Source organism: Bufo bufo, chromosome 5 (assembly GCF_905171765.1).
Source record: "Bufo bufo chromosome 5, aBufBuf1.1, whole genome shotgun sequence".
In the NCBI taxonomy this organism is placed as follows: Eukaryota; Metazoa; Chordata; class Amphibia; order Anura; family Bufonidae; genus Bufo; species Bufo bufo.
The window spans coordinates 82599079-82743257 of NC_053393.1; positions in this window are offsets into that span (position 1 = coordinate 82599079).

Genomic DNA, 144179 nt, shown 5'->3' on the forward strand with positions numbered 1-144179 from the left:
AATAAACGGTGAAAGTAGTGTAGGTCAGAAGAGTAAAAAGTGGCTTGGTCTTTCAGGGTGTTTAAGCACTGGGGGCTGAGGTGGTTAATATATACAGCTTTCATATTCTGTTAGCAAAAAAAAAACTTTTTGGGCAATCTACAACATCTGGATTAGTCAGTGTGCAATTTAAAGTAGAAATACACCCATAATTTTCTGGGGTTTGAAATACACACTTTTATTTTCTTCAAAAAACAGTATTTTCCAGATCTGCAAGTGTTAAATTCAAGTTTAATATATACAGCTTTCATATTCTGTTAGCAAAAAAAGACTTTTTTGTCAATCTACAACATCTGTATTAGTCAGTGTGCAATTTAAGGTAGAAATACACCCATCATTTTCTGGGGTTTAAAAAACACACTCTTTTGACAAAAAACACTATTTTCAGGACTTGCAGCATCAGCACGTGTGACATTACAGGCTTATATACTGCTGTCAAATTTAGTTTTTAAACAAACACTCATTTGGGCACAAAAAATGTAGTTGGCAGCCTTTGATGCAGATGTCATTGTGAGAAACACCCTTAATACATTTGGGTTACATTCAGAGATTTTAAACACCGCCATTTGGTGCACCAATATTGGATTCAGGCCTACACTGGTTCAGGTCCTGTGAGATACCCCCTCTACATACAGGGGTTTGAATTAGGCATTTGAAATACAGCCATTTGAAATACAGCCATTTTGTGCAAAGATATATTTACTGTAGGCCTACAGAGGTTCAGGCCCTCTGAGATACTACCTCTAAATACAGGGGTTTGAATTAGGCATTTGAAATACAGCCATTTTGTGCAAAGATATATTTACTGCAGGCCTACAGAGGTTCAGGCCCTGTGAGATACCACCTCTACAAACAGGGGTTTGAATTAGGCATTTAAAATACAGCCATTTGAAATACAGCCATTTTGTGCAAAGATATATTTACTGCAGGCCTACAGAGGTTCAGGCCCTGTGAGATACCACCTATACATACAGGGGTTTGAATTAGGCATTTGAAATACAGCCATTTTGTGCAAATATATATTTACTTCAGGCCTACAGAGGTTTAGGCCCTCTGAGATACTACCTCTACATATAGGGGTTTGAATTAGGCATTTGAAATACAGCAATTTGAAATACAGCCATTTTATGCAAAGATGTATTTACTGCAGGCCTACACTGGTTCAGGCCCTCTGAGATACTACCTCTACATACAGGGGTTTGAATTAGGCATTTGAAATACAGCCATTTGAAATACAGCCATTTTGTGCAAAGATATATTCACTGCAGGCCTACACTGGTTCAGGCCCTGTGAGATACTACCTCTACATACAGGGGATTGAATTAGGCATTTAAAATACGGCCATTTGAAATACAGCCTTTTTATGCAAAGATATATTTACTTCAGGCCTACAGAGGTTCAGAGTTTCAGGCCCTGTGAGATACCACCTCTACATACAGGGGTTTAAATTAGGCATTTGAAATACAGCCATTTTGGGCAAAAAAATCTTTTATTGAGGCCTAGTCTGGTTCAGGCCGTGTGAGATACACCCTTTTCATACTGTCGTTCTATTCTACTATTAATTAAACACCCATTTAGGGGATCCTAAATTTAAAAAATATGAGCAGAGCGTCAAATAAGGGACGTGGCCGAGGTCGTGGTGCTGCTGGTGGAGCTCCTGTTGCAGGGAGAGGACCTGGTCGATCTGTGCCAGCTACACGCACAAGTAAAACCCCTTTCTCAGGTGCGATTAGGCGACAAAACCTACATCGGTCTTTGGTCGGGCCTAACGCTGCTCTACAAATGGTGAGGCCTTAACAAGTACAGGCGATAGTAGATTGGGTTGCTGACAGTGAATCCAGTTCCTTCACATTGTCTCCCACCCAGTCTCCTGCTGAAAGACCACAGTTGGCACCTGCAGCCGATGTCCATCAGTCTTTCACCTCATCCCCTTGCAAATCAGCCAAGCAGTCTGAGCCCCAAGTCATGCAGCAGTCTCTTCTGTTTTATGATGACTCTGTTAGCAGGGTTTCCCAGGGACATCCACCTAGCCCTGCCCCAGAAGTGGAAGATCCACCAATGCCCAACCACTTATTTTTCAAGATGAGTACATGGGAGAACCATCGCAGCACGTCTCGGATGAAGACGAAATACAGGTGCCAACTGCTGGGGCTTTCGAAAGTGTGCAGACCGACAAGAAAGGCAGGGGTGAAGACTGGGTGGAAGATGATGTGGAGGACGATGAGGTCCTCGACCCCACATGGAATCAAGGTTATGCGAGTGACCTATGTAGTTCGGAGGAAGAGGCAGTGGTCGCACAGAGCGGAGCGGCCGTCCTCTAGACAGTACGCCTCCTACTGCCCATCGCAGCAAGGGACCGAGCACACCAAAGCCAGCTCCATGGAGTTTCCTGGCGTGGCAGTTCTTCAGACAATGTGCTGACGACAAGACACGAGTGGTTTGCACGCTGTGCAATCAGAGCCTGAAGCGAGGCATAAACTTTCTCAACCTGAGCACAACCTGCATGACCAGGCATTTAAGTGCAAAGCACGAGCTGCAGTGGAGTAAACACCTCAAAAACCAAGAAAGGTCTCTGGCTCCTCCTGCTTCATCTTCTGCTGCAGTCGCGGCCTCTTCATCCACCTCTGGAGTGACAGTGCCATCTGGCACCCCGCAAACAGAGGATCTGCCAGCAACACCAACACCTGGGTCACCAAGCATCTCCACAATGTCCCATGCAAGCGTTCAGCTCTCCATATCCCAAACGCTGGATAGGAAGAGGAAGTACCCCTCTACCCACCCGCGATCCCTAGCCCTGAATGCCAGCATTTCTAAATTACTGGCATTTGAAATGCTGTCATTCTGTCTGGTGGAGACGGATCGTTTTAAAGGCCTTATGGCGGGGGCTGTCCCACAGTACGTCGTGCCCAGCACAACCAAGTAGGGGACAAAATCAGGTCTGCACTACGCAACGCCATCTGTGGCAAGGTGCACCTGACTATGAATACGTGGACCAGTAAGCACGGTCAGGGCCGTTATATCTCCATAACAGCACACTGGGTAAATGCAGTGGCGGCTGGGCCTGAGGCGGATAGCAGTTTGGCGCATGTCCTTCCACCATCGAGGATTGCAGGGGGCGCTTCAGTTTTCCTCCTGTTGCTTTCTCCTCCTACTCTGCTTTCTCATCCTCTACCAGCTCTTCATCCGGTCAGCATAACACCTTCACCACCAACTTCAGCACAGCCAGGGGTAAACAACAGCAGGCAGTTTTAAAACTTATCTGTTTGGGGGACAAACCACACACCGCGCAGGAGCTGTGGACGGGCCTTAAACAACAGACCGATGAATGGTTTGTGCCAGTCAGCCTCAAGTCTGGCCTGGTGGTGTGCGATAATGGGCTAAATCTCGTAGCAGCTCTGCGACTAGCCGGTTTGACGCACATCCCTTGCCTGGCTCATGTGCTGAATTTGGTGGTGCAGAGATTCCTTAAAAATTACCCCGACATGTCAGAGCTGCTGCATAAAGTGCGGGCCGTCTGTGCGCGCTTTAGGCATTCTCACCCTGCTGCTGCTCGCCTGTCTGCGCTGCAGCGTAACTTCGGCCTTCCCGCTCACCGCCTCATATGCGACGTGCCCACAAGGTCTAACTCCACCTTGCACATGCTGGCCAGACTGTGCGAGCAGCAGCAGGTGATAGTGGAGTTTCAGCTGCAGCACGCACGGGTGAGTCGCTCGGCGGAACAGCACCACTTCACCACCAATGACTGGGCCTCCATGCGAGACCTGTGTTCCTTGTTGCGCTGTTTCGAGTACTCCACCAACATGGCCAGTGCCGATAACGCCGTTCTCAGCGTTACTATCCAACTTCTTTGCCTCCTTGAAAAAACGCTCCTGGCGATGATGGAAGAGGATGTGGCACAGGAGGAGGAGGAGGAGGAGGAGGAAGAGGGATCATTTCGTAGGGTTTCCGGCCAGTCATTTCCAAGTGGCTCCGAGGGTGGGTTCTTGCACCCACAAACCAGACGATTCCCTTCCCACAGAGGACAGCTTTTCGTTGCCTCTGGGCAGCCTGGCACGCATGAGCGATTACATGCTGCAGTGTCTCCGCAACGACCACCGAGTTGCCCACATTCTAACTTGTGCTGATTACTGGGTGGCCACGCTGCTGGATCCCCGTTACAAGGACAACGTACCGTCCTTAATTCCCTCACTGGAGCGTGATCGTGAGATGCGCGAGTACAAGCGCACCCTGGTAGACGCGCTGGAAGCACAAGGCGAATGCAGAGGACGAGGAAGAGGTCGCCAATGCAGCTGGGGCACCTTCAGAACCTCAGAAAGGCAGGGTTAGCATGGCCGACATGTGTTAAAGCTTTGTCAGCACGCCACAGCAACCAGCACCACCAGCTGATATGGAACGTCTTAGCAGGAGGCAGCATTTCACCAACATGGTGGAGCAGTATGTGTGCACACGCCTACACGTACTGAATGACGGGTCTGCCCCCTTCAACTTCTGGGTCTACAAATTGGGCACATGGCCTGAGCTTGCCCTTTACGCCTTGGAGGTGCTGGCCTGCCCTGCAGCCAGTGTATTATCTGAACGTGTGTTTAGCACGGCAGGGGGCGTCATCACAGACAATCGCAGCCGCCTGTCCACAGCCAATGTGGACAAGCTCACGTTCATTAAAATAAACCAGGCATGGATCCCTTAGGACTTGTCCGTACCTTGTGCAGAATAGACATGTATACCGGTACTAAGCAGCCATTGTTATACTGCAGTGCAATTGCTCATGTTTGTATTTTGGATATTTCACACTCTTTTGGAGTGTACCTTAATTTTACAAAATTACATTAAAACCAAAAACCTGTGTTGGCTATCTCGTCCTCCTCCACCGCCGCTTCCACCTACTTGGCTATGTCCACCCCCTCCAAAAAAACTCCTACTCCATATGGAACTACACCTCATAAATCCATTTATTTATTTTTTTGTACGTGTTTTATTTTATATCATTTCACTACTTTGTCATTTACATTTTCTGGTGGAATTCACCAATTTTTGGGTGTATAGTACCACTGCTATACCTACTAGGCCGGTTAACAGAAAAAATATATTTGTCAGTTACATTTTCAGTTGAAATTCAACAATTTTTGGGTGTGAAGTACCACTGCTATACCTAGTAGACGGGTTAAACAATAAAAAAAAATTGTCTGTTACATTTTCTGGTGAAATTCAGCAATGAACCACATGGCCTGAGCTTGCCCTTTACGCCTTGGAGGTGCTGGCCTGCCCTGCAGCCGGTGTATTGTCTGAACGTGTGTTTAGCACGACTGGAGGGTTATATTTCCCAATGTTTTCGGGTGTTCCCTAATTTAAAAGAATAAAAATAAATTTAAAACCAAAAAGCAGTGTAGGCTTCCTCCTCCTCCTCCACCGCCACTTCCACCTACACCGCCACATCCACTGCTTTCTCAACCTCCTTCTCCATATGGACCTTGTCCTCCTAGATCAAGATAATAATTTTTTATTTTTACGTATTTTATGTTATTTTAAGTCATTTCCCTATCCACATTTGTTTGCAGAGCACTTGCCATGCTCTTGACGCCATTTGAAGCCCTCTAGCCCTTCCCATGACATTTTTACAGCCATTTTAGTGCTCAAAAGTTCGGGTCCCTATTGACTTCAATGGGGTTCGGGGTCAAGTTTGGTTCAAGTTCGGGTCCCTATTGACTTCATTGGGGTTCGGGGTCAAGTTCGGTTCAAGTTCGGGTCCCGAACTCAAACTTTTTTCCGAAGTTCGGCCGAACCCGTCGAACCCGAACATCCAGGTGTCCGCTCAACTCTAATACTAATGCCAGAAGCCTGACTAATAAAACTGGGGAAATGGAATTAGTGATGTGTGAGGAGGACTATGACATAGTGGGTATAACTGAGATATGGATGGATGATAGCTATGACTGGGCAGTTAATGTACAAGGTTACAGTCTGTTTAGAAAGGATCGTCAAAATCGGAGAGGGGGAGGGTCTGCCTTTATGTAAAGCCCACAGTCCAAAAAGATATAAGTGAGGGACATGAACATGTGGAGTCACTGTGGGTAGTAATACATGGAGGCAAAAATAATAATAAATTACTAAAAGGAGTTTATTATAAAGCACCTAATATACCAGAGTCCACAGAAAATCTACTACTAAACGAGATAGACAAGGCGGCAAATCATAATGAGGTGGTTATTATGGGGGACTTCAACAACCCAGATATAGACTGGGAAACTGAAAGCTGTACATCTCATAAATGAAACAGGTTCTTGGCAATAACCAAAGACAATTACCTTTCCCAACTGGTTTAGGACCCGACTAGAGGGACGGCCATACTGGACTTAGTATTAACCAATAGACCTGACAGAACAACAGATGTGCAGGTTGTGGGACACCTGGGAAATAGTGACCATAAATTAATAACCTTCCAATTATCCTTCAAATGAGCGTTTCTACAGGGAGGAACAAAAATGCCAAACTTCAAAAAAGCTAACTTTAGCCAACTAAGAGAGGCCATAGGGCTAACTAACTGGGTCAAAGTTGTCAAAAATAAAAATACAGCCACAAAATGGGATATTTTTAAAACCATCCTAAAATCTAATTGTGAGAGGTACATACCTTATGGGAATAAAAGGTTAAGGAACAAGAAGAAACCAATATGGATAAATAGAACTGTAAAGAAGGCAATAAATGACAAAAGGAAAGCATTTAAATCACTAAAACAGGAGGGTAGCACGGAAGCACTGAAAAACTATAAGGAAATAAATAGAATATGTAAAAAACAAATAAAAGCCGCCAAACTAGAGACCGAGAGATTAATTGCCAAAGAGAGCAAAACTAACCCTAAAATAGAAAAATAGAATGTGTCGGCAGATAAGAACCATTTGGCCCATCTAGTCTGCCCAATATACTGAATACTATGAATAGCCCTTGGCCCTATCTTATATGAAGGATGGCCGTATGCCTATGCCATGCATGCTTAAACTCCTTCACTGTATTTGCAGCTACCACTTCTGCAGGAAGGCTATTCCATGCATCCACTACTTTCTCAGTAAAGTAATACTTCCTGATATTACTTTTAAACCTTTGCCCCTCTAATTTAAAACTATGTCCTCTTGTAGCAGTTTTTCTTCTTTTAAATATTCTCTCCTCTTTTACCTTGTTGATTCCCTTTATGTATTTAAAAGTTTCTATCATATCCCCTCTGTCTCGTCTTTCTTCCAAGCTATACATGTTAAGGTCCTTTAATCTTTCCTGCTAAGTTTTATCCTGCAATCCATGTACTAGTTTAGTAGCTCTTCTCTGAACTCTCTCCAAAGTATCAGTATACGGCCTGTGTGGGTGGAGCCTGCAGCCTGGGTGTTTGCATAAGTTCCGCCCACACAGTGCTGCAGAGCGATCTGTGCCTGGCTGCAGGGGGACTGTGAGCTTCAGGAACCGGACTCTGGAGGGGGCACAATGGATATTGCTAATGTGAAGGGGGCACAATGGGCATTTCTACTCTGGAGGGGGCACAATGGGCATTGCTAATGTGAAGGGGGCACAATGGGCATTTCTACTCTGGAGGGGGCACAATGGCATTGCTAATGTGAAGGGGGCACAATGGGCATTTCGACTATGGAGGGGGCACAATGGGCATTTCTACTCTGGAGGGGGCACAGAGGGCATTGCTAATGTGAAGCAGACACAACGGGCATTTCTACTATGGAGGGGGCACAGTGCATAGAGGGCATTACTACTCTGAAGGGGGCACAATGGGGATTTATACTATGGAGGGGACACAGAGGGAATTATTACTGTGAAGGGGGCACAATGGGCTTTATTACTGTGAAGGGGGACAATGGGCATTATTACTATTATAAAGGGGCATTATTACTGTGAAGGAGGCACAATGGGGAGTATTACTGTGAGGGGGCACAAAGAGAGCATTACAACTGTGAAAGGGGCACAGATAGGGCATTACTACTGTGAAAGGGCCACAGAGAGGGCATAACTACTGTGAGAGGGGTACAATGAGGGCATAACTACTATGAAGGAGGCACAATGAAGGGATAAGTACTTTAAGGGGGCACAATGTGGGCATCACTACTGTTAGGGGGCACACATCTGTACAAAACTACTGTGAAGTTTGTACAATGAGGGCAATACTACTATGAGGGGTACTATTTTTTTTAAGTATTGGGGGGAGGGTGCCAGAGAATGGATCCGCCCCGGGTGCCAAACAACCTAGGCACGCCACTGCTTTTACTAAATAATACATTTTACTCCCTGGAAAAAGTCCCCCACATTCATCAGCGCAGTGAGCGCTGTGAATGGCACGGGCAGTGCAGCGATGCTGCCTGTGCCTGAAATAACCAATAACAAAGCTCCTTACAGCAAGGAGCTTTGTTATTGGTTGTTTATTGGCGATACAGGTCGGGTCAGGCAGGAGAAGCCGGCGAGAGCTGAAAGGAGGAAGGGCCGGCTCCCGGAAGTGGCTGTATTAAGGAGAGCATGGTGCGCTGCCCAAGGACCCTGGGGAGCCGGGGACCCATGTGACTGGACTGGTCTGAGAGAAAAGCTGACCCTGGGCCTGTAACCCCCCCGGCTGTGTTGTTGTGGTAGACCGACCTGTCAGTCTTCAAGTAAGTGATTCCCCCCTCCCCCAATCATGGTTCCGTCCAGTCTCACAGTTCTCTGCTCCTCCTCCTCCTGTCACCCCACTAGTGACCCTGCTCCCCCTCCTTCTGATACCACACTAGTGACCCTGCTCCCCCCTCCTCTTGTACCCCCCCAGTGACCCTGCTCCCCTTCCTCCTGTCACCTCACTAGTGACCCTGCTTCCTCCTCCTCCTGTCCCCCTTAGTGACCCTACTCCACCTCCTCCTGTCACCTCACTAGTGACCCTGCTCCCCCCACTAGTGACCCTTCTCCCCCCTGCTTCCCCTCCTCCTGTCACCCCACTAGTGACCCTGCTCCTCCTCCTCCTGTCACCCTACTAGTGACCCTGCTCCCCCCCTCCTCCTGTCACCCCACTAGTAACCCTGCTCCCCTCCACTAGTGACCCTGCTCCCCCCCTCCTCCTGTCACCCCACTAGTAACCCTGCTCCCCTCCACTAGTGACCCTGTGTGTTCCTGTACGGAGAGGAGCCTGGCTGGAGTGTGGTGAGGCCTAGCTGTGTGTCTGTCCCTGTGTGTGTGTCTGTCCCTGTGTGTGTGTGTCCCTGTGTGTGTGTGTGTGTGTCTGTCCCTGTGTGTGTGTGTCCCTGTGTGTGTGTCTGTCCCTGTGTGTGTGTCTGTCCCTGTGTGTGTATGTTTGTCCTTGTGTGTGTGTCTGTCTCTGTGTGTGTGTCTGTCCCTGTGTGTGTATCTCCCTGTGTGTGTCACCATCACCATACCCACAGTGTTCCTATGTCTTGACGCAGCTGCATCAGGACGTTCTGTGCGGGGCAAGAAGAATAAGATGGAAGAGGAGGCAGAGCCACCAGCATGGAGTACGATGGGAGAGGCACAGGGAGGCACACTAAGGACGTAGGTAACACTACCACATTATCAGGACTAGGGTTATCTGTGTTTTTACATAGGACTGCATGTAACACTACCACATTATCAGGACTAGTGTTATCTGTGGCTTTACATAAGACTGCCGGTAACACTACCACATTATCAGCACTAGTATTATCTGTGGCTTTACATAGGACTGCAGGTAACACTACTACATTTTCTGTACTCATATAGCCTTTACCGTGTTATCTGTGTTGTTACATAGGACTTCAGGGGACATCTACTATATTATCTGTACTCAGAGAGTTATCACTGTTTAGGGGGGGGCCACTGAGACTTTATCGCCCAAGGGCCCACATAAGCCTGGAGCCAGCGTGGTGCAATATGTCGGTGGGGCTGTGTGTGGGTGTGGTTTGAGGGTGGGCGGGGACACAGGGCCCCCATAATCTCCTATTGCCCGGGGGCCCCATGAGTTGTCAGTCCGCCCCTGGTCACTGCAAGTTAACCCTATAAAGTAAGGCGTTGATGACTTTGCATAGGGGAAATTGGGGCAAATGTCCATAAATGTTCAGAGTTCAAAGTACCACTGCTCCAGGGCACTACATCCTGAGCAGGGGACCCCCCAGTATGATCTCCTCATGGTCTAATAGGGCTTATAGGACAAGACCTGTCCTTGGGAGGTAAACCCTTTAACCTGGGGAAAGATGGCAGGAGTAAGGATGGGTGTATTTCTTTAATGTGACACAACAATTATTTAAATGTGGTTTCTAATAAAGCAACTGAGAAATGTATATCCACTTGTTGGCGTTTTACAAATAAAAAATGAATATTAAAGGGGTTGTGTCACTTCAGCAAATGGCATTTATTATGTAGACACAGTTAATACAAAGCTCTTAGTAATGTATTGTGATTGTCCCTATTGCCTCCTTTGCTGGCTTGACTTCCAGGGGTTCCAGCCATGGCTTCAGTGCAGATACAAGGCGGCCAGGATGGGAGCTGCTGTGCATGTGTGTCTGAGAGAGCTCCCATGGTCCCGGCCACTAAAGAGGCGGTGCTTTTTTCCTATAGTGTGCAACCCACGGCCACCACTGCTGGATGACAGGGTGGCCATAATAACTCCGGCATACAAGCAGTGTATAACATGATGAAAAATGAATCAAGCCAGAAAAGGAAGCAACATGGACAATCACAATAAATTAGTAAGTGCTTAGTATTAAAGGGCATCCATAAGCAGATTTGTCCCTATGACACTGGCTGACCTGTTACATGTGCACTTGATAGCTGAAGGCATCTGTGTTGGTCCCATGTTCATATGTGCCTTCATTGCTGAGAGAAATTATGTTTTAATATATGCAACTAAGCCTCTAGGAGCAACAGGGGCGTTGTCGTTACACCTAGAGACTCTGCTCTCTTCAACTGACATGTCCTCTGCACTTTTAGGCAGTAAAAAAGTCATCACGTCTGGCCCTATCAATCAAAGGACGGAGGGAGTGGCAGTTGAAGAGAGAGCAGAGCCTCTGGGTGTAATGGCCCCTGTTGCTCCTAGAGGCTTATTTGCATTTATTAAAACATAATTTTCTCTGCAATGCAGGAACATATGAACATGGGACCAACACAGATGTCTTCAGCTGCCAGGTGCACGTGTAACAGGTCAGCCGGTGTCATAGGTACAAACCTGCTGACAGATGCCATTTAACTTTTTCTACATGATAAATACCATTTGCTAAAGTGAGACAACCGCTTTAATGTAATTTTATGTTATCCAGTCACATTCTGCTTTGTAGTTGCACAATATCTGTTTTTGTACACCCTCCCTGCTTATGGTAATGCTGATTAGTATAAGTGTCTATTGTTTTAATTTTAGATAAAAGAAATATCCGATTTGAGACACAGAAGATCTGCTATTGGAAACAGCGAAGGAGTGAGCAGCTTCACATCAAACAAAGCTCGGCAATGCTATTGCATGAACTATCATATGCTCTTTATACCTTTTTAATAGAAAGTGTTCCCACGAGGGCTTTCTTCAACACTTCTCTAACAAAACCATATCCCGGTTTATTAAAAAATCATATACAACAATGATGCTTGCCAGTTTTTATAGTACTGATGAAAATTTGGTCCAAAGCTCTAAAACTATTTGGAAACCTGCCTAAAATTTCCCTGTCACAGCTGTTTAAACAGAAGGTGCTTGCATGCCATTCGTTAATACAGTGCCATACGGGACACAGTATGACCACCGCTATAACCAGTAAGTAACAGACTCAGTGTGTGCATCGCAGCGCCAAATATTCCGTATGCTGTGTGTAAAGCGAATCCTGTGGATGGAGATGTACCTTGATAGAATCAAAGATAATCTTTGTTGTTTTCTAAGGAGTCTACCATATAACTCCTTGCCAGTTCATCCCAGTATAAGGAATATACTTTACAGCTTGCTTTGCCTCCTCATTCCATCTACCGCATGATTGTAACAAAAAACACATATGATTTCAAAATATTATGTAATTGTCAACTTTTTAATTCATTTTTCCTTTAAATCAATGTTTATAGTTTTTTTTGGGGCTCAAATACACCATAACAAAACTTAAATATAAAAGAGTGTGTACCAATTCTACAGTCATTGGCGGAGCTTAAACCCTTAGGCCGTATGTATTTTCTGGTCAGCAAATTGTGCATAGAAAAACTATGAAAAAAGGGTATGATTCTTCCCCCTCCCTTACCTAGTAAGATTTCTTACAATTTTATTCTTTAAAGAGGACCTTTCATTACAATAAAAAATCTAAACTAAGTATACATACATGGAGAGCGGCGCCCAGGGATCTCCCTGCACTTACTATTATCCCTGGGCGCCGCTCCGTTCTCCCGGTATAGGCTCCGGTATCTTCCGATTTTCAGCTCAACTGGGAGGAGCTGCTCTTGTTCTCCTGGGCGTCACCTTCTCCCAGGCTGGAGTGCTGGCCAATCGCAGCGCTCAGCTCATAGCCTGGGAGAAAAAAAAACTCTCAGGCTATGAGCTGAGCGCTGCGATTGGCCAGCGTTACAGCCTGGGAGAAGGAGACGCCCAGGAGTACAAGAGCAGGCTCCTCCCGGTTGAGCCGAAAATTTGAAGATACCGGAGCCTATACCGGGAGAACGGAGCAGCGCCCAGGGATAATAGTAAGTGCAGGGAGATCCTTGGGCGCTGCTCTACATGTCTGTATACTTAGTTTAAATTTTTTATTGTAATGAAAGGTCCTCTTTAAGGGGAAAATTGCACTCACCCATATACCTGAGTTCTATGTCAGAAAAAGTAGCACAGCTGCTTCATAAAAATGGTGCTCAATACATTTAAACCCTCCCATATACAGCTATAACTATCTACTTCCCCACACAGCTATTTAAAAAATATTTAGCATAGAAATGTATAGGGAGCGCATTACATAGAAATTTACCATTGAAATCAATGGAAGCTTATAACACTGTCTTTGCACTAAGCTCCCTCTAGTGGTGGATGCCTGAAAATGCTGTGGATGTATGTCAGGAACAGTGGAAGGAGTTCAACACTAAACCCCCTGTCTCTCCAAGCCGCTGAGGCCTGGGTGAGAGGGCACTTAGCATTGAATTTCTTCTGTTGTTCTTGACATACATCCACAGCATTTTCAGGCATTCACTACTCTCTATGGAAGGTATGTCACTGTTTTATTTTATGCTTTGGTACTTTTTGGCAATAAAAATATTTTTTATGCTAAAAACTGGAGTATATATAGTTTATTTTATAATTTTTGATAGCTTTTTAGGAGAAAGGGGGAAAAAGGCAAATCTGACATTTTTTAACTCAATGGACCATGTGGTATAACGAATACACTAATTTTACTCTACAATGAGCGCTATGCAGTGAATAGAGGAATTCCTCTATTGGATTCTGTGGCAGACGAGAGCTGCTGGGTCTTAGCAGGCCCTGATCAGCTTTCCCTGGTACAAAGCCCCCAAAGGAGACTGTTTTACCCTGTAACTGAGGCTCTTTTGGATGAATCAGTTACAGTGGAAAAGTACAAAATAAAAAAGTGTCAATGTCTCACAGATGTCTTTTAATGACCTCTTGGGCATATATCATGTGACCGTTAAATCACCACACGCACTAAATTATGAAAAAGTGTCTGGTCATTAAGACCTTTTCAGGCCTGGTGATTAAAGGGTTTGTGCGGACATTCAACCATGATCATGCAGGTGGAGCGCTCATGCTCATTTTAGCTTTGCTCAGATGCAATTTATATTAAATGCCTTAAATATGTTTTATATTAATGCCTCAAATTCACATTATACAGATCGTGTTAAGAAGACTCTGCAGTGACATTCCATGGAAATGAAGACGCCTCACTTTGTCTCAACGAAGTTATAATTAAGCTGCCACACTGAGCAGCGTGACCATTAACGCCCATGAAAAGATGTGACAAAACGACTTTAATGAAATATGAAAAAAAAAGGCTAAATGAAATCTCTGAGGCTGTTTATCAAGATGATTAAAGCTTTTATTGTATATACTGTATATATGGAAAACAGTGCAGTCTTAATTAACTTAATTAGAGCCCGCTGCGTTTTGACAACACGTTATACCGGCAACGCAATGAGACCACACCGTACTTTCGTACCCTAACTGTGAAGTATAGCAATTTGTAGTCTAAAGGATTCAGTAAACATATTTTCTCACTATAAGTGTTCCGATAACTTTATGTCTTGAGAACGTATCCACTTTGTAGCAAATATCATTTTGCCCTTGGCTCCACCAGTCTAGTATACTGTGTTATCTGTATTTACTATATTCGCAGCTCATGTCTGAAGTCCAAATTTAATGTGATCAGGAATGTCCTGGCTCAAATCAAACTTCACACCCAGCCCTTGTGAACAAGAGGAGTACTGCATTCCCGTGGTAGCTTTTCTTCCCATTGATAAGAGTGTCTGGCAGCCATAGGTAAAGGGTCGGCCTCAGTATCTGTGTGTGTATACATGCACTAGGCAGGGTGGTCATGTGAATTTACTGGGATACTTGTATCATCTGTTTTGTCTCACTGTTTCTGTTGAATGTGACATTGAGGCAAAGCAGGTAGCAAATTTGTTGGTGCTCTGGACTATGTCTTGCTCATTCTTGATAGCAGTCTCCCTGTCTGCACAGCAAGCCTTCAAGACTTCTCCACAAACGCCTCTTGTATTTCCCCCCCTCTCCTCTTTCATTATTACACTTCAACCTCTTGACAATTTCTTTTTTTTCCCTCTTTTGTCCGAAGAGCAGATTGTCCAAATTCTTTCTCCTTTGATGAATGAAGGGAATATCCGTGTCCAGAGTTAATGTACTTGTAAACAGTCTTTACAAGTCAATGGATCTTGTAGGCATGTAACATTCATCTACCACTATATATGTTTCCTGGCAAAACTATTGCAGTAAATAAAATGGGTGCAGAATTTTAGGTGACAAAATACATTATAATTAGAGATGAGCGAATCGAAGCTGACGAAGTCGAATTCGTCCTGAATTTCAGGAAAAATTTGATTCTGAACGAATGCAAATTTCCTCGCGCTTCATGGTAACGAATCACAATTTTTCCTAACATGGCGGCTAGCCGGCTACAATGGTGGCTAAAATGGCAGCTACACGAGTGAGGACATGGGGCAAGGAACATGGGGAAGGCGGGATGACCCACAATGCCATATGCATGCAGCCAATCAGCAGCCAGCCAGCCCAGTGATGTCACAGCCCTATAAATGCGTCGGCCATCTTAGAGTCTGCCATTCACTATCGTACTTTGTTCAGGGACAGACGTGTATGCAGGCACTAGGGAGAGTGAAAGAAAAACAAATTGTAAAAAAAAAAAGGAAGGAAGCGATTTACTAGTGCAGGGAAAGGATAGTGAGAGGAATCCTTTCACAGGCAGAGAGAGACGTGTGCAGATGCTAGTGAGAGTGTTATGTTGAAAAGCCTTTAGTGGCTTTTATCTGTGGAAAAAGATAAATATATGCGCAGGTCACTTTTGCTGTTAACTGCGCTGATATCATTTAGTGACCTATTTCAATACAATACGAGAAATATTTACGCAGGTCACCTTTGTTGTTATCTGCGCTAAAAGCTTTTATTGCCATATTTCTAGAGAAAAAGAGAAAAATAGAGAATAAAGTTCATATTTAATGTTATTTGAGATAAAAGCGTTTCTTGTCATATTTCTAGAGAAAAATAGACTAAGTTCATTTTTGCTGTTATTTGCGCTAAAAGCGATTCTTGTCATGCTTCACTACAATACGAGAAAAATAGACGCAGTTCACATTTGGTGTTATTTGCTCTAAAAGTGTTTCTTGTCATATTTCACTCCAATATGAGAAAAATAGACTTAGTTCATAATTGGTGTTATTTGTGCTAAAAGCGTTTCTTGTTATATTTCACTACAATCCGAGAAAAAAAAAAACTCAGTTCACATTTAGTGTTATTTGCACTAAAAGAGTTTATTGCCATATTTCTAGAGAAAAATAGACTTAGTTCATATTTGCTGTTATTTGCGCTAAAAGCGTTTCTTGTCATATTTCTCTACAATATGAGAAAAATAAACGCAGTTCACATTTGGTGTTATTTGCTGTAAAAGCATTGATTGCCGTATTTATAGAGAAAAATAGAAAAATAGACTAAGTTCATATTTGCTGTTATTTGCGCTAAAAGTGCTTCTTGTCATATTTCACTACAATACAAGAAAAATAGACGCAGTTCACATTTGGTGTTATTTGCGCTAAAAGCGTTTATTGCCATATTTCTAGAGAAAATGAGAAAAATAGACTTCACATTTGGTGTTATTTGAGCGTTTCTTGTCATAGTTCACTCCAATAATAGAAAAAAAGACTAAGTTCACACTTGGTGTTATTTGCGCTAAAAGCATTTCTTGTCATAGTTCACTACAATTAGAGAAGAATAAATGCACTTCACATTTGGTTTTATTTGCACTAAAAGCATTTATTGCCATATTTCAGTATAAAAATAAAAATAAACGTAGTTCACTTTTTCTGTTATTTACTCTGAAATCGTTTAGTTGCCTATTTTAGTCCAGTACGAGAAAAATATACGCATGTCACGTTTGCTTGTATTTGTTCAGAAATAATTTAGAGGCCTATTTTAGTACAATACAAAAAATATATACTCAGTTCACATTTGCTGTTATTTGCGCAGAAATAATTTAGTGGCTTATTTTAGTACAAAAACAAAAATATATCTGTTGCTTTTAGGGTTGTTTTAATTTCCGTTTCATTTGTTTAGTTCAGCTACAAGTATGTCAGGCAGAGAAGTGCCAGGCCATGCACAGAGGAGTGGCAGAGGCATGAATGTTTCTGGCGCAAGCAGAGGTTGCAGCAGAGTAAGGGGTCGTGACAGCAGTAGTCGCAGCGAGACGCCTGAGCTCCCGGTGTCATCTACCGGTCATGTCTTGACCAGTAACCCAGCGGTTCTTGATTGGTTATCTTGGTCATCCCAAGTGACATCAGACACCCCCAACCAACACTCGGTGGGTTCATCAGACACAACCCTTAGTTGGCATGGCCCAGGAGCAGGCCCTGTGCCCTCACCTGTCCTCAACCTGCCTCTGTCCTTTTCTGATCCCTCACTGCGAGAAGTAGTATATGCTGGAACCGCGAGGAACAGCTACTAGAGGACAGTCAGCAGCTACTGCCAAGCCAAGATCTGGAGGAGACATTTGCCGCTTCCTCCGCTAGTCGGGCAAGTAGTGATGAGGAGAGTGGCACGGGAGCTTGTGCTGCGAGTGGCCAAGCACCTGACCCAGAGGCGGTTGAGGAGGACATAAGTGATGTGCAGACACTAATCAATGATGATGAAGACGATTGTACTTGGGAGCCGGGTGCAGAAGGGGCTTCATCATCATCAGAAGAAGAGGGTACCAGCTTGCCCGTGAGGCAGCTGCTGAGCCAGCAAGGTAGTAGCATGGCTGGGAGTCAGCAGGGTGGCAGCAGTGGGAGGTCGGGAGCCAAACGTGCCTGGGGTAGACCACCTGCTTTGCAGCAGTCTACCTGCACGGGAAGTAGTGGTGCAGGGGTTCACGGAGGCAGCGATGGTAGCAGTCAGTGAGGACTGTTGGGGGGAAAATCACCTACTCAGTGGTGTGGCAGTTTTTTTTCAAAGCGCCAGAGTAGGTGAACGTGGCCATATGTCGCATCTGTGGGCAGAAGGTGAAGCATAGCTCCCCCAAAATAGGCTGATCTGCGACATTTCCACCCATTGGAATTCCATCAATGATTTCTTGATGATGCAAGCGGATAGGAGTACTCCCCTGTGTAACTTCGATGTCAGCCACTGACAGCTCATGTGTGATACCTGCCGTATGCTCAGGCCCTTTGAAGACGCCACGTTATTTGTCAGTCGCCAGGTCTACAGGATAAACGTCTTCTTTACACTGCTTCATGTCCTGGAACAGATGGTGGTAACAATGGTTGGTCAGGAGACAGAATTTGTGGTGCCTCGATTTCACGGCCACATGAGCCCTGTGGGGGCTGAACTGGAAGAGGAGGGGGAGGACATTGGAGCTCATGCAATGTGTAGCCAAATGGGTGGTTTTTCTACTCAGCTGACAGGACAGGAGGAGCAGTAGCAGCCAGAGGAGCTACAGGACGATTAGGAAGACGAGACAGGGGACCCGGACACACCATGGCAGTATGCAGTGGAGATGGAGACAGGGTGTCCCTCCGAGTCACTTGCACAAATGGCCCACTGCATGCTCCCTTGTTTGCATAGAGACAGTCAAATTGTCACCATTCAGCAGAGGGATGACTTCTGGCTCTCCTCCTTGTTGGATCCTCGCTACCAGTCCAGAATGGGGGCCTTTTTTACACCCACCGAGAGGGAGGACAAACTAAACTACTACAGAGACATCCTATGTAGTCAGTTGGCCGCTGCCTATCGGCCCCATCGTCCATCCTCTCGCTGGTCTGACTGGGGGGGCCCTCTGCGCTCACATTCCACTGCCATGGCTGCTAGGGAGGGGAGGGGTGGCAGGAGCAGTTCCAGCTCCACCAGCAGCAGCCTGAGTCTAGAGTCGCTGATGAGTAGCTTTATTAACCCGCATAGTGAAGAAACTACTCACCAGCAGCAGCAGCAGAAGCTAGACCTGGAGCAGGACCTGAACCAGCAGGTGGTGGCATACTTGGACAGCACCCTTCCACCCCACATTGAAGATCCGCTGGACTCCTGGGTAGCCAAACTGGATTTGTGGCCGCAACTAGCAGGGTTTGCCCTGGAAAAGCTGCCCTGCCCGGCCAGTAGTGTGGCATCAGAGCGGGTGTTTAGTGCGGCGGGGGCCATAGTTACCCCAAGGAGAACTCGCCTTACCACCCAAAATGTGGAGAGACTGACCTTTGTCAAGATGAATCAGGCGTGGTTTAGCCAGGATTTCAAACCACCAATTCCTGATGCATCAGACTAGATGGTGCCACACCAACACTTTGATACAAGAGACTGTTTTCTTCTGACTACCTGCCTCAGCTACTGCTTTGATGCTGCAACCCGCCTGATGCCACACATCTGATGCCAAGAGCTCCTTATTTTACCCACCTTTTTCAGCTGGTATTAGTATTGCGACCCACCACCCCACTCTGTTACCTGGTCACTTTCAGGTCTCCTGATGCAGCTGCTGCTGCCATCTCCAAACTATGTCACCTTGCCACTCTGTGGTATCCTCCCGATGCTGCTGCTGCCATCTCCACACTATGTTAACTTTTCACTCTGTGGTCTCCTAATGCTGCTGCTGCCATCTACACACTATGTCAACTTGCCACTCTCTGGTCTCCTCATGCTGCTGCTGCTACTGCTATTGCCATCTTCAAACTATGTCACCTTGCCACTCTGTGGTCTCCTCCTGCTGCTGCCATCTCCATACTATGTCACCTTGCCACTCTGTGGTCGCCTCCTGCTTCTGCCATCTCAACAATATGTTACTTTGCCACTCTGTGGTCGCCTCATGCTGCTGCCGCCATCTCCACAATATGTCACCTTGCCACTCTGTGGGATCCTGCTGCTGCTGCTGCTGCCATCTCCACACCATGTCACCTTGCCACTCTGTGGTCTCCTCCTGCTGCTGCCATCTCCACACTACGTCGCATTTCCACTCTGTGGTCTCCTCATGCTGCTGCCATATCCACATTATGTCACCTTGCCACTCGCTGGCCTCATCATTCTGCTGCCATCTACAGACTCTGTCATTGTGCCACTCGGTGGCCTTCTCATGATGCTGCTGCTGCATCCGCCACCTCCAGACTCTGTCAATGTGCCACTCGGTGGCATCCTCATACGGCTTCGACCTCCAGACTCTGTCATTGGGCCACTTTGTGGTCTCCTCATGCTGCTTTCACCTCACCACTATGTAATAGGTCCACTCTGTGGACTTCTCATGCTGTTCCCACCCTCCCCACTTCATGACTGGTCCACTATTTTGGCTTTCGGCCTGGCTGACATCATCACTTATTTTACCTTTCTTCTGATCTGTCAGAAGGAAGGAAAAATGAGACACATAACGGATCCTGTCTGTGTAGCAGCTGTAAGGCCTGTATGGTCCCATCAGAATTGGCTCATGATTTGGTAGTCAAAAGCAGGAGTGGGTACAAAACACAGAAGACATGCAAATATTACATTTACGTGTCATCCCTGTTTTAGATCCACTCCTGTTTTGTTTTTTTGGCATTAGCAATACTGATGGATTATTGAGCAAATGCTGACCGAGTATATGCTCCACAGACAGGATCCGTTTTTTTTGTGGGTTATTGTTCTGACAAATCAGAGGAAGGGCAAATTAATCAGTGACGTCAATACAAACTTACTGCTGTCACCCTCTCCACACTGTCGGGGGGAAGGAGGGGGGAGGGTGCTCTACTTGTATAAGCATTTAATAGAACAGGTTCTGTAGACATCTATGTGGAATCAGCTGACGAGGGTGTAAAAGGAGTGGTGCTTATTCTTTACACTAACATCGACCTGTAAGGCTGAGTTAATACTTGAGTTATTTGGTCAGTTTTGGCCCCGTGACTGCCCTAATAAGTGAAGTGTGCAGTGTGATTCTAATACCGACGCCTGTCATCTGCATGTCATACTGACTGACAGTAATATTTCACTACCCCAGCACACTCCCTATGTGTGCTACTGCAAGGCACAGTATTCTACACCCATATAAAGGCTCTATGCAGCCTGGAAATAGCCGTTTTTTATCGCGATTCGCCGCAAGTATATTTGGATAAAAAAAAAAAAGAAAATTTGGCAAACTGGCCGAATTGAGAAATTCGCTCATCTCTAATTATAATATATAATACTAAAATTATACTAATATATATATATATACAGTATACTATGTAACTATATATATATTTATATATATTTTTATATATATTTATATATTTATTTATATTGATTTAATAGTTTCAGAAATTTTCTTCATCCCAAATAATAAAAAAAAAAATCTGACTAAGCTCTCTTGCACATGACCGTATGGCTTTTTCAGTACTTTGCGGTCCGCAAAAAACGGATCCGCAAAAAATACGGATGACGTCCGCGTGCATTCCATTTTTTTGTGGAATGGAACAGCTAGCCCCTGATAGAACAGTACTATCCTTGTCTGTTATGCCTACATTAATAGGACAAATTTATCTTTGAACAGAACGGAAAAAAGTACTTCGCATGGCTTCCGTTTTTTGTTTTTTTTGCGGACCCATTGAAATTAATGTTTCCGTATACGGTTTGTATATGGAACGCAAAAAATGTTTCAGGCCAATCAGAGAGAGAGGCCAACATGTAATGCTTGTGTGTGAACCTTTATTCCTTCCAAAAGCACAAGAAAACTGAGCGTCCCCATTTAACAATCCTCTTGAAAAGAGACATGCAAATCAGTTTTCCTTGCAAGAGGACAAGAAAAATTTGTGTTTCATACCAGCAGATGTAACATAGATATTGTTATAGTCTCTTAAACAGGCTGTAAAGCATATCTTGGATAATAGCTAAGTTAGTATGTCATCTATAAATAGCTCTTTACAGGGGATTGCCCTTTATCAGAGCAGAGCAAATTGGCTTAGCTAGCCAAAATGTAATATTTAATTTAATTTAATATACAAACTAGATTTCCTTTAAAAATAAAAATAAAGCTAAACCTCTCTGATGTCAGAAGAAGTAAGATATGCTAATTTTCATACATTTGTCCTAGAAACCCAGAGCACTGTTGTCTGGTCTACAATACTCCTCATAGTAGACATAATGAGAAAAAGTACCCCCCAGACCCTGCCCTGACAAAGGCCTCTCAGCTAGCTAAGCCAATTTTCTCTGCTCTACTCTGCTCAAGGGTAAAGTAAAGTAAAGTAAAGTAGAGTAGAGTAGAGTAGAGTAGAGTAGAGAAAATTGGCTTAGCTAGCTGAGAAGCCTTTGTCAGGGGGTCTGCTCTACTCTGCTCAAGGGTAACCACTTGTAAATAACTATTTTCTGATGAGATGCTGACTGTCATTAGCTAAGTTATGCTTTACAGTCTGTGTAAAAGGCTAAGCGTTGGCTTCGGATAACTATGTTACATCTGCTCATGTGAGACACTCTTGTCCTTTTGGAAGGAAAATGGATTTGCGCGTCTTTGTTAACGCAGCATTACCTCTCTCTTGTGTCCAAATCAATTTTTTTTTAAATTTGGCAAGTCACATCAAAAATGGATTTCAATAAATTTGCTAATCTCTATTGATATATACTGTATATACAGTATATAAACAGAAATATAGTCATAAAGGGAAACTTTGTTTCTTGAATTAATCCCTTGGCACACAGTGCAGTGCTATAAATGTAAAAAAAGTCGTTACTTAGGTTTTCTAATGCATTATAAAAAAAAAAGCACTATTATCGGATATAAAAAATAAAATGTCATAAAATAATGGTAATTATTTAAAAATGAATGCTAATGAAATGATTATTCAAAATGATACACAAAAAATAAAAAAAATTGAAAAGTATAAACCTAGTTATGGATCATGAAAATGAATACAAATATTTAAAAACATGTGAATTACATTAAATGAATACAATATAAATATATATTATTTATCTGTTTAAATTTAAAGACTCATGTCGAATATGTTGTATATACAGAAGTACATAAAATTAGAATACAGCAACATCAGCAAAAAAACCTAAAGAGTTATAGATCTTGAAATGTGGTGATGCAAACATGGAAGTTCAAAATGATCTATGTTCTAAAGTGGATATGTCAAAACATCTTGGCCTTGCGACTTTGGATTCACTATTAATATGTAGGTTTTTCTTACATTTGTCGATAAATTAGGGGTTCAAGTGTTGATCTGTGGCTTAGGTTTCCAACCCATGTCTGTACCACAGGGGTACACAACATCCCACTAGGGAACAGATGTACAACTTTCTCTGATCCTAGCGTGGCACAGTGGTTTGCAGGGGAGCTAGGAGGGGGAAGAGAACAGCAGTGGTGGTTGTGACAACGAGGGTGGTTGCTAACCCTGCTCCAGTGCTGTCCCAGGCTGGGAGTGCAGCGTTTACAGGGGAGCAACTCTTCTTCCCCTCAGGGCACACCTTCGACTTTGAGGTCTCCTGCCCGGTAGTGGCTGGGGTGCCCTTGAAGTTAGCTGAATAGGTAGTGGGAAGCAAGGCAAGAAAACAGGAAGTGATGGGTTATAGTAAAAACACAGTCTCTCTTTTACTGAATAGATGTGGGTATCAAAGTATAAATACAAGCAGTAGGCATAGTTCTCAAGCACTGTATATCATAGAGAAAGCTTTTCCCAAAGTCTGTGTACAGGGATGTTTACTATAGTGGTGCTTCCTGAGTCTCTTTCCATGTATACAAACAATCTTTCCAAATGACTAGGGGTGAGCGAATCAAGCTTCGGATCCATGATCTGAAGTCGATTTATTCCTAAACTTCATTTTAATGCTGTACGGAGACCGGTCTCCATACAGCATTAAAATGTATGTGCTGCGGCGAGTCCACAGTTGCGCGAGACTTTGGTGAATAACTTTGGGATTCGATTCTACAACTTTAAAAACATTTTTAAACAGGAATCCAAAATCAGCTTTGGTAGCAGCTGGTACCTCGGTACCAAAGCAGACTTCGGATTCCTGTTTTAAAATGTTTTTAAAGTTGTAGAATCGAACCCCAAAGTTATTCACCAAAGTCTTGCATGACTTCAGACTTAACAATTTTGCATTTTAATGCTGTACAGATTTCCTTATAGCATTAAAAGAAAGTTTAGGAATGAATAGACTTTGTATCTTCGATCCAAAGCTCGATTCGCTCATCCCTGTAAATGGCCAAAGACGTGAATATTTCTCAGCAATGTCTAACTGTGGGGTGCAGTCCTAGATCGGATGGCCTGTTGGACTTTGTTGTGTGGCAGGCACCATAAGATTTATAACCCAAACCATGTGCAGTAAATTCTAGGCATGCATTACCTTTACTGGCTTTGTGCAAGCCCTGTCCCTTTAATTGGTCCTCAATCTTCTGCAAAAAATCAATGCCTTTTTCCCTCACAGATTGGTTCTCTGCAAAGTTGCTTTTCTGGTAGCTTTTCACTCCGAGGGATGATGTATCAGTTCTCTAACTGGAAAAGAGTTCCTATCACCTGCTTCAGCTTGACTGGCTTATACACCAACAGTAGCATATTGTATATGTCTTCACTCTTGGATTACTTGCCAACTACTCATTCACTAGGAGAAAATGGGGCCAGCCTACCAGTTGGTAACTATTACTAAGGACTGCCAGTCATCTGTTTCTTATCTTGTGCCTCCTTTTGCAATACATAGTGCACAATAAATTCACTTAGCAATTTGTGCCACTGGAAGTGCATAGTTAGCATCACAGTAAACAGCTTCATTTGTGAACCATAAGAGTAACCATTTAATAGTAAGCTATTTGATAACTTTGGCAGTGAACCATAGTAATAACCATTTAGCAGTGAACCACTGTGTCACTGCACTAGGGCCTCATTGTCAAACTGAACCAGTCCAAAGAGCCACAAATAAAACCTAAAGGGGTATTAATCTGAGACATTTATGATACACCAAATGTATATGTCATATTTTCAGGATTTTCACCTATCAGGACAATGGGGGTCCTTTCTTCCCTGTTACTCCTTTCTGGAGACCCCCACAGGATTCAGGAACCCCTGCCACTCTACTGATCTATGCAAGATCCAGACATGGCTACACAGTGTTGTATTAATACTTGCCAGTCTTTGCTCCCAGACTACATGTCACATTCTTTCTCTTCAACATAGAAAATATATGTGAGCAGCCGCCAGTCATAGATAAGTATGTTTGTTACAAAATGGTTGGGAGCCCACATAATAAAAGGCATTGTGAGCTGCAGGTTGTGCACCCCAGCTCTAGGGGATACTTGCACTGTGCATGCTTGTAATGTGCACAGTATCTGGGGATAATTTAATGTAATTTATATTCAGTGTCGGACTGGAATGCCTAGGGCCCACCAGTAAAATTCATTCTGGGGGCCCACTGTACAGTGACATGAAAATATTGCCTGCCTATATAGAGGCAGACAGCAGCAAGACACTACAAGGTGATTGATTATGGGGGTCTCTGCAACAACTTCAAAAAGTGGGTCATAGAGAAGAGAAAATACTGGCTGGCCTGCCTCTATTCCTAGAGGCCATTTTAACCTTCCGATGCATATATAATAATAAGGCCTCATGCACACGACCGTTTTTTTTTTTTTTCCGTGTCCGTTGTTCCGTTTTTCATGATTTTCTGCGGACCCATTGACTTTCAATGGGTCCTTTAAAAACTCAGCTAATGCACCGTTTGTCATCCGCGTCCGTGATCCGTGGTTCCAGTCCGTCAAAAAAATATAACCTGTCCTATTTTTTTCACGGAAAACGGTTTGCGGACCCATTCAAATTAATAGGACCGTGAAAAAACGCGGAGGCACACAAGATTGCCATCCGCGTCCGCGCGTCCGCGGCCGTTTTTTTCCTATCATTTGCATGGCAAACTTGACTTAGACTTTTTTTTACTTTCCTTCATGTCTGGTGATCCTCCAAAAATAAAGGAAGAAAACAACGGAACCCCATATTGCGGAACGGAACACAACAACGGTCGTGTGCATGAGGCCTCAACTGGATATTCTACCCAGTTTTTTATATTGATATAGGTTATTTGAGATGCTGTGCTGGTGGACTGGGGGCCCACCTTTCTCAGTTGGCCCACCGTGGGATTCCCCTGTTCCCCTGTGGGTCAGTCCGAGCCTGTTTATATTAGTAGGTACTTAGTACAGTACTTGCCTTAAAAACACTGAGAAAAGCAAAAGGCGAATCGATTGTATATAAACTGTATACTTTTTTGGAGCATCTGTCAAAGTAGTCAAGAAAAGTACTAAGGAAAAGTATCCATCGTGATCCTGTTATTTGACAGGACAGAATAGCATTGTAGACTATGCTTTTAAAAATGGTCAAAAAATTAGAATCCAAGTGGCAACCAGTCAGTCATCTGCCAAAATGACATTATTTGGGTAAACATTTGGCCTATCTATCTTAATAACCAAACATATATTTAACACATAGATCATAAAAATGAAGTAAACCCAGCCTGTATGCAGTTATAGAACCATATACGTGGACACATCTGTGATAGCTGAAGTATACGGCAGCAAAATCTTCCTGCGACAATACTTATCACATACGTACTCAGTTTTAATATTGTGCATACAAATGGTGCCATATACGAAAACATGAAAACTCACCATAATAAGGGCACAGTCACACGGTCAGATTTCTGCGTGCAGTTTTTGGAAGCCAAAATCAGGAAAGGATCATAAAAGGAGAGAAAGTATAAAGGACAGATAGAACTTCTCTTTTTTTAAATTACCTCCTGGTTTTGGCTTCCAAAACTGCATGCAGAAACCTGGCCATGTGGTCGTACCCTAACACTACTCTTGTACGTTCATGGAAATTATTACTCTTGTTCATACCTAGGAAGCAGAGAAGAATCCCGAAGCTCCTGGGTTCCAACACAAAATCTGTAACAGAGTCTCCCAACTACCACGTGTTATAATTAGAGATGTCGCGAACATAAAATTTTCCGTTCGCGAATGGCGAACGCAAATTTCCACAAATGTTCGCGAACGGGCGAAATGGGCGAACCGCCATAGACTTCAATAGGCAGGCGAATTTTAAAACCCACAGGGACTCTTTCTGGCCACAATAGTGATGGAAAAGTTGTTTCAAGGGGACTAACACCTGGACTGTAGCATGCCGGAGGGGGGTCCATGGCAAAACTCCCATGGAAAATTGCGTAGTTGACGCAGAGTCGGGTTTTAATCCATAAAGGGCATAAATCACCTAACATTCCTAAATTGTTTTGAATAACGTGCTTTAAAACATGAGGTATGATGTTGTATCGATCAGGTAGTGTAAGGGTTACGCCCGCTTCACAGTGACAGACCAAACTCTGAAAGACCAAACTCCCAGTTTAACGCACCACAAACAAAGGCATACAGTCCATTTGCACAACCGCAAACTCCCCATTTGCACAAGGTTGGATACCAAGCTAGCCATGTCCCGTTCCTTGTCCTCACTGACATCATTGATGGTCTCTTCCTCCACCCAGCCACGTACAACACCAAGGGTCCCCGAAAGGTGACAACAAGCCCCCTGGGACGCCTGCTGTGGTTGGTCTTCCACCTCCTAAAAGCCACCTTCCACCTCTGACTCCTCTTCTTCAGACTCCTCTCTCTGCGTTGCCGCAGGTCCAGCAATCGACGACGACAAGGCTGCTTCTGGTGGTGATGGTGACCACAACTCTTCCTCTTCATGCTCATCTACGGCCTGATCCAGCACTCTTCGCAGGGCACGCTCCAGAAAAAACGCATATGGGATGAGGTTGATGATGTTGCCTTGGGTTTGGCTGATCAGGTTTGTCACCTCTGCAAAAAGACGCATGAGCCTACAGCCATTGTGCATGAGCGTTCAGTAACGCGGCCAAAAAATACCCAGCTCCGCAGAGGCTGTCCTATTTTTTTTTTTTTATTAAAAAATCTGTTCTTACCAGTTTAATCTCTGTTTTGTCCCCTATCAGGGGCCGGTGTGGTGTATGGAATAGATTTTAGGAACCGGGAGATGGAAAAAGATGCTTGGTCGGTCCTCTTACTTCCAATTTGGGGCACTGCGCGTGCGCCGTGCAATTTACTGTGGTACCAGATATGAGTGGTATGTTAAGTAGTACTATTCGTATCAGTTTAATCCCTGTTACGTCCCCTATCAGAAGACGTGAATGGAATAGATTTTAGGAACCGGGAGATGGAAAAAGATGCTTGGTTGGTCCCTCTTACTTCGAATTTGGGGCACTGCACGTGCGCCGTGCAATGTACTATGCAATCCCAATATGAGTGTTATGTTAAGTAGTACTATTCCTATCAGTTTAATCCCTGTTACGTCCCCTATCAGGGGCCGGTGTATGGAATAGATTTTAGGAACCGGGAGATGGAAAAAGATGCTTGGTTGGTCCTCTTACTTCCAATTTGGGGCACTGCGCGTGCGCCGTGCAATGTACTATGCAATCCCAATATGAGTGGTATGTTAAGTAGTACTATTCCTATCAGTTTAATCCCTGTTACGTCCCCTATCAGGGGACGTGTATGGAATAGAGTTTAGACAACCGCAAAGAGTTGTCAATAGTAGAGTTGAGCGAACACATGGATGTTCGGGTTCGAGAAGTTCGGCCGAAATTCCCGGAAATGTTCGGGTTCGGGATCCGAACCCGACCCGAACTGAAGTCAATGGGGACCCGAACTTTTGGGCACTAAAAAGGCTGTAAAACAGCCCAGGAAAGAGCTAGAGGGCTGCAAAAGGCAGCAACATGTAGGTAAATCCCCTGCAAACAAATGTGGATAGGGAAATGAATTAAAATAAAAATAAAAAAAATAAAAATGAACCAATATCAATTGGACAGAGGTCCCATAGCAGAGAATCTGGCTTCACGTCAGCAGAGAATCAGTCTCTTCATGCCATAGCAAAGAATCTGGCTTCATGTCAGCACAGAATCAGTCTCTTCATGCCATAGCAGAGAATCTGGCTTCATGTCAGCACAGAATCAGTCTTCATGTCATTGCAGAGAATCAGGCTTCACGTCACCCACCACTGGAACAGGCCACTGTCACACATTTAGGCCCCGGCACCCAGACAGAGGAGAGAGGTCCTGTAACAGAGAATCTGGCCTTATGTCAGCACAGAATCTGTCTTCATGTCATAGCAGAGAATCAGGCATCACGTCACCCACCACTGGAACAGGCCACTGTCACACATTTAGGCCCAGGCACCCAGGCAGAGAAGAGAGGTCCCGTAACAGAGAATCTGGCCTTATGTCAGCGCAGAATCAGTCTTCATGTCATAGCAGAGAATCAGGCTTCACGTCACCCACCACTGGAACAGGCCACTGTCACACATTTAGGCCCAGGCACCCAGGCAGAGGAGAGAGGTCCCGTAACAGAGAATCTGGCCTTATGTCAGCACAGAATCTGTCTTCATGTCATAGCAGAGAATCAGGCATCACGTCACCCACCACTGGAACAGGCCACTGTCACACATTTAGGCCCAGGCACCCAGGCAGAGGAGAGAGGTCCCGTAACAGAGAATCTGGCCTTATGTCAGCGCAGAATCAGTCTTCATGTCATAGCAGAGAATCAGGCTTCACGTCACCCACCACTGGAACAGGCCACTGTCACACATTTAGGCCCAGGCAGAGGAGAGAGGTCCCGTAACAGAGAATCTGGCCTTATGTCAGCACAGAATCTGTCTTCATGTCATAGCAGAGAATCAGGCATCACGTCACCCACCACTGGAACAGGCCACTGTCACATATTTAGGCCCAGGCACCCAGGCAGAGGAGAGAGGTCCCGTAACAGAGAATCTGGCCTTATGTCAGCGCAGAATCAGTCTTCATGTCATAGCAGAGAATCAGGCTTCACGTCACCCACCACTGGAACAGGCCACTGTCACACATTTAGGCCCAGGCACCCAGGCAGAGGAGAGGGGTCCCGTAACAGAGAATCTGGCCTTATGTCAGCACAGAATCTGTCTTCATGTCATAGCAGAGAATCAGGCATCACGTCACCCACCACTGGAACAGGCCACTGTCACACATTTAGGCCCAGGCACCCAGGCAGAGGAGAGAGGTCCCGTAACAGAGAATCTGGCCTTATGTCAGCGCAGAATCAGTCTTCATGTCATAGCAGAGAATCAGGCTTCACGTCACCCACCACTGGAACAGGCCACTGTCACACATTTAGGCCCAGGCACCCAGGCAGAGGAGAGAGGTCCCGTAACAGAGAATCTGGCCTTATGTCAGCGCAGAATCAGTCTTCATGTCATAGCAGAGAATCAGGCTTCACGTCACCCACCACTGGAACAGGCCACTGTCACACATTTAGGCCCAGGCACCCAGGCAGAGGAGAGGGGTCCCGTAACAGAGAATCTGGCCTTATGTCAGCACAGAATCTGTCTTCATGTCATAGCAGAGAATCAGGCATCACGTCACCCACCACTGGAACAGGCCACTGTCACACATTTAGGCCCAGGCACCCAGGCAGAGGAGAGAGGTCCCGTAACAGAGAATCTGGCCTTATGTCAGCGCAGAATCAGTCTTCATGTCATAGCAGAGAATCAGGCTTCACGTCACCCACCACTGGAATAGGCCACTGTCACACATTTAGGCCCAGGCAGAGGAGAGAGGTCCCGTAACAGAGAATCTGGCCTTATGTCAGCACAGAATCTGTCTTCATGTCATAGCAGAGAATCAGGCATCACGTCACCCACCACTGGAACAGGCCACTGTCACATATTTAGGCCCAGGCACCCAGGCAGAGGAGAGAGGTCCCGTAACAGAGAATCTGGTCTTATGTCAGCGCAGAATCAGTCTTCATGTCATAGCAGAGAATCAGGCTTCACGTCACCCACCACTGGAACAGGCCACTGTCACACATTTAGGCCCAGGCACCCAGGCAGAGGAGAGAGGTCCTGAAACAGAGAATCTGGCCTTATGTCAGCGCAGAATCTGTCTTCATGTCATAGCAGAGAATCAGGCTTCACGTCACCCACCACTGGAACAGGCCACTGTCACACATTTAGGCCCCGGCACCCAGACAGAGGAGAGAGGTCCTGTAACAGAGAATCTGGCCTTATGTCAGCACAGAATCTGTCTTCATGTCATAGCAGAGAATCAGGCATCACGTCACCCACCACTGGAACAGGCCACTGTCACACATTTAGGCCCAGGCACCCAGGCAGAGGAGAGAGGTCCCGTAACAGAGAATCTGGCCTTATGTCAGCGCAGAATCTGTATTCATGTCATAGCAGAGAATCAGGCATCACGTCACCCACCACTGGAACAGGCCACTGTCACATATTTAGGCCCAGGCACCAAGTCAGTGGTGTAGTACAGTCGATATGAACCACATGAAGTTTCACCAAATATCCAGTCTGCAGGTTTGCAATAGGGTCATACCAATATACAGGAGTTGCAGCAATGATCACTTGTTAAATATAGTTCCATATATTCATAAGCTGTTAGCAGAGAGTCAGGACATGCTAAATAAACCTCTTCAAATGTGCTATTAGATAACTGAGGAAAGTTTTAACAGACAGAGTCTTTACAGTGGACTCTTCCAGAAAGCCCCCTGTGTATTCTGCTACTTGGTTTGGTCTCCTCAGTGCAGACATTTACTGTGAAGGAGGTAGGATCTCTGTCTAAGTTCTCTAAAGCTAAAGTTCATTTATCTATTGTAAAAAGTTATAATATATACCCATAATAGTTCTGTAGAATGTAAAGAGGTGACTGTATGTTTTTTAGCAGCCTTTAAACCCTGCAGCACATGCTAGGCTGAGTAGATGATGTACAGTTAGAGAGCCATGTGTTCTTCCTAAAATGGCTGCAAGACATGCTGTATTCCAGGTCACCCTGCTGCAATATCTTTGTAAATGATTTTCTCTTGTTCATTTTTCTGTATGCTTTGTTATATCCTGTAACATGTATGTGGGAATGTAATATAATGACTGCCTGTTATGATATAGGTGGGCTGGTGACCTGACTGTATACCACATAGTGGCAGTGTTTCCCTGTTATATTACAGGCTCCAGCCAAGTGCACTCCACCTCAATAAAGCTTTAAACCACAGAAGACCTGAGTGTCGTCCCTTAGAGTCCACTTAGAGTTTATGCCTGGAGGAGCTGGTGACCGAGTGAGTGTGAAAGCTGGAGGTGTCGCAGATGGTGCAAGGAAAAGAGGGTTACATTTGGTGCCGTGACTCGGATGTCATCATTCTGCTCAAAGTGACCAGTGAAGATACCTAAAGTCACCAGTGTGCGAGTTCTGAGGTGATTGTGCCACGGCGGAGCTGCTAGGCGGCAGATTGACCTTATTAGCGGTTTATATCCTCTCAGGAATAGAAGATGAGTGGACGAGCCAGAGCCCGCGGAAGAGCACGTGCCAGGGGGCAGCCCAGCCAAGGACAGCCTGGACAGGAGCAAGAGGCTCAAGAACCTAGACGCATTGAAAGACCCCAGCAGCCACCAGCCGAGCCTTTGCTTGTGGGAAGAGGGCGCCAGAGAGGCCCGCCAGTAGTGGAGAGACCTCCGACTGATGTTCTGCAGCTTTCAGCTGGATTTCAGGACATATCCCTCGGAGAACGGGGTGGCCGCAGGCGTGACTTCCATGACCTTGGAGTGAACACCCGGCAGACCATTGAATAGAAATGTGAGACCTGTTTTTTTTTTGCACTGTGTGACAGGTTAAGGTTTAATCACAGAATCAGACTTCTATCTGCACGGTAGCGTGTGTCTTAGGTTTTTCTGAATGACACTATCAGTACCTTCAATGTAAGATATCCTTTTTGGGATTGATTTCAAGTAGGCCTCAAATACCAGAAACTAGTTATTTTGAGAATGGCAAATTTGGGAATAGTTTTTCAACCCAGAAAAAAAATAGGGCTTTTACGGTCGCTACAAATAACTTGACCAGATTAAACAGTACAGATTTGCTTGAATAGAAATGGGAGACCTGTTTTTTTTTGCACTGTGTGACAGGTTAAGGTTTAATCTCAGAATCAGACTTCTATTTGCACGGTAGCGTGTGTCTTAGGTTTTTCTGAATGACACTATCAGTACCTTCAATGTAAGATATCCTTTTTGGGATAGATTTCAAGTAGGCCTCAAATACCAGAAACTAGTTATTTTGAGAATGGCAAATTTGGGAATAGTTTTTCAACCCAGAAAAAAAATAGGGCTTTTACGGTCGCTACAAATAACTTGACCAGATAAAACAGTACAGATTTGCTTGAATAGAAATGGGAGACCTGTTTTTTTTTTTGCACTGTGTGACAGGTTAAGGTTTAATCTCAGAATCAGACTTCTATCTGCACGCTAGCGTGTGTCTTAGGTTTTTCTGAATGACACTATCAGTACCTTCAATGTAAGATATTCTTTTTGTGATAGATTTCAAGTAGGCCTCAAATACCAGAAACTAGTTATTTTGAGAATGGCAAATTTGGGAATGGTTTTTCAACCCAGAACAAAAAGTGTGCTTTTACGGTCACTACAAATAACTTGACCAGCTAAAACAGTGCAGATTTGGTTGAATAGAGATGTGAGACCTGTTTTTTTTTGCGCTGTGTGACAGGTATAGGTTTAATCACAGAATCAGACTTCTATCTGCACGCTAGCGTGTGTCTTAGGTTTTTCTGAATGACACTATCAGCACCTTCAATGTAAGATATCCTTTTTGGGATAGATTTCAAGTAGGCCTCAAATACCAGAAACTAGTTATTTTGAGAATGGCAAATTTGGGAATAGTTTTTCAACCCAGAAAAAAAAGTGTGCTTTTACAGTCACTACAAATAACTTGACCAGCTAAAACAGTACAGATTTGGTTGAATAGAAATGTCAGGTCTATTTTTTAGGCGCTGGGTGACAGGCTCAACTTGCCCCTGATGTAATATATGGCCAAAAAATAACCACACTGTTGATGGTTAAATGCACTTGGGTGACACAGGCTCAGCCTGCACCAGATGTAGTATATGGCCAAAAAAAAATCAGACTGTTGATGGTTAAATGCACTTGGGTGACACAGGCTCAGCCTGCACCAGATGTAGTATATGGCCAAAAAATAATCAGACTGTTGATGGTTAAATGCACTTGGGTGACACAGGCTCAGCCTGCAGCTGATGTAGTATATGGCCAAAAAATAACCAGACTGTTGATGGTTAAATGCACTTCGGTGACACAGGCTCAGCCTTCAGCTGATGTAGGATATAGCACAAAATAACCACACTATCGATGGTTAAATACACTTGGTGATAGCTTGTGCTGGCGCACCACAAGTCACAAAATGGCCGCCGATCACCCCAGAAAAAAAGTGATCTAAAAACGCTCTGGGCAGCCTCAAAAAAGTGAGCAAGTCAATAATAGCACTTCAATGATCCACAGCTGCAGATCGATCACAGAATGAAGTCTTTTGGAGGAGTTAATCTGCCTAATCTCGCCCTAACGTCGCAGCTGCAACCTCTCCCTACACTGATCATAGCAGAGTGACGTGCGGCGCTACGTGACTCCAGCTTAAATAGAGGCTGGGTCACATGCTGCACTGGCCAATCACAGCCATGCCAATAGTAGGCATGGCTGTGATGGCCTCTTGGGCCAAGTAGTATGACGCTTGTTGATTGGCTGCTTTGCAGCCTTTCAAAAAGCGCCAAGAAAGCGCTGAATACCGAACCCGAACACGGACTTTTACGAAAATGTTCGGGTTCGGGTCCGTGTCACGGACACCCCAAAATTCGGTACGAACCCGAACTATACAGTTCGGGTTCGCTCATGCCTAGTCAATAGTTGACACACTCATGACATAAATTTTATTCCTCTATGCGTCAATCTTGGTGTAGTGATGACTGTGCTCGTACGCACGTTTGGGAGATTGCAGGAGAGGGCAGTTTTTCAAAGCCTATGGTCGTGCTGAGGTAGTTCAGTGACAGTTAAGTGACCCAGAAAACAATGATTCTGCAGTGTGGGCCCATTGTTGGCCTAGTAGGCTTTAAAGATCACCTTAGATGATCACAAAGAAAATTCATGTTTTTTCTATGCAAAATTATCCAGCCGATCGCTTTTGGTCTGTTCACAATGAAGCAACGACCTTATCTCATCTGGGGTGTGCCAACATTGCCATTGCCAACACACTCATAGAGGTGATCGCTTCATTGTGATACTCAAGCCCCTTCACCACAACAAGGTTACGATCACGAAGGGGAATTGACACATGTATGTGCCTTTATTTTTTGTTTTGTTTTTGCAGCCACAGTGCAGCAACAGAGGCCAGAAAAATTAGGCATGTACACATGCCTGAAAAATTAGGTATTGTTGCAGCCGCTGAAAATTTATGTTTTCCAGGCAGAAAGTGCACTAAAACATTGCGGCTTGAACCCTAGTTGGTGGCAGGGAAGTCACGCAAGTCATCCGGCATGCAGAGATAAAATACATCAGCGTGTGGACCATTTTTAGCCCAAGGCATCTCATCTCATCAAGCCTTTTTTAGTCAAATGTATCGCCCACTGTCAGTCCCTTTGGGTTCCATGCCTCATTCATCTTAATAAAGATGAGGTAATCTAGACTTTTTTGACCTAGGCGACTTCTCTTCTCAGTGACAATACCTCCTGCTGCACTGAAGGTCCTTTCTGACAGGACACTTGAAGCGGGGCAGGCCAGAAGTTCTATCGCAAATTGGGATAGCTCAGGCCACAGGTCAAACCTGCACACCCAGTAGTCAGGGGGTTCATCGCTCCTCAGAGTGTCGATATCTGCAGTTAATGCGAGGTAGTCTGCTACCTGTCGGTCGAGTCGTTCTCTGAGGGTGGACCCCGAAGGGCTGTGGTGATGCATAGGACTTAGAAAGCTCTGCATGTCCTCCATCAACAACACGTCTGTAAAGCGTCCTGTCCTTGCCGGCGTGTTCGTGGTAGGAGGAGGATTACTTTCACCTCTTCCCCTGTTAGATTCCCATTGTGCTGTGACATCACCCTTATACGCTGTGTAAAGCATACTTTTTAACTTGTTTTGGAACTGCTGCATCCTTTCCGACTTTCGGTAATTTGGTAATATTTCAGGCACTTTCTGCATATACCGGGGGTCTAGTAGCGTGGCCACCCAGTACAGGTCGTTCTCCTTCAGCCTTTTTATACGAGGGTCCATCAACAGGCATGACAGCATGAAAGACCCCATTTGCAGAAGGTTGGATGCTGAGCTACTCATTTCCCGTTCCTCGTCCTCACTGATGTCATTGAAGGTCTGTTCTTTCCCCCAGCCACGTACAACACCACGGGTACCAGATAGGTGACAACGAGCACCCTGGGATGACTGCTGTGGTTGGTATTCCTCATCCTCAAAGCCACATTCCTCCTCTGAATCCTCTTCCTCAGACTCCTCTTCCAGCGTTGCCGCAGATCCAGCAAGCGATGCTTATAAGGCCGTTTCTGGTGGTGATGGTGACCACAACTCTTCCTCTTCCTCTTCACGCTCATCTACGGCCTGATCCAGCACTCTTTGCAGGGCACGCTCCAGGGAGAAAACAAATGGGATGATGTCGCTGATGGTGCCTTCGGTGCGACTGACTAGGTTTGTCACCTCCTCAAAAGGACGCATGAGCCTACAGGCATTGCGCATGAGCGTCCAGTAACGTGGCAAAAAAATTCCCAGCTCCGCAGAGGCTGTCCTAGCACCCCGGTCATACAAATACTCGTTGACGGCTTTTTCTTGTTGGAGCAGGCGGTCGAACATTAGAAGTGTTGAATTCCAACGTGTCGGGCTGTCGCAAATCAAACGCCTCACTGGCATGTTGTTTCGCCGCTGAATATCTGAAAAGTGCGCCATGGCCGTGTAGGAACACCTGAAATGGCCACACACCTTCCTGGCCTGCTTGAGTACATCCTGTAAGCCTGGGTACTTATGCACAAAGCGTTGTACGATCAGATTCAACACATGTGCCATGCACGGCACATGTGTCAACTTGCCCAAATTCAATGCCGCCAACAAATTGCTTCCGTTGTCACACACCACTTTGCCGATCTCCAGTTGGTGCGGAGTCAGCCACTGATCCACCTGTGCGTTCAGGGCAGACAGGAGTGCTGGTCCGGTGTGACTTTCTGCTTTCAGGCAAGTCAACCCCAAGACGGCATGACACTGTCGTATCTGGGATGTGGAATAGTCCATGGGGAGCTGGGGGGGTGCAGTTGATGTGGAGCAAGACGCCGCAGCAGAAGAGGACTCAGCCGAGGAGGTTAGCGAAGAGGATGGAGTAGGAGGAGTAGAGGAGGTGGCAGCAGGCCTGCCTGCAAGTCGTGGAGGTGTCACCAACTCCTCTGCAGAGTCACGCATTCCATGCTTGGCAGCCGTCAGCAGGTTGACCCAATGCGCAGTGTACGTGATATACCTGCCCTGACCGTGCTTTGCAGACCAAGTAACAGTGGTCAGATGGACCATTGCCCCAACACTGTGTTCAAGACATGCCATGACTATCTTTTCCACAATAGAGTACAGGTTGGGGATTGCCTTTTGTGAAAATAAATTTTGGCCGTGTACCTTCCACTGCAGTGTCCTAATAGCTACAAATTTTTTGAAGGACTCAGACTCCACCAGCTTGTATGGTAAAAGCTGGTGGGCTAAGAGTTCCGACAAGCCAGCTGTCAGACGCCGGGCAAGGGGGTGACTCTGTGACATTGGCTTCTTACGCTCAAACATTTCCTTGACAGACAACTGACTGTGGGCAGATGAGCAGGAACTACTGATGGTGAGAGGCGGAGTGGCGGATGGTTGAGAGGGAGCAAGGAGGACAGCAATGGTTGACATGGCTGAAGATGCTGGACCAGGGGGAGGATGGCGGCTTTGAGTTTGTCTGCTGCTTGTACTCATATGTTGATCCCATAGGCGTTTGTGATTTGAGATCATGTGCCTTCGCAAAGCAGTTGTACCTAGGTGGGTGTTGGACTTCTCACGACTCAGTTTCTTTTGGCACAGGTTGCAAATGGCATCGCTGTTGTCAGAGGCAGACACACAAAAAAAATGCCACACTGCTGAGCTTTGCAATGACGGCATTCTGGTGGTGGCAACAGCATGCGTTGATTGGCGTGCTGTCTGGCTGACCCCGGGTGCCAATGCATGCTGTCTGACTGTGCCACTAGCTCCTTGCGACGACCTCCCTCTGCTTCCAACTCGTCTCCTCCTCCTCTCTGTCTCCCCATCTGAACTATCCCCCTGTTCTTCTTCTCTTCGAGCGGGCACCCACGTGACATCCTTGGACACATCGTCATCATCAACCGCTTCACTTGTATCTGACAACTCAGCATAGGAAGCAGCAGCGGGTACAACATCATCATCATCACGCCGTACGTCCATGTGTGTAATGCTGCCTGACTGAGACATATCCCTGTTATCTACATCCTCTGGCAATAATGGTTGCGCATCACTCATTTCTTCCAACTGATGTGTAAATAACTCCTCTGACAGATCAAGTGAAGCAGCTGTGGTGCTAGTGTTGGTGGTCAGCAGGTGGGCGAGTGGTAACTTGAGAGGTGCCCGAAGCTGAGCTGGAGGAGGATGGTGCGTCAAGGTTCCCAGCGGAAGCTGTAGAAGATTGGGTGTCCTGTGTTAGCCAGTCAACTATTTCCTCAGAACTTTTCGAGTTCACGGTACGTGGCCTCTGAACACTGGGCATTATTCTAGGGCCAAAGGGAATCACAGCACCACGACCACGACGGCCCCTGCGGGGTGGCCTGCCTCTGCCTGTTTTTTAGATTAGTTGTACTATGCGTGCAAGCTACTGTGACACCAGATATATTTGGTGGCACTGTGCACTGGCAGTAGTTGGCACAGTACACACTGTAGGCCTGACACACACGCTTGCAGGCAACTAACTGCAATTATATTACAGTCAAAAATAAATATATTTTTTTAAAATGCAAGGTACTGTTACACCAGATGGTGGCACTGGGCAAGTGGGCACAGTATACGCTGTGTGCCTGACACACACACTGGCAGGCAACTGCAATTAGATTATAGAGGGAAAAAAAAGCAGACTGGTGTACTAGCCCTAAAAAGGGCTTTTTGGGGTGCTGTCAGGACGCTGTCCTTACAGCAGATCAGATGAGTCTTTCAGGACTGGAGCGGACACTAAATACATAGCCTAACTATCGATTTCCCTATTAAATCAGCAGCAGCTGCACTGTCCCTCCTCTCACTAAGACTGCAGTTTCCGAATGAATCTAAGATGGATGCTGTCCTTGCTTTTTGCTAGGAGGTGGGAGGGTCTGGGAGGGAGGGTATGCTGCTGATTGGCTGGAATGTGTCTGCTGACTGTGAGGTATAGGGTCAAAGTTTGCTCAATGATGACGTATAGGGGACGGACCGAACATCGCATATGTTCGCCCGCCGCGGCGAACACGAACAAGCGATGTTCGCCGGGAACTGTTCGCCGGCGAATAGTTCGGGACATCTCTAGTTATAATAATGATGTATTGTGTGGCAAAAAGGGCCTTTAAGGCCCGAGTGCTGCTTCTATTTCTTATAGATAAACCCCTTGAAACCAGCGAGTCAAATAGCACAATTATGTTACCAATGTGGATTTCAATGTCCTTTGAAATACCCTATAGTCTAAATACCAAATCATTTTCAACACATTCTACCCAGATCATTACAAAACTAATAAGCAAGGTAAAAAAAAAAAAATTTGACAAGAGGCGGCTTTCTGTTTTGGAAATTCAGGTAATGTATTCTTGCTACTAAATTGTATTTGAGGAAGTGTTATTAATTTCATATATCAAGTTTATAGTGGCCATCTGTTCTCTCCACACTGCTTCGTCTCCCTCCATCTGCCCAGTTTTTCTTCTGCTAATCGGGTGGCAAAAGCTCAGATGATCAGGAAGTTTTCCTCTGACTTTTGATTTGTCACTCATCATGGAGCCAGCTGTGCAGTTTTCACAGCGTTGGACCGTAGTCACAGTTGAATCTAAAAATCTGACTTCTCCAGCATTTTTTTTTCTTCCTTTGTAACTTCAAAATAAACCCTACGCATTTCGGTAAGGCAGATTACACCCGGTGTGCAGTAGCAATCCACTCTCCCAGCATAAATTTGCCTGCTTGAATATAAATGAATCTGGAAGGCCTTATAATATTTGAGAATGCAGACAGCAGGGATGCATTTCAAGTGTTGCGAGATGTAGCAGTTTTACACTACAAAGAACATCAGAATAAATTGGTGCGAAGCATTATTCTCTAGGAATTGCACCAAAGGGAGTTTTTGAAGGGAGATTTTGTATATACCTTTTTATTATGATTTATAGATACTTTAGGCAACATTGTATCATATCAGCCATTTTGAAACAATGAACTCAGAGAAAAGGAAGTCAAGATGTTGACCGTGCCTATGACTGTGTCGCACAATATCTGCCTTAAGACCTATCATGTGACAAGCGTAGTAATGCTACATTTCTTAGAGCACAGATTGTCTTGTGAAGGTTCTCATTCCTCCAGGTCATGCTATATCAGTAGTGATAGGCCAGAAGAACCAGACTTTTGTATTTGTTTCCTTGAAGACGTTTTGCCAGCCATCTGATTGGCTTTTCAATTAAAAACACCAGCATTAAATACTGGTGATTTGTGTTTCAGTCATGGAGGTTAAATGTTAATTTATTTTACACACTTATATTATTATTATTATTTTTTTATTTTTTTATTAAAGCGCCATTCATTCCATAGTGCTGTACATATGAAAAGGGGGTATACATACATAATACAGACAATTACACTAATCATAAACAAGACGAGTTACAAACTAGTACAGAAAGAGAGAGTGCCCTGCCCGTGAGGGCTTACAATCTACATGGTATGGGAGAAGGACACAGTAGGTGCGGGTGAAGTTGGTCATGGCGGTATAGAGGCAGCAGGGTCACTGGTTGTAGGCTTGTCTGAAGAGGTGGGTTTTCAGGTTTCTTTTGAAGGATTCCACTGTTAGTGAGAGTCTGATATGTTGGGGTAGCGAGTTCCAGAGTGTGGGGAATGCACGGGAGAAATCTTGGAGGCGATTGTGGGAAGAGGTGATAAGAGGAGAGGAGAGAAGGAGGTCTTGTGAGGATCGGAGAGTGCGTGTGGGGATGTATAGGGAAAGTAGCTCAGAGATGTAGGGAGGGGACAGGGTGTGCTGGCCTTGTATGTATTTGTTAGTATTTTGAAGTGAATTCGTTGGGCAATGGGGAGCCAGTAAAGGGATTGGCAGAGCGGAGAGGCATAGGAGTAATAGGGTTAGAGGTGGATTAGTCGTGCAGCAGAGTTGAGGATAGATTGGAGGGGTGCGAGAATGCTAGATGGAAGGCCACAGAGGAGAATGTTGCTGTAGTCTAGGCGGGAGACAATAAGTGCATGTACAAGCATTTTTGCAGATTTAAAGTTAAGTAAAGCGCAGATGTGGGAGATGTTTTTGAGTTGGAGGCCTCAGGTGGTAGAAAGGGCTTGGATGTCCGGTCGGAAGGAGAGGGCAGAATCCAAGGTCACTCTAAGGCAGTGGACTTGGTTGACCGGGGATAGTGTGCAGCCATTGATCGTGATAGATAGGTCTGTTGGGGGGGTTGAGCAAGATGGGGGAAAGATGATGAATTTGGTTTTATCCATGTTAAGTTTTATAAAGAGAAAGGCGAAGAAGGATGATATAGAAGATAGCCATTGTGGGATTCTGGATAGTAAGGTGGTGATGTCTGGACCAGAGAGGTAGATTTGTGTGTCGTCAGCATAAGAGTGATACTGAAAACCATGGGACTCTATGATATGTCCCAGGCCAAAAGTGTAGATAAAGGAGAGCAGGGGTCCTAGGACAGAGCCTTGCGGGACACCAACAGAGAGGGATTGAGATGAGGAGGTGGTGTGGGAGTGGGAGACGCTAAACGTCCGGTCTGTGAGGTATGATGTGATCCAGGAGAGGGCCAGGTCAGTGATTCCAAGAGATAAGAGAGTTTGCAACAGAAGGGAGTGGTCAGCAGTGCCGAAGGCAGAGGTCAGGTCAAGGAGAAGGAGGACAGAGTATTGTTTCTTGGTTTTGGCTGTTAGTAGTTCATTGGTGACTTTGGTAAGGGCAGTCTCAGTCGAGTGGTGGGGTTGGAAGCCAGATTGCAGCCGGTCAAAGAGGGAGCAGGAGGAGAGGTGAGAGGAAAGTTTTTAATGGACATGTTGTTCAAGTAGCTTTGAGGCATACGGAAGAAGTGATATGGGGCGATAACTGGACAAAGAAGATGGGTCAAGTGAAGGCTTTTTGATGATGGGTGTAATGGTAGCATGTTTAAAAGTGGAGGGGAAGACACCAGAGGTTAGTGATAGGTTGAAGAGATGAGTTAGGGCTGGGATAAACACTGTGGTGAGGTTAGGGATGAGGTGGGATTGGATTGGATCAAGTGCACAGGTGGTGAGATGTGATCTGGAGATTAGAGTGGAGAGTTTTTCTTCTGTAATGGTGGAAAAGCGGGTTTTGGGAGAAGAGGAAAAAGCAGTTGTGTAGAGGGTCTGTGGGGACTGTGTAGTGAAGCTTTCTCTGATGTTGACTATCTTTTGTTTGAAGTATTTGGCATAGTACTCAGCTGAGATGAGAGGGTGGGGGCGCTTAGGGACAGAGAAGGGAGTTAAAAGTGTTAAAAAGTTGTTTAGGGCTGTGGGCCAGGGAAGATATGAGAGATGAGAGGTAGGCCTGTTTTACATCAGCGAGTGAGGATTTGAATCTGAGGAGGGATTGCTTGTATGCTGTGAAATGATCTTTAGAATGAGATTTCTTCCATCGCCACTCAGCAGCCCTGGAAGCTTGTCTGAGTTTTTTGGTCAGGTTGGTGTGCCAGGGTTGTCTGTTAATTTTTTGGGTTTTGTTGTGTGTGAGGGGGCAACAGTGTCCAGAGCTGTACTTATTGTGGTGTTATATAGGATGCAGCAATGGCAGAGGAACGCGAGCACAGAGGGCCCCCCGGTCAGACCTGCGAGAGGATGGACGATGGCGCAGATAGGTAGTGGCCAACTGACTACATAGGATGTCTCTATAGTAATTCAGTTTCCTCCCTTTCAGCAGGTGTAAAAAAGGCCCCCATTTTGGAACGGTAGCGAGGGTCCAACAAGGTGGAGAGCCAGAAGTCATCCCTCTGCTGAATTCTGATAATTCGTCTACCACTGCGCAAGCAAGTGAGCATGCATCGGGCTATTTGTGCAAGTGACTCGGAGGGACTCCCTTCCTCCATCTCCACTGTATATTGCCACAGTGTGTCTGGGTCCTATGCCTTGTCTTCCTCATCGCCCTGTAGCTCCTCTGACTGCTCCTGCTCCTCCTATCCTGTCACCTGTGTAGAAAAAACACTTATTTCTCTACACATTGCTGTGCTCCAATGTCCTCCTCCTCCAGTTCAGCCCCCACATGGTTCATGTGGCCGTGAGATCTAGGCTCACGACTCCAGTCCCCTGACCAGCTAGATTTACCAGCACCTGTTCCAGGACATAAAGCAGTGGAATCAAGTTGTTCATCCCATAGTCCTGGCGACTGACAATTAACGTGGCCTCTTTAAAGGGCCTGAGCAAACGGCAGGTATCATTTATGAGCTGCCACTGGCTGACATCGAAGTTACACAGGGGAGTACTCCTGTCCGCTTGGATCATCAAGAAATAGTTTATGACCTTTCTCTGTTCGTATAGTCGGTCCAACATATGGAGGATGGAATTCCAATGGGGGGAAACATTGTATATTATCCCATGTTGGGGATGCCGTTCTGCCGCTGCAGCTCAAGGAGTGTGTGCTTTGCGGTATACGAGTGGCTGAAGTGCATGCAAAGTTTCCTGGTCATTTTTAGGATGTCTTGCAGATGGGTGGAATACTTCAGGAACAGCTTGACAACAAGATTTAACACGTGTGCCATGCAGGGCGCATGGCTCAGTCCTCCTTGATGCAGCGCCGATACCATTTTCTTCTCGTTGTCGGTCACCATGATTCCTATTTTGAGTTGTCGTGGAGAAGGCCAGGATTTGATTAATTGATGAAGGACATGGAGCAGGCAAACGAGGTGTAGAACAGCGTGACACCGCCATGCCCTGCACATGTGGTATAGTGGAGGGGCACTGTGAATTGTCCCTGCAGTGGAGGCTGAGGACACGGTGGAGGATGAGGAGGCAGAGGCGAATATTGTCGCAGTACAAAAGGCATGAGAATGTGGAGGCGGAAGTGGCGTCACATGGCCAAGTTGCTGGTGTGACTGTGCAGGAACCACATTCACTTAGTAAGCCGTAAAGGACATGTTCTGTCCCTGACCGTAGTTTCAGCTCCACATGTCGGTGCTGCCGTGCAGCACGGCAGACAACGACAGGCTCAAGGACTGGACCACCTTCTGTTTTACATATGTGTGCAGGGCTGGTAATGCCTTTTCGGCAAAGAAATGACTGCTTGGGACTCTCCACCTCGGCTCGGCACAAGCCATCAGTTCTCTGAAAGGTGCAGAGTCCACCACTTGGAAAGGGAGGGACTGCAGCACCAGCAACTTGGACAGGAGCACATTCAGCTTCTGCTGGATGAGTTCACGCATATTGTTGTCTCTTGGCATTCGCCTTGGTGATCGATTGCTGACGGAATGACTGACGAGGAGTAGGAGGAGGAGGAGCAGGAGCATCAGGAACAGCAGATGATGGGAAGGACAGACAGCTCCCTTCGGCTGAGGTGGTGGAGCCTTGACTGCCTGAAATTGGGTGTGTGCCACTGGGTGATGCAGCGGTTGCTGTGGCAGGCTGGACCATCACATCGGAGCCAATGTTCTCCCAGGCTACTTTATTGGGACACTGCATATGTTGACGCAGGGCCGTGGTGCCAACATTGGCACCCTGGCAACGCTTCACCTTCTGCCCACATATTCTACATATGGCCATGTTAACCTCCTCCAGCGGCTTAACAAAAAAGCTGCCACACGGCCGAGTAGGTGATTTTACCCCCAACACTCCGCACTGATCGACTGCTAGCTCTGCTGCTTCCGTGAACCCCTGCTCTACTACTTTCCAGGCAGGTAGGCTCCTGCGGGCACGTTTGGCTCCTGACCTCCCCCTGGTGCCGCCCATCCACGCTAGTGACTTGCTGGCTCCGCCGCTGCCTAATAGGCTAGCTGCCACCCTCTTCTCCCGATGATGATGAAGCCCCTAATTTACCCGGCACCCAAGTGCAATCAGTTACATCATCATCATTGAGTACTGTCTGCAAGTCACTGATGTCCTCCTCAACGGTCTCTGGGTCAGGAGCCTGGCCGCTCACAACACTAGCTCCCACACCACTCTCCTCATCACTACTTGACTGCCTACCAGAGGAAGCGGCGGATGTTTTCTCCACATCTTGGCTGGCCAGTAGCTGCTGACTGTCCTCTATTAGCTCGTCCTCGCTGTATAGTGGAGCTGAACACACAGTATATAATACTTCTCTGTCTGAGGGAACAGAAAAGGACAGAGGCAGGCTGAGGACAGGTGAGGGCACAGGGCCTGCTAGCGGGCCATGCCAAATAAGTGTTGTGTCTGACGAACCCACCGACTCTTGGATGGGGGTGTCTGATGTCACTTCTGATGAAGTGGATGACCGAGTCAACCATTTAAGAACTGCGGGTTTGCTGGTCAAGACACGACCGCTAGATGACACTGGGAGCTCAGGCCTCTTGCTGCGACTCCTGCTGCCACTCCTCCTTACACTTTTTTGCCTCCTTACTCTGCTGCAACCTGTGAGTGCGCCAGAAACATTTAGGCCTCTGCCACTCCCCTGTACAGGTCCTGGCACTTCTCTGTCTGACATATCGTTAGATCAAATCTATATATATAAAGAAGGACGTATGTATGTATAGTACAGACCAAAAGTTTGGACACACCTTCTCATTCACAGAGTTTTCTTTATTTTCATGACTATGAAGGCATCAAAACTATGAATTAACACACGTGGAATTATGTACATAACAAACAAGTGTTAAAAAACTGAAAATATGTCATATTCTAGGTTCTTCATGGTAGCCACCTTTTGCTTTGATTACTGCTTTGCACACTCTTGGCATTCTCTTGATGAGCTTCAAGAGGTAGTCCCCTGAAATGGTCTTCCAACAGTCTTGAAGGAGTTCCCAGAGATGCTTAGCACTTGTTGGCCCTTTTGCCTTCACTCTGCGTTCCAGCTCACCCCAAACCATTTCGATTGGGTTCAGATCCGGTGACTGTGGAGGCCAGGTCATCTGGCACAGCACCCCATCACTCTCCTTCTTGGTCAAATAGCCCTTACTTTCAAAGTTTTCCCAATTTTTCGGCTGACTGACTGACCTTCATTTCTTAAAGTAATGATGGCCACTCGTTTTTCTTTACTTAGCTGCTTTTTTCTTGCCATAATACAAATTCTAACAGTCTATTCAGTAGGACTATCAGCTGTGTATCCACCTGACTTCTCCTCAACGCCACTGATGGTCCCAACCCCATTTATAAGGCAAGAAATCCCACTTATTAAACCTGACAGGGCCCACCTGTGAAGTGAAGAACATTTCAGGGGACTACCTCTTGAAGCTCATCAAGAGAATGCCAAGAGTGTGCAAAGCAGTAATCAAAGCAAAAGGTGGCTACTACCTAAAACCTAGAATATGACATATTTTCAGTTGTTTCACACTTGTTTGTTATGTATATAATTCCACATGTGTTAATTCATAGTTTTGATGCCTTTAGTGTGAATCTACAATTTTCATAGTCATGAAAATAAAGAAAACTCTTTGAATGAGAAGGTGTGTCCAAACTTTTGGTCTGTACTGTATGTTCCGCGATCACTCAAAAACGCAACCATTGATTTCAACAAAACTTGGTATACACATCCCTTGCTACCAGGCTTGTATTGGCTAATGCAGGTCATTTTTGGGGAATATCTCAGAAACTGTGCTTCCTAGAGAGCTGAGACCTTCCCGGACACCTGATGTACCTGTTTTCCAAATTTGGTCAAAATCGGTCCAGTCGTTTGGTTGCGCATAAATAACAGACAGACAGACATCGAGACAGACAGAAACTCATTGTGTAACGGCATGTTTCCTCCACAGTATTCTTTCCCAGATAGTAAGTGATATGTGTACCAAGTTTAGCAGAAATTGATCAATGAATTTTTGAGTTACAGAGCAATATGTGTGTAGCAAAAACAGTTGGAGCATACAAACTCCATGCAGCTGCTGTGTAGGGGCATATGACTCCCACAAGATTTTTTTCCAGCTACCAAGGGATGTGTATACTAAGTGTTGTTGAAATCGATGTTTGCGTTTTTGAGTGATCACGGAACATACATACATACATACATAAATACACACACACATATATACGTCATTCTTTATATATATAGATAATAGATAACTACACCACTGAACAGCAAATAATTTATATTTTTTACCACTAATACACGGCAAAAAAGGCTTTAGAACATATAACTGCACCGTTGAAAGGCAAATAGGCCCTTTTTTTTTTCCACTTATACATGCCACAAAAGGCTTTAGAACATAAAACTGCACTGAAGAACGGCAAATAATATATATTTTTTTGCCACTAATACACACCAAAAAGGTCTTTAGAACATTTAACTGCACCGCTGAATGGCAAATGGGCCCTTACTTTTTTCCACTTATACACACCACAAAAAGCTTTAGAACATATAACTGCACCGCTGAACGGCAAACAATATATATATTTTTTGCCACTAATACACGCCAAAAAGGGCTTTAGAACATATAACTGCACCGCTGAATGGCAAATTGGCCCTTATTTTATTTCCACTTATACCTACCCCAAAAGGCTTTAGAACATAAAACTGCACTGCAGAACGGCAAATTATATATTTTTTGCCACTAATACACACCAAAATGGTCTTTAGAACACATAACTGCACCGCTGAACTGCAAATAATATATTTTTTTTTGCCACTAATACACGCCAAAAGGGCTTTAGAACATATAACTGCACCGCTATACGGGATATAATACTGTATATATTTTTTTGCCACTAATACACGCCAAAAAGGTCTTTAGAACACATAACTGCACCGCTGAACTGCAAATAATATATATTGTTTTGCCACTAATAGACGCCAAAAAGGACTTTAGAACATATAACTGCACCGCTGAACGGCAAATATACACTCACCTAAAGAATTATTAGGAACACCTGTTCTATTTCTCATTAATGAAATTATCTAGTCAACCAATCACATGGCAGTTGCTTCAATGCATTTAGGGGTGTGGTCCTGGTCAAGACAATCTCCTGAACTCCAAACTGATTGTCAGAATGGGAAAGAAAGGTGATTTAAGCAATTTTGAGCGTGGCATGGTTGTTGGTGCCAGACGGGCCGGTCTGAGTATTTCACAATCTGCTCAATTACTGGGATTTTCACGCACAACCATTTCTAGGGTTTACAAAGAATGGTGTGAAAAAGGAAAAACATACAGTATGCGGCAGTCCTGTGGGCAAAAATGCCTTGTGGATGCTAGAGGTCAGAGGAGAATGGGCCGACTGATTCAAGCTGATAGAAGAGCAACTTTGACTGAAATAACCACTCGTTACAACCGAGGTATGCAGCAAAGCATTTGTGAAGCCACAACACGCACAACCTTGAGGCGGATGGGCTACAACAGCAGAAGACCCCACCGGGTACCACTCATCTCCACTACAAATAGGAAAAAGAGGCTACAATTTGCACGAGCTCACCAAAATTGGACTGTTGAAGACTGGAAAAATGTTGCCTGGTCTGATGAGTCTCGATTTCTGTTGAGACATTCAAATGGTAGAGTCCGAATTTGGTGTAAACAGAATGAGAACATGTATCCATTCTCTGATGGCTACTTCCAGCAGGATAATGCACCATGTCACAAAGCTCGAATCATTTCAAATTGGTTTCTTGAACATGACAATGAGTTCACTGTACTAAAATGGCCCCCACAGTCACCAGATCTCAACCCAATAGAGCATCTTTGGGATGTGGTGGAACGGGAGCATCATGCCCTGGATGTGCATCCCTCAAATCTCCATCAACTGCAAGATGCTATCCTATCAATATGGGCCAACATTTCTAAAGAATGCTATCAGCACCTTGTTGAATCAATGCCACGTAGAATTAAGGCAGTTCTGAAGGCAAAAGTGGGTCCAACACCGTATTAGTATGTTGTTCCTAATAATTCTTTAGGTGAGTGTATATTTTTTTGCCACTCAAAAGGGCTGTCATTTTCTCACTTCACCACACAACGGGCTAATAATTAGAACATATAACTGCACCGCTGAATGGCAAATTGGCCCTTATTTTATTTCCACTTATACCTGCCCCAAAAGGCAGAACAGCAAATAATATATATTTTTTTGCCACTAATACACACCAAAAGGGGCTTTAGAACATATAACTGCACCGCTGAATGGGAAATAATATATATATTTTTGCCACTAATACACTCCAAAACGGTCTTTAGAACACATAACTGCACCGCTGAACTGCAAATAATATATATTTTTTTGCCACTAATACACGCCAAAAAGGGCTTTAGAACATATAACTGCACCGCTGAACGGCAAATAATATTTTTTTTTTTGCCACTCAAAAGGGCTGTCATTTTTTCACTTCACCAGACAACGGGCTAATAGTAACATAGTAACATAGTAACATAGTACATAAGGCCGAAAAAAGACATTTTTCCATCCAGTTCGGCCTGTCATCCTACAAGTTGATCCAGAGGAAGGCAAAAAAAACCTGTGAGGTAGAAGCCAATTTTCCTCACTTTAGGGGAATAAAAAATTCCTTCCCGACTCCAATCAGGCAATCAGAATAACTCCCTGGATCAACGACCCCTCTCTAGTAGCTATAGCCTGTAATATTATTACACTCCAGAAATACATCCAGGCCCCTCTTAATAATCCCTTTTTTCCCACTAATACAAGCCAAAAAATGCTTTAGAACATATAAATCCACTGCACAAGGGCAAATAAGACGTAGAAATATTTCCTTGTAATAAACCCTGTTAATGGCTGTATCAAACAGCACTTGCACCCCAATAACAAGAACGGTTTGCTGGAATTACAGAGCTGTATAATGGCAATTTGGATCCCCAGTCAGTGCAGCAAAGTGTAATAGGATTGTTCCTATTACCCAGGCTGCAACCTCCCCTACTAAACCCTGTTCAACATAAATGCTGTGGAATGATTCCTCACTATCCTTTCCCTGAACTTCTCTTTGGCAAAATAAAAGTCTTTTCTACCACTGTCCCTAGCGCCTGCTGATGTCTCTTCCTGCACTAAGTACACTGGAAAATGGCTGAATCCAGAATGGCTGAGGCTATTTATAGGACTGTGACATCACAGGGCTAGCTGGCTGCTGATTGGCTGCATGTGTGGCATTGTGGGTGATACCTCGTTCCTTGCTCCATGTCCTAACATGTGCAGCAGCCGTTTTAGGAAAAAATGCAATTCGCTACCACGAAGCGTGAGGAAATTCCAATTCGGTGCAAATCGAATTTTTCCTGAAATTCTGATCAAACTCCACTTCATTTCGCTCATCTCTATACGCTACTTTACTCCACAATGCTTTACAGATATTAGCATCAAGCTGCCCCCAATGGGGTTCACAATCTAAGTTCCCTATCAGTATGTCTTTGGAGTGTGGGAGGAAATATAGAGTAGTCAGAGGAGACTCACACAAACACAAGTATAACATTCAAACTCCTTGCAGATGTTGTCTTTGGACTGATTAACTGTAGTATGATAGTAGATGGACGTACTAATTGAATACTGTTTACTGCCTAACTAAAGTACGTTAAAAAACACTTTATTTCATTATATTAAAAAATTGTCTCCACACTTATAGGCTAATAGGGTGAACTGGAACTATACAGACCAATAATATGCTGGTTCCTAAGTGCACCCTACCACAAGAACTCCTTATGTGTATAGGAGTATGAAAAACAAAGGGAAGCTCCTATTACAGTCCAAAAAGTGTATCTGCACTAATCCCTCAGGGCTGTAGACCCCATAGACAGTGCTGTATAGGACAGAAATATAGAAGGAGTATTCCCTATTGGGGCTCAGTAAGGGGAAGAGAGTCAGCCTGCATGTATCAAATCTATACTGCAGTCTAATGCTCGACGCGTTTCCCTTCCGACTACTGTCGGTAATTCATTGTTTGCTGCACGCCATCAGAGGCGTGCAGCGTTATAGTCAGTAATTAGATCGAAGTGTGTTTGGCGTGATTATTGCGTACCCACCATCAGGGTCGCAGTACATAGTGTTGGCCATACACTTGGATCAATGCTCCTGATGAATTACCGACAGTAGTCGGAAGGGAAACGCGTCGAGCATTAGACTGCAGTATAGATTTGATACATGCAGGCTGACTCTCTTCCCCTTACTGAGCCCCAATAGGGAATACTCCTTCTATATTTCTGTCCTATACAGCACTGTCTATGGGGTCTACAGCCCTGAGGGATTAGTGCAGATACACTTTTAGGACTGTAATAGGAGCTTTCCTTTGTTTTTCATACTCCTATACACATAAGGAGCTCTTGTGGTAGGGTCCACTTAGGAACCAGCATAATTTTGGTCTGTATAGTTCCAGTTCACCCTATCAGCCTATAAGTGTGGAGACAATTTTTTAATATAATGAAATAAAGTGTTTTTTAACGTACTTTAGTTAGGCAGTAAACAGATGTTGTCTTTGGTCAGATTTGAACCAGGGACCCCAGTACTGCAAGGCAACAGGATTTTACTTCACACCAGCCCAATTCCTGGGGAGAAATCCATACTCACCTGCTCCCCACCACTCTGTTTTGGTTTCCTGGCTCTCTTTCTCTCTTCACTGGTTTTCGAGTCCCCATCTGTCAACTTCTGCACAGACTGGGTCACAAAGCCAAATCCTGGCCTCATCACTGATGTGTCCCCAAAGAGTATGTGACCCAGCAGCGACATGACGTTCTGGCATACGTCACTGCTGAGGCCAGTCATTGGCTACAGTTGCGAACGTGACCCTATCTGTGTGGAAATTGACAGATGGGAACTGGATGACCTGGAATGGAGCGACATGGAGAAGGTCAGTATGGATTACTCCACAGGTATTCCAGGCTGGGTGCAAAGTAAAGAAAAAATCTTGAATAATCTCCTTAAAGCGGTTGTCTGACTTCAACAAATGGCATTTATCATGTAGAGGAAGCTAATACAAGGCACTTACTAATGTATTGTGATTGTCCATATTGCCTCCTTTTCTGGCGTGATTTCATTTTTCCATCACATTTTAAGCTGCTCATTTCCAGACGTTATGACCACCCTGCAATTTAGCAGTGGTGGACGTGCTTGCACACTATAGGAAAAGGTGGCGACCTCTCTTGTGGCTGGCACCACGGAAGGCTGGCACTTTTTCCTACACTTAGGAGGAATCCTATGGTAGGAAATAGGCTTCCTTGAATTCATACAGAACAGAAGGTTTATACAAAAGCAGTCAAACATCTTGGGACACAACCTGACCTAAAGGCCCTGAAGAGACTTTGTAAGATTACTATGACTAATCTTCTGTCCTGCTGTTCAACAGACTGTTCCTATTCCGTGGGAGAAACCATCAAGCTTTGTACCTCTTCTAGAGACTGTAATTATTATTCTTGTGCACAGTTAAAGTGACAGTAACTGCTAAGAGTGGTGTGCCTCTAAGCAGGCACGTGGCTATAGGGGGTGCATAGGTAGCAGTCGCTCCGGGCCCAGGAGCCTGAGGGGGCCCAAAGACCCTTGTGCTGTAAAAGAAAACACCAGTATTATAGAAAGTGCGAGCTGGTCCAGTTACACCTCTAGCTGGAGGGAAGGGGTTAGGTCAAGAATTTGGGCTGGTGGGGACGGGGAAGGGGATTGGGATTTGCTGTTTCAGTGTTCGTCCCTTGCCACGAAGCACTGAGGGAAGGGGGCCCAAGCTGAACTATTGCACCAGTGTAAGGGTGTAAGCAAGATTTACCAATGTTATTGAATGTAGAGTGCAAATTGCCTGCCATAATTTGTTTGGTCAGTAGATGGCAGCAAAAGACTAATTGACATTGAGTGAAACGTTTTCAAGAAATCTACAGTAAGTCCAGTTGCCTTGATTTATTCTTTACAGATATACATTGAAGTTTACTATAGAGAAAATTCTTATATACATTTACCCTGCAAAGTCAAAATACTGATAATTTAGGGGCAGGCTAGGACTCTCAGAAGGGTTATGGCGAACTGTAATTGCCGTTTTGAGACTGCACTTGGCAAATCACTTGCTGCATCACACTCTCCCCAGGAAAGGGAGGAGTTCCAGTGCAGAGCAGGAAGGGGAGTGAGTCTCTGCCTGTGTAATGCTGAGGACATCAGGAAGGACTTGCTGTGGAGCTTGGAAGAGGAATTTCTGCTTACAGAGGATTCTGACTACAGCCCCCAGGGAAGATTCACCGCAACGAAACCGGGAAGCACATAGCTGTACAGTCCAGTTCTGGAGTGGACCAGGGGATCTAGGAAAAGTACCAAGAACTTACCAAACTACCCAAGGAACTGTAAGTGCGACTCTGCCAAGATACAGACTTCACTTTGTTGGATTACAAATGGTATTGCGCAATGCTTAAGGGTGCACCCCAAAGACAAAGCTCGCTCAGGAACATTCAGGCGCAGCCAGGCTGCTTTATGGACTGTGTGGGAATATTTTGCAATAGCTAGTTAGGCAGTATTACTGTTACTGTTTGATTTATGCTCGGTTGTTATCCTGTTTATATATGCCTAGCCACTTATCCATTACTACTGTTCAGTAAACTTTACTGCTGGGTAAGAACCGGTGTCTGTGTCTGTGTGGCATCGTGTACTCTCTGTACCTGTGGACCTAGCCCTCGGTCTTCTTTCACCAGAGCCCACAAGCTTTTAGCTATGCCCCTGCCTCTAAGCGATAAAATACATTGTTCCTTTTGGCACCAAAAAAGTGTATGTGACATTGCAGTGGGGTACTGCACCCCTTTCAAGTAACTCTTGAGCATGACCTGCACCAGTAACAAGTGCAATAGAGGAATACTTGTGAACACAAGTAAGTTTGACTATTTAGGCAGATAGGCATTTTAAAATCCATCTTTAGGAACTTAGCAGACACAACCTACGCTGCTTAACATATTACTACAGATGTAGCAGAGCTGCATTTGTCTATACAATTTTCACGGTTAAAATAACGCAGTAGGTTGATTGCAGCCCTATGTAAAAACGACAGTAACACAATATAAAATCATAACACATTGTGGCTCTGTTATATTATTACAGCGGCAGAATTAGTTATGACTATACTATACGGTTGACATCACGGACGGTGTTATAAAACCATTACCTTAGTTTTTGATAAGTGTGAAAATATTCCAATGGTAAATCACAATCTCATCATGTTCTGTACTGGAGTGAAACTTGATCCAAAACTGCGAATATGCTTGTTGTATAGAGAACACATACACAGCTCATTTACAAGTTGCTGCTTTTGCAGCATTTTGCGCATTGACTGCAGATGTAAGTGTCCTACAGCCAGTCAGCCATGACTACTATACAGGTCCCTATAGACGAGAAGGAACCTGACTCTTCAGAGTCTTGAGTTCTTATGTTTTCTGTCCATTCGAGACCAACAATCTCCTCCCGCACATACATATGCAGTGCGCTTTCTAATATAGGCTGCATGACAAGCCTGTCCCTTGGAGAGTGGCTGCATACAATGTACTATATAGACGCCACGCATATCATCACTTAGGGAAGGAGTTCATGTTTCTTGCACATTCTTAGCTGCAATTATTCATCATTTTTAAGAAATATATTTTGTATGTCATGTGCAGACAGTAATAGCATGAAGCCCCCGTATATAGACCCCACACTCTCCATTATAGCTCAGCATAGAGTATACCATTATGTCTCACTAGTAATCCACTAGTAATTGCTATAAAGTTGATTAGCTCAGTCTCTTAAAGGGGATGTATCGGGAAACATATTCTACATTTTTCAATACCAGCACCTGGATCTGAATACTGTTGTAATTGCATGTAATTGAAAATGTTGTATAGCCACTGAGTTATTCAATAAAATGGATCTGTATAGCGCCACCTGCTGTTTGTTCTTTTCCTTATTTTATTGCCTGTCTCACTGAGCTTTTTTTTTCCGTTTACGTTCCGGTTTTTTTTGCGTTCCGTATACAGAACCATTCATTTCAATGGATCCGCAAAAAAAACGGAAGGTACTCCGTATGCCTTCCGTTTTCGTATTTCTGTATTTCCGTTCCGTTCAAACATAGAACATGTCCTATTATTGCCTGCAAACCACGTTCCGTGGCTTCATTCAAGTCAATGGTTCCGCAATAAAAATGGAATGCATACGGAAGGCATCCGTATGTCTTCCGTATCCGTTCCGTTTTGGCGGAACCTTCTATTGAAAATTTTATGCCCAGCCCAATTTTTTTATGTACTTAATGTTTAAATATTATTGTATGCTTCCGTTTCCATTTGTGATCCGCAAAAAAAACGGATCACAAATGGTAACCAAACGGAAAAACGGAAAGGCAAAATGGAACGGAACCGGAATAGAAACACTACCGAAACAAAAAAAAGGATCACTTTTGGCAGTTACAGGGAGAACGCTGCAGCAGAAAGGACACGCCCCTGAGCTGCCAGGGTGAAGATAATCTAGCAGAGCAATTGGAGCAGTGAATGTGGAGATCTCTGGACCCTTGTGAGGTACAGGGCTGGTTCTATCTTTGTTAAGGCTCATGCATACGAACGTATTTTCTTTCCATGTCCGTTTTTTTTTACGGACCGTATGCGGAACCATTCATTTCAATGGGTCAGCAAAAAAAACGAAAGGTACCCCGTATGCATTCTGTTTCCGCATGTCTGTATTTCCGTTCCGCCAAAAAATAGAACATGTCCTATTATTGTCCGCATTACGGACATGGATATGACTGTTCTATTATGGGCACGCTGTTCCATTCCGCAAAATACGGAATGCACATGGACGTCATCCTTATTTTTTGCGGATCCGTTTTTTGCGGACCACAAAATACATACGGTCGGGTGCATGAGGCCTTAGAAAGAGATTGTCATGTACTTTATGATGTCTGATTTTCATGTTTTACATCAATCATGGCAGAACCCCTTTAGGTGCATTTTATTGTACAGGAGCCATTATTAAAGAGACACCGAGCCTCATTACCTACAGTATCTGCCCCCTGGGCAGCTGCAGAGGTTGCTCATATGGTAAGTCCTCCCTTACTATAAGGGCTCTTCCACACGAGCGGATGCCGTGCATGTCATCCGCAGCGTGAATGACAGCCAAGCCCCGCTCCGGACAGCAGAGACACGGAGCAGTAACATGACTGATAATGCTCCGTGCCTCTCTGTGATCGTTTTACTACAAAATCACGGTGACAACTTTATCTCACTGGGATTTTGTAGGAATGGGGGTGAGAGTTTTTTTTTATGTTCCAGGGTTACTTGTTGCTGTAATGCCTCCGTTGACCACAGTCTGCCTGTTAAAGGGGTTATTCCATGACTATAGTAAAAAATAAAAATCAGACAACATATAGAACATGACAATCTCTTTTTAACAAAGCTAGAACCAGCCCTGTACCTCACATGGATCCAGAGATCTCCTCATTCATTGCCCTGCTAGATTTATATCAAGCTGGCAGCTCAAGGGGAGTGTCTTTTCTCAGGGGGCTTGTCTTTCTTCTGGAGCTCTCTTCCTATCACAGCTCAGGAGGCAGTTGAAGGATGAAACTGAGCATGTGTGGCCGTCTCAGTGAGCAGGACAAAGAAATAAGAAAAAAGCAAACAGCAGGTGGCGCTATACAGATACATTTTATTGAATAACTCAGTGGCTATGCTACATTTTTAATTACATGCAACTGCAAAAGTATTCAGATCCAGGGGCTGATTTGAAAACTGTAGAATATATTTCCTGATACATCCCCTTTAAGAGACTGAGCTAATGACCTTTATAGCAATTACTAGTGGATTACTAGTAAGAAATAATGGTATACTCTGTGCTGAGCTATTGTGGAGAATGTGGGGTCTATATACGGGGGCTTCATGGGGCAACCCCTTTAAGTAGAGATTCATTATAGAGGTGGTGCAGGAATACTTCATTAACATCCATAACACACATTCATTAACTACATCTTAATGTGACACTGCCTATATAGGATGTATGGTTAGAATATTTATTTATTTATTTTATTTTATGCTACTATATTCCACAGCACTTTACAGACATTAGCATCCAACTGTCCCCAATGGGGCTCACGATCTAAGGTCCGTATGTCTTTGGAGTGTGGGAGGAAACCGGAGTACCCAGAGGAAACCCACACAAACATGGAGAGAACATACAAACTCCATGATATCAAATAAAAGGCTCAGCTTGCAGCATTGCACCTAGGATGGAGCCATTCTGCAACGCTAAAGGATTAACAGCACCGTGCTGCAACATTACATGTATCATAGGGTCGTCCTGCAACATTGTACTTTTAATGCAACCAGTTTTCAAAATTGCATCTAGGGTAAAGCCATACTACAGCCTTGCATCAGTAGCAGGATCAGCCTGCAACATTACATTTATGACAGCACCATCCTGCAATATTTAACCTATAACAGTTCCGTCCTGCAATATTGTACTTTTAATAAAACCAACCTCTAACATTGCTCCTTATGATAAAGCCAGGCTGCTGCATTGCATTTGTACCATGGTCAGGCTGCAGTTTTGCTTCTATGATAGTGATAACTTTCAACATTGAACTTATACAGAACCATCCTGCAACACTACATCTGGTATAGAGCCATCCTGCAATATTGTCTACAATATGCACCTATAGCAGAGCCAGCCTGGCTCACTGAACGTATTAGGCTACTTTCACACTAGCGGCAAGGACCTCCGTCGAGTGAACAGCCTGTCAGATCCATCCTGCCGCTAGTGAACGTGTGTCCCCGGACTGCCGCTCCGTCCCCATTAACTATAATGGGGAAGGGGGCGGAGTTCCGGCGGAGGCAGGGGAGCGCACAGGGAGAGACTGTCGGAATAAAACTACGACATGTCCGCCCCCGCTCAAATTATAGTCAATGGGGACGGAGCGGCAGTCTGGGGGCACACGTTCACAAGCGGCAGGACGGATCCAACAGGCTGTTCATCCGACGGAACAGCCTGCCGGAGGTCCATGCCGCTAGTGTGAAAGTAGTACTGAATAATTAACCTACTTAAAACGTAACTTTTATATTGGTTATTTTCTAAAATAAGTCCCACAAAATTATTGTAGATGACTGCATTTGATTTATCTGGCAAACAAGCAAGTGTTCAAAGGTACATGATGGTTTTTGAAAAAGACACTGAGTTTTTGTCACCACTCACAGTTTGATGTATATTTCATTCATGATGTGGAGGCTTTAAGTCCTAGGCAGGTGGGCATATTCGATGAAAGAAATCCTTTTGGATCCCTGGACCTTGTTTGCTACTTCGTCCGCTGTAAATAGGGTCCAAGAAGGTTTGTTAATATTCCTGCCCTTCTTTGTAAAGACGAAACAGGGTATTGGGAGATATATCCCTAATAATCTATTAGGCCCTGCCTAAAAGCAGAGAGGTCTCCCGCCTATATGCGGAAGAATCACCCCCTAAGGAGCGACTCCACTTATCGATGGCTGACCCTGGTAATCTCACCATATATTGGTACCTCCCAGTGCCTGTATAGCCAGATATTCCGTTGCGTTTCCTCTGACAAGATATACTGTTAGATTCATCAGGGGATGAAAAAGATATAGGTACAGCTCAATAGCCGTTAGCCAAATCGCTATATCTGATGCTCCAACTGATTACATGCAGTCCAGAGCAATGTCTGAAACTTGCTCCCTAATATACCCAATAAAATGAAACAAATTTGGTACACATGTGTCGCTTAAATTTTCCTGGCCTGCGTTCCATCTTGCCAAAGCGGAAAAGAAAGCTTATCGATCGGCGCTTGCCGAACGCATTGATGTCACTAAGGTGGAACGCATTGGTGTCACTAAGGTGCGTCCGAAAGAGCGACCAGCGGAAATACGTATGCAGGTTTATCCACGGTGGAACGCATACTACTGCGCAGGCGCCTAGGGACATATTCGGCGATTGCGTACATAATATAAATAAGGTCATATATGACTCACCCGCGCTTGCGCTCAGGGAGTATTTGTTCTGCCAATAGTTATGGTTTAATGCAAGTTAAAATAAGAGTATTAGGCAGGATATTCAATGTCTCCTTACATATTTATATTTCTACTATATAGGGTATAATCTATGATTTTCTCCATAAGTAATCTACTATATAATATAATCTATAGTTTCCCCACAGTGTAATTAATATATATATATGTATATATCTGAGAGACTTTCAACAAAAAATAATGCCAGGGTCAATTATACAAAATTTGGGTATATTAGATTAGGGCTTGCGACAAAAAAGATGGATGTCCATCTTTTTTGCCGCAAGTTAAAAATGGCAAAAGTTTTTCAGGCACAATGATCTAGAGGTGAGTGATAAACTAGGCATTCCTTTGGATGAACTTCCCTTGGTTAAAACAATGGCAGATCTCCTCTTAGAAGGGGAAAGGAAAATTGGGGAGGGTCCCTTCACTAATTTAAAACCCAAAAGTATCAAATCTCCGCCTCAAATGGAAACAAACACTATGGATCTCTTTTTAAACATAGTCACTAAGGAATTGGAAAGATTGGAACAAAGACAAATAAAGGGTAGAAAGAAATCTAATCTGGAAAAAAGTGAAATAGAAGCCATGATTAGGATAGAGGCAGATCATGATATTATAATAAAACCTTCAGACAAAAGAGAAAATTTAGTGGTCATGGATCACCAGGACTACAAACAAATGTGTAATGCTATCCTTAATGATAAAAATGTTATAATATACTTAGGATGGACCCCACACCTGATTTTTACAGTGATCTAGAGGCCCTACTCCTGGAAGCCTTTGAAGATAAATTAGTGTCCAGTGACAAAATTAGATTTATGTTAAGACCTCATCCACAGATCGCAACATTCTACACTATACCTAAAATCCACAAGGGGTTTACCCCATTAAAGGGCCGCCCAATAGTTACAGGGATTAATTCCATAACACAGAATGTAGGTGTATACATTGACAAGATTTTGAGAACTTTTGTTACGGCACTTCCATCATATATTAGAGATACCTCTGATCTACTAACTAAAATTTATGGATTACATCTTGAAGAGGGTATCCTATTGGCTTCTATAGACGTAGAGGCGCTCTATAGTAATAGTCCCCATGATTTGGGTTTGTGTGCGGTGAATAATTTTTTGAAAAGTAGGGGAATTCAATTTACAGCCCACAATCAATTTGTCCTCAAACTCATGGATTTCGTCCTAAGACACAATTACTTCCTATTTGACTCTAAATTCTTCCACCAGCTCAGGGGCACAGCAATGGGGAGCGCTTGCGCCCCCACTTATGCTAATTTGTTCCTGGGCTGGTGGGAGGACACAGTGGTATTCACTGAGGAGAGTGTCTGGACGTTGAGAATAGTTTTCTGGGGCCGCTATATCGATGATATACTGATATTTTGGGGCGGCTCCTTAAAACTATTCTCTGACTTTTTGACTGACCTAAATAACAATCAGATAGGTATGCATTTCACATCTGAGATAAGTGACCAAGGTTTGGCCTTTTTGGACCTATAGAAAACCTACAGCAACCAATAATCTACTAAGATGGGAAAGTCATCACCCTTTTAACCTTAAATGCGGTATCCCGAAGGGACAGTACCTTCGAATCCGCAGAAACTGTACCACCAAAAAAGATTTTTATGATCAAGCCAGAGACTTGAAGATCAGATTTAATCAAAGAGGGTATCCGGACCGCCCGCTGCAAACAGCTTTTAGATCAGCCCTTAACGGGGAAAGAACAGATTTATTGTCCCCCAAAAAAGTGAGGAAACAGGAAATGGATCCAATCTTTCGAATAGTGGGAACCTTTGATAACTGTAACAGAGAAGTCAGAGACATTTTACAAAAATATTGGGAAATGTTGCTCATAGATCCTGACGTTAAGGATATTCTCCCCTCATATCCGGCTATAACGTACAGAAGAGGTAGGTCTTTAGGGGACAGGTTTGTCCATAGCCATTATACACCTATTAAAAAGTCAGGAACTTGGCTGGATAGAAAACCTCTTGGCACCTTCAGATGTGGATCTTGTATAGCTTGCCCGCATATATGTCAAACCAAAACTTTTACCAGCAACACGACTAATAAAACATACACCATCAGAGATTTAGCAAATTGCAAAACAGCAGGAGTCGTGTATCTGTGTACATGTGTGTGCAAACTCCAATATGTGGGCAAGACGAAAAGGGAATTTAGGAGAAGGATTGGGGACCACCTAGGAGATATTAGACACAAAAGAGATACAACTATTTCTAGACATATACAAAACATCCATGAATCATTAAGGTTTTGTGTAATTGAAGTTGTACGTCCCTCACCAAGAGGAGGTGATCTAAATAGAAAAATACTACAAAAAGAGGGAGAGTGGACTCACAGACTAAAAACGGTGAGCCCATTAGGCCTTAATGAGGTACTGTCCTTTGGATGTTTTATTTAAATCTTGCTGTATCCATTTACTTTTGACCAATTGATAATATACAGGAAATATATGGACTTGTCAGAAAACAAATGTATCAGACCGAGAAAGGTCGAACAATTATATATCAAAAAGTAGGTGAAAAAGTTAATCCTGATAGGGCATATCATGAATTTTGTGTAAAATAATAGAATAGCCTTATTTTTCTTCTTTTTTCACCTGGTCCCCATTAATCAAACCGCTGAAGCCCTAATCTAATATACCTACATTTTGTATAATTGACCCTGGCATTATTTTTAGCTGAAAGTCTATCAGATATATACACATATATATATATTAATTACACTGTGGGGAAACTATAGATTATATTATATAGTAGATTACTTATGGAGAAAATCATAGATTATACCCTATATAGTAGAAATATAAATATGTAAGGAGACATTGAATATCCTGCCTTTAGGCTACTTTCACACTTGCGGCAGGACGGATCCGACATGCTGTTCACCATGTCGGATCCGTCCTGCGGCTATTTCGCCGTGCCGCCGGACCGCTGCTCCGTCCCCATTGACTATAATGTGGACGGGGGCGGAGCTCCGGCGCAGCACGGCGGTGCACGGCGAAAGCCGCCGGACTAAAAAGCCTGACATGCAGTAATTTTAGTCCGGCGGCTTTCGCCATGCACCGCCGTGCTGCGCCGGAGCTCCGCCCCCTTCCCCATTATAGTCAATGGGGACGGAGCAGCAGTCCGGCGGCACGGCGAAATAGCCGCAGGACGGATCCGACATGGTGAACAGCATGTCGGATCCGTCCTGCCGCAAGTGTGAAAGTAGCCTAATACTCTTATTTTAACTTGCATTAAACCATAACTATTGGCAGAACAAATACTCCCTGAGCGCAAGCGCGGGGGAGTCATATATGACCTTATTTATATTGTGTACGCAATCGCCGAATATGTCCCTAGGCGCCTGCGCAGTAGCATGCGTTCCACCGTGGATAAACCTGCATACGTATTTCCGCTGGTCGCTCTTTTTGACGCACCTTAGTGACATCTATGCGTTCCACGGTGGATACCGGCGCATACCGGCGCATGCGCCGAGCGATAAGCTTCCGGTTCCGCTTTGGCAAGATGGAACGCAGGCCAGGAAACTGTATGCGACACATGTGTACCAAATTTGTTTCATTTTATTGGGTATATTAGGGAGCAAGTTTCAGACATTGCTCTGGACTGCATCTAATCAGTTGGAGCATCAGATATAGCGATTTGGCTAACGGCTATTGAGCTGTACCTATATCTTTTTCATCCCCTGATGAATCTAACAGTATATCTTGTCAGAGGAAACGTGTCGGGAATAGACGGAATATCTGGCTATACAGGCACTGGGAGGTACCAATATAGGGTGAGATTACCAGGGTCAGCCATCGATAAGTGGGGTCGCTCCTTAGGGGGTGATTCTTCCGCATATAGGCGGGAGACCTCTCTGCTTTTAGGCAGGGCCTAATAGATTATTAGGGATATATCTCCCAATACCCTGTTTCGTCTTTACAAAGAGGGGCAGGAATATTAACAAACCTTCTTGGACCCTATTTACAGCAGACGAAGTAGCAAACAAGGTCCAGGGATCCAAAAGGACTTCTTTCATTGAATATGCCCACCTGCCTAGGACTTAAAGCCTCCACATCAGCCTGAATGTAATATACATCAAACCGTGAGTGGTGACAAAAACTCAGTGTCTTTTTCAAAAACCATCATTGTATGTTGAATGTGGTGCCTTGTACCTTTGAACACTTGCTTGTTTGCCAGATAAATCAAATGCAGTCATCTACAATAATTTTGTGGGACTTATTTTAGAAAATAACCAATATAAAAGTTACGTTTTAAGTAGGTTAATTATTCAGTGATATACAGTCGATATATACCTACAATCTACGTATTTAATTACCCCTGTGAATAGTGTGAAAGTAGCCTTACAGCTTTCCGGCAATATTGGCTGTATAATAGAGCCAACCTGCAACATTGCTCGAAGAACATAAGCTGCTTTCATCATCATTGCCTGAGGCGTCCTGCAACATTGTCTCCATATTAGACCCATAGTGCCCTGATACCAGTGGCATGCTGTTATAGCCAAACAGGGATGTCTTTAATATAACTGCATATCACATACACCTTAGACCTATACTCTATACCACCTATTAAGCACAATAAATTGGTTGAGAAACTAAGCTTAGATATAATTTCGCTGCAATTCAAAGGCAGATTTCACTTTTCTCGTTCTGGCTAGCTGAGTTCTTTATTTTACCCCAGAAATCATAAACAATCTGATATCATATTTAATTTAATATATGGCAGGTCTCGGCATGGCTGGGAACCTCTACCTCCAGAACATTGTGATACTGCCTGGAATAACCATATGCCAACCTACTTTAATATTTTTAAAGGATTGCTTCTGCCTAAAGGTAGCACGTCTCCAATCTTATAATACACATTTCACTGGAGGCCAAAGTGAACTATCTATAATTAACCAGTCTGAGCAAAGCGGCAGAATAGGTAACGTATATAGAGAACAGAAGTATAATCCTGATATAGCGCTGTAAATGTGATGTTATTTCTACTAATAATGATAAGGGATATTGTATTACTAATGTAATAATGGACGCTTTTGCCAGCACATTTGGCTACATTTATCACTTACCACTTGCATAGGCAGGTTGAAAACCAATGAAATCTAACAAGTTTAAGCCATACAGTTCATGTAAAGTTCATTCAAAGCAGGGATGTACATTATACAATCATTTCTGCTCTGAGAGCCACATTGTCAGGTTAAACCAATCCCAGGGACCACAGTGAAACTCAAAGGGAGCCTGTCACCAAAATTTGGCAATATAAACTGCTTACATGGCACATGTAAAGTATATGCCATCAATGTTTAATGGGTGATGGCTCCACTTCCAGGACTTCAACCTATCTGGAGAATGGAGGATGGGGGCATTTGCACTAAAAAGGGAGACCATGTTGCACCTTTTTCCATCCCTACAGTATGTGATAGGATTAATCATACTGAGTAAAACATTCCCTCTCTTGTTCAAGCCTGTGGCCCCATTTTGGAGAAATTAGTGTTTGATACCATTTGCTAATGAGGGTTTTAGTGCATCAAGGCATGGGCGGATTGGGAACTTAAAGTGGCCCTGGAAAAACATACCTAAATGTGGCCCCATATTGTAGGAAGGTCTAAATTGACAACAAAAGTAGGGGGTCAGCAATACCATAGAGCAAAAAAACATATGCCACAGTACCACACAAAAGCTGTCCGTCTGAGTTGTCCATCAATAGCGGCCATTTTCTCTCCTCCTCTTCCAGCTGTCTCTGATTAAGATATGGAGCAGGGTGCTTAGGAGCTGAGATGCAGGACATAGTTGAATTCAGGAGAGCATGTCGCTGGCAGGGCATATGAGTTAATTACCACTGATAGTTTATTATGTACCCAGCCAGTGGCAGATATGGGGGCTTGTGCACCCCCCTAGGCATCAGCCCATCGGGAAATTTCCCTGTAAGGTCTATGGCCAATCCGCCCCTGTGTGGGTCTATCCCCTGTGAGCACCATATCTCATCCACCTTCCCTCCTTAGACACTTTCCCTTCCCTTAATAACAGGACCAGACATTCTTAATGGGGAGGGGAAGTGTCTAAGGGAAGAAGGCGGATGAGGTGTATTGCTCCAAGGGGCTAGGCTTGTCCCTCTGTGCAACAAGACCCTCCTTACCATATGGCATCAAAGACTAATTTATCCAAAACAGGGCCATGGATTTGAGCAAGAAGAGAGTGGTCATTTCACTCAGTAAGATCAATACTAACAGGCAGGTTCCCTGGTTTAATAAGGTTGATCTTGCTGACAGATACTCTTTAACTATTGATGAGTTATCCTCAGAACGGAGTGCTTTTTCATAGTATACAAAGTGTAGTACATTGTATAGCAGCTGTGTTTTTTAATGCTATTCATTTGAATGGGACTGAGCAGCACAAATACTATGTGACTGGTGGACGTGATGCCAAAGGCTGAGGATAAGAGCCTGCAATGTTTTCCTGATCGAGGGGGTTCATAGAGTCAGACCACCATGATCAGATATTGATGACCTATCCCAAATAATGTTGGGCGCGAATATTAGAATTTTGAATTTTAATAACGATCATCACCATTTCGAGAATTTGCGAAGATTTCGAATATAGTGCTATATACAGCATTTGTATTTGTGAATGTTCTAGATTTTTTTTCATCTGAACCCATGATCCCTCCCTACTTCTTGCTTGTGGGCCAATGAGAAGGCTGCAAAATCTTTGTCTGAGCTTAGCAACATCCCTAGCAACCAATAGGAAAGTTGCCTACCCCTTACTATATAAGAACCTCCCCAGCAGCCATTTTCTGCAGTTTCATGGAGTTCTGAAAGAGAGAGCAGTGACATTGCTGTGCTCTGTGCTTTCCACACTACATTAGATAGATAGTTAGATAGCTTATATATATAATACAGATAGTTAGTGGGAGATAGTCAGTGTAGGTTATATTCTGAAATAGTGTAGATGTTGCAGTGCAGGGTGTTAGGTAGTGTGATAGGTTCTGCTGTCCATACATACATGCTACAGACATAGTGCTGTAATGTCACAACAATACATAGTGCACCAATCAGTAATATGTAGTCAGACCTGCTAAAATGTGAAGTTTCACGTATTGCGCCAAAATATGCACATCATTAATTGACAATTTGCGCAATCGCAAATATATTGGAGCACTCTATCTGCATATAAAACTATTGTAATGTTCTGCATTGCCGACCATTTTCTCCAGTCTCAGGAAACTTCTAGCAGCTTGAAAAATGTAGCAAAAGTGACCCCCACCTGTATTGCGCACGCAATACGCGCATATTACATTTCCAATTTTTGCAATCAAGAAAATAATGGCGAATTTGCGAATTTATGACAAATATTTACCGAAAAGTTCGCAAAATATCGCGAATTCGAATATTGCCTCTGCCGCTCATCACTGATCCCAAAGGACAGGTCATTATTAACCACTTGCCATCTGGGCCATTTGCCCCCTTCCTGACCAGGCCTAATTTTGCAAAACTGACATATCTCACTTTATGTGGTAATAACTTTGGAACACCTTTATTTATCCAAGTCATTCAGAGACTGTTTTCTCGTGACACATTGTACTTCATGATAGTCATAAATTTGAGTCAAAATATTTCACCTTTATTTATGAAAAAATCCCAAATTTACCCAAAAATTTGAAAAATTCGCAATTTTCTAAATTTCAATTTCTCTGCTTTTAAAACAGAAAGTGATACCTCATAAAATATTTGTTACTTAACATTCCCCATATGTCTACTTTATGTTGGCATCATTTTGGAAATGTCATTTTATTTTTTTAGGACGTTAGAAGGCTTAGAAGTTTAGAAGCAATTCTTCAAATTTTTAAGAAAATTGCCAAAACCCACTTTTTAAGGACCAGTTCAGGTCTGAAGTCACTTTGTGGGGCCTACATAGTGGATACCCCCATAAATGACCCCATTGTAGAAACTACACCCCTCAAGGTATTCAAAACCGATTTTACAAACTTTGTTAACCCTTTAGGCGTTCCACAAGAATTAAAGGAAAATGGAGATCAAATTTTAAAATTTCACTTTTTTGGCAGATTTTCCATTTTAATCCAATTTTTTCTTTAACACATCGATGGTTAACAGCCAAACAAAATTCAATATTTATTTTGATCATTCATTATAACACTTTATGGGGCAAGGTGACCAAAAAATTGGCACAGTTTCTATTTATTTATTTTTACAGCGTTCACCTGAGGGGTTCAGTCAAGTGACATTTTTATAGAGCAGATTGTTACGGACGTGGCGATACCTAATCTGTATACTTTTTCTCATTTATTAAAGTTTTACACAATAATAGCATTTTTGAAACAAATAAATTATGTTTTAATGTGTCCATGTTCTGAGAGCTATAGTTTTTTTTATTTTCTGAGAGATTTTCTTATGTAGGGGCTCATTTTTTGCGGGATGAGGTGACGCTTTTATTGGTACCATTTTGTGGGACATACGCCTTTTTGATCACTTGGTGTTGCACCTTTTGTGATGCAAGGTGACAAAAATAGCTTGTTTTGACACAGTTTTTTTTTTTTTTTTTTACAGTGTTCACCTGAGGGGTTAGCTCATGTGATATTTTTATAGAGCTGGTTTTTACGGACGCGGCAATACCTAATATGTATACTTTTTTTTATTTGTTTCACTTTAACACAATAATAGCATTTTTTAAACCAAAAAAATGATGTTTTAGTGTCTCCATGTTCTAAGAGCTATAGTTTTTATATTTTTTGAATGATTTTCTTATGTAGGGGCTCATTTTTTGCGGGATGAGGTGACGGTTTTATTGGTACCATTTTGTGGGACATACCCTTATTTGATCACTTGGTGTTGCACCTTTTGTGATGTAAGGTGACAAAAATTGCTTGTTTTGACACATTTTATTTTTTTTTTTTTACAGTGTTCACCCGAGGGGTTAGGTCATGTGATATTTTTATAGAGCTGGTTTTTACGGACGCGGCAATACCAAATATGTCTATTTTATTTTATTTTTTCTATTTTCAATTTTTTTTTTTTATTCCTTACTTGGGGACTTTTTTTTTTTACATGAGAAACTTTTTTATTTTTTATTTTTTCAACCCTTTATTTTTATATTTTTTTATTTTACACTTTTCGTCCCCCATAAGGTCATACAAGACCTCTGGGGGACATCTACTTTACGTTTTCTTTTTTTTTTCACTGTTGATTTCTCCTGTAACTGGGGCTGACATAGTAGCCCCAGTTACAGAAGAAATGCACCCCCTAGAGAGGCTGTACAGCGTAATTCTGCGCTGTACAGCCTCAGAGCAGGGCTGATCGAGGTCTGTGGATGACCTCACACAGCCCCTGCACTCTCCAGTCCCGGCGGTCACATGACCGCCGGGCCGGAACAGGAAGCGCACAGCGCTTCCTGCTCTGCATACACAGCGCTCGGTGAGCGCTGTGTCTGCAGCGATCCAGAAGGCAGGGACACCTGGGAACTGTCCCTGCCTTCTCTAAGGGTTGCCCTGCTGTCACTGACAGCGGGCAACCCGATCAGCAGCTGCACGATTAGCGTGCAGCTGCTATTTCTGAAAGGACTTTTTAAAACGTGCTTTCAGAAATAGAGGTCCATCCATAGGACGTTTATATCCTATGGGCGGACGGGAGGAGGTTAAATGGGTTCTCCGGGAATTAAAAAAATGGAAATACTTAAATATTACTTTATTATAAATATATTCTCAAATACCTTTCATTATTTATAATGGCTCGTTTTGTCTGGGGAGCAATCCGAAGAGGAAACAAAATTTCCGCTGTCCCATTAGTTCACACAAAACCTGTCCTCTCTGTTCTACTTGTCAGGGATTATGATCCTGAATACAGATGATAAGAACTTTAGCTGAATCTCTGGAGAATTTAGTTCATGAGGAGACATGAAGTACAGAGAGGACGGACAGGACAGACTGTGGTAATGTAGACTCCATACAAGTGCTGCTGCTCATTAGCCACACCTCACCCTCAGTGGCGGATTACAATAGGGACGTTCGGGTCGGCAGCCCCGGGCCCAGCACCGCTGGGGGGCCCAACGCTGACCCGAATGCCCACATACTGCGGCGGGGCACGGGAGCGCATAGCTCCCTGTCCCGTCCGCGATCACCGCCATAGGCTACAGGCCTTGTAGGCCTGAGGCCTATGCGGTAGAGAAATCCCGGCGCAGGCGTGCGTGATGACGTCATCGCGCGCCTGTGCCGGGACGCAGCACTTTGACGCGCCTGACTCATCCCGCCTTCCTCTGCGAGCAAGTGCCTGGCCCTGGACATAAGTGAGTATTTATCTTTTCATTTTTTTGTACATCTGCCTACTTGGGGGGGGCAGTGTGGGGACAAATTACTATATGGGGCAGTGTGGGGACAAATTACTATATGGGGCAGTGTGGGGACAAATTACTATATGGGGCAGTGTGGGGACAAATTACTATATGGGGCAGTGTGGGGGCAAATTACTATGTGGGGGCAGTGTGGGGACAAATTACTATATGGGGCAATGTGGGGACAAATTACTATATGGGGCAGTGTGGGGACAAATTACTATATGGGGCAGTGTGGGGACAAATTACTATATGGGGCAGTGTGGGGACAAATTACTATATGGGGTAGTGTGGGGACAAATTACTATCTGGGGCAGTGTGGGGACAAATTACTATATGGGGCAGTGTGGGGGCAAATTACTATGTGGGGGCAGTGTGGGGACAAATTACTATGTGGGGTAGTGTAGGAACAAATTACTATATGGGGCAGTGTGGGGACAAATTACTATATGGGGCAGTGTGGGGGCAAATTACTATATGGGGCAGTGTGGGGACAAATTACTATGTGGGGCAGTGTGGGGGAAATTGCCGTGTGGGGGCAGTGTGGGGTAATTTTTATGTGGGGACAGTGTGGGGTAATTTCTATGTGGGGACAGTGTGGGGTAATTTCTATGTGGGGACAGTGTGGGGAAATTGCTATGTGGGGGCAAATTACTATGTGGGGGCAGTGTGGGGAAATTACTATCGGGGGCAAATTACTATGTGGGGGCAGTGTGGTGGAAATTACTATGTGGGGGAAGTGTGGTGGAAATTACTATGTGGTGGCAGTGTAGGGCAAATTACTGTGTGGGGGCAAACTACTATATGGGGGCAGTTTGGGGGAAATTACTGTGTGGGGGCAAATTACTATGGGGGGATTACTATGTGGGGGCAGTGTGGTGGAAATTACTATATGGGGGTGTTGCTATTGGGGAGGCACTGTAGGGGCAATTCTATTATTTCTGGGGACACTATACAGGGATTATTGCCTGGAGCACAATATAGGGTGTTATTATTACTGGGGGTCTCTAGGGGACATTGTAGCTGCTGTGGACACTATAGGAACATTTGGGGTAATTTATCAAACTGGTGTAACGCAGAACTGGCTTAGTTGCCCATAGCAGCCAATCAGATTCCACCTTTCATATTTGACAGCTCTTTTGGAAATCCTGTTCTACTTTACACCAGTTTGATAAATTACCCCAATTATGTCTATTAGGGTCACTATTCTTTCAGCAGTATAGTTCCTGGAGCATTGGGAAGCACAACGGGCACAGTATTGGGGGTGGCAGGATGAAACTGTGGGGACACCAGGATGGGGAGGTTGATGGAAAAATTGAGAAATCTAACGTGTCTGTGTTACAAACTGTAGAGACGAGATGCGGCTGAAAGAATTTTCCATGGTGGTCTGGGTCAAATAGAGGAGAAGAGGAAAGAGAAGGTCTACATGACAGGAGATGTCACTGGATGTAAGAGGTATGTGGTGCTGTATTCTCCTCCATGTCTTTTTTATTACAATTACCGTATTTTTCGCTTTATAAGACGCACCTGATGATAAGACGCACCTAGGTTTTTGAGGAGGAAAATAAGAAAAAAATATTTTGAACCAAAAGGTGTGCTTTTGGTAGCTTTTGAACTAAAGGTGGTCTGTGGATGACGCACTGTTATGGGGATCTCTGGATGACACTGTTATGGGGGATCTGTGGATGACGCACTGTTATGGGGGGATCTGTGGATGACACTGTTATGGGGGATCTGTGGATGACGCACTGTTATGGGGGGATCTGTGGATGACGCACTGTTATGGGGGGATCTGTGGATGACGCACTGTTATGGGGGGATCTGTGGATGACGCACTGTTATGGGGGGATCTGTGGATGACGCACTGCTATGGGGGGATCTGTGGATGACGCACTGTTATGGGGGGATCTGTGGATGACGCACTGTTATGGAGGGATCTGTGGATGACGCACTGTTATGGGGTGATCTGTGGATGACACTGATGGGGGATCTGTGGATGACACTGATGGGGGATCTGTGGATGACACTGATGGGGGGGATCTGTGGATGACACTGATGGGGGGGATCTGTGGATGACACTGATGGGGGGATCTGTGAATGACACTGAGGGGGGTCTGTGCATTACACTGAGGGGGGATCTGTGCATTACACTGAGGGGGGATCTGTGCATTACACTGAGGGGGGATCTGTGCATGACACTGATGGGGGATCTGTGGATAACACTTATGGGGCTCTGTGGATGACACTTATGTCATCCACAGATCCCCATAAGTGTCATCTACAGATCCCCCATCAGATGCATCAGTGTGGAGGGAGGAGGCGGAGACTCTCATGGCGGGGCCCGGTGCAGTGACTCTACTCTAATACACCGGGCCCCGCAACTGTTAAACATTCAATCTGATTTATATCTAATAGTATATGCTCTGTACGGCTCTTACTGTAGTACTGTAAGTACTGTATAGTGCAGACCAGCATCTCCATCGGTCATGCGCCGCTTGCCGCACCTCCTTCCTCATGCGCCGTCTGCTCCAGCTCCCTCTGTCATGTGCCGCCTGCCCCAGCTCCCTCCTCATGCGCCGCATGCCTGCTTATCTCACTTTATGAATGAACGGGCAGGCGGCGCATGACAGAGGGAGCTGGAGCAGACGGCGCATGACAGGGAGCTGGAGCAGACGGCGCATGAGGAAGAAGGTGCGGCAAGCGGCGCATGACCGATGGAGATGCCGGTCTGCGCTATACTTACAGTACTACAGTAAGAGCCGTACAGAGCATATACTATTAGATATAAATCAGAATGAATGTTTAACAGTTGCGGGGCCCGGTGTATTAGAGTAGAGTCACTGCACCGGGCCCCGCCTCCTCCCTCCACACTGTCACTGATACTTCGCTGGCCGTGCTGTGCAGCATAGCGGCCAGCGAAGTATTCGCTTTATAAGACGCACGGCCATTTTCCCCCCACTTTTGGGGGGGAAAAGTGCGTCTTATAAAGCGAAAAATACGGTATGTATTTTAAATTTAGTGACTAAATTTTTCAGTTTAAGACCCAATTTGGGGTATTTTTTTTTTAGTCTGAAGATGTCATATGGCCTAAGAAGAGACTGTGGCGCCCATGAAGCACCGCAGCCTGTTCATACAAAAAAAAAAAAAAAATGGAGGGGGAGGGGGGGGGGGCCCAAGTTGGGTAGACAGCCCCGGGCCTATCATGCACTTAATCCGCCCCTGCTCACCCTCCTCTCATGTCTCCTCATCATCTCCATTCCCACAGAGATTCACCTGTATTCAGGATTATGATTCCTGATAAGTAGAGCAGAGAGGAGGATGAGGCAGCACTATGGCTCCTTGTGGTGAAGGAACTTGTCCTCCTGTGATTAGGACAGTTTTGTGTGTACTGACAGGACAGCGGCCATTTTATTTCTCCCAATGGATGCTCTATACACAAACAAACTGAAAAAAATAAATGTTGTGGTGTTAAACAGGCAGGAAGTTCTTAAACGCATATGCAATTGTGCATATATATACAGGGGAGCAAATCCTGCACTTGTGGCCCGCTGCGTGGCCTAGTGGCGATCCCCAGCAAAAATGCATACAGTGGAGGATGCCCGCAGCGAACCACAAGTGCCACAATAAACATCCTACACAAGATAGCAATTATGTGGATGTGATAACCAATATAACAATATAATAATAGCAAACTCCGCAGAGTGCACCTGTCTTTGCTATTATTATATTGTCCTAACGATTGCTCCCTAGACAAAACCAGCCTTTCTAAGTAATGAAAGGTATCTGTGAATATATTTATTATACAATAATATTTAAGTATTTAAGTATTTTCATTTTTTTTATTCCTAAAGAACCAGTTTACCCATAACGTATCATGATAAATTCACATTCTATACTAAAAGAATGCACTGTTTACTGATTAAAGGGTTTTCTGACCTCAGGAAAGGTCATCAGTATCTGATTATGTGGGAATCCGACTCCTACAATGTTCACTTTACGGGGTAAATAACCTATTCATTTTACTGTATGGGTTGTTACAGATGACCTTGTATGGCGTAGTGCAAGAAAATGTCTTCTTCTGCTTCTGAGCAGAGTCTAAATATAGCTGGTTCCTACACCGCCTTGAATATTGTAGGCTTAGGTTAGGCCCAGGAGAGGCAGTTCTGTTAGTGTTAGGTACCCATCAGCGGGAGCCACCTTGATGCTGGTAGATGGGCCCGACACACGTTTGATCAAAAATGTGCGCAAAGAGCTTATATTTTTTATGTATAGTAGGTATTGTACCATTTTAATCCAGAATAATCCCTAATCCTTAGTTCTATTGTTTGCATGTGTAGTGGTGTGCTGCCATACGTTTTTGCTTGTATGGTATTTATTTTATTTTTTTATGTAGTTAAAGGAATGTTTTTATGAAAGTATTTTTTTTTATGGGATTTTTTCCCCCCAAGTCTCTATATATTTACCCTTACATTTTTTTAATCTTTTTTTTCTAGGTCTCAGTAGTGGCCTTTAACATGCTATCCTCTAATCTTGCATTAAATATGCTGCAATACACAGAAAATTTTTGAATCCTCCCCCAGCAATTCCCTCCTCCTGTGTCTAGATCACTCTCTCAGACCAGGCCAGGCAGCCACTCTGTCCGTTTCCTACACCTATGTACTGTATGTCGTGTCACTGTATATAATGTCATTTCAGTTCTTCTGCCAGACGGGCCCCTTCTGAGTTTGGGCCCAGTGGCAGCTGCCTACCCTGCTTCCACTATAGCTACGCCCCTGCATCTAAGTCAAAGTTATCTTCAATCCAGACCCTTAGAATAGGGTGCTAGCCATATACCACAGCTAGCACCTGAAAGTGATGGTGTGGGCACAGCTCCTGAGCCCGTGCCTCAGTGTGCCAGTATAATACATTGGAGACTGTTAACTACCTTCCCACTGCAACATACTATAACACCGAAGAGTGGGAATTGGATTACAATCATGTACATGACAAGTCAGCCTATGACAAACACCCAGGCTTGTACTGGCCCACAGGCGTATAGGTGAATGCCCCGGTGGGGCCCTGAGCAAGGTGGGCCCCTAGTCTCCCACCCCCTGTACAAATGGCACATAACACAGTAGACTTACTGCACTACATACATATAGTCAGTGTACAGCACCTCAACCAGCCGATGTTCATATAAAAAACCTGATAGATTATGAAAGAAACTCCCCAGTTTATTATTAGGCTACTTTCACTCTAGCGTTTTGACTTCCCGTTTGTGAGATCTGTTCAGGGCTCTCACAAGCGATCCAAAACGGATCAGTTTTTCCCTAATGCATTTTGAATGGAAAAGGATCCGCTCAGAATGCTTCAGTTTTCCTCCGTCCCGTCTCCATTCCGCTCTGGAAGCGGACACCTAAACACTGCCTGAAGCGTTTTGCTGTCCTCCTGACGAAACTGAGCCAAACGGATCCGTCCTGACACCCAATGTAAGTCAATGGGGACGGATCGGTTTTCTCTGACACAATCTGGCACAATAGAAAACGGATCCGTCCTCCATTGACTTTCAATGGTGTTCAAGAAGGATCCATCATAGCTATAGAAGACATAATACAACCGGATCCCTTCATGACGGATGCATGCGGTTGCATTATTGTAATGGAAGTGTTTTTGCAGATCCATGACGTATCCGCCAAAAACGCTAGTGTGAAAGTAGCCTTATAGACACGATCCGAGCTGAGAGGACTTCTAGGTATAGAGGAAAGCTGCCGGTGTCCTCTTCTCCCCAGGACCTACCTTCTCAAAGTTGCTGCAGGGACCCCATATTCCATCATCTGGTAGCGTCTTGCTGCTGTGTGAACAGGTAATATTTGAATGTATCCTTACTGTGGGCCCCCAAAATAAATTTTACTGGTGGGCCCTAGGCACCCCAGTCCGACACTGCAAACAGCCATGTACATATTGATTCAATATTTCATGTTAATAAGAATATGAAAAGCCTTTATTAGAATGCAAGGCGTCCCTTACACTATTCTGCCAACTTTGTGTCTCCCCAGCCGTGAAATAGTTAACCTTCGTTTGACGCCGAAAAGCCAAAATGCTAATTTATTCCGATCCGTTCACAAATTACCATTGTTTACCGCTGTGTGTACATGGACGATTACTTTAAATCTAAGATATGAAAACCCTTTCATCACCCGCTGTGCAGTTTTGTCTTTGATTTTCTGGACCATGAAGAGTGATTTCTGATACGTGTGCTCACGTTAATGGCAAGCACAAAGGCGCGCACTGAAGGTCCTCTTAGCAACGTAATAACACGGATACAGTACATGTGATTTCAACATGTTGGACAATTTACCAACATATGGTACGCACAGCATTGTGGGATCAGCCTGACCCTGATAACGTCTCACATAACAGGTGGCTGGAATTATTACGGTGGCAGAAAACAAAGTGCAGCATCGGTGGACGTGACATCACTACAGGGAGAAACTGACTGCTGCAAGACATGTAGCAAACATTCATGGGATGATGCAAGACAAATGGTTGCATGCTGCCCTGGTCTCCTCATCAACCCTGCATCTATACTGCTCAAGAAGAATGAACGGTCTATGAGATTATTCCTAGAGTTATTTCTATTCACTATGTAGGAGCAGGGCTCCGTAAATTCCTGCTCATGTAAAGGTCATCCTCTGGACACTGCAAGGAACCAAAGCCACGAGGAAAGCTCAGGGGTGGGGATTCTTCAGGAGGAGAATATTTGAAGTCACTTTTGCTTGAGTCTGTGTTGGAGAACTTTATTCCGCATTTGTCAAATGTCGCATGTTGTTTCATACATTGGTCTTATCCTTAAACCTAAGGGTATGACCACATGGTCAGGTTTATTGGTGCAGTTTCGGAAGCCAAAACCAGGAGTGAATTCAAAAAAGAGGAGAAGTCGTATCTGTCCTTTATACTTTCTCTCCTTTTATGATCCACTCCTGATTTTGGCTTCCAAAACTGCATGCAGAAAGCTGACCGTGTGTCCGCACCCTAAGGCCTCTTGCACACGAATGTGTGCCGCATGCGGACCGTGACCCCGTTCACTTGAATGGGGTCCACGATCCGTTCGTTCCGCAAAAAGATAGGACAAGTGCTATCTTTTTGCGGAACGGAAGCACAGAACGGAATCCCACGAAAGCACTCCGTAGTGCTTCCGTTCCGATGTTCTGTTCCGTTCCGCACCGAATCTCTGGATTTGCGGACCCATTCAAGTGAATGGGTCCGGATCCCTGATGCGGAATGCACACGGCCGGTGTCCCGTGTATTGCAGACCCGCCGTATGCGCGCTGCAATACGGCCACGGGGGACACACGGCCGTGTGCGACACTTTTGTCTAGAAAAGCTACTCCAGTTTTCCTTTTCACCTACTTACTGGTGTGAGACTGCAACTTTTTTACGACTTAAAAAAAAACGTCTCCGTGATAAATCTGGAGTGTAACTCATTAACATAGGTAGCTACAACCACTTTCCCACCCATATTTCAAAACTAAAGTGAATGGTGTAAAAATGCAAAATGGAGAAACATGTTTGCGCAAGTGAGCTAAAAAAGTTGCACTACCTTGCAGCAAATCTCTAACTTTTAGGCCTCATGCACATGACCGTAGTTATGGTCCGCATTCACTTCAATGGGGCCGCAAAAGATGCGGACAGCCCACGGAGTTCCGACCGAGGCCCCGCCAAAAAAATATAGCATGTCCTATTCTTGTCCGTTTTGCGGACAAGAATAGGCATGTCTACAATCGGCAAATTGCGGAAGGCACACGGGCGGCTTCCGTTTTTTGCAGATCCGCGGTTTGCGGACCGCAAAAAACGGCACGGTCGTGTGCATGAGGCCTTAAAATCATGACTTTTTCATCCTTTTTTCCTATCCTCACTATAGCCCATCAGTATCTGATTGGCAGGCTTCTACACTCCGCTCCCTTGCCAATCAGCTGTTTCTCGGTTGTTCCGGAAGTCAGCACCAAAATTAGACAGCTCAGTGCATTGTGTAGTGGATGAAGCTTGTAAATGCAGTGCTGCTCCCATTCACTTCAGCTCAGTCCACTACACAACAGATGGAACTGTATCGTTTCGGTGCCAACCTCTAATACAGCTGACTGGCCCTCTGCCAATTAGACACAGGATATGCCATCAATAATATAACCTCTTAATTGTTAGGCCTGCAAAAGTTTCCAGGATTTAACAATGAATGACCTATCCTTAGGATAGGTGATCAATATCAGATTGGTGAGGTCTGACACCCTGCACCCCCCTCCACCTAATCAGCTTTTTTGGAGTACTACCAGGGCTGGAACAATACAGCTCGCTCCATTGTGTATTGGGGATAGCTGGTTACAGCAGCACTGTTCCCATTGAAGGGAATAGAAGTAGTTCAGCAGTAACCAGCTCTGTCTACTACACAATGAATAGAGCCATGTAGTTTCGGCATCAGAAATACTCCTGAAGAGCCCATTGGCAGGGATGCGGGGTGTTGGATCACAGGGATTGTTCTTCAATTGGTGACCCATTACCAATTGTGCCTTTGTTAAATGTTGTTTTAATATAATTCAGAATGGATAATTAGTTACTTGCTGTAAGGGGACTGAAGAGCAAGTGCCAGTTAAAAAATGTTAAAGGTTTTTCTCACTTCCGCAACTGGCATTTTTAATGTAGACATACAGTAGTTAATACAAGGCACTTACCAATGTATTGTGATTGTCCATATTGCCTCCTTCGCTACTTGATTCATTTTTCCATCACATTATACACTGCTCATTTCCAGGGGTTATGACTACCCAGCAATCCAGCAGCGGTGGCTGTACTTGCACATTAAAAAAAGTAATAAACCTACCTGTTTGGGCTCCAACAGTGCGATCCTTAGCTTCAGCATGGCCACGTAGGGAGAGATGCGCTGCTGAGTCACGCCCCCTGTGATGCAACTGCATCCTTAGTAACAGGATGTAGTGCTCTGCTATACCCTGCAGCCAGCGTGTGCTGGGGGAAATTAGCCGTGAGCTGATTGCTCAGCTGCTCTATTACTGTGTACTAGTGTTACTGACTTGTGAGATGGGGAAACAGCTCTTATTGTTTGAACACTGTTTGTGTGGATTAAATTAAATGTTCTGGACTGACGTTCTGCTGTTTGGCCACAAGATGCCACTGTTTCCTAGGCATAGCTGACTGCATATATATTTCAATATTCATGAGAGGTGTAGTTTTCAGAGCATGGAGAAGAAGAGGCAGCAGCCATCTTAGAAGCTAGCTAGCTAACTGTGTGTGAGCAGAGAATCTGATGGATTCAGGAGTGAGAGGACCCCTCAGTGATCACAGCTGCAGCTGAGTAAAGTTGATTGTTGTCCAAGACCCAGATCGTTTCCAGGGAAAGGAGGATTGTCTCCAGGAAAGCTGATAAGAGCTGAGGAACAAAGCTACATACACTGCGGGACCTATCGTGGCTGGAGACACTGGTTGTTCAGTTCAGAGTCATTAGCGGAAGAAGAGCAGGGTATGTAGCGGGTCAGTAAGATCGTGCACGCACCTCATTGCAGTGTTGCCGCCTAGAGACTGAGACCAGGCCTGTAGTTAGCTAGTTAGGGTCTCTGCTTTGTGTCAGGCCTAAAGTATTGCTACTGTTACTACAAGGACTCCATTATTTAAAGGGACACTGCACAGTTGAGATCTGATAAACACCCCCCATGAACTCAATCCAGTTCAGCGTTTTGCTCAGGAGTAATACTCAGGCACATGCTACCTGACTAGTTATGGGCGGGGGAATACTATAGAGCACGGTAATATTGTAAACTGTTGTGTTGCACCGCAGGTTAGCCCGTGCTAAGCACCCAAACAATTGTTCGTGTTTGCTTCAGGGTAATAATAGATATGGCAAAGCAGTTTTAGTTGTGCCCTCCAGTAAGTAAATTACCGCACAATTTCCTCCGGCATCCATAAGAGGGTGCCGTGCTGTGCAGCACAGGGGTCTCAGGCTTTGAGCTGGGTGTATGTAAATTTATTTTATGTTCTCAGCATTTTTGGTTATGTTTATTATCACGTGTTAGTAAAATTCCGTTTTGGCAAAAGCTGGTGTTAGAGTTGCTTTCCTCGTTCGTGACTTCGCTGTATCCTGGGGAGCCCACCCTGGTACACGGCTTACAGACTAATGGTGCGCCGAGCCATGGACCTATCAAGTTCTGATCCAGGGACTCGGCGCTCTATTTAAATCCCTTCCTGGCCATACACCATTGCCAGTGATAGTCTTTGGACTCACTAGCTGTGTTACTGGTTCTTGTTCCTGTGCCTTATTGGATTGCTCATGCTTCTGACCCCGGCTTGTCTTCTGACCACTCTGTCTATCGTTTGGTACTGTATAGCCCATCTGCTTCTGACCCATTTACATATGATTTTTGGTATTGTGTTTGTCTGTCTTTGTTGTCCATCTGTTGACCAGTTGTGGTCTAGCTATCTAGGGCTTGTACTGCAAGTAGGTAGGGAAGCAGGCTGGGTTTTAGCCTTAGGGCCCACTGTCCTTGTCTGTCCCTACCTACAGTCATTACACAACCACTCTGGTGTCTGGCACCGTGGTAGCATGCACGTGCAGCAGCTCCTGTGTCGGCCACCTTGTATCTGTGCTGCAGTGATGGTCGGAACTCTTGGAAAAGAGCAATGTATAATATGATGAAAAAATTAATCAAGCCAGCAAAGGAGATAATATTGACAATCACTATACATTAGTAAATGCCTTGTATTAATGAGACAACCCATGTAAAAAAAATTAACTGCCATTTGGTAAGTTCCTTTACATCAGTAAGTTCAGTTGGTTATTTGCGAATCAACCCATAAGACATTGGCCCTAGTAGACTAGTAGCAAGTGACTGGATATAGATTCAGTTCCAAATAGGGATGTCTTCTGCTGGACCTATGGAACCCACTACTGTATCAAAGGTTAGGCCGTCCCAAGATTACCCTAGTACAGTGGTGGGCCTTCAACTGTACAATCACAATCAAGAAGCAAACATCAGCCAAGAGAGGGTCATGCCCTTGTACATAAGGGGAAGAATCATAAAATCAGGTTACAGTTTTAAGCTGGGATCACCAATTCCTTTTATTTTTTAAGATTCTTTTTGGAGCCATATAACATGACTCTAGCTTGCATTGGGTTTTCTTAATTAACTCACATTTTAGATAACCGGGCTTTATTGGTAAGTATGCTCTTAGTCGAATTATATGTATGTACCTTTTGATCTTACATTTCCCATACAACAAATTATTTGTAATAATTTCATAGCCAGTGCACAGATACAGTGACTGCATTTTTGGTGGCTGTGCATTCTTAGAGCTCAGCAGAGCTGGAGCCAGAATATCACAGTTGTGGTGTAGTGCGCTCAGCTGTGTCATGAATACCTGGGAGAGATATTTATTCATCTTTTAATAAAATATCAGGGGGGGAATATCCATTCTTCTTTTTCTGAGGGACTTAACAAAATGTGATGACATGCTCATAAAAAACTCCTATATTCCTAGTTAGGGGAGCCCTAGTTCTCCATGTGTTTAAAGGGTGTGTCTGTAATTAGGAAAACCTGAGGTTCCTTGGTCAGGCAAAAGTAACAGCTGTTAGGGTACGACCACACGGCCAGGTTCCCTGATGCAGTTTTGAAGCCAGCCTCAGGAGAGGATCATTAAAAGAGAGAAAATACAAAGAACGGATATGACTTCTCCTCTTTTTTGAATTCACTTATAGTTTTTGCTCTCAGGGGTCAGACCTCAGACCTCCAGTGATCACTCATAGATCTCAGGCTAGAAATGTTAAATTCCATAAACCATGTTTATTGTCGCAAAAAAAAAAAAGTTTAAAGGGTTATCCTTAGCCACTTTATAAAATGTTAAAAGAAAACCTTTAAAACCCACAAACAATACAAACAAAAAAAACTTTAATTTCTGTATTTTTGTAAAAAAAAGGATGTAAACAATAAAAACAACTGCACAAAATTGGTATCACCAGAGCTGTAACGACTGAACTATATGTATAGACCCCAGAATAGTACCAAGAGAGAGACTAAAGTTCATCCTGCAAAAGAGGAAAAAAATACTGAAGCTATGGTCAGGACTTCATGGAGAGCTAAGAAATAAGTATATATTCACTTGCCCCGCGGGTGATGCAGGATTTTATAAAACGTGTTAATTATGAAATGAATGTTGTAATACGATGGATTCATTCTGTGAATACACGTGCTCTTCCTATAGAGGTTAAACTTCTTCATAAAGTGAGGTAACAAGACCTACATTGACCATCTGTAATACTTTATGGCTACTACCACCATCGTTTACGCGTGATTATCCCTTGGAGTGTAACCCATTAAACACTCAGTGGTAACAAAACCTTCTCCCTATCCTATTAATTCTTTGCTCTCCCCAGTCTGCGGCACTGTCAGTGTGGGCTATTTGCGCACATTCCTTTTTCTGCTTCCTTAGCCAACTTCTGTGCTAGAGAGCCTTGAAGTCACCACCAGCTGTTTTTTGGCCTGTACAGAAGACCCTAGCACCTGCTATTTTCCATTCCACACTAGCTTATGTCTTCCTCTGCAAGCTGGGTCTTCTTGTCCTTTTGTGTCTATGGCTAAAAATAGCCATGCATCTAATTTTGTATTCCCCAAGCATTGGGCACCTACAGCAGATCCATTTCCATAAGACTTATCTTCAAGTTGTACGTTATGATGCCTGAGAAATAGAGAAGAAGAAACTCACAATGGCGCTTAGAACAATGGGTCTTCAGATTTGAGAAGCCTCACACAATTATTACTGCTTTGAGCAACTCTTTATTGCCTAAAATATATAATATAAAGCGGGAAAGTAGAAAATATATAGTAAGAATGACAATTTTTATTACAAACACGTTGACCAAAGTTGACCCAGTTTAGCACATATTCTAGCATGTATAGGGGGTGGGTATATTTACAGCAGGAGTGCACAACCTGCGGCCCGCGGGCTGCATGCGGCCCCCAGAGCCAAGATTTGCGGCCCCCGTCCTCCTGGAAAAGAAGCACAGCTGATCGTAAAATCAGCTATGTTTCTGCCCGCAGCTCCGCACGATGGATCATTACAGCTCCTGCCCATGCACTGTAGCAGGAGCAGGACGGGTCGTCGGCTGTCAGTGACAGCGGGGGAGCCGAGGAGAAGGCAGTAGCAGTGTATCAGCGCTTCTGCCTTCTCCTCACACAGGTGAACGCTATGTAGGGTGGACCCGGCGTTGGGGCAGAGGAGCGCTGAGCTGCAGGGTTAGGAGACCTGATCAGCTATGCCTGTGTTCAATGCCCCCACCGCAGGCTGGTTTCCCCTGTAACTGGGGCTCCTTTGGATGCCCCAGTTACAGTGGAAATAGTGCAAAAAAAAAGTCTGTGTCCCCAAAGGTCTTTCAGTGACCTCTTGGGGATAAATTATGTGGAAAAAATATATTAAATAAGTTTAAAAATTATTTTAAAAAATATAATAAATCACAAATAAAAGAAAAAAATAAAATAAAATATGATGTGGCAAAAAAATAGAAAATTATAAAAAAAATACAATACAAATAAAAGGAAAAAAATAAAAGGAAAAATTGCTAAGTCCCCTAACAGTCTTTTTATGATCCCTTGTCATTATGTGGCAAAAATATATTAAAAAAAAATTTGAAAATTGAAAATTAAAAGAAATAAAAAATAAAAAAAAATACAAATAATTTTTTTTTAAAAAAAAGTGCAAAATAGTAGAGTGTTCATTGTCCCCCAACAGTCTTTTTGTGACCTCTTGGGGGAGATATTATGTGGCAAAAATATATTTAAATAATAAGTAATAAACCAATTATAAAAAAAGAATACAATAACATATTATTAAAATACAAATAAAAGTAATAAATAAAAAAGAAAGAGTGAAAAATTCACAAAAAGTGTCAGTGTCCCCCAAAGGACTTTTTATGACCTCTTGGGGGATATTATTTGTAGCAGAAATATATAAAAAATTAAGTTAAAAAAGATGAAAAATAATAAAATACATAAAAGAAAAAACACCCACACCAACCAAAACCGTTGCCATTATCGCCCCATTCATGTGAAACTAACTATACATATAAATATAACAAAACGACCGACACAAAAGAGGGAACTAATTATAATAATTTATTTTGGTGTCAGTTTGCATATTTAAAGAATAAGGAGCTATAGTTTGAAAAAAAAAATACAGTAAAACCCCAAAAAATTATAAGGCCCTATCTGTCAAGTGAGAAATTGTTGCAAAAATTATTTTGGTAGTCCCAACACATAAAAAAGTTACAACCGTTCGACCAACAGGTGCACAAAAACACAAAAAAAATGTCTTTTCAGGCCTGGTTATTAAAGTGTTAACCAATAAGCGCTTTCCCCACTAGTAAGAGAAAGTGCTTACTGGTTATTGCAGGGTGCCTGTAACTGGCAGGAGGCGGTAATAACCAGGGAGCACGACCTCTGCAGTGAGGAAAATCACTTATTTATGAACAAGTTCCTTCAGCGTGGCCCCTGAACCAGAAGATGCATACTTACCTGCTCTATTCCGCCCTACCCCTGCTGCCTCCCTGCTCCATGCCTGCCTGCCCCCGCTGCCTCCATCTTCCGGTTCCTGCACTTTTACACCTGTCCGTGCATGACCATGGTCACATACACCGCTCCAGTCAATGACTGGCTGCAGCAGTGACACGCTGCTTGTGGCCACATCACCGCTGAAGCCAGGGATTGGCTGCAGAGGTACATGTGACCATGGCCATGCACTGACAGGTGTAATCAATGCCGGGAGCAGGTAAGTATAACTCTTCGGTTTAAGGGGCCATGCTGCAAGAACATGTTAAAAATTCATTTTTACTGGGAAATCCCTTTAAGCCAGTGTGGATTAGCCATAGATCTCACGGGGAAACTTCCCAGGGGGCTGCCTGGGCCCTCCTCACGGCCAGCCAGTGAGAGTTTTTGGGGATGTATTTTGTGCTCATGGGGGCAGTATTGTGTGATGAACTATGGGGCGGTATAATGTGCCACAATATGGTATTGCTGGCCCGGACTTTAATCAATTTGTACCCGACTACAAAACGGGGCCACTGTTAGTATTTTTCCAGGGCCAGCAGTGAGATATTCAGGTCAATTATTGGAAACACGTCTTCATAGGGACACTCACTCATGATAAATGGCGGTATAATCGGGCCGCACATCTCTCTGTGTGATCGGGGATGTGCTAGTGATAGTCAATGTAACTAAATGAAGGAGGAATGACTGTGATAGCGATCATTCCTCACCAGTCACTTTACATCGGCCTGTGTACATTGCGGCCCCTTGAAATAGAGCGATGTGACAATGCGGCCCTCAGACCAAAAATGGTTGTGCACCCCTGATTTACAGTGTTTATGGTACTCATTAAGAAACAAAATGCATGAGACATATTTTAGATCTGCTTACACTCTTCATCCAATAATCAACATTAATGTTCCCATAGATAACATTTCTAGGAACATTTCTGACAGCAGTCTTTTTAAAAGGGTATTCTTGTTTTAAAAATGCATTTTTAAAAATGTCCTACTAACAGTCTAAAGAGTGTAGTCCCTCATTTGGGACTTTCATTAGCTGGAGCAGAGAGCAGCTACACGGACCATCTTTCTTGGTCTGAAGGGCCTGATGCGATTGATTTCTATAGGACTATAAAACCCTTAAAAGGTAACTGCCACTTTGTTATTTTTCATAAATGAATGGTACAGGCGACTATAAGTAACTTTGTAATATATCTTATCAGAGAAAGATACTTCCTTCTCCATTTATTAGGCTCCCTGCCCCCTTCTCTTTTTCACTAGCTGTGAATTAATTGCTCAAATCTGTCATCAATGAAGACAGGCTGGCTGCTCACTGAAGAATTGGATTACATAGAAGTCTATGGAGAGGGTAGGAGGGGCTGCTGCGAGACAGACCAAGATACTGAGAGAGACAGACAGACAGACCACTGCTGTAGTTGTAGTTAATGTAGTGTCTAAATTTACTGTTGGATTCACATCTAAACTGCTCAGTGCTGCTATGTAGTGTCCTCCATTACATGTGCTGTTTCTCAAGGTGTTCTACAGATTTAGGAAGCAAGATCTGTTTCTCCATGTGTAGTATATGTGTTGGCATGATCCCACCCACTAGCTCAGAAAACAGAATTACAAACAGATTGCAGAAGAAAAACTGTTAAAAATTCCAGTCATATTTGCAATGCAAGTCATTTAATGGCCATTAGTAATGTTACTCCTCATGTACACACATACCAGAATATTCTGAAAAATTACCTGAAACAACAGTTACAATAAAAAAAATTATACAGTAGAGTCACAAGGAAATTGAACACTTGCTGCCTGGTTAACCTGCAGATTGCACCTATAATCATATAATTTCCGAAAAGGTGGGGTAAAAAGGGCAAGAAATAGGGTCAACCTCTTTCACTACATCAAAAACACCTCAGGTTTTTGCTGCCATTTTTGTTTCAACAAATGGTAAAGTTCTTCATATTTTATTTCATTACAAACTTTGTTCTTATCATTGTACACACAGGATATACTGTATCATCAATAAGTGGGTACTGAGACATTAACTATATCTAAGAAATAGAACCAATTGAGAGGTGAGTCAGCTCAAAATAGCCTTGTCGTCTAGCAGAATTTATTTTGGCGCCCATTCTTTTGTCAGAACCTGTGCCTCTAATTTTTTAATTTTTCCCCTAAAATAGTCACATATTGAAGCCCACCACTAGAGCGTTGGCCCCATATATAAGCCTAATTATGACATTTGTATCCAATATTTTTCAGGTAAATGTATACATTACTTCGTTTTAGAGAATCAAAATTTCTTCCTAAATTAAAAAAAAAATTATGAATCGTTAGAATTTCTTGGGATTCATGAAGAAGGAGGGGGGGTGTTCAAGGGGGAGAGATATTTTCCAGGCATTTAATGTACGTTTGAATCCGATAGAATTGATTTGTACCCGAATTGAATTTCTTGGCTAATTCAGACTAGTTGGACCCAAAACGAATTTTAGGAAATACACTCTTTAGGGCTCATGCGCATGATTGTTGTGTGTTTTGCGGTCTCCAAATTGCGGATTCACAAAAAGTGGATACCGGCCATGAAAGGAAGGGCTGGCCCCCACAATGCGGACAACATTAGGACATGTTCTATTTTTTTGTAGAAAAGCCATGCAGACATACGGACATAGAATGCCAATGGAGTCATTTCAGTATTTTTTTTTTTCAGCCCCATTGAAGTGAATGTTTCTGCATACAGGCCACCAAAAAATGGAACGGATACGGACAAAAAAAATACATTCGTGTGCATGAGCCCTTAAGTAGATTCACATTACTTTCAAAAACTTGAAAATGTTATTTTTTATATCACTATGTATATAGTTTTTTTTTTAAAGCATGACTGTATTCCATGAAATGTAAGAACTTAAAGCAACAAATTACTATGCATATTTTCTACAGGCATCTCTGGAACTTTCTGTGTCGCTAACTTTTCTTTTTCTTTGGTGTACAGTTACCGTAATTTGTTATGGGTTAAAATCATCTCCACTCCAACATTTCTTCAGCAGCAAATAGCAGGTTCTTTACAAGTTTGTATCAGCTAATAGCTATCTAGATGTACTTAATAGCCTCATTCTGAAAGAACAAACAAAAGCTAGGATGCAAAGAGATTAGCTCCCCCCTAGGGTCTAGTTTGATTTTCTTTGCTGCGCTTTCCATTTTTGTAAAATGTGATCAGTTGCTTTTGTTGTGGTGCCTGCAGGGAACAGATTAAATTCTCTTCAGCTGGTTGTCCCAGGGTGTGGCTTTTTTTAAGCATTTTGGCTAGCAGATGGTGAAGAACCAACAGGTGCACGAGAAGCTGTGGACCAGAGCTTTCTACATCACCCTGACATACAAATAGTGCACCAGGCTGCCTCCCCCACACCAGCTGGGACGTTTACAGTTTCCCACTATGGAAGCGGACAAGGTGATGAAGGATGGGAGGCTGGTGACCTTCAACTATTAACTGTCTCCTGGTCTAGTCAGGCACTGTATATGGTATGAGCAAAATGCTTTGATCTGATGTCTGCTGGCCGCAAAGCTCAGACACTATGAGGTAATTTGCTACGCCAGGAAGTGTGCACTTGTAAAATAAACTGACAGATCAATGACAGTTTTGGTCAACAGATAAAAAAGTGGATAATTAGTTGTACTTGTCTATTTTACTGCCCACTGCTCTAAAGTTGCTGACTGATAGAACCAACACAAAGATGCAGAGTCCTGCAGGCGCTAATATATATGCAAACATGTAATATTTTTTTTATTTTTGGCTCCTATGATATTTTGACTACTCCTATGTGTACTATATTTCTAAATCATAGCTCTCATTTTGATCACATTTTGTGCCCACTTGCCACAACAAGGTGACCTCACTGAGATGGTGTGCACCTGCACAGCAACAGCCTGACCTCTCTTTTGGGCCTTGGCAACTATAATCTATTCAGGATAAGAACAGTAGGAGCCAGCTTTTTTCTATGCTACAGTAACTTAGAACAGCCGCGGACAGGTGGGAGGAGTACACGACCAAGACGGAGACAGCCGCCCCCACCTCTCTTAAATGTAGAATGCAAAAAACAAAGTTAGACAGCACCTTCTAGCAAATTGAAAAAAATGGGCAGTAGCAAATCTGCCGTGACTGTTGTACAAAAGCAAAGAAACGCAAAGATGCAGCAGCGCCCTGAGAGCACTAAGAAAGACACAGACGTGCAATATTGTTATTACTTTATTTTGCATTGCTAATGTATTTACTTCTCTTATACAGTTGAGGTTCATTATGGTCAAATTGTGTGAGCCCACCTGCCACTACCAGTCTACCAAGGGTTATTCAAGTTTAGTCTGGTAAGACTCTGTAGGGGTGGAGGGGTGGGTGGGAATGAATAACATGAATACTAAAATGCAGCCGTTAAAGAGAACTGTGCAAAATGTTCCAAAAAGTTTAGCTGGATATTCAGTGGTTTCATTTGCTTTTTATATCAATTAGAAGTACATTGTGAAATAATGTGCTAACCAAAACTTTCATTTTTAAATTGGACCATGATGTTATCAAAGACTGAAGTTCAGAACAACATATGAAAGCCATTTTTGAACATCTGTTATTCTGAGCTTCAGGGCATGTTCTCAGGTAGTAGCTGAGATGCGGTTAAAACTGCACCAAAAACACATCAGAAAAAAAAGGGTTCATAATAAAGTTGCAGTTATTGGGGTGGGGGGGGGGGCAAATTTATTTTACATGTTTTACCTGTGAAAACTACAACCGTATCAAAAACTGGATTAACTGCAGTTTTTATGATATGGACTGCACCTCAACTGCTACGTGAGAACTTTGAAGGCTCCACTTCTGCAGTTTTTCCTGCGGGGTGCAGTGCTTTTATGAAGAGTTTGTATGCACACAAAATACATTCATGTACCCACATTTATGAACATTGGGGGGAAATTATCATGCCCCATACTCCAGAATTCTGTCTTTAAAAAGTCACCAAATAGGGCTTCACAACTTTTTGGGCTAATTGGCACCAATATGTTGTAACATTTTGCAGTTTTACATCACTCACTCTAGTTTAGAAAAATTTATGAAAAAGTGGGCACGACTAGCCTATCAAGCTGATTTACCAACTGGGACTTTTTAAAAAATCACAAAAAATGCCTATAAAGTGGAGTAGCATCTTCATACAGAAGTATTAGACTTAATGTGCATCTGTTCAGCAGATTTGTACCTATGACACTGGCTGACCTGTTACATGTGCGCTTGGCAGCTGAAGACATCTATGTTGGTCCCATGTTCATATTTGCCCGAATTGCTGAGAAAAATTATGTTTTAATATGTGCAAATGAGCCTCTAGGAGCAATGGGGGCATTGTTGTTACTCCTAGAGGCTCTGCTCTCTCTGCAACTGCCACCCACTGTGCACTTTAATTGAAAGGCCAGTAAAAACGTTATATGCCTGGCCTTGTCAGTCAAAGTGTAGAGGGCGCGTCAGTTTCAGAGAGAAACCTCTCTTAGCCTCTAGGTGTAACAGTAACGCCCCCGTTGCTCCTAGACGCTCATTTGCATATATTAAAGCTTTATTTTTCTCAGCCATGCGGGCGCATATGAACATGGGACCAACCCAGATGCCTTCAGCTACTAAGTGCACATGCAACAGGTCTGCCAGTGTCATAGGTACAAATCTGCTGACAGATGCGCTTTAAAGTGTCACTGTACTGTAAAAAAAACTTTTGATATGCCAAAGTCACGTGTCAAAGGTGGTCTGATTGCTGAGACCCCCACTGGTCGCTAGAGCAAGGCAAGAGAACTGATTATATAGTGCGCTCTTTCTCCTAACTGCCTGAGACAGAATCGAGATGGGTTCTTAGACTTTTTGTTGAACCCATCTCCTGCAGAGTGGGGAGAGAATGCACTATGTGTGCGCTTCTCTCTCCTCATTCTAGCAATCCTAGGAACCTCAGCACTCAGTCAAAACCTTTAATATGTTGCTATGACATGTCAAAAGATTTTTTTAAAGATGCACCACATTGATTAAGCCTAGTGTGACATTTGATAACCATGGCACCAATTAAGGCAATGCAAACTGCAAGACATCAATCCCCCATTATTGCCACTACTTAAGCCATAAAGGATCTACACAATGTTGAATCTTATGGTTTGGCTGCCCACAAGATCACTCATAACACTAGTATTTGTAGAAGGTGCTGCTGATACTTTGCTCTCAGTTGAGAATTCTTACTATAGCAGATCCATACACTCCAATTAGTAATTCAATAGTTTTATTGAAATCAACTCATATAAGCAAATTAGGTAGCTGGAACCAACCACAGTACCTGGTTTGTCTATATCAACTGATTTCAATAAAATAAGTGAAGTACTGATTGGAGTGAGTGGATGTTTATCTCTAGAGTTGAGCGAACCTGCCTTTTGGCAGGTTCAAGTTCGTGTTCGGAGTTTAAGAGAATTACGTAATGGATTCCATTCTCACGGAATTCATCACGTAATTCAATGCCAGCATGCCTCAAATTACAATTTGCATGGCCAGCCCCGAAGGTTTTGTTCTGCTGGCCATGCACTTGTATTATGACGGAATGCCTCTAAAGGCATTCCGTTTGTCATGCCGGCATTGAATTACGTTATGGATTCTGTGAGAACAGAATCCATTACGTAATTCACTTAAACCCCGAACTCAAACCTGCCAGGTTAAGCAGGTTTGCTTAACTCTATTTATCTTCTTAGATAAATCAAACATCATCAGATTCAGTAGTGAGGCTTAGTTTTTGGGCCTATACAAGAAAAAGTAAATGAACCTTTTGGAACTAGAAAAGCTACAATTTCTGGGGAAATTGTGTAAAGTGTTGTTGCCTCCACCAGTAGTCTACAACTGGAGTGGGCGGAGTAACTGGGTGGAGAGGCTTGAGTAACTGTTGTGTGGTTGGAGTGGCTGGAGTAACTGTGGAAAGGTTGGACTGGGCAAAGTAACTTTATGGAGTGGGCAGAGTAACTGAATGGAGTGTTTGAAGTGAGTAAAGATAGTAAACATTACACTAACCAATTGATTGATCAAATTTAAAAAGTGCACATGGCAAGCTTGATAGATTGAGAAATGCATTTCAACTTTTATTTATTTATATAGCACATTTAATTGCAATGTTTTGCCCAAAGTGCTTCACAGTTACATTAAAACATACATTTATAAAAACATTAGCAGCCGATTTATGTAGGTGGACTTGAAAATGAGGGAGTGGTGGCAGTTTAGAAATCATGTCCTGATATTTCAGCTAACACTCTAGCTTTTGTCACTCTGCTGGCTGCTCACACACCTGGGTTCCTAAGACAACTCACTCTACAGCAAGGGCAGAGAAGAGCGGTTAAAAACAAACTGCTCCAACTTGCTCACTTCACTGGCGGTTGTAGTTTAAAAATTATAAATCCTACAGCAAAGAGCTTTATATTATAAGAATTAAAAGATCCAGACCTACATTTTGATGCATAGTATGTCTCTGAAATATTAAAAATGAAGGCACAGTCACAGTTTAGAAATTGCCCTTCAAATTTGAGGTGGCTAGAGTGGAGTTTCAATGAATGTCAATGGGCGGCATGAGTTGCAAACAAATGGTCATATTGTGAGAAATATAAGGACTATGGCTTAGCCGACATTTTTAGTGGCAGCAGGGATAGCTGAACGTTTTGATATAAGATGTGTGTCAGTGGGCTTGAAAATGAGGGAGTGGTGCCAGTTTAGAAATCATGTCCTGATTTTTCAGCTCACACTCTAGTTTTGAACATTCTGCCATTCATTTCTATGGGACCAATTTCGCCACAAAAACGCTGATATTTTGTGAACCATTCAGCGAAACGTTCCACCAAATAATAGCACACCAATCGGGAACAATCCGCACGTTTCGGTATATTACTGTCTATGTAGTGTAAAAACTGTGGGAGGAGTTAGGGTGGTAAATTCGGCTTTAATCATAAGAATATATATGTGAGATAACAGTAAGTGGTCTTGCCATGCTGGAACACTTAATTACCTGGCTCTGCGTTTATTACTAATAAAATGTGGTCTAATTTCATTGCCACAATTATAGAAAAAACTACATAGACAAAAAAAAAATAATCACAGAAAAATCAAAGGTAAAAACATCCTGCACGGTATGATATATAAATTGGCGGATGTCACTGGCCATATTATTGAAGAATATCACAGAAATAAGATAATAATGCACTTAGTGAAGTAGATGCAAGCATTATATATGGACAAAGTCCTCACTCTGATATGATAATATCTGAGACACTTAGCCAATATATTTTGATCAAAACAAATCTGTAACGGGGTTCCGAAGGTGCACTCGGTCCCCCATTAGCCGCAGACCTGCTGCTTAGCTTCGGGAACGAGGATCTGTGTTTTACCTCGTTCCCAGGGCGGCTTTACTAGCTGGGTGGCTCCCTGCTCCTAAGTCTGCCTTGAGCGCCGAGCTGATCACTCGGTGCTCGACTGGTTGGTCTGTTGGTCATGTGACGCTGGCCACGTCACATGACCCTCACTCCCAAATATAAATACAGGCAGCCTGCTGGCCACAGGTTGCCTGTTAATTTAGGTTCCACCTGTGATTTGGTCTTTCCTGGCGTACTTACCTCCTGCTGAATTCCTGACGATCCTCTGCCTGCTCCTTTGGTACTTCACGTCTCTCCTGGTATTTATGATCCCGGCTTCTTCTGACAATTCTCTGCTTGCTCCATTTGTACTTTGTAGCTTTCCTGGTATTGACTCGGTCCGTTCACGTCCTGTTGTTTGTCTATCTGTCATCCCTGCACTTATTCCAAGTTAGGGATTGCCGTCCAGTTGTCCCCTGTCATTAGGACTCGCGAGGCAAGTAGGCAGGGCCAGGGGTAAGGGTGGAGCGCAGTGGTCACTTCCCTCCCCCCTGTGTGTGTGTGTACGCGACCGTTACAAAATCTGTGCCCGCCTACCAAGCGCCAAGGTGGTCTCAGGTCAGGCGGGTCCTACGCTAAACCTACCTAAGCCATTGGGCTTCTATGTTCAGGAGCGCAGACGCCACACATATGGTCTTGGGAGTAGCATTCTTTTGCACTTTTGCCCTTCCTATCCAATAGAGCGCATTCATTAGGTGGTACATATAGGTGTGCTTGCTCCTCCTCCCATCGGTTGCTTGACGCACATGGAGGTGACTAGGAGCAGCACACCGTATGTGCGGCATCTGTGCTCCTGAACATAAAAGCCCAATGGCTTAGGTAGGTTTAGCGTTAATCCCGCCTGACCTGAGACCACCTTGGCGCTTGGTAGGCGGGCACAGATGTGTTTTGATCAAAATATATTTGCTAAGTGTCTCAGATTTAATCATATCAGAGTGAGGACTTTGTCCATATATAATGCTTGCATCTACTTTGCTAAGTGCATTATTATCTTATTTCTGTGATTTTCTTCAATTTTAGAAAAAACACTAACTAATCCTATAACACACCATTGTACATGTCCTTTATTACGCACATTGGGAGAGATTTATCATGCTGGTGCAAAGGAAAACTGGCTTAGTTGCCCATAGCAACCAATCAGATTCTACCTTTCATTTTTCAGAGCTCATTTGGAAAATAAAAGGTGGAATCTGTTTGGAATCTACTTTACACCAGTTTGATAAATCTCCCCCACTGAGTGCACATAGACAATGTAGAGAAAAAAAGTGAACCTTCTCTTCTCTGAGAGCTAATTGGCAAAAGGTGTTTCAATTAAGCGTAATTAAGGGCATCAGATTGGAAGTGTGGGTTTCACAGGTGCTTTGCCCATTAAAAGCACGCAAATGCCTTGTGAACATTGAAGGAGCAATAGATTCTAAGACGTTGGATGCTGCAAGAAGACACTTACCCAAATCACATAGGTTAATTAACTAAAAAATATAATTTGTGTATTGAAATGGCCAAGTCACAGTCCTGACCTTAAAGGGGTTGTCTCATCTCATATAATGTGGGCATATCTCTAGGATATGCCCCCATTGTCTGATAGATGCGGGTCCCACAGCTGGGACTCGCACCTATATAGACAACGGAGCCCCAAAAGTGGTGGAGGGCGCACGGCGCATGCACAGCTTCCCTCAATTAATTTTCTATGGGTCTGCCGCTGGCTCGGCTACTTCTGTCGGGCCCATAAAAGTGAATGGGAGTGGTGGCCGGTCATGCGCAGTGCGCTCCCATTCATTTCTATAGGGAGAGGGCTTGGTGGTGGCCGGACCGGAGTCCTTCAGCCACCACTTTGCGGGGCTCTGTTCCTGATATAGGTGGGGGTCCCAGCAGTGGGACCCGCACCTATAAGACAATGGCGGCATATCCTAATGATGTGCCCCCATTGTCTGAAATTTGATAACCCCTTTAACCCTATTGAGATGCTGTGCCCTGACCAGAAGAGGTTAGCGCAAGCAAGGCATACCAGAATTATTGTTGAACTGAAACACATTTGCAGGGTGGAATGGTTCAAAATTCCTCTTCAGTAACTTTATTTACAGAAAATGTTTGGTGGAGGTGATTACTGCTAAATGTAGATCTACAGGTTAATAAATTCACATGTTTTTGTGTGGTATCTGATTGTGTTTGCCTATAATTGCGCAATCAGGCCACATTTTATTCACAATCATAACATAAAAAATAGACATTTGTAACGTGGTTTAGGGTTTACATCTTGTCTAGATTAACTTTTGTCAATGACAATGAGAAATGACCAGGGTCGGACTGTCCCATCAGAGTTTCAGAGGATCCTCCGGTGGGCCCAAGCTCTGACCATAACAAACCCATAGTAAAACAGGAACCTTGAATTCCTATATATGCAGAGGGTGGTCCTTCAGAATAATTTCCTTTGGTGGGCCCAAGGGACTTCAGGCCGGCACTACAAACATTTGTAATGAGCTATTCTTTCAGGGACTTAACGTAAAGTGCAGGGATAGCTGTGTGGCAGAGGTGATCCCCTGGGAAGTCAGTGGCTGCCATATAGGCTCTCGACCCACTAACTAACTAGAGTATGTAATGTACACTAGCAAGCTTTACTTTTCATACCTTCAGGAATGAGATCAACCAGGGTCCAAATTCTACCATGCTGCTGCAAACAACTGATTAGAGATGGCCTTGCGGTTCGCCCGACGGTCGTTTCGCTGCAAACTTTGCGTGTTTGCGATTCACCGAACATGCGAACATATTGAGAAATTCGTGCCCGCCCTATTCTTTTACATTGTGAAGAACTTTGACCCATGACACATCCATCAGGCGGTTGTCACGAGGGTGTCAAGAGCCACGCCTGACTCCGTTGTACCCGGGGTCAGGAGGTCGCAGCGGTTGGCTGCGCGCTCTACGTAAGATAGGGCTGTTTCCTTATTGTAGCTTTCTGGGTTTGCTTTGCAAACCCTTTTGGCTCACTTAGGGATCCATAGCTCCTTCTCCTCAGCTGTTCCTTGTCCAGCACTCCCAAACCTCCTTATATTCAACTCTCACACTTCTCTGGTTGCCAGATATAGAGCTTCCTGCCTGGACATCTATTCTGACCCTCTGGAGCTGTGTTACTGCGTTCTCTGGTTGTTGATCCAGAACGCTACCCTCCGGATCCCTGTTGGACCTTTGTGGACTGCTGTGGTCGCCCACTTGGGTGTATGTGTTTGTCTGTGTTGTCTGTCCTCTCCCTGGTGTTTCCCTCTTAGTTCAGTGGTGCGGACTAGCGATCCCACCGGCCCGTTCACTATCTAGGGCTCATTTCAGGGAAAGCCAGGGTTTAGGCACGTGATCGCCGCACGGGTGAGGAACCCATCTAGGGACATCAGGGCAGTCAGGTGCCAGCTGCAAGGTGAGTCAGGGGTCACCACCTTACCCTCTCCCTTGGGCAGGGCTTTCCCTTTTCCCTCCCTGTGCGCGACGCCGCTCATTACATTATATCTGGCCCTTATGTTTGTGTAGGTAAAAAAAATAAAAAATTTTTTACCTACTTAAAATCCAGTATGGATCAAATTGCTGCTCTGTCCAAACAATTTCATGACCTGTCTTTGGAGGTGGTAGGATTGAAGGCGTCGGTCCTCCAGCAACAGCAGCAATTACAACAGACCGCAAGCCCAGCGGTTGCTACTGGTAACCAGGTTGTTGCGGAACCCAAGGTCCCTCTCCCTGACAGATTTTCTGGGGGAAGGGACAAGTTTTTGACATTCCGTGAGGCCTGTAAATTATACTTTAAACTGCGCCCTTACTCCTCTGGTAATGAAGAACAGCGGGTGGGGGTTGTTATTTCCCTGCTGCAGGGGGACCCGCAGTCCTGGGCGTTCTCTTTACCTACTGATTCCCAGGCGCTTCGGTCAGTGGATGAGTTTTCGGGGCCTTGGGTCTCATATATGACGACCCTGACCGAGTCGCACTGGCTGAATCAAGATTACGGGGACTCCTACAAGGAGAGCGGCCGGTAGAGGAATATTGCTCTGACTTCCGTAGGTGGGCTACGATAACCAATGGAACGACCCGGCTCTCAGGAGTCAGTTCTGCTCTGGGTTATCCGAAACGGTTAAGGATGCGCTTGCATTATATGAGACCCCCTTTTCCCTTGATGCGGTTATGTCTCTTTCTATCCGAATAGATAGACGCCTTAGGGACAGGTTGAAAAAACCGGAGCCATTGGTAACCCCTCCCAAGCAGCAGTTAGTCTGTACGGACTTAGACGAGCCTATGCAGCTAGGAGGAACTACTCGTCAGGTCCGTCCTCCTGTGGCTTGCCGTAGGCGTGGGGTTTGTTTTTTTTGTGGGGAGAGGGGTCATTTCATTAATGTCTGTCGTTCTTTCCTCAGAAACAAAAGACCGTCGGAAAACTACTAACCCCAGGCTGTGTGGAGGATGTCACCCGGGGGGTATACGTTTCCTCCATACGTACATCGCAATTTGTGTTGCCAGCGGTTATTGTTTTTGGTGATAAGACAGAGACTATTTCTTTCTTTCTAGACAGTGGAGCAGGGGTAAATTTGATAGATGCCCATTTTGCCCGCACTATGGGTTTGTCTCTCTGTACGCTACAGAGACCTATTCCCATATTTGCTATTGATTCTGCTCCTCTGTCTCAGAGAAACCTCACCCACATTGTTCATAATTTACACCTTCGGGTAGGGGACCACCATAACGAGATGCTTTCATGTTATGTTCTGGGGGGGCTTCCCACTCCGGTAGTGCTGGGTCTTCCCTGGTTGGTAACGCACAATCCAGTGGTGGATTGGCAGGCAAGGGAGATATTGGAGTGGAGTGAGCAGTGCAGAGAAAATTGCTTAAATAGCAATTGCTTAGTCGCCTCCATAACTACCCTACCTACATTTATTTCGGATTTTGAGGACGTTTTTTCTGAAAAGGGTTGTCAGAAGTTACCACCTCATCGTCCTTATGATTGCCCGGTTAACCTTATTCCCGGCGCAAAATTACCCAAGACCAGGTTATATAATCTTTCAGGTCCAGAGAGACAAGCCATGAAAGATTATATCTCCGAGAGTTTGGCTAAGGGACACATCAGACCCTCTTCTTCACCCGTGGCTGCAGGGTTTTTCTTCATTAAAAAGAAAGATGGGGGCCTGCGTCCTTGCCTAGATTTTCGCGAATTAAATCGGATAACCATCCGAGACCCATACCCTCTTCCTCTCATTCCTGACCTGTTTAACCAGATTGCGGGTGCTAGGTGGTTCTCCAAACTTGATCTTAGGGGGGCCTACAATCTGATTCGTATTAAAGAGGGGGATGAGTGGAAGACAGCTTTTAACACCCCTGAGGGGCATTATGAAAATCTAGTTATGCCTTTCGGTCTGACCAATGCTCCTGCCGTCTTTCAACATTTCGTTAATGACATTTTTAGTCATCTAATCGGCAGGTCTGTGGTAATATACCTAGATGATATTTTAATTTATTCGTCTGATCTGAGAACACATGAGGTGCATGTCAGACAAGTACTGCAGGTCCTACGGACGAATAAATTATATGCTAAAATTGAAAAATGTGTCTTCGCCGTTCAGGAGATACAATTCCTAGGTTATTTTTTATCTGCTTCAGGTTTCCGTATGGATCCTAGGAAGGTCCAGGCAATTTTGGATTGGGATCTTCCTGAGAACCTCAAAGCACTACAACGGTTCTTGGGCTTCGCAAATTTCTATAGGAAATTCATTAAAAATTATTCTCTTATTTTAAAACCCCTTACTGACATGACTAGGAAGGGGACTGATTTTTCTAAATGGTCTGACGCCGCTAAAGTTGCTTTTTCCTCTCTAAAAGAGAGGTTTACCTCAGCACCTGTACTAGTCCAACCTAATGTCTCTCAGCCTTTTATTGTTGAAGTCGATGCATCAGAGGTGGGAGTGGGGGCTGTACTGTCTCAGGGTCCGTCTCCTGGCAAATGGCGTCCTTGTGCTTTCTTTTCTAAAAAACTATCTGCAGCAGAAAAGAACTACAATATTGGCAATAGGGAACTGTTAGCTATTAAACTTGCGTTTGAGGAGTGGCGTCACTTTTTAGAGGGGGCAGTCCACCCCGTCACTGTGATTACGGACCACAAAAATCTTCTGTACCTCGAATCAGCTAAGCGTCTCACCCCTAGGTGGTCGCTATTTTTTACCAGGTTTAACTTTGTGATTACCTATCGTCCTGGGGCAAAGAATACCAAGGCTGATGCACTATCTCGTTGTTTCCCTGGAGGGGGTAATGTGAGTGATCCGGTGCCCATTCTTCAAAGAGGAGTGGTTGTTTCTGTGGTACACTCTGTTCTGGAGGGGAAGGTGTTAGAGGCCCAGGGGGACGCCCCGATCTCTTGCCCCTCAGAGAAATTGTTTGTACCGTTGAACCTATGTTTCGAATTATTAAAGGAACATCATAATTCGGCACTTGCTGGGCACCCGGGTAGTAAAGCAACCTTGGAGCTATTGTCTCGTAGTTTTTGGTGGCCAAGGTTGCGTCAGGATGTATTGAATTTTGTGTCTTCTTGTTCTACCTGTGCGCGCGCAAAAGTTTCACATACACGTCCTGCAGGGTCTCTATTACCACTCGTCATTCCCAATAGACCATGGACACATCTGTCAATGGATTTTATCACTGACTTACCTTTGTCTGCGGGTAAAACAGTTAATTTGGTAGTAGTGGACAGGTTTAGCAAAATGGTACACTTCATTGCGTTACCCGCACTACCTAATGCTAAAACTCTTGCTCAGGTATTCGTCAGTGAGATCGTGAAGCTTCACGGGGTCCCCTCCGATGTTGTTTTGGATCGGGGAACCCAGTTTATTTCTAAATTTTGGAAAGCTTTTTGTTCCCGTTTGGGGGTACACTTGTCCTTTTCCTCAGCTTTCCATCCTCAGTCGAATGGACAGACTGAGCGTACCAACCAAAACCTGGAGACATATCTAAGATGTTTTGTGTCTGAAAACCAAGAGTTGTGGTCATCATATTTACCGTTAGCTGAGTTTGCCATAAATAATCGTCGTCAGGAATCCACTGGCAAGTCACCATTTCTTGGTGCATATGGTTTTCATCCCCAATTCTGTACTTTCAAAGAGTGTGGGGTCTCTGGGGTTCCCGAAGAGGAACGGTTTTCGTCATCTCTTTCATCGGTATGGCAGAAGGTGCAAGCTAACTTGAAAAATATGGGAGGTAAATACAAATGCATGGCTGATAAGAGACGGTCGCCAGGTACGGACCTAGGAGTGAATGTCTATGTGTGGTTGTCTACTAGGAATATCAAATTGAAGGTTCCCTCTTGGAAACTGGGTCCTAGGTTTATTGGTCCTTACAAAATTGTAGCCATCATCAACCCCGTGGCTTTTCGCCTGGAGTTACCTCAGACTTTTAAAATCCATAATGTCTTTCATAAGTCGTTACTCAAAAAATATGTTCCACCTCTAGAACCGTCACCGCTGCCACCCCCTCCTGTTGTCGTGGATGGTAATCTAGTATTTCAGATATCCAAAATTATTAATTCTCGTCGGGTCCGCCGCTCTCTTCAATATCTGGTGCATTGGAGAGGTTACGGTCCCGAGGAAAGAATGTGGGTTCCTGCGTCTGAGGTAAACGCCGACAGGCTAGTTCGGGTTTTTCATGCCTCTCATCCTGAGAGACCTGGTCCTGAGTGTCCGGAGGCCCCTCGTAGAGAGGGGGGTACTGTCACGAGGGTGTCAAGAGCCACGCCTGACTCCGTTGTACCCGGGGTCAGGAGGTCGCAGCGGTTGGCTGCGCGCTCTACGTAAGATAGGGCTGTTTCCTTATTGTAGCTTTCTGGGTTTGCTTTGCAAACCCTTTTGGCTCACTCAGGGATCCGTAGCTCCTTCTCCTCAGCTGTTCCTTGTCCAGCACTCCCAAACCTCCTTATATTCCCCTCTCACACTTCTCTGGTTGCCAGATATAGAGCTTCCTGCTTGGACATCTATTCTGACCCTCTGGAGCTGTGTTACTGCGTTCTCTGGTTGTTGATCCAGAACGATACCCTCCGGATCCCTGTTGGAACTTTGTGGACTGCTGTGGTCGCCCACCTGGGTGTATGTGTTTGTCTGTGTTGTCTGTCCTCTCCCTGGTGTTTCCCTCTTAGTTCAGTGGTGCGGACTAGCGATCCCACCGGCCCGTTCACTATCTAGGGCTCATTTCAGGGAAAGCCAGGGTTTAGGCACGTGATCGCCGCACGGGTGAGGAACCCATCTAGGGACGTCAGGGCAGTCAGGTGCCAGCTGCAAGGTGAGTCAGGGGTCACCACCTTACCCTCTCCCTTGGGCAGGGCTTTCCCTTTTCTCTCCCTGTGCGTGACGCCGGTCATTACAGCGGTACAGAACAGCCAATTGAGACGTTTCAGCACGTGGACATACCCCCTACCTTATAAATAAACCAGATCTGGCCGCCATTTTACATTCAGTGTTTTGCCAGTGTAGGGAAAGGTTGCTGTGTGGAGCAGGGACAGGCTTTTAGGGACACCAAACGCTAGCTAATAGGGCCACAAAAGTCCTTTTAAGCACTAGTATAGGTGTGCTATCGATATGTGTGATACACAGAGGGGTGCAATATACTTATAATATACTTTTATAATGAGGCAAAAACACATAGATCTATATAGTGATAACCTGGAAGTCAGGGGGCTAGGGGCTTACTAGGGCCATTTTTATATAGGGTAAGGTTCCGGACGGGGTTGCTCTTATCAGGGCGGGTGGTCTGTGGTTAGTCTATCAGGGCCAGAATAGCACCCCCCTGTAGGGCAATATCAGGGACAGTTCTTTGCCCACCCTGTCCTTCAGTACCACATCATCATCTAGCCCAGGGATGGATGTTTTTTGCTTTCCCTCCGAGATTCATGGATGTGCACTGGAACCCCCCGGATTGTGGTAGGACATATGGTTTCTGATTTGGTGCCGCCGAGCACTTGTTATTGCCTACCACATCTATGCTTTTTGCTTAACTTTAATAATTTAATTAATTTTCATTTTGAGGGAAATCTTTTCCATTCACACGTCCGCAAAATGGGTCCGCATCCATTCCGCAATTTTGCGGAACGGGTGCAGACCCATTCATTTTCAATGGGGCCGGAATGTGCTGTCCGCATTCGCATTTGCGGATCCGCACTTCCGCATCTGTGCTTCCGTTTCCGCAAAAAAATAGAACATGTCCTATTCTTGTCCGCAATTGCAGACAAGATTAGGCATTTTCTATTATAGTGCCGGCGATGTGCGGTCCACAAATTGCGGAATGCACATTGCCAGTGTCCGTGTTTTGCGGATCCGCAAAACACTTACGGACCCTCATAGTAAAAATTATGAAAGGTTATGTTTTATCTTCATGTATATTCTAATGGATTGCCTTCCTTGTACAATGTTATAATATTCTTTCTATGTTAGACAGTATATTATAGTGCATTTGTATTGTGCGGCAGTTGTGTGCGGTTCTGCTGCGATACTGCAGGTGTATAGAGGGACAAGCTTTATTGGAACAAATAATTTCTACTGGTGTGATATACCAGTCGTCCCCCAAAAAAACTGATTGAAGCGGGGTGTTATATACCAATATACTTGCTTTATAGTGCATTTGGGTACTGTATAGTGCATTTGCGCATGCGCGTACACGAAAATTATATTGCCGATATTTTGCATTGAAAAAAAAAATGAATGGAGATGGCAAATTCTAATAATACATCTGGTATGTCACTGTCCATGTTGTAGGACTATTTGTGCACTTCTAGTAATTATTTCTTGGCTGCAAATATGAGCTGAATTTTTTTCAGGTTCGCCTGCCATTAAAATGAATGGGACCCGCCGCAAACTTGCGGTTGGCGAACATTTGATCGCGTTCGTGCAGATGTTTGTCCATCACTACAACTGATCACCTGGGCTGCTGATCTTATATTGGTGACCTGTCCTAAGGATACTTCAGGCTCTGTGAACCTCTTTAATGCAAATCTATTCGAAAATCAAGAAGATATTTTGGCTGCAAAGAGGGTAAAGAGATTGGCTACAAGTATACTATAGATAGTCTCTCCAAAGGGGTACATTTGGGAGGCGTGAATGTGGGCACTAGTGTTGAGCGAATCGAAGTATACAAAGTGTCTTCGATCCAAATTTCAGGATAATTTTTTTTTTGCTGCAAAGCCGAATTTCCTCGTGCTTCGTGGTATAAAATCGGTTTAACCTGAAATAGTGCAAAAAAACTAAAAATTCTTACCTCCTCCATTTGCTCACGAGTCACGACGGACCGGCCGCCGCCATCTTGCTTGAAGATCTCGGTCTAAATCCTGTGCGCGGTGACATATGACTTCAAGCAAGATAAGTTTACACCGGATTATTGCTATCAGATGCTGCGATCATGTATGAACGCTGCATCTGAGGGGTACAATGACGGGGAGCGGAGCTCTCTGTCATTGCACCCACTACTTACAAAGAAATGCGATTTGTACCGTAATTCGTCGCAAAGCAAATCTTTTTGTAAAATTCGACCAAGCGGACAAATCTGATTTTACAATACTTTGCTCATTTCAAGTGGACACCAGTCATAGCGGGCATGAGAGGAGAAGTCTTCTCAATATGTTACAAGGAGTATTTGAATGGACATTCATGGTAGTGAGTGGCAAGCAAGTAGACTTTGGCATATTCATTAAAGCATTTTCAAAGATGGAGAATTGCTGTCAACGACACACCTCAAAATACAAGGAATTTTATGAACTGTGTAAACAATCTCAGATGAATTTTAGAAATATTCTTGAATCTATATATATAAAGAAGATTCAAAAATATTTCTAAAATTCAAAAACGCAACCATCGATTTCAACGAAACTTGGTATTGCACACATCCCTTGCTACCCGGAAAGAAATCTTGTGGGGGTCACAGCTCTCTAGGATGTACTGTCCCAAAAAATGACCTGCATTAGCCAATACAAGCCTGCAAGTCTTTCTCTTCATATCCCAACTTCCCTACACACGGTCACATGTCCCTTATCATCCAATAGAAGCTTGCAGGCCCTTAGTCTCCACATACACACAGTTTTACTCCAGGTTTCCATAACAACCCAGCCATTTTTCTTCACTGCTGTAGGTCAGCTTTAGGCTAGGGCTACACGATGACAATAAGTCGCACGACACATATGGCACAACGACACTGCTACATGTGTAGCGCGACATTGATGTCGCACCAATGTCGCTTGACAATTTTTATAATGACAGTCTATGGTGTTGCACTGCGACATGTGACATGCTGCGACACGACAGTCGTAGAAAAATCCATCATTATAAAAATTGTTGAAACAAAATGTCACGCGACGCATGTCGTCATGTAGCCCTAGCATTAAAGGGGCAGGGCGCTGTGGAGGTCACTGTTAAAGAAGGGTTCACTGTAGATGTTACTGTTAAGGGGGCACGCCGCTGTGGAGGTCACTGTTAAAGGGGCGGACACTGTGGAGGTCACTGTTAAGAGGGCAGGGGCCACTGTTAAAGGGGAAACTGCTGTGAAGGTCACTGTTAAGGCAGAAGGGTACTGTGGAGGTCACTGTTAAGGGGGCGGACCCCTGAGAAGGTCACTGTCAAGGGAGTGGGGTGGTGTGAAACTCATTGTTAAAGAGGCGGGCTGCTGTAAAGGTCAAAGTTAAGGGGATGGGCTGCTGTGAAGGTCCCATTTTAAATTAGCGGGGCACTGTGGGGGGGGTCAGTGTTAAGGGGAGAGGGGCTGTGGAGTTTACTGTTAAAGGGGCGGGGTGCTGTGGAGGTCACTGTTATGGAGGATACTTTCGATATCTTTTAACGACACACACAAACATGAAATAAAATAGATGAAATATACCCGAGCGAAGCCGGGTCCTTCTGCTAATTAACTATAAGAAAAAGAGTGACATAATCCAGAATGTAGTGTGCAGCATTGATAATATTATTTTATTCCTGTATCTACCAGTACTTTATGGGCAATTGTAAAATATTTTTTTTTCTGCTTTATACCATATGGCATCTGCAGACTGTGGACATATGGGGAGCAGACAATACACTGTGTCCGGGGGAAAAAAAAAAATGAGCAAGGACAATGAATTCATGCATGCTGCTACAAAAAAGGGAAGATCGCTCCTTTTTATGTTTTATGCAGTGTAAAGTGACTCAGAATAATCAAGAAATACAAAAAATATTCCTTCTCAAGCAACTGCAGTATTGCACGTGGTTCACCATATGCCTGGAGGTTACGGACAGGTTCAAGAATCACGCTTCTAATATATAGGATATGAATACCTGGAGCAAGTGGTAATAAAGAAAAAAAAATGCTAACTATTTCTCGGCAGTCTAAAATGATATGTATTATTGCGGTATGTTTGTGATATTTATGATTGTATGTAGTATGTGAAGAGTCTTCAATTGAAATGACAAATAGTTCAGGGTGTGATATTTTCGGTTTCCCATCATAGATGTTAAAGGGGGTTTTCCTGGCTTTTTGAGTGAGGTTCTGACATCTGGGACCACTGCCAATTAGCTGTTTGAAAAGGCACTTGTGCTCGCAGTAGCACCGAGGACTTCTCTCTGTTCACTAAGCACAGCTCTGTACATTGTATAGCAGCTGTGCTTGGTATCGAGCTCAGCCCCATTCACTTCTATAGGGATGAGCTGCATCTAGGCCATTTGACCGATGAACGTGTCATCATATGGCCTAAGCTGTGAGAAGACTGTGGCACTACTGTGAATGCCGGTGCCTTCTCAAACAGATAATCTTTGAGGTCCCTAGTGCTGGACCCCCACGGATCAAATACGGATGACCTATCCGGAGGATAGATGAACAGTTTTAAAATCTCGGAAAACCCCTTTAAGTATGGTCAATAAAGAAGTAGAACAGGTAAAGTATTGATGTCTATGAACTTAAAAAATTCATCAAAATACTGTACATAATTTTTGGGCACAATTTGCACTGATGATTACATCTCGGCTCTAGTGTCTAAGGGGGCATGTAAGAGCCCTCTGCGATATAAACAAACGTCAGTATCATGAATGTCACATGGTAGTAAGAAGCCTGTTGCATATTTTGCATTGTAGCCCAGGGGCACCATATTACGCCTATGGACCTGGTGGTTTCATAGGAGAACATATACACTCACCTAAAGAATTATTAGGAACACCATACTAATACGGTGTTGGACCCCCTTTTGCCTTCAGAACTGCCTTAATTCTACGTGGCATTGATTCAACAAGGTGCTGATAGCATTCTTTAGAAATGTTGGCCCATATTGATAGGATAGCATCTTGCAGTTGATGGAGATTTGAGGGACGCACATCCAGGGCACGAAGCTCCCATTCCACCACATCCCAAAGATGCTCTATTGGGTTGAGATCTGGTGACTGTGGGGGCCATTTTAGTACAGTGAACTCATTGTCATGTTCAAGAAACCAATTTGAAATGATTTGAGCTTTGTGACATGGTGCATTATCCTGCTGGAAGTAGCCATCAGAGGATGGATTCATGTTCTCATTCTGTTTACGCCAAATTCGGACTCTACCATTTGAATGTCTCAACAGAAATCGAGACTCATCAGACCAGGCAACATTTTTCCAGTCTTCAACAGTCCAATTTTGGTGAGCTCGTGCAAATTGTAGTCTCTTTTTCCTATTTGTAGTGGAGATAAGTGGTACCCGGTGGGGTCTTCTGCTGTTGTAGCCCATCCGCCTCAAGGTTGTGCGTGTTGTGGCTTCACAAATGCTTTGCTGCATACCTCGGTTGTAACGAATGGTTATTTCAGTCAACGTTGCTCTTCTATCAGCTTGAATCAGTCGGCCCATTCTCCTCTGACCTCTAGCATCCACAAGGCATTTTTGCCCACAGGACTGCCGCATACTGGATGTTTTTCCCTTTTCACACCATTCTTTGTAAACCCTAGAAATGGTTGTGCGTGAAAATCCCAGTAACTGAGCAGATTGAGAAATACTCAGACCGGCCCGTCTGGCACCATCAACCATGCCACGCTCAAAATTGCTTAAATCACCTTTCATTCCCATTCTGACATTCAGTTTGGAGTTCAGGAGATTGTCTTGACCAGGAGCACACCCCTAAATGCATTGAAGCAACTGCCATGTGATTGGTTGACTAGATAATTGCATTAATGAGAAATAGAACAGGTGTTCCTAATAATTCTTTAGGTGAGTGTATATGTTAATGTAGTTTGTTCTACAGTAAGAAAATGACTGGTAACTGTGACCTCTGCAGCAGAGAGAGGCCTACATCAGTGTTTCCCAACCAGCGTGCCTCCAGCTGTTGCAAAACTACAACTCCCAGCATGCCCGGACAGCCTTTGGCTGTGCAGGCATGCTGGGAGTTGTAGTTTTGCAACAGCTGGAGGCACGCTGGTTGGGAAACACTGGCCTATATGACTTGTATTCAGTATGGATGTGTCTTTTCTTACCTTTCCTTTTGGCTCAGCATATCCTGAGGTATGTGGTACAAGACCAGCCCTTCTAAGAAAACATAATTTTGCGATATTTTGTCAAGAGATGTCAATCCTGTGACTACAGTATTTGCAGCTGCCCAGTGGTTGGGATGTGTATTCAGAGTTTTCCTAGTGGGTCGCAATGTTCTGTTGAATTTTTTCATGAGAAATTGGAATCCTTAACCAAATTAAAGGTAAAGTAAGTGTGGACTGATATGTAGATAAATGCATTGGGATCCAATGGAGACATAGGCCATATAATCTAGATGCATGATAATTGTGTTTTTTTACATGCAGAAATAAAAAAAACACCCACTGTTATGCACTGCTGCTGATGCCTGGCCTTGAAATCTTGTGCATAAACCTGCACAGTGAAGACCTCGGTGCGGTCGTCCCCTCTCTGACATCTTCACTGCACATGCGTCAATTGTACCACGGCTGGTGCATGCGTGAGATTTCAGGGAGCAGTGAGGATGCCTAGCTTTGTCAATCTTACTAGGAGGGGGAGTGGTAACAGGGAAAGGCAGAGAAGTGCTCTGAGTGGCTAGACCAGCCCTTTAGAGCTCTGAGCACCCCATTTGCATATAACTAAAAGTAAGAATATCTCTGAATTGGTAATATTGATTACAGAGAGAATGGGCTCTTTTTAGTCACCATGATCAACCGTACCTGGCAGTGTGCCTGATTTAATAGGTTGACCATGGTGACAGATGCTCCTTAAGAGAATATATAATTCAGTACAAAGGGATTACAAATGTTTCATTCGGCATTGTATGTCAATTTGTATTTAGAAATTTCTCAGCAAAATTGTAATTGCTAATGTATAACATTCATATATAATGCCTAGCACAAATCATTTGAAAACAATTTATCATAGGGCTAAATAGTGTATGAATCACTGAAAAAAATTCACCAAACGGATCTGCCACTGACTATACTAGCTATTCATACAAGCAGATATTAAAAGCTGAGACTTTTGCCAATCTATTCCTGTCAGGAAAATATCGGAGCCCATCATGCACCACGTCACGGTCACTCAGCATGGCAAGGGGTCCTACCACTACGCTACCTATGGTGTGAACAAGGTCTGAAGGTGATGTAATCCAGCTCACAGCCAAGCTTCCACTCAACCGCCTAGCAGGACAGCTAGTGCAATGTGAACAAAGCCAGACTGTAAGCCAGACCCATAACAGACCATGTGATGGAGGTTACCAGGTGCAAAAGAGTGTTTGAATGCCAGGTAAAGGCACATACACTACATATAAAACAAAATGACAGAAATATAGTGGCAAATATGGAGGAGCTGCTCAAACCCCAAACACTGTAGCGTGTTTCTCATTGGGGGAGCAGTCCCACCGCATGTGGACCGCAGCAAACGACTATCCCCAGCAAAAAATGTGTACAATTGAGGATGCCGGCGCGGTCCACATGCACCACAAGGGCATCCTACACAAAATGGAGCATTGTGCGGATGAAAATATAATCATATAAATCACAGAAAAAAACCTTCAGACCTTGTTCACACCATAGGTAGCGTAGTGGTAGGACCCTTTGTCATGCTGAGTGACTGTGACGTGGTGCATGATGGGCTCCGATATTTTCCTGACAGGAATATATTGGCAAAAGTCTCAGCTTTTAATATCTGTATTTATGACTAGCCAGTATAGTCAGTGGCATATCCGTTTGGTGCATTTTGTTCTGTGATTTATATAATTATATTTTCATCCGCACAATGCTCCGTTTTGTGTAGGATGCCTTTGCGGTGCATGTGGACCGCGCCGACATCCTCCATTGTATGCATTTTTTGCTGGGGATAGTCGGTTACTGCGGTCCACATGCGGTGGGACTGCTCCCCCAATGAAAAACACGCTACAGTGTTTGGGGTTTGAGCAGTTCCCCCATATTTGCCACTATATTTCTGTGATTTTGCTAAATAGTGTATGCCTTTCCTATTATCCTGGAACATGCAACGCTATACTATATATAATGTCTAGCGTGTATTGCTAGGATACAATTAAATATGGATGACACGCTGTCACATGCTTCTCCATGACTTTGAAGATTAGGCTGAGTGAGCATGATGTAATGGTTCCCCAAGCCCTGTACGATGAGGCTAGAATACATGTAGGGACGCTTCCATGTGTTTCTTAGTAACATCTATTAGTGTTGAGTGAATCGAAGTTAATGAACTGGAATTCAATCCGAATTTCAGGAAATATTTGATTCACCACGAATCCAAATTTCTTGGTGCTTCAATTTTTCCTTAAATGGTGGTAAAAAAAATAAACTCCATCTTGATTGAAGAAAATGGTAGTGTTGGTCGAGAATATTCTAATCGCAAATTTTTATCGTGAATATCGGCACTTCGAGAGTTTGCGACGATGTAGAATATAGTGCTATATCTTTGTAATCACAACTATTCTAGATTTTTTTTCATCAGTACCCTCCTGCTTCTTGCTTGTGGGCCAATGAGAAGGCTGCACTATGTTTGTCAGAGCTTAGCAACATCCCTAGCAACCAATAGGGAAGTTGCCTACCCCTTACTATATAAGAGCCTCCCCAGCAGCCATTTTCTGCAGTTTTTTTTGCAGTTCTGAGAGAGCAGTGACATTGCTGTGCTCTGTGCTTTTATCTGGATCCTAATCCAATTACATTAAGATAGTTAGCTCATATATATAATACAAATAGTTAGTGGGATATCAGTGTAGGTTAGGTAGTAATATAGTGTAGCTGATAGGTTCCAGTGCAGGGTGTTAGGTAGTGTGATAGGAATTAATGTACTGTGCATTTTCTCCAGTCTCAGGAAACTTCTAGCAGCTTGAAAAAAGTAGCAAAAGTGACCCACAGCTGTATTGCGCGTGCAATACGCACATATTACATTTCCGATTTTCACAATCAAGAAAATAATGACAAAATCACGAATTCTAGAATTTGCTAATTTATTGCGAACATTAGACCAAAAATATCGCGAAAATGAATATTGCCTATGCTGCTCATCACTAGTGGGCGGGTGCGGTGACATCATCAGTGACGTCATTGGTGGAGACATGTATATAAGTACACATTGCACATACAGTTTGCTTGAGAAAGAATGTCTGTAGTTGAAACATTGCATTGCTTGGTGAATAAATTTGGATGCAATCATTGAAGACAACATGGAGTGCTGCAGTTATTCATCTCATTGTAATAGTTTATGCTGAGAGAGTCTATAAATATAGTTAGGTCCATATATATTTGGACACTGACGCAATTTATTTTTTATTACCTGTTTGCTAAAACATATTCAAGTTATAGTTACATAATGGACATAAAGTCCAGACTTTTAGCTTTCATTTGAGGGTATCCACATTAAAATTGGATGAATGGTTTAACAGTTTCAGCTCCTTTACATGTGGCACCCTGTTTTTAAAGGGACCAAAAGTAATCGGACAATTGACTCAAAGGCTGTTTCATTGGCAGGTGTGGCAATTCCTTTATTATTTCATTCTCAATTAAGCACATAAAAGGCCTGGAGTTGATTTGAGGTGTGGTGCTTGCATTTTGAAGATTTTGCTGAGAAGTAAACATGTGGTCACAGGAGCTCTCCATGCAGGTGTAACAAGCCATACTTCAGCTGCGAAAACAGAAAAAACCCATCCAAGAAATTGCTACACTATTAAGAGTTTCAAAATCTACAGTTTGGTACATCCTGAGAAAGAAAGAAAGAAAGAAAGAAAGCACTGGTGACATCAACAATGCAAAAAGACCTGGACACCAACAGAAGACAACAGTGGTGGATGATCGCAGAATAATTACCACTGTGAAGAGAAACCCCTTCACAACAGCCAACCAAGTTATGACACTCTCCAGGATATAGGCGTATCAATATCCAAATCCACCATAAAGAGAAGACTGCATGAAAGTAAATACAGAGGGTTCACTGCACGGTGCGAGCCTCAAGAATAAGAAGGCAAGATTGGACTTTGCTAAAAAAAAAAAAAAATCTTAAAAAAACAGCACACTTCTGGAAGAACATTCTTTGGACAGATAAAACCAAGATCAACCTCTACCAGAATGATGGAAAGAAAAAAGAATGGCAAAGGCATGGTACAGCTCATGATCCAAAGCATACCACATCATCTGTAAAACACGGCGGAGGCAGTGTGATGGCTTGGGCAGGCATGGCTGCCAGTTGCACTGGGTCCCTAGTGTTTATTGATGATGTGACACAGGATAGAAGCAGACGGATAAATTCTGGGGTTTTCAGAGACATACTGTGTGCTCAAATCCAGCCAAATGCAGCCAAACTGATTGGTCAGCGTTTCATAATACAGATGGACAATGACCCAAAACATAAAGCCAAAGCAATCCAGGAGTTTATTAAATAAAAGAAGTGGAATATTCTTGAATGGCCAAGTCAGTCACCTGATCTGAACCCAATAGAGCATTTCACTTGTCAAAGACTAAACTTCAGACAGAAAGGCCCACAAATAAACAGCAACTGAAAACCGCTGCAGTAAAGGCCTAGCAGAGCAATAAAAAGGAGGAAACACAGCGTCTGGTGATGTCCATAAGTTCAAGACTTCAGGCAGTCATTGCCAAATATTAGAAATTAACACTCTATTTAGAATTATTTAATTTGTCCAATTACTTTTGAGCCCCTGAAATGAAGGGGTTGAGTTTAAAAAATGCTTTAGTCCCTCACATTTTTACGCAATCATTTTGTTCAACCCACTAAAGTAAAGCTGAAAGTCTGAACTTCAACTGCATCTGAATTGTTTTGTTCAAAATCCATTGTGGTAATGTACAGAACAAAAGCGAAAAAAATGTTGTCTCTGTCCAAATATATATGGACCTAACTATATATAGGTGAAACTCAAAAAATTTGAATATCGTACAAAAGTTCAATTATTTCAGTAATGCAACTTAAAATTATAATATTGTGAAAAGGTTCAATATTCTAGGCTCAAAGTGTCACACTCTAGTCAGCTAATTAATCCATACCCCCTGAGGAAAAGGTACCTGAGATTATGACTTTGGGGTTTTCATAAGCTGTAAGCCGTAATCATCCAAATTATAACAAAAAAGGCTTGAAATATCTCGCTTTGCATGTAATGAATCTATCTCATATGTTAGTTTCACCTTTTAAGTTGCATTACTGAAATAAATGAATTTTGCACGATATTCAAATTTTTCGAGTTTCACCTGTGTGTGTATATATATATATATATATATATATATATATATTATCTGTACTACTCAGCCTCTTAACCAGTATGCAATTTGTTATGATGAGGGACAAGCCAAGGTACTTTGTATGTCTTGGGCCAAACATAAGAATTGCAGTAGAACTTATACCTGTATATGCAATGTCACGATCATATGAAACTGGGAACCCTTGGAACTCTTTAAAATGTAATGAACTCAGAAGAACCTTCTGTAGATAATCTTATTTACACTATACTTCAAATAAAATACATTCTTAGTCTATCCATAACAGAAAATATAAGCTTCACTTCTGCTCATATATGCATAGCAACCTATGCCCTCAGGAGAGAACCAGATGTCTCCTCTGAAGAGATTAATCTCCTCACAGATAAGCTTTTCAAGCATGAAGATATATTTGAACACAATTGTCTGTTGGTAAATTTATAGATCTGGCAACCATGGTATGTAGTCCTGGACACAATTAATTTAAGCCTTAGCCACGACACATGTAGTACAATTATTTAAGGTGAAGAAGATCTCATCAGATGCGAACCCCGTGGATGCCTGCATCTACTCTCTCATATTTTGACTAAGCAGCTTAGCGTATACATGTACTAAATAGTTCAGGCTATCTAGAATACAGGCATGAAGGGAAAATACACAACAACGGGGCAGATTTACTATAGAAAATGTACCAATTTCTTGGTGCAATTTGCAACAAAAAACTGGCATACATATTTTGCACTGCATTTATCAAGTACTCCAGGGACTTTTCTAACCTTTTTATTCCTTGTCCCACAAAAGGGTAGGGCTTAGAGGGATGGGTGTGGCCTAGTTTAAAGGGGCATGGGTTAAATATGCCTCCAGTCTCTGAAAAGTGTGCTAAAAATTTAGCACATTTTTGGAGTAAACTAAGCCAACTTACAGATGGCATAAGCTTAGACTAAAGATGCAACACATGTATCATCTATCATCTAGCATCAGCCCCAATGATAAATCTAGCACAGTTTAAAGGGCTTATCCAGGCTTTACTAAGCGATGGCCTGGACCATTGGCAACCCTGCCTCTATTTCATCTTTTCAGCTGTAGATCTCTTTATTCTAAGGCTCCTCTTCTGCTATCCAAGATGGCCACACCGCCTCTCAGACTGCCTGAAGCTAACTGTGCATTTGATAGTCCAAGACGCTTCCTGCTACCTTTGGATTGGCCAGTACTGCTCATGTGAGTACTGCTAGCCAATCCAAGAGCAGGGCTGGTTAAGCAGGAAGTCTAAGAAGTGGCTTGGCCATCTTGAATGTAGAAGACCCCAGGAATTGGGGATCTGCAGATGAAAAGGAGGTCACCAGGTAAGTGTTCTGTCTGTTCCCCAGTTAATGTGTTTTTTTTTTTCTTTAACTGGAGGATCGCTTTATATTTATGGTAATGTAATAATATTACAACATCAAAATGGAGCCTAAAGATTCAGAATTTGTATTATTTGCAAAGAGGGCATTTACCTAGGCAAAGAATATTCCAGGCACAATGACCATTATGAGCCATAGAGAAGCACAGTATTATATTTAGCCAATCAATTTATAGATTTAATCATACCTCCTAAATTGCTTCTCAACTTTAAATATTGAAACCCGTCTTAAAAAGCTTTGAACTAAAAAATACCTTCAAATTTGAAACTACTATTCAGGTACCTAAATGTCTCTAATCCCCAGTATATTAGACATGGAGATAAAGAGTTGATACTGTGGGAATAGAACTCTTTACGTTTTTCTCAGTGCACAGTCTGGTTTCCATTATATGTGGAAAACGATATATAATAATCCCCTTGTACTATGGATCCTCAGGGGATGTGGTTCATCCGAGGGCACTCCAATTCATTATACTGGTGGTCCAAAGTGAGAAAGGCATCTTTCATGCACTATTCATTTTTGTTGTATAATGATCTTAATGGTGTTCATATTGACATTTTATTCTATTTGCTACAAGGCAGCAAACAATCGCAGTCTGTCAGGTCCCTGAGTAAAGACTTCAGGGAGCAGCAGTTGAAGTAGCGAGAAGTTAATGATTAGTGAACTTTTCAAATAGGGTGTAATGTTACCAATCCCTAAATGCTTCTAATACGGCTTGGTGACTTCTCATAGAGCACGCCTGACTGACCAGCACATCCCTCCTGCATTATACACCTTGGATTTTATTCTAACTGCTCAAATTTGAGAGTTTTCTATAAAAAAAATACAAAAATTATTTTCTGTACCTATTAAGGAACAAGGCAAAAATGTTGAGACCTCTACATCTACTTGTGAAATGTATTTAGCTCTATGATATTTCCATTTATTTTGGAGAAAGAAACCAATTAATTTAGTAAATAAAATCATTTGCTTTTACAGTAGAAAAAGATTTTACGCCTAAAAAATTACTGCAATAATTTGTATTTTATGTGAAAGTTTGGTCTCAGGCACATGGCAGGGTTTAAAACTTGAATGGCAATACACAGAATCTCTATTGAAGCCATTGGCACTAGAGATGTCCCGAACTATTCGCCGGCGAACAGTTCCCGGCGAACATAGCTTGTTCGCGTTCGCCGCGGCGGGCGAACATGTGCGATGTTCGGTCCGCCCCCTATACATCATCATTGAGCAAACTTTGACCCTGTACCTCACAGTCAGCAGACACATTCCAGCCAATCAGCAGCATACCCTCCCTCCCAGACCCTCCCACCTCCTATCAAAAAGCAAGGACAGCATCCATCTTAGATTCATTCTGAAGCTGCAGTGTCACAAATTTGACTAAGTTGTAATCGCAATGCGATTAATACAGGTTATATTAATCGCATTGCGAATTCAACTTAGAGCTGTGTTCCTAATGGTTGTATTGCTAGAATATAACGAAGATTGAGAATATAGTGCTATATTCGTTATATTCGTCAATTTTAGCAATACAACCATTAGGATCTTAGCTCTAAGTTGAATTCGCAATGCGATTAATACAGGTCATATTATTCGCATTGCGAATTCAACTTACCACACTCTGCGTCAACTACGTAATTTTCCATGGGAGTTTTGCCATGGATCCCCCTCCGGCATGCCACAGTCCAGGTGTTAGTCCCCTTGAAACAACTTTTCCATCACTATTGTGGCCAGAAAGAGTCCCTGTGGGTTTTAAAATTCGCCTGTCTATTGAAGTCTATGGCGGTTCACCCGTTCGCGAACATTCGCGGAAGTTCGCATTCGCCGTTCGCGAACGGAAAATTTTATGTTTGCAACATCTCTAATTGGCACTACTTATTTTACTGTACATTACTGTATTATGCTAGTAGTCCATGCAAGAAACACGACTGAAATGTACTTACCAATAGAAAATTGCACAATTTTTTTATGTATTCAACAGAAAAAAACTCTACATGCCGTCATATGAAATCTGAAGCTAGGGATACAGAGTTATAATACTGCCATATGCATGAGGCTTTACTGTGTTTTTAAAGGCTTTAGTTTTTCTCCAAAATTCATATTTGGTTTACTCCAAATTTTACCATCAGGAGACATGATAAACAAAATGGTTAAAAACTGTGGATGTGCCCTGTTAACAATGCATAAAATCAAGAATTCATAAGCAATCATGAATAGTAGAATTGGCTCATAGTAAGAGCTCAGTAACCTTCAAATGTATAATAGGGTGCTACATTTTTGGAAATCTTATCAAATTTCCCTCTACTAGACTCACCTTGGTCAACAGTGACGGGGTTCTCCAAGACTTAAAAAGACCTTCCCCCACAGTGGGGTTCATACTTATCTGATGTCCGCCTGTGGGTACTAGCTCCATTGCTCCCTGGCCATCTCTGCAACTCCGCAATACTCTAACATCAACATCCTGTTGATGGTGCCACATGGCCACTGTGGCCATTGTCACCCATACGACACTTCATTGGTCACATTCATTTACCTATAGCCAAATACTGTATGTCACTTTGACATTACTAATGTTTTCTTGGCATTAAAGAGCTTGAATGGAGTTGGATACAGTCCTAGGATAGACATGACTTTTCAGGGCAATGGGACACTTTTGATTCAGGCCGAATATGTCCAGACCGAGTCAAGTCAAAAATAAATTTTTGAGAAATTTACTCATCTCTAATAGCAATGTACACAATATTCTTATTATATGTTTTAATCAAAATGTATGAGCCCACTTGCCACTTAATAGTGACCTCTTTAGGTGGGTCTCTACATCAGTTTGGCGCAGTACTACTGAGTACTTGGTAGTATACATTTTCATAAAGTTCATAAAGTTCCCTTGTCTTCAGCAGTATTATTTACAGTTCTTTTCTATGCTTTTTGACTTCATGGAACTTGATGGAATTATATAAAGTGCATGTAGCTGTCTAAGATTTACGTAGCTCTATTGTTGATGTATGAAGCAAACTGTTCATTTGACCATTTTATGGATGTCATATAGATCAAAGTCAGGGCAAGTTATTAATGTGTAATATGTGCGCTCCCTATATCTATAGGGAACATGCCTGTATGTTACAAAGAAGTTCTTTGTGGAAGGAACGTACATCAATGAGTTTTATTCATTGGAACTCTATAGAAATGTGATTGAATAAAGCCCTCAGAGGATAATAGCTTTAGTAAAGGTACCAAAAGGCTCCTAACAGTTTGAATAAATATGAAACTTTTACAGTTTTAATGTGTGTGTAAACTAAGACAGAATTTGACTCCAGGAATCCATTTAATGGTAAATTGGATTCATGAGAAGAATATATCTAAATTGCCGCAGATCCAATTTTCAGACGTAATTGCTCATTCAATAAATCTACTTTTTTTCAGCAATAACCTTCTTTGTATAAAACAGTGTACATTCAAATTACAGGAACATTTTCCAGTAAGCACTATGTTAAAATTAGGGCTAAAATTTCTTAAGAAATAATTGTTAGCTAAAATTATACAGTCACGTGCTGAGAACAACAATCTTGTTCAGTCCATTTCAGCTATGATACTGATTTCTACAGATTACATTATGTAGAGATTATGTAGGATAAGGTTTTCACTGTACCTGAGTCTTATGTTATGTTATAATGCACACCAGATCAGGGACGTTGCTAGGGTCTCAAAAGATCCGGGGTCCAAGCCCCAATGCATATGGCCCAATTCTCTAAGTCGACCAACCGACCCCTAAGCCCGCTATATCTATACAGCAACACGTACCTCTCACATTCAGTTCCTCCCAGGGGACGTCTCCTCTGATGTAGATCTTCTCTGTCATCATCTTCTCCATTCAGTCCGGACAACTTCTCTCATCCGCACCTCGTCTCTACAGAATGTGACACACAGACATCTTAGCTTCCTCATTTTTCTGTACCCCCAAATACTATCCTGAAGAAAAATTAGTGCCATACAGATAATCTTCCCCATAGTAATAGTGCTCCTCATAGTTCCACCAATAATAATTCCCTTCTAGAATGCCCTCATTAGTAATACTGCCCCCTACAGTGCCCCCAACTGTGATAATGCTCCCCAAGAGTGCCCCCATTAGTTGAAGAGCCCTCCAGTATTAATAATGCCCTTACAAAGTCCATAGTAGAAATAAGGTCCCCCTATTGTTCCCCCAGTGGTAATAAAGCTATCTACTGACCCCTCAGTAGTAATAAGACCCCCACAGTGCTCTTAGTAGAAATAATGCGGATCTATAAGTCCCTCCCATAGAACCCCCAGTAGTAATAAGAACACCTAATGTCTCCTGAAATTAAAGTGCCCCCAGTATTTATAATGCCCCCTACTGTTATAATGCTCATCCTGAAGTGCCCCAGTATTTATTTTGCCCCCTACTGTTATAATGCTCGCCCTGAAGCCCTCCCAGTATTTATAATGCCCCCTGCAGTGCCCCCTGTAGTTATATTCCTCCATTTACTGTCATCAAAAATTATAATTCCTCAGCCCCTCCACCATACAGTCCCATGTAAATAACATTATTTCCCTTCTCTTCCATAGAGTGCCATGTAAATACCATCACACCATCTCTCCAGCCCCCTCCAATATACAGTCCCATGTAAATAACATCCCTTTCTATCTACAGCCCCCTTTAAAATACAGTCTCATGTAAATAACATCACACCATCTCTCCTGCCCCCTCAATATACAGTCCCACGTAAATAACACTACCCCCTCCCCAGCCACCTTCAACATACAGTCCCATGTAAATAACATCACCTCCTCAATATTCAGTCCCACGTAAATAACATCACTTCCTCCCCCAGTCATTTCCAACATACCGTCCCATGTAAATAAAATCACCCCCTCCCGAGCCACCTCCAACATGCAGTCCCATGTAAATCACATTACCCCTCAACATTCAGTCCCATGTAAATAATGTCACTCCCTCCCACATCAGCCTTCAACATATAGTCCCATGTAAATAACATCACCCTGCCCCAGCCACCTCCAACATGCATACCCATGTAAATAACATCACTCCACCCCACTGTCCCATGTAAATAACTTCCCTCCCTTCATCCCTAACATACAGTCCCAGATAAATAACTACAACTCCCAACATTGCTCTGCCTCTCACACTGAGTAATCTACCCCTTCACTTACCTCTCCACATTTAGCAGACCGCACCACAGCTTCTTCCCAGGACTTCTCTTCACTGCTGAGCCGTGCTCTCCTGCACTGGTCACATGACGGTGACATCATAACAGGTCCTTTTCAGCTACTGCATTTAGCACTGATCATATGACCTGTGATGTCATCACAGGTCCTTCAGCTCTTGCAGAGCATTAGATTCAATTGTATTGCCGTCCTGAGGATGGCAATACAGTTGTATCTATCAGGCAGGCAGTACATTCGGGGCCTGGGACAAAACATCAGGGGCTCAGGCCCCGAATGTTTTAACCTAGCAACGCCCCTGCACCAGATATATGCAGAGCAGTACTAAAAAATAGGCCAGACAACATAGGCCGTTGCAGTAAAATTTTCAGACAAGCTCCGTCTGAGAAACAAAAACGTTATGTGCCTGTGCAAAGTGTGCTGATATCACGTTCTTTACCAGGTTTCCGGTCTGGCCTATGAACTGCCAAATTATTTCTGCAGCCCAGGATGGGAGAGGTGGTGTGGACGGGGCCAGAACTATCTGCCTCCCTGGTGCATTCAAAAACTCCTGAATCCACCTCAACATGGGGGCATGTGCAAGTGCAGTACCCCAGACCTGGTGGTATTTGCATATTGTAAAAGGTTTTGTATTGTTATGTTATGTACTGTATTTCATGTTTTGACCATATGTTCCAGCAGATATGGAAGGCAAAGGTTGGCAGGAACAGGGCTGACCATCCTGTTCCTATCCTCTTGGTTGGAGTGGGCTGGTCCTGCTTCCTGTCACGAGAGGGTGTAATGGCTAGAGCTCCTGCTCCTGGAAACAATATGTTATTCTCCAGAGACTAACAAAATTCAGCTTCAAGAAAGCACTTAAGAGACAAGACAGCCAAATGATCAGCATAATACTGCTTTACAGACACTTCTGCAAGGTGGGGGATTATGGCTCAGACACCCATCACCTATGCCACCACTAGTGGTGCCAGAAACTGCTCTTTGAATTTGCTGCTACTAAGTGTAAAAAGAAACTGGTATACTTCTGACCTGATTCTTCAAACTACATTTCCACTGCACTGATCCCCAGGGAGCAAAGGCCTGAGGGAGTACACTGTGAGACAACAGTTCATCAGGACAACTACCACTCCCTCATCTGCGCTCTCTGCACCAGGGAGAGGATTAGTTCTGTCCCTGTTCACCTTCCCCATCCTGGAAATGAAATCCCCATCCATAGACCAGACCAGAAATTTGGTAATTGCCTTTATATCAGCGGATGTATTATTATTTTTTTACTAAAGTGGGGCATCAAATGACCAGGTGTCCAGAGAAGCCAATCCATGCAACTTTGAGAAGTATATTGGAAACTTTCTTCTTCACACAAGATATGGTTAATTGAGGTGTGTTTTTGGATCCTGCTGCCTCCTAGAAAAACACTTAAACTAGGGTGCAGTTTCAAATAGCAGCTATCGGTCTGCAGTTTGGCACCACAATTTATTACATGATCATAATCAAGTGTCATGTATTGCTAAATGAATGACCACCCACAACTTCCTCCAATGACAGCTGATAGCCAGGAGTTTCAGCTGCTGGAGAGTTTCCATTATAAGGGCTGATATAGTATTTTTTACTACTCAATGTGGGCACAGGACAGAAACCCCCCTACTTATAATAGCACATAGTACAAAGTACTACTATACAGAAATATGATGAACGAATTACCCAAAGTATTCATTCATGAGATTAAAACTAGGGATGAGCGAACCCGAACTGTATAGTTCGGGTTCGTACCGAATTTTGGGGTGTCCGTGACACGGACCCGAACCCGAACATTTTCGTAAAAGTCCGGGTTCGGGTTCGGTGTTCAGCGCTTTCTTGGCGCTTTTTGAAAGGCTGCAAAGCAACCAATCAACAAGCGTCATACTACTTGCCCCAAGAGGCCATCACAGCCATGCCTACTATTGGCATGGCTGTGATTGGCCAGTGCAGCATGTGACCCAGCCTCTATTTAAGCTGGAGTCACGTAGCGCCGCACGTCACTCTGCTATGATCAGTATAGGGAGAGGTTGCAGCTGCGACGTTAGGGCGAGATTAGGCAGATTAACTCCTCCAAAAGACTTCATTCTGTGATCGATCTGCAGCTGTGGATCATTGAAGTGCTATTATTGACTTGCTCAATTTTTTGAGGCTGCCCAGAGCGTTTTTAGATCACTTTTTTTCTGGGGTGATCGGCGGCCATTTTGTGACTTGTGGTGCACCAGCACAAGCTATCACCAAGTGTATTTAACCATCGATAGTGTGGTTATTTTGTGCTATATCCTACATCAGCTGCAGGCTGAGCCTGTGTCACCGAAGTGCATTTAACCATCAACAGTCTGGTTATTTTTTGGCCATATACTACATCAGCTGCAGGCTGAGCCTGTGTCACCGAAGTGCATTTAACCATCGACAGTCTGATTATTTTTTGGCCATATACTACATCTGGTGCAAGCTGAGCCTGTGTCACCCAAGTGCATTTAACCATCAACAGTGTGGTTATTTTTTGGCCATATACAGTCATGTGAAAAAATTAGGACACCCTTTGAAAGCATGTGGTTTTTTGTAACATTTTTAATAAATGGTTATTTCATCTCCGTTTCAACAATACAGAGAGATTAAAGTAATCCGACTAAACAAAGAAAACTGAAGAAAAGTCTTTTCAAGATCTTCTGTAAATGTCATTCTACAAAAATGCCTATTCTAACTGAGGAAAAAGATAGGACACCCTTGCCCCTAATAGCGAGTGTTACCTCCTTTGGCTGAAATAACTGCAGTGAGACGGTTCTTGTAGCCATCTACCAGTCTTCGACATCGGTCTGAGGAAATTTTACCCCACTCCTCAATGCAGAACTTTTTCAGCTGTGAGATGTTTGAGGGGTTTCTTGCACGTACAGCCCTTTTCAAGTCACCCCACAGCATCTCAATGGGATTCAAATCTGGACTTTGACTTGGCCATTCCAGGACTCTCCATTTCTTCTTTTTCAGCCAATCTTTGGTTGATTTACTAGTATGTTTTGGGTCATTGTCATGTTGCATGGTCCAGTTCCGCTTCAGCTTTAATTTTCTAACTGATGGTCTCACATGTTCTTCAAGCACCTTCTGATACACAGTAGAATTCATCGTGGATTCTATGATGGTGAGCTGACCAGGTCCTGCTGCAGCAAAGCAGCCCCAAACCATGACACTTCCACCTCCATGCTTCACAGTTGGTATGAGGTTCTTTTCTTGGAATGCTGTGTTTGGTTTACGCCAAACATGTCCTCTGCTGTTGTGTCCAAATAATTCAATTTTGGACTCATCTGTCCAAAGAACATTATTCCAGAAGTCCTGGTCTTTGTCAACTTTATCTCTGGCAAATGTCAGTCTGGCCTCGATGTTTCTCTTGGAAAGCAAAGGTTTCCTCCTTGCACACCTCCCGTGCAAGTTAAACTTGTACAGTCTCTTTCTGATTGTAGAGGCATGTACTTCTACATCAACAGTAGCCAGAGCCTGCTGTAGTTCTCGAGATGACACTTTAGGGTTTTTGGAGACCTCTTTTAGCATCTTGCGGTCTGCTCTTGGGGTGAACTTGCTGGGGCGACCAGTCCTGGGCATGTTGGCAGTTGTTTTGAAAGCCCTCCACTTGTAGACTATCTTCCGGACAGTGGAATGGCTGATTTCAAAATCTTTTGAGATCTTTTTAAATCCCTTCCCAGACTCATAGGCTGCTACAATCTTTTTTCTGAAGTCCTCTGACAGCTCTTTTGATCTCACCATGGTGCTCACTCTCACTTCAACAGTCAGGAGCACACCAAACTAAATGTCTGAGGTTTAAATAGGGCAAGCCTCATTCAACATGCAGAGTAACGATCTACTAATTATGTGCACCTGGTGTGAGATCTGAGCCAATTTAAGAGGGAATACATGTGAGGGTGTCCTATCTTTTTCCTCAGTTAGAATAGGCATTTTTGTAGAATGACATTTACAGAAGATCTTGAAAAGACTTTTCTTCAGTTTTCTTTGTTTAGTTGGATTACTTTAATCTCTCTGTATTGTTGAAACGGAGATGAAATAACCATTTATTAAAAATGTTACAAAAAACCACATGCTTTCAAAGGGTGTCCTAATTTTTTCACATGACTGTATTACATCAGGGGCAAGTTGAGCCTGTCACCCAGCGCCTAAAAAATAGATCTGACATTTCTATTCAACCAAATCTGTACTGTTTTAGCTGGTCAAGTTATTTGTAGTGACCGTAAAAGCACACTTTTTTTTCTGGGTTGAAAAACCATTCCCAAATTTGCCATTCTCAAAATAACTAGTTTCTGGTATTTGAGGCCTACTTGAAATCTATCCCAAAAAGGATATCTTACATTGAAGGTATTGATAGTGTCATTCAGAAAAACCTATGACACACGCTACCGTGCAGATAGAAGTCTGATTCTGAGATTAAACCTTAACCTGTCACACAATGCAAAAAAAAAACAGGTCTCACATTTCTTTTCAAGCAAATCTGTACTGTTTTAGCTGCTCAAGTTATTTGTAGTGACCATAAAAGCACACTTTTTTTTCTGGGTTGAAAAACTATTCCCAAATTTGCCATTCTCAAAATTGTGGTGAACGGGAACAATGAGGAAAACATCTAATAAGGGACGCGGACGCGGACGTGGACATGGACATGGTCGTGGTGGTGTTAGTGGACCCTCTGGTGCTGGGAGAGGACGTGGCCGTTCTGCCACAGCCACACGTCCTAGTGTACCAACTACCTCAGGTCCCAGTAGCCGCCAGAATTTACAGGGATATTTGGTGGGGCCCAATGCCGTTCTAAGGATGGTAAGGCCTGAGCAGGTACAGGCATTAGTCAATTGGGTGGCCGACAGTGCATCCAGCACGTTCACATTATCTCCCACCCAGTCTTCTGCAGAAAGCGCACAGATGGCGCATGAAAACCAAGCCCATCAGTCTGTCAGATCACCCCCATGCATATCAGGGAAACTGTCTGAGCCTCAAGTTATGCAGCAGTCTCTTATGCTGTTTGAAGACTCTGCTGCCAGGGTTTCCCAAGGGCATCCACCTAGCTCTTCGACAGGGGTGGAATAGATAGAATGCACTAACGCACAACCACTTATGTTTCCTGATGATGAGGACATGGGAATACCACCTCAGCACGTCTCTGATGATGACGAAACACAGGTGCCAACTGCTGCGTCTTTCTGCAGTGTGCAGACTGAACAGGAGGTCAGGGGTCAAGACTGGGTGGAAGACGATGCAGGGGACGATGAGGTCCTAGACCCCACATGGAATGAAGGTCGTGCCACTGACTTTCACAGTTCGGAGGAAGAGGCAGTGGTGAGACCGAGCCAACAGCGTAGCAAAAGAGGGAGCAGTGGGCAAAATCAGAACACCCGCCGCCAAGAGACTCCGCCTGCTACTGACCGCCGCCATCTGGGACTGAGCACCCCAAAGGCAGCTTCAAGGAGTTCCCTGGCATGGCACTTCTTCAAACAATGTGCTGACGACAAGACCCGAGTGGTTTGCACGCTGTGCCATCAGAGCCTAAAGCGAGGCATTAACGTTCTGAACCTTAGAACAACCTGCATGACCAGGCACCTGCATGCAAAGCATGAACTGCAGTGGAGTGCTGCTGCTGCCTCGGCCTCTTCTGCTGCTGCCGCCGCCTCGGCCTCTTCCTCCGCCTCTGGAGGAACGTTGGCACCTGCCGCCCAGCAAACATGGGATGTACCACCAACACCACCACCTGCGTCACTAAGCATCTCAACCATGTCACACGGCAGCGTTCAGCTCTCCATCTCACAAACATTTGAGAGAAAGCGTAAATTCCCACCTAGCCACCCTCGATCCCTGGCCCTCAATGCCAGCATTTCTAAACTACTGGCCTATGAAATGCTGTCATTTAGGCTGGTGGACACACACAGCTTCAAACAGCTCATGTCACTTGCTGTCCCACAGTATGTTGTTCCCAGCCGGCACTACTTCTCCAAGAGAGCCGTGCCTTCCCTGCACTGCGCAACGCCATCTGTGGCAAGGTCCACCTAACCACAGATACGTGGACCAGTAAGCACGGCCAGGGACGCTATATCTCCTTAACTGCACACTGGGTAAATGTAGTGGCGGCTGGGCCCCAGGCGGAGAGCTGTTTGGCGCACGTCCTTCCGCCGCCAAGGATCGCAGGGCAACATTCTTTGCCTCCTGTCTCCTCCTCCTCCTACTCAGCTTCCTCCTCCTCTTCTTCCACCTGCTCATCCAGTCAGCCACACACCTTCACCACCAACTTCAGCACAGCACAGGGTAAACGTCAGCAGGCCATTCTGAAACTCATATGTTTGGGGGACAGGCCCCACACCGCACAGGAGTTGTGGCGGGGTATAGAACAACAGACCGACGAGTGGTTGCTGCCGGTGAGCCTCAAGCCCGGCCTGGTGGTGTGCGATAATGGGCGAAATCTCGTTGCAGCTCTGGGACTAGCCGGTTTGATGCACATCCCTTGCCTGGCGCATGTGCTGAATTTGGTGGTGCAGAAGTTCATTCGCAACTACCCCGACATGTCAGAGCTGCTGCATAAAGTGCGGGCCGTCTGTTCGCGCTTCCGGCGTTCACACCCTGCCGCTGCTCGCCTGTCTGCGCTACAGTGTAACTTCGGCCTTCCCGCTCACCGCCTCATATGCGACGTACCCACCAGGTGGAACTCCACCTTGCATATGCTGGACAGACTGTGCGAGCAGCAGCAGGCCATAGTGGAGTTTCAGCTGCAGCACGCACGGGTCAGTCGCACTGCGGATCAGACACACTTCACCACCAATGACTGGGCCTCCATGCGAGACCTGTGTGCCCTGTTGCGCTGTTTTGAGTACTCCACCAACATGGCCAGTGGCGATGACGCCGTTATCAGCGTTACAATACCACTTCTATGTCTCCTTGAGAAAACACTTAGGGCGATGATGGAAGTGGAGGTGGCACAGGAGGAAGAGGAGGAAGAGGGGTCATTTTTAGCACTTTCAGGCCAGTCTCTTCAAAGTGACTCAGAGGGAGGTTTTTTGCAACACCAGAGGCCAGGTACAAATGTGGCCAGACAGGGCCCACTACTGGAGGACGAGGAGGATGAGGAGGAGGTGGAGGAGGATGAGGATGAAGCATGTTCACAGCGGGGTGGCACCCAAAGCAGCTCGGGCCCATCACTGGTGCGTGGCTGGGGGGAAACACAGGACGATGACGATACGCCTCCCACAGAGGACAGCTTGTCCTTACCTCTGGGCAGCCTGGCACACATGAGCGACTACATGCTGCAGTGCCTGCGCAACGACAGCAGAGTTGCCCACATTTTAACGTGTGCGGAATACTGGGTTGCCACCCTGCTGGATCCCCGGTACAAAGACAATGTGCCCACCTTACTTCCTACACTGGAGCGTGATAGGAAGATGCGCGAGTACAAGCGCACGTTGGTAGACGCGCTACTGAGAGCATTCCCAAATGTCACAGGGGAACCAGTGGAAGCCCAAGGCGAAGGCAGAGGAAGAGCAAGAGGTCGCCAACGCAGCTGTGTCACGGCCAGCTCCTCTTAGGGCAGGGTTAGCATGGCAGAGATGTGGAAAAGTTTTGTCACCACGCCACAGCTAACTGCACCACCACCTGATATGGAACGTGTTAGCAGGAGGCAACATTTCACTAACATGGTGGAACAGTACCTGTGCACACCCCTCCACGTACTGACTGATGGTTCGGCCCCATTCAACTTCTGGGTCTCCAAATTGTCCACGTGGCCAGAGCTAGCCTTTTATGCCTTGGAGGTGCTGGCCTGCCCGGCGGCCAGCGTTTTGTCTGAACGTGTATTCAGCATGGCAGGGGGCGTCATTACAGACAAACGCAGCCGCCTGTCTACAGCCAATGTGGACAAGCTGACGTTCATAAAAATGAACCAGGCATGGATCCCACAGGACCTGTCCATCCCTTGTGCAGATTAGATATTAACTACCTCCCCTTAACAATATATTATTGTACTCCAGGGCACTTCCTCATTCAATCCTATTTTTATTTTAATTTTACCATTATATTGCGGGGCAACCCAAAGTTGAATGAACCTCTCCTCTGTCTGGGTGCCGGGGCCTAAATGTGTGACAGTGGCCTGTTCCAGTGGTGGGTGACGTGAAGCCTGATTCTCTGCTATGACATGAAGACTTATTCTGTGCTGACATGAAGCCAGATTCTCTGTTACGCGACCTCTCTCCTCTGCCTGGGTGCCTGGGCCTAAATATGTGACAGTGGCCTGTTCCAGTGGTGGGTGACGTGAAGCCTGATTCTCTGCTATGACATGAATACAGATTCTGCGCTGACATAAGGCCAGATTCTCTGTTACGGGACCTCTCTACTCTGCCTGGGTGCCTGGGCCTAAATGTGTGACAGTGGCCTGTTCCAGTGGTGGGTGACGTGAAGCCTGATTCTCTGCTATGACATGAATACAGATTCTGCGCTGACATAAGGCCAGATTCTCTGTTACGGGACCTCTCTCCTCTGCCTGGGTGCCTGGGCCTAAATGTTTGACAGTGGCCTGTTCCAGTGGTGGGTGACGTGAAGCCTGATTCTCTGCTATGACATGAAGACAGATTCTGCGCTGACATAAGGCCAGATTCTCTGTTACGGGACCTCTCTCCTCTGCCTGGGTGCCTGGGCCTAAATGTGTGACAGTGGCCTGTTCCAGTGGTGGGTGACGTGAAGCCTGATTCTCTGCTATGACATGAAGACAGATTCTGCGCTGACATAAGGCCAGATTCTCTGTTACGGGACCGCTCTCCTCTGTCTGGGTGCCGGGGCCTAAATGTGTGACAGTGGCCTGTTCCAGTGGTGGGTGACGTGAAGCCTGATTCTCTGCTATGACATGAAGCCAGATTCTGTGCTGACATCAGGCCAGATTCTCTGTTACGGGACCTCTCTCCTCTGCCTGGGTGCCGGGGCATAAATGTGTGACAGTGGCCTGTTCCAGTGGTGGGTGACGTGAAGCCTGATTCTCTGCTATGACATGAAGACTGATTCTGCGCTGACATGAAGCCAGATTCTCTGCTATGGCATGAAGAGACTGATTCTCTGCTGACATGAAGCCAGATTCTTTGCTATGGCATGAAGAGACTGATTCTCTGCTGACGTGAAGCCAGATTCTCTGCTATGGGACCTCTGTCCAATTGATATTGGTTCATTTTTATTTTTTTAATTTTAATTTTAATTCATTTCCCTATCCACATTTGTTTGCAGGGGATTTACCTACATGTTGCTGCCTTTTGCAGCCCTCTAGCTCTTTCCTGGGCTGTTTTACAGCCTTTTTAGTGCCCAAAAGTTCGGGTCCCCATTGACTTCAATGGGGTTCGGGTTCGGGACGAAGTTCGGTTCGGATCCCGAACATTTCCGGGAAGTTCGGCCGAACTTCTCGAACCCGAACATCCAGGTGTTCGCTCAACTCTAATTAAAACCTTAAAAAACGAAATTAAAATAGTTATCAAAATTCATAAAAAATGTAATAACTGTGAACATCCTGAAAAATCAGCAAAAAAAAAATTGCCATTGTATTTCCCTCAAACACATTTTTCTTAACAAAGTGGAGCCTAAAAACTACAACTATAGAAGTGCTGCAAAAGCAAAGCCTTTTATGCTTACATCAATGGAAAATATTCTGTTAGAATGCATTGCAGTAAAGACGGAAAAAGTCCTTTGAATCTTTAAAGAGGGCGTGTCATGAAAAATATTCTACATTTTTCAAACTAGTACCTGGATCTGAATACTTTTGTAATTGCACGCAATTGGCGGTCATTTCCTAGGTTGAAATATGCCTAAATTAGGCGTATTTCAGGTGCAGATGGCAGTGCAACGGTTAGTTGCGCTGCTATCAGCCACTCACCCCGCTCAAGCCTGGTCTAAATTTGTGGGCATGGCGGGGGTGGTGAAGGGCCAGCAGGTCTGGCTCATTCACAATTTCCTACGCCTGTTTTATGATCTAAATGTAAAATAGCTCGGAAGCTGTCTTACATTTAGAACTGGCGCTGGATGCGCAGAAGTTATGGAGAGGCCTGCGCGTCTTCATAACTTCAGCGGATCCTCCACCAGCAAATGGCCTTATTAAGACCGGCGCCTAAAACTGCTGCTTTCTTAAAGGAGTTATCCATATGTCCAAGCTTTGAGGTGGAGGATCTCACTTGGGACTTAGCTCTGTGAGCAAGAATCTGGAGCCACTCTGGACCAGCTACCAGTTCTAGCATTCTCAAGCTTTATTTAAGTGATGGCTTATCCTCAGTATAGGCCGTCACTAGCTGATCAGCAATGGTCCTGCACCCCACCAATCAGCTGTTCCATCTAGGTCTGTCGCTGGAAGTCAGTAATGGACCTATATACAGTCAGGTCCATAAATATTGGGACATCAACACAATTGTAACATTTTTGGCTCTATTCACCACCACAATGGATTTGAAATGAAACGAACAAGATGTGCTTTAACTGCAGACTGTCAGATTTAATTTGAGGGTATTTACATCCAAATCAGGTGAACGGTGTACGAATGACAACAGTTTGCATATGTGCCTCCCACTTGTTAAGGAACCAAAAGTAATGGGACAAGTGGCTTCTCAGCTGTTCCATGGCCAGGTGTGTGTGTTATTCCCTCATTATCCCAATTACAATGAGCAGATAAAAGGTCCAGAGTTAATTTCAAGTGTGCTATTTCATTTGGAATCTGTTGCTATCAACTCTCAAGATGAGATCCAAAGAGCTGTCATTATCAGTAAAGCAAGCCATCATTAGGCTGAAAAAGCAAAACAAACCCATCAGAGAGATAGCAAAAACATTAGGCGTGGCCAAAACAACTGTTTGGAACATTCTTAAAAAGAAGGAACGCACCGGTGAGCTCAGCAACACCAAAAGACCCGGAAGACCACGGAAAACAACTGTGGTAGATGACCGAAGAATTCTTTCCCTGGTGAACAAAACACCCTTCACAACAGTTGGCCAGATCAAGAACACTCTCCAGGAGGTAGGTGTATGTGTGTCAAAGTTAACAATCAAGAGAAGACTTCACCAGAGTGAATACAGAGGGTTCACCACAAGATGTAAACCATTGGTGAGCCTCAAAAACAGGAAGGCCAGATTAGAGTTTGCTAAACGACATCTAAAAAAAGCCTTCACAGTTCTGGAAAAACATCCTATGGACAGATAAGACCAAGATCAACTTGTACCAGAGTGATAGGAAGAGAAGAGTATGGAGAAGGAAAGCAACTGCTAATGATCCTAAGCATACCACCTCATCAGTGAAGCATGGTGGTGGTCATATCATGGCGTGGGCATGTATGGCTACCAATGGAACTGGTTCTCTTGTATTTATTGATGATGTGACTGCTGACAAAAGCAGCAGGATGAATTCTGAAGTGTTTCAGGCAATATTATCTGCTCATATTCAGCCAAATGCTTCGGAACTCATTGGACAGCGCTTCACAGTGCAGATGGACAATGACCCAAAGCATACTGCAAAACCAACCAAAGAGTTTTTTAAGGGAAAGAAGTGGAATGTTATGCAATGGCCAAGTCAATCACCTGACCTGAATCTGATTGAGCGTGCATTTCACTTGCTGAAGACAAAACTGAAGGGAAAATGCCCCAAGAACAAGCAGGAACTGAAGACAGTTGCAGTAGAGGCCTGGCAGAGCATCACCAGGGATAAAACCCAGCGTCTGGTGATGTCTATGCATTCCAGACTTCAGGTTGTAATTGACTGCAAAGGATTTGCAACCAAGTATTAAAAAGTGGAAGTTTGATTTATGATTATTATTATGTCCCATTACTTTTGGTTCCTTAACAAGTGGGAGGCACATATGCAAACTGTTGTAATTCCTACACCGTTCACCTGATTTGGATGTAAATACCCTCAAATTAAAGCTGACAGTCTGCAGGTAAAGCACATCTTGTTTGTTTCATTTCAAATCCATTGTGGTGGTGTATAGAGCCAAAAATGTTAGAATTGTGTTGATGTCCCAATATTTATGAACCTGACTGTAGCAGTGTTAACATTGTAGTAGACAGCGCTCATCACTGTGGAGCTGCTCTCATGTAGTTCAGTAAGGGCAGCGCTGCAGTGATGAGTGCTGTCCATTACAATGTTGATGCCCCAGGGTAGTTCTGGTTCGGACTTCTGCCGATGGAGCTGCATAGAACAGCTGATCAATGGGGGTGCTGGACGCCCGCTGATCAGCTAGTGATGGCCTTTCCTGAACTTGGGCCATCAGTAAAAAAAAGCTGGACAAATCCCTTAATATGACATTTCTACCTGGATGATCGCAGCTTCCACTGTCTTATTAGCTGAGCACCTCCAACCGGATCATTTTGAAAGGGTTTATCTCTGATGAGACAACCTCTTTAAGAGGCTAATATGTCACATGATCCAGAACCAGCAGGCACAACAGAGACAGACCACAGATACTCAAGTATTCAGTTTTAATCTGTCAGACCTTAAAGGGCCTCTGTCACCCCACTAAACTAATTTTTTTTTTTGTGTACTTATAATCCCTATCCTGCCATATTGCCATACATTATGTTATTAATAATTTTCGTTCAGTAGATTTTGCAAAAAACTTACTTTTATGATATGCTAATTACCTTTCTACCAGCAAGTAGGGCGTCTACTTGCTGGTAGCAGCCGCAGAAAACCGCCCCCTCCTCCTGTTGATTGACAGGGCCAGCCGCGATCTCCTCCTCCGGCCAGCCCTGTCAGCATTTCAAAAATCGCGCGCCTGTGTTGATTCGGCGCAGGCGCTCTGAGATAAGGTGGCTCGCCTCCTCAGCACTCCCACAGTGCGCCTGCGCCAATGACGTCACCGAAAGAGAAGACATCATCGGCGCAGGCGCACTGAGGGAGTGCTGAGGAGGCGAGCCTCCTTATCTCAGAGCGCCTGCGCCGAATCAACACAGGCGCGCGATTTTTGAAATGCTGACAGGTCGGAGGAGGAGATTGCGGCTGGCCCTGTCAATCAACAAGAGGAGGGGGCGGTTTTCTGCGGCTGCTACCAGCAAGTAGACGCCCTACTTGCTGGTAGACAAGTAGAATGTGTCACAGAGGTTTCCCTCAGGCTGTTGCTCCCTAGAGCTGGTGCAGTGAAGGGAGGGTGCACCCTTTCTTCCCTTGGAGCACTACCTGTAGTTGGGGCTCCTGCTTGATGGTAGAGGGGTATCTTCAAATTGGTTCATAAAATTATTTTTATGACATGTATACACAGTACACCAGCAGATAAGGTAATGGATGTCAACTGTAAATGGGACTGACCATCCCATTTTCCTCCCTCTTAGTAGGAGTGGTCCAGTAGAAGGCATAAAAGGTGAGGAGGAGAGCTAACTAGGTCAGTGAGTAGACAGGGAGCACTTCCATCAGCTCCCACTTTATAGGGCCTTAGGACCAACATTCAGCTCGCCTGTGAGGAACACTAATCCAGGAATATGGGAAGGTCCAAGGGCTGCAGAAACCCAACAAGCTACAGCATTCCATACAGCAGAGTAACCAGCTTTACAGACCCTGCTGCAATGTAAAGGAGAAGGAGTTAAGACACCCATCACCATAGCCCAATTCAGGCCACACTGAAAGTCTGCATTATATATTATACACCTACAGCCACAGGTGCCAGCTGATTATAGCCGTAGGGAAGGTGAACAAAAAATGCACCTTGTACTTAATATTGCTGGATGTAATGCAAGTTATTATTTTCACTCAGTATAGAAAGACTTTGATGTTGTCCTATGTCCGCCTGATTCCTTAATACCACCATTTAACAACACTGAACCCCAGGGAGTGATGGCCTGAGGGAGTACACTACGACACAACACCTCTTCAGAGCCACTACCACTTCTATCCTCTGCACCGGCTTCTCAGGGGCTCACTGCACTAGAGGGAGTTCCCTTGATGTTGGTGGTTTTATAGGTGCCAGGCAGGAGGTGTCGTAGTGCAATGGCCACCGTAGTGTGGTTGGAGTCAGGAAACCAGACCAGAGCTAGAAAAATAAACATCTCTTTTTACCTTAGTGCAAAATCCGAGTTGTATTAACCGCCTCCGGACCGCCTAACGCAGGATCGCGTTCCGGAGGCGGCAGCCCTGCGCAGAGTCACGCATATATGCATCATCTCGCGAGACGCGAGATTTCCTGTGAACGCGCGCACACAGGTGCGCGCGTTCACAGGATCGGAAGGTAAGCGAGTGGATCTCCAGCCTGCCAGCGGCGATCGTTCGCTGGCAGGCTGGAAATGCGATTTTTTTTTAACCCCTAACAGGTATATTAGATTCTGTTTTGATAACAGCATCTAATATACCTGCTACCTGGTCCTCTGGTGGTCCCTTTTGTTTGGATCGACCACCAGAGGACACAGGTAGCTCAGTAATAAGTAGCACCAAGCACCACACTACACTACACCCCCCGTCACTTATTAACCCCTTATTAACCCCTGATCACCCCTGATCACCCCATATAGACTCCCTGATCACCCCCCTGTCATTGATCACCCCCCTGTAAGGCTCCATTCAGACGTCCGTATGATTTTTACGGATCCACTGATACATGGATCGGATCCGCAAAAAACATACGGACGTCTGAATGGAGCCTTACAGGGGGGTGATCAATGACGGGGGTGATCACCCCATATAGACTCCCTGATCACCCCCCTGTCATTGATCACCCCCCTGTCATTGATCACCCCCTGTAAGGCTGCATTCAGATGTCCGTATGTTTTTTACGGATCCACGGATACATGGATCGGATCCGCAAAACACATACAGACGTCTGAATGGAGCCTTACAGGGGGGTGATCACCCCATATAGACTCCCTGATCACCCCATGGTCATTAATCACCCCCCTGTCATTGATCACCCCCCTGTAAGGCTGCATTCAGATGTCCGTATGTTTTTTACGGATCCACGGATACATGGATCGGATCCGCAAAACACATACGAACATCTGAATGGAGCCTTATAGGGGGGTGATCAATGACAGGGGGGTGATCACTCCATATAGACTCCCTGATCACCCCCCTGTCATTGATCACCCCCCTGTCATTGATCACCCCCTTGTAAGGCTCCATTCAGACGTCCGTATGATTTTTACGGATCCACTGATACATGGATCGGATCCGCAAAACACATACGGACGTCTGAATGGAGCCTTACAGTGGGGTGATCAATGACAGGGGGTGATCACCCCATATAGACTCCCTGATCACCCCCCTGTCATTGGTCACCCCCCTGTCATTGATCACCCACCTGTAAGGCTGCATTCAGATGTCCTTATGTTTTTTACGGATACACGGATACATGGATCGGATCCGCAAAACACATACGGACATCTGAATGGAGCCTTATAGGGGGGTGATCAATGACAGGGGGGTGATCACCCCATATAGACTCCCTGATCACCCCCCTGTCATTGATCACCCCCCTGTCATTGATCCCCCCCTGTAAGGCTCCATTCAGATGTCCGTATGTGTTTTGCAGATCCGATCCATGTATCCGTGGATCCGTAAAAAACATACGGACGTCTGAATGGAGCCTTACAGGGGGGTGATCAATGACAGGGGGGTGATCACCCCATATAGACTCCATGATCAACCCCCTGTCATTGGTCACCCCCCTGTCATTGATCACCCCCCTGTAAGGCTGCATTCAGATGTCCGTATGTTTTTTACGGATCCACGGATACATGGATCAGATCCGCAAAACACATACAGACGTCTGAATGGAGCCTTACAGGGGGGTGATCACCCCATATAGACTCCCTGATCACCCCCCTGTCATTGATCACCCCCTTGTAAGGCTCCATTCAGACGTCCGTATGATTTTTACAAATCCACTGATACATGGATCGGATCAGCAAAACACATACGGACGTCTGAATGGAGCCTTACAGGGGGGTGATCAATGACAGGGGGTGATCACCCCATATAGACTCCCTGATCACCCCCTTGTCATTGATCACCCCCTGTCATTTATCCCCCTCTTGTAAGGCTGCATTCAGATGTCCGTATGTTTTTTACGGATCCACGGATACATGGATCGGATCCGCAAAACACATACAGACGTCTGAATGGAGCCTTACAGGGGGGTGATCACCCCATATAGACTCCCTGATCACCCCATGGTCATTAATCACCCCCCTGTCATTGATCACCCCCCTGTAAGGCTGCATTCAGATGTCCATATGTTTTTTACGGATCCACGGATACATGGATCGGATCCGCAAAACACATACAGACGTCTGAATGGAGCCTTACAGTGGGGTGATCAATGACAGGGGGTGATCACCCCATATAGACTCCCTGATCACCCCCCTGTCATTGGTCACCCCCCTGTCATTGATCACCCACCTGTAAGGCTGCATTCAGATGTCCTTATGTTTTTTACGGATCCACGGATACATGGATCGGATCCGCAAAACACATACGGACATCTGAATGGAGCCTTATAGGGGGGTGATCAATGACAGGGGGGTGATCACCCCATATAGACTCCCTGATCACCCCCCTGTCATTGATCACCCCCCTGTCATTGATCACCCCCCTGTAAAGCTCCATTCAGACATTTTTTTGGCCCAAGTTAGCGGAAATTTTTATTTTTTTTCTTACAAAGTCTCATATTCCACTAACTTGTGTCAAAAAATAAAATCTCACATGAACTCCCCATACCCCTCACGGAATCCAAATGCGTAAAAATTTTTAGACATTTATATTCCAGACTTCTTCTCACGCTTTAGGGCCCCTAGAATGCCAGGGCAGTATAAATACCCCACATGTGACCCCATTTCGGAAAGAAGACACCCCAAGGTATTCGCTGAGGAGCATATTGAGTCCATGAAAGATTGAAATTTTTGTCTCAAGTTAGCGGAAAGGGAGACTTTGTGAGAAAAAAAAAATCAATTTCCGCTAACTTGTGCCAAAAAAAAAAAAATTCTATGAACTCGCCATGCCCCTCATTGAATACCTTGGGGTGTCTTCTTTCCAAAATGGGGTCACATGTGGGGTATTTATACTGCCCTGGCATTTTAGGGGCCCTAAAGCGTGAGAAGAAGTCTGGGATCCAAATGTCTAAAAATGCCCTCCTAAAAGGAATGTGGGCCCCTTTGTGCATCTAGGCTGCAAAAAAGTGTCACACATCTGGTATCGCAGTACTCAGGAGAATTTGGGCAATGTGTTTTGGGTGTCATTTTACATATACCCATGCTGGGTGAAATAAATATCTTGGTCAAATGCCAACTTTGTATAAAAAATGGGAAAAGTTGTATTTTGCCAAGATATTTATCTCACCCAGCATGGGTATATGTAAAAAGACACCCCAAAACACATTGCCCAACTTCTCCTGAATACAGCGATACCACATGTGTGACACTTTTTTGCAGCCTAGGTGGACAAAGGGGCCCACATTCCAAAGAGCACCTTTCGGATTTCACAGGTCATTTACCTACTTACCACACATTAGGGCCCCTAGAATGCCAGGGCAGTATGATTACCCCACAAGTGTCCCCATTTTGGAAAGAAGACACCCTAAGGTATTCCGTGAGGGGCATGGCGAGTTCCTAGAATTTTTTATTTTTTGTCACAAGTTAGCGGAAAATTATGATATTTTTTTTCTTTTTTTTTTTCTTACAAAGTCTCATATTCCACTAACTTGTGACAAAAAATAAAAACTTCCATGAACTAACTATGCCCATCACGAAATACCTTGGGGTGTCTTCTTTCCAAAATGGGGTCACTTGTGGGGTAGTTATACTGCCCTGGCATTTTAGGGGCCGAATGCGTGAGAAGTGGTTTGAAATCAAAATCTGTAAAAAATGGCCGGTGAAATCTGAAAGGTGCTCTTTGGAATGTGGGCCCCTTTGCCCACCTAGGCTGCAAAAAAGTGTCACACATCTGGTATCACCGTACTCAGGAGAAGTTGGGCAATGTGTTTTGGGGTGTCTTTTTACATATACCCATGCTGGGTGAGAGAAATATCTTGGCAAAAGACAACTTTTCAGATTTTTTTATACAAAGTTGGCATTTGACCGAGATATTTATCTCACCCAGCATGGGTATATGTAAAATGACCCCCCAAAACACATTGGCCAACTTCTCCTGAGTACAGGGATACCAGATGTGTGACACTTTTTTGCAGCCTAGGTGGGCAAAGGGGCCCACATTCCAAAGAGCACCTTTCAGTTTTCACCGGCCATTTTTTACAGATTTTGATTTCAAACTACTTCTCACGCATTCGGGCCCCTAAAATGCCAGGGCAGTATAACTACCCCACAAGTGACCCCATTTTGGAAAGAAGACACCCCCAGGTATTTCGTGATGGGCATAGTGAGTTCATGGAAGTTTTTATTTTTTGTCACAAGTTAGTGGAATATGAGACTTTGTAAGAAAAAAAAAAAAAAAATCATAGAAACATAGAATGTGTCGGCAGATAAGAACCATTTGGCCCATCTAGTCTGCCCAATATATCTGAATCCTATTTATAGTCCCTGGCCCTATCTTATATGAAGGATACCTTATGCCTATCCCATGCATGCTTAAACCCCTTCACTGTATTTGCAGCTACCACTTCTGCAGGAAGGCTATTCCATGCATCCACTACTCTCTCAGTAAAGTAATACTTCATTATATTACTTTTAAACCTTTGCCCCTCTAATTTAAAACTGTGTCCTCTTGTGGTAGTTTTTCTTCTTTTAAATATGCTCTCCTCCTTTACCGAGTTGATTCCCTTTATGTATTTAAAAGTTTCTATCATATCCCCTCTGTCTCTTCTTTCTTCCAAGCTATACATGTTAAGGTCCTTTAACCTTTCCTGGTAAGTTTTATCCTGCAATCCATGTACTAGTTTAGTAGCTCTTCTCTGAACTCTCTCTAGAGTATCTATATCCTTCTGGAGATATGGCCTCCAGTACTGCGCACAATACTCCAAGTGAGGTCTCACCAGTGTTCTGTACAGCGGCATAAGCACTTCACTCTTTCTACTGCTTATACCTCTCCCTATACATCCAAGCATTCTGCTGGCATTTCATGCTGCTCTATTACATTGTCTTCCCACCTTTAAGTCTTCTGAAATAATTACTCCTAAATCCCTTTCCTCAGATACTGAGGTCAGGACTGTGTCAAATATTCTATATTCTGCCCTTGGGTTTTTACGCCCCAGGTGCATTATCTTGCACTTATCCACATTAAATTTCAGTTGCCAGAGTTCTGACCATTCTTCTAGTTTTCCTAAATCCTTTTCCATTTGGCGTTTCCCTCCAGGAACATCAACCCTGTTACATATCTTTGTGTCATCAGCAAAAAGACAAACCTTACCATCGAGGCCTTTTGCAATATCACTTATGAAGATATTAAACAAAATTGGTCCCAGTACAGATCCCTGTGGAACCCCACTGGTAACATGACCTTGTTTTGAATGTTCTCCATTGACTACAACCCTCTGCTGTCTGTCACTCAGCCACTGCCTAATCCACTCAACAATATGGGAGTCCATGCTCAATGACTGCAGTTGAGTCTTCTATGTGGGACAGTGTCAAAAGCCTTACTAAAATCTAGATATGCGATGTCTACTGCACCTCCACCGTCTATTATTTTAGTCACCCAGTCAAAAAATCTATAAGATTTGTTTGACATGATCTCCCTGAAGTAAACCCATGTTGTTTTTCATCTTGCAATCCATGGGATTTTAGATGTTCCACAATCCTATCCTTTAATAGGGTTTCCATTAATTTGCCTACTATTGATGTCAGACTCACTGGTCTATAGTTGCTCGATTCCTCCCTACTACCTTTCTTGTGAATGGGCACGACATTTGCCAATTTCCAATCTTCCGGGACGACTCCTGTTACTAATGATTGGTTAAATAAATCTGTTAGCGGTTTTGCCAGCTCACCACTAAGCTCTTTTAATAATTTTGGGTGTATCTCATCAGGCCCCTGTGACTTATTTGTCTTCACCTTAGACAGCAAACTTAGAACATCTTCATCTGTAAAGATACATGCATCAAATGATTTATTAGTCATCCTTTCTAGTGGAGGTCCTTCTCCTTCTTTTTCTTTTGTAAAAACTGAACAGAAGTATTCATTAAGGCAGTCGGCTAGCCCTTTATTCTCTTCTACATACCTTCCGTCCTTTGTTTTTAATTTAGTTATTCCCTGTTTTAATTTCCTTTTTTCATTTATATATCTGAAGAATGTCTTATCCCCTTTTTTCATAGACTGAGCTAGTTTTTCTTCTGCCTGCGCTTTAGAAGTTCTTATAACTTGCTTGGCCTCTCTCTGCCTAATCTTGTAGATTTCCTTATCTTCATTGCTCTGGTTTTTTTTATAATTACAAAATGCGAGCTTTTTATTTTTAATGATTTGGGCCACTTCTGCTGAGTACCACAGTGGTCTCTTCCTTTTTTTGCTTTTACTGACAAGTCTAATGCAATTTTCTGTTGCCTTCAATAATGCACCTTTTAAGTAGTCCCATTTCTCCTGGACTCCATGTAATCCGTTCCAGTCTGATAAGGACTCATTTATGACTAATTTCATTTTTGAAAAGTCTGTTTTTCTAAAATCTAAAACTTTTGTTTTTGTGTGGTGGGACTCTTTCACAGTTCTTATATTAAACCACACTGACTGGTGATCACTAGATCCCAAGGTTTCGCCTACAATGACATCATATACCGAATCCCCATTTGTGAATACCAAATCCAAAATGGCCTCCCTCCGGGTTGGCTCCTCAACCACTTGTTGTAGAGATAACCCCAGTAGGGAATTTAGAATATCTGTACTCCTGGTAGAACTTGCTATTTTGGTTTTCCAGTTTATATCTGGAAGATTGAAATCTCCCATAATGATAACTTCTCCTTTCATTGTCATTTTAGCTATTTCTTCAACTAGTAGATCATCTAGTTCTTTAACTTGACCAGGTGGTCTATATATCACACCTACACGAGTTACTGCATGGTTAGCAAACTGCAACGTAACCCAAACTGACTCTATGTTGGCCTCACCAACGTGTATTAGGTTAGATTTAATGCTATCTTTCACATACAGGGCCACTCCTCCTCCTTTCTTGCCTTCTCTGTCTCTTCTGTATAAAGAGTACCCTGGTATGGTTATGTCCCAGTCATTTCTTTCATTAAACCATGTCTCCGTAACAGCAACTAAATCTACATTCTCAGATGCCATTATTGACCCAAGTTCATTGATTTTTTTACCTAAACTGCGAGCATTTGTAGACAGGACTCTGAGCTTATCATTTCTTAACCTCTGTGCTTCTGACCTGTTCTGGCATTGTTTCGGGGGGGGCAAGTGGACTCTTTTATTTTCACTCTTTTGCCCCCCCTTCCTAGTTTAAATACTCTTAAATCATCGTTTTCCGCTAACTTGTGACAAAAAATAGAAAATTATAGGAACTCGCCATGCCCCTCACGGAATACCTTGAAATGTCTTCTTTCCAAAATGGGGTCACTTGTGGGGTAGTTATACTGCCCTGGCATTCTAGGGGCCCTAATGTGTGGTAAGTAGTTTGAAATCAAAATGTGTAAAAAATGACCTGTGAAATCCTAAAGGTGCTCTTTGGAATGTGGGCCCCTTTGCCAACCTAGGCTGCAAAAAAGTGTCACACATGTGGTATCGCCGTACTCAGGAGAAGTTGGGCAATGTGTTTTGGGGTGTCATTTTACATATACCCATGCTGGGTGAGATAAATATCTTGGTCAAATGCCAACTTTATATAAAAAAAATGGGAAAAGTTGTCGTTTGCCAAGATATTTCTCTCACCCAGCATGGGTATATGTAAAATGACACCCCAAAAAATATTGCCCAACTTCTGAGTACGGCAATACCACATGTGTGACACCTTTTTGCAGCCTAGGTGGGCAAAGGGGCCCATATTCCAAAGAGCACCTTTCGGATTTCACTGGCCATTTTTTACAGATTTTGATTTCAAACTACTTCGCACGCATTTGGGCCCCTAAAATGCCAGGGCAGTATAACTACCCCACAAGTGACCCCATTTTGGAAAGAAGACACCCCAAGGTATTTCGTGATGGGCATAGTGAGTTCATGGAAGTTTTTATTTTTTGTCACAAGTTAGTGGAATATGAGACTTTGAAAGAAAAAAAATAAAAATGAAAAAATCATCATTTTCCGCTAACTTGTGACAAAAAATAAAAAGTTCTATGAACTCACTATGCCCATCAGCGAATACCTTAGGGTGTCTACTTTCCGAAATGGGGTCATTTGTGGGGTGTTTGTACTGTCTGGCCATTGTAGAACCTCAGGAAACATGACAGGTGCTCAGAAAGTCAGAGCTGCTTCAAAAAGCGGAAATTCACATTTTTGTACCATAGTTTGTAAACGCTATAACTTTTAACCAAACCATTTTTTTTTTACCCAAACATTTTTTTTTAATTAAAGACATGTAGAACAATAAATTTAGAGAAAAATTTATATATGGATGTCGTTTTTTTTGCTAAATTTTACAACTGAAAGTGAAAAATGACCTTTTTTTGCCCAAAAATCGTTAAATTTCGATTAATAACAAAAAAAGTAAAAATGTCAGCAGCAATGAAATACCACCAAATGAAAGCTCTATTAGTGAGAAGAAAAGGAGGTAAAATTCATTTGGGTGGTAAGTTGCACGACCGAGCAATAAACGGTGAAAGTAGTGTAGGTCAGAAGTGTAAAAAGTGGCCTGGTCATTAAGGGTGTTTAAGGTAGGGGGGCTGAAGTGGTTAAATCCAACAAAAATTGTGACGCAATGAAAATTCTTTCCCCAGATGGTGAAGTATGGAGGCTGGCAAAGTAGCAATAATGGTACTCGGTATGCTATCTTGCTAAAGTCTCACTAGATTCTCTGGCTAGTGACTGTAACCTGCCAATTATGGCTGTAGTGTCCACTGCGGGATACAGGTCTTTAGAGGCACGTCTGGCTAGGACATGGTTAAGTGTTATGGGCGGCTTAACTTTAATCCCTAATCAAAGTCTGGTTAGCTGTAGAAGCAGGTTACCTTGCTGACTCCTATACTTCGCCATGCAGATTCCAAGTTCTTCTGTCTTTCTCTCTCTCTTGCTGTAGCAGAAGCGGTAATTTTCACAGAAATGTATTGGTCTCTGTATTCTGAGGCCTAAGGAAAAGGAGCACATGGGCTTGTTTCCTGCATCCTCACACAGTCTCTCTAGTCTACTATCTCTCATGAAGAAGTAGGACGATCCCACTCCTGCCCCTCCTGAGGGGTGGAACAGGGTCATTAACCCTGTTGCTGCCAGCCATACTAAGCTATACTGGGTGTACATTACATTATATAACATCACAAACCATTTGCAAATACCCCCTGTACTGGGCTACATATATGCTACATTAGTGGTAAATCTGGAAAGCACATTGTAAACATTATATATACAATGACTAATAAAATTCTGTATTGTACTTGAATCACACTGCTACAGGAATAAAGGGGCATCTTAATCTTCTCATTGAAAGCTAGGAGCTCTATGGTGATAACTAGAGATCAGCACAAAAGCACATTTGTCATGTCATGTTCAGAGGAGAAGGAAAACATAATAATAAATACATCACAATCATTGTATTGTACTATATTGTTTAATCATTACAATGAGACAACAGTATGTTCTACAAGAGAGTTATCATCATTCAAGTATCTGGAGGTACCAATGATGACAAAATGTAGGGGCAAGTGAATATATCTTCCTAACCTGAAAGAACTTTTATGGGAGTTTTACATTTGACTTAAAATATTCCACTGTGCAGATGGTGCAATAAACCTTGTGAATTGAAACCTTGAAATCTACAACACCCTCTGAACATACACAAGTGGATGGCACATGGGTAGCAGGAATTTATACTACAATAAAATGATATTTCAAAACTATGTAAAGTCTCCTCTTATAAAAGATATGCAAATCAGCTCTTTCCAAAAGAATAGGAAATCGGAACCTCTAATGCCACTTTTTAGAAAAAGCTGCTTTGCAAATCTTTTTCCCAGAACCCAAGAAGAGCATTACCTGGCCTATAAGACTCCTCATTCCAACTAGGCACTCTCTATAAGGAGAACTAGTATCCCCTGAATCCTGACCAAGGCCTCTCACTCAGTTAAGCCAGTACTTTTTGCTCTGCACTAATGAGGGGCAATTACCCTGAAACAGCTATTTGCAAATGAGGTACCCACTCATTTGTTATCCAAGTTATGACTCAAGGCTTGTTTAAGAGGTAGTACATTGACTTATAGGATAACTATCTTACATCCGGTGGAAATAGAGACTCAGCTTTTTTATCCTTTTGGAAAGAACTGACTTGCATATATTTTCCCAGAAATCCAGAGGAGCGTTTAATGGCTTATAAGACTCCTCACGCTGACTAGGCACCCTCCATAAGGAGAAATAGTATCTCCCAAATCTCTTTTCTTATAGTGTTTTATACTCGTTCCTACAACTTTGTTGACTGTCAACAGCATTACCATGAGGAAATCTCTAAGATAAATTCCATAAACCCCTACTTCCATTTTTGCCTCAGAGAAACTTGGCATGAGGAGGAGCTGGAAAAGCATTGCATACATTTCTATTCTTTCCAGGATTTGCTTTCCTGTCCCCATGCCAAATATTTCTGAACAGTCTGGCTGAAATCATCTGTACTGTAAAAGTTACAGCTCTTGCCGCCTCTGTCTTTGAAGGAACCACAACTTGCCAGTGAACCGTGGTTGGGAAAAATGTTGTGTACTTTTCAAAAGAAAATGTCTCATAGCTGATGGAATGTGGAGGTATCATGGAAATGGGTTAAACATGTATGCGAGTTTTTTCAAGCTTTCTCCCCAATTTATGCCATAAATACATTATTGTACTTATTTTATATATTTTAATTCCTTATCCTTTATTTTATTTTGACATAAGGGTAAAACTAGACTTTAAAAGCACCAATTACATGAGAGAACATTCCTAAGGATGCTGATTGGCTGAAAGCAGCTGACTGGCATGGATCTCCTCACAATTCTCCTTCTCCAAATGACCATTCTAATCTACAGGGAATCTTAATCACTTATTGTTTAAAGGGATATCTGGTTTCGCAAGGAAACAGGACATCTTGTTCCATTTTTTTTTTTTTTAGGCCACGGAACGAACATCCACATCTTTACGGCCCCATTGAAATGAATGGATCCGCATGGGTCTGTCCATGTGGAAAGAGACTACGGTCATGTGCATGAGCCCTAAATCAATTTTTAGGTTAAACATGACTTTTTATAATTTTTGGTAAAGTTTGAAATTTTTACTATCTCTATCTATATGCAAAAACTATCCTAAAATTCTACAATATTCACACTTGCCAATTAGGCTGATAATAGTCAGTCATGAGCACCATTGAAAGTCAATGGGGGACAGATCCATTTTCTATGGTATCCAAGAAAATGGATCCATCCCCATGAACTTGCATTGTGGGTCATGCTGGATCCATTTTGCTCCGCATCCCATGACACGTGGTTTGCTCTCTGGTCTGGGAACGCAACCAAATGGGACAGAATGCATTTTGGAGCATTCCGTTCTGTTCAGTTCAGTTTTGTCCCCATTGAAAATGAATGGGGACAAAACAGAAGCTTTTGTCTCTGGTATTGAGATCCTCTGCCGGATCTCAATACCGGAAAATGCAAACGAAAATATGAAAGAAGCCTTAATAAAACATTATTTATTTTGCTAATGTGCATATTTGCAGCTAT